General features: G+C 45.9%; 1 long non-coding RNA gene across 2 annotated transcripts; it reads right to left on the reverse strand.

Moving 5' to 3' along the window:
* Positions 1-39,559: 39,559 nt before the first annotated feature.
* LOC144141753 (uncharacterized) lies at positions 39,560-110,863 on the reverse strand. Of its 2 annotated transcripts, XR_013316691.1 has the most exons (5): positions 110,718-110,863; positions 84,090-84,238; positions 83,933-84,006; positions 56,341-56,418; positions 39,560-39,890 (listed from the first exon to the last, which is right to left on the reverse strand). It is a non-coding gene; the product is annotated as an uncharacterized LOC144141753 (long non-coding RNA). The 2 variants fall into 2 exon arrangements; XR_013316692.1 differs by lacking the exons at positions 83,933-84,006; positions 84,090-84,238; positions 110,718-110,863 and adding an exon at positions 68,092-68,197.
* Positions 110,864-121,896: the final 11,033 nt, after the last annotated feature.

The following is a 121,896-nucleotide window of genomic DNA, read 5'->3' on the forward strand; positions in this document are numbered from 1 at the left end:
TATCTTGGGTACTCAACCAGGCACCAACGAAACAAGCAATCTCTTGTTTGCTTTGCCATGAATTACAATTATTTTTGAATTGGCCAATTGCACAAGGTCACGCATTACTTTATATAATAGTTTAAGAAAATTTCTAGCTTGTTATGGGGTCATGTAAAAATATTATACAAGCTCTGTTTTAATTCAAATAGTCACCACCGAAACACACTGTCGTATTTTTGGCATAGAATTGGCGGAATTACCTATATCGGCAAAATTTTGTATTGCAAAGTGTTTTCCTTGTTGCGACTTATAAAGGCTTTGCAAAGCCTTTTGTAAGTCAATGCCTGTGATGTTCTGACAAATACTGCAGGCGGCAAACAGACGGAAACATCATTAGTTCAGTAGCAAACAGTCCTGGTAACCCAATTGTTGCAACTGAAAAATGTCACCCTTCTTGACATACCTAAGAGTTCTCTGAAATATCCCTAAAAGCACGTTGTTCAGGTAAAACCAAGGGAGAATATCCTCGGTAGAAAGGTATGTTGCAGCCTGAAATAGTACTCAAACCTGGCAATCATTGTATGCCTTTATACGTTGCTTCCTCTGTGTACACGAAGCGACTGCAGTGAATGTACGATAAATTTTGAAACTAGCAGATCTGGGTGTTAATGAAGCGGACCCTCTGCCCTATTTTCAAATACATTGTATTTTGCACGGGTTGTTTTCACAAAAATACACGCTTGCAGAAGAGCAGTTGCGCATGATCGACATGTCATTTTTTGTTAATTATAAAAAGGGGCTGTGTTCACATCACACGGGACTGCATATTTCCACCCAAGTCAATACCTTCCCGCTACCCACTTGTTACTCTCAAACATGGGATAAATGTAGCAGAATAACCTAGAATAGTATTTATTCATATTTCATGCATTGGTCTAGTGCGGGAGGGAACTTTCAGGTTGCATTAACCACTAGGGTAGCCAAATTTGCTAGTAGCACAAGCCTAGAGGTGGACAAAATAACCTGCCAGCCAAAGCGCTTTTTCTGGGGCAATACATGTTTCACTCTAACTATTCTCCTACCGAACGTTCTCACACGCAGTTTGCCCTCTCTCTGCCCAAGTTTTTCGCGCTGTTTCCTAAGGTGTCACGTGTACCCAGCTAGCCCAAGCTCAAGCTTTAGAGGAGAGCCTCTTACTTTATTCAAAAGCCCACTGTGACATTCCTGAATGAATAATGACTATGCGCTGCCATGTAAAATGAGTTGTGAGTTTAATTCATTTTCAAGAGCTCAGGAAGCAGACTTTTATCACCGACGGTACTCGCCTTCCTCTTGTGAGTAGTGTGCATCTGAACGACATGATGAATAAAGTATCACGCTGTAATAATTTCGTCATAATAAATTCCCTTTAACAACACCTGCAAAAGGAGTATATGTTGTACTTTCTTGCTTTTGTAGTGTGAAACAAGCCTTCGAAAGAAAGACGCAGCGATAAGTACACAAACATTTCGGGTAATTCCTTTACTTTCCACCCCGTCCCGTCCGCTCGCCGCCGCCTTCTCTCAAAGTTATGAACCAACCAGACCAAGTTTAAACTCTTGGGACCCTTGCCTGAACAAATACGGTTGATATCCGCACGATCTTGAATTGAAGAACGTCGACGAGTACAGAACCCCAATAGAAGACAGGACAAAGTACCGAAAAACAACTGCGTTTTATTTAAACAATAAGACATATAAACCCAGCTACACCCCTTGCTATTCGCCGTGGTGGCTGAGCGGCTAAGGCGCTGCGCTGCTGAGCACGAGGTCGCGAGTTAGACTCCCGGCCACGGCGGCCGCTTTCTTTGATGGAGACGAAAAGCAAAAACCCTTTGTGTTGGAGATTTCGGCGCACGTTAAAGATACCCTGGTGGTCAAAATTAATCCGGAGACTTCCACTACGGCGCATCTGATCGCTTGCGCTGCGTCGGGTAAAAAAACACTACAATCAATCAATCAACACCCCTTGCTCGTACTGGCGACTCGATGCTACTTTGTCCTAGTTGTCTAGCTCTGTGGGCATTTTTTTCATATTCTTTAGCACAGGCTCGTTTCCTACTCGTGCGTCAAGGCACTACACATTGCAAACTTCTTACGTGTTATAGTGTTAGCAGCATAGAAGCCGCCTTTTGTACAGTCAGGCAAGAGAAGCATTTGTACGAGAGAATTTTCAACAGAGTGGCAAACCCTGATGCACGGCACGGATGTGGTGAATATTCTTACAGCCAGTATGGTTGGATCACGGTTTTAAGACTTTGTTATTTCATGCACTACCTGCATATCGAGAAACAAAGCGCCCCGCACGATGAACCATGTGTATTCGAGGTGACGGTATTGGCAACACCATGGTGTCCGATCCATCAAAAAAAGGCTGTGAGCAACCATGGCGGAGTGTTTATACTGAAGGTTAAGAAACCACGAATAGGGCCGTCGAAGCCCTAGTGGAGTTTTGATCAATGGAATGCCTGTTTGCATAGATACTCTGGGACCTCTCTAGTTATTAAGGTAAGGCTAAAGAACAAAAAACCCTGGTTCCCCCTTTTAGATGAGAAGAATCTCGTGGCCGGGGCTATGTCTCTCCCTGGTCGTTGTCGTTGTTGTTGCGCCATCCACACCCTCAATGCGCATGCTCGGCTTGCTGAACGCCCGGTTATTTCTATGGCTCCTGGAGCGATAGTGTTGCCGGTGTATTCCTGGGCAGGCACGAGACGAGCACGCTTCCACTTTAAGGGCTCCTGGAGCGACAGTGTTGCCGGTCCGTTTCTGGGCCGGCTCGAGTCAAGCACGCTTCACGCGCCTTCGACATTTCATGGTCGTCGGCAGCGGTGTGTTTCGGCGAGTCTCAACGCGCCGTGATTACAAGAAGCCCACAACCATCCGGGGAACGTGCATTGACCTCATCTTCAGCAACTTCAGGGTTCATCCGCTACAACAGCCCTTGACTACATTTCACAGAACATAAATTGGTCATAATCAAAGCGGAACGCCAACCACAGCTCGACCTCACCTACGTTGAACATCATGATGATAATGCCTTAATAAAGACAAACTCATACCACGTACAACGTCTCTCTCTCTCTCTTTATGAATCTCCACTCTAACCCCCCAATAAAATTACACCATCTTCCCGTAGGGGAACTCTGACTAAAATGCGAAACAGCCATGGGGTCAACGCAATTTCCCATTTCGTAGTTCCGGTAAGTGAAAAGGGGGGTAATTATCATAGAAACCAAAGGGTAAATATAACGGCAGCTACGTACCTCAACCGCACGGAAACGACGAACTGAAAACTAATGGGGAGTTGAATCGACCCCATGCCTGTTTCGCATACTATGCGGGGTTCCCCTATGGGAAGATGGTGTAAATGTTTTGTATGTGCCTCTTGCTTCACCTTATACCCCCCAAGAAATCAGATGGGTCCTAAAAAAGACCTGATGGAAGAGACCTTTCTGCTCTTTCTACATACATCTTAACCAAGCCTGAAACTACTCACGGTTTCTTGAGGTCTAGTCTGCTGATTCCGCAGGCGTCTTGCTTCTCAGTATGTATTCCATCTTAACGTTTCTTGAAACAATCAAAGTGACTCATGTAAAGCTGAAAAGCTGAGTACAGGACAAGTCCTTGTCGAAGTGAACAGCAATGAGCAAGTCAGTAACCCCCGGAATCCAACCTGCTTGTTCAGACTGGATATAAAGGGCACACCTCACGAGAGCCTGAAAAGGTCCCAAAGTTTATCCAGTAATGCGGATCTGATGATCACAACAGACGCCGACCTGCTTGACCGGCCCTGGTTCCTCATCACGTACCCCAAGCACACCTGAGGGCATGGATAAGATAGACTTGGGGGAGCCTGCGGTGGCTCCCACCTCCGATGCATCGCCTTTTCCACCCGTTGTGCTCTCGAAGCCCTCGCCTGCGGCAGCGGCAGCTAATACACGCGGAATTGTGCTATCCAGGGCGACCAGCCTGCCGGGCACACCCAGAACATCTGACCATGAGATGGATATCGGACAGTACCTGCTGCACTGCAGCGCAAGAAACGGGCAGCATTGTTCAAACCAACAGAAAGATCTAAAAGCCCTCTCCTGGAATAGAACCCCCCAAGGACCCCACGTGAAAATACACGCGCAGAAACACTCCTGTGTTTATTAACCGTAAATAATGAGAGGAGATCGTAACATTCAGTGCAATTGTGTAGTTGTGCCTAAAAATATAGATGATTAGTATGAGACACTGCATGCTAATCAGCCAATTGTCATGACTGTCGAAGAAACACACCTGAATTTAAAAACAAATTTCCTAAATAGGTACATAGTATTAAGAACGGATAGGGATGGCCATGCCCGGCCTGATGGTAAGGGTGGTCATTGTCCTCCGGAATAACTTAGCCTGTCATACCATCAATATGAACACTGTCCTTGAGGCTTTCTCTATACGCACAATGATATTCAACGGGTTAATAACGGTGTGCGTCCTCGGCACTGCTAATTATGGCCTATCAAGTACAGGTTTTCAGGCTCTGATAGGCCAGTTAGAAGAGGCAATTTTTTTATATAACACTTCAATTCTCATAACTTACTCTGGGGCTCTTCGCACATGCACGCGCAATGTCGCGCCATTTGAAAGTTTAGCTTTTTATCGATGTCCTATTGACTATGCATGTCTTGTTGATAATCGTGAAGTAGACAGTTGTGTTTTGTTAGAGCGTTTGTGACATTAACTAGATATATCTGTTTAATACCAAACGTTTTGCGCAATGTAACCTATTATGAATCCACTACTTTTTGTTTGTGTAGACATTTGTACTTTTGTTGACCAAAGAAATAACGCAATTTTTTCACCTGTGTGGTTCTACGCAGCGTCCTCCTGTCTATTCTTTTAACTATTCAGACATCGTTGAACATTGTACGTAAATTGCAAAAAAAGGAAGAAAAACGCACTTCTATGTATTTATGTAATTGATGGTGATGGTGGGATTTTTCTGGTGCAACGTCAGGTGGGGCAGAGTGCAAAGCAAAAGCAGATAACATAAAATGGTACCAAAACGTCTAAGCCAGAATAACAGTAAATTCAATAAAGGCAATGGTGATGGCTGGTGTGTAGGGTCACTTTTAATTACGCATGGTAGGAAATGAGGTTTAGCAAGTTAACATCAGGCAAATACATAAAACAAGCTTCACAGAAACCATCGCATTGTCCCCCGAAAACAAGGATACGTGTAGCGGAATGTGTTGTCTGTATAGATCTCTGAAGTGTCTGTGCCTTGTTAAATCGAGTGCCTCGCATGTGATAAGAATGGGGACAGTAGCTACGCCCTCCCCACATATGCTACACACGGTCTTTGGAACCCAGAGCAGCTGTGAGTGTGCTGCATACGTCTGTCCTATCGGTAACCTTGCAAGGGCGACTTCTGTGTGTTTGTTGCGTGTATCCGTAATGCATGGTCTAAAGTGTAGTTTCATTAGGTGTAGCTTGTTGTCTGTCTCGGTATTCCAGTCTGCTTGTCATGTATTGTGAAGGTGCTTTCTGGTGTGTGGCTTCAGGTCAGTGTAGAGTACTGTTGGTATGTGGTGTGTTTGTAAGTACAGCAGCAGCGGCCATCGGATCTGCGATCTTGTTACCGGCTATCCCAGAATGGGCAAAGACCCAACACAAATTCAGTTCAAGATTTGTGGCATATGCAGAGATAATGGCCTGTGGGACGAGAATGATAACGTAGTTTTTGGATTTGTGGATGGCAATGCTTGCACTACACTCAACGAGTCGGTAAAAATTAAAGACTTAGGGGCATTACGTTCAATGATATCTATGTCGATGTGAATATATGACGATTAACTAATGCTTCTCTCATTAAGGTCACATCAAATATGGTGTACACCAGGGCAGTGTACTTGGGCATTTATTGTTCAATGTCATTTTAATAAGGTATGTAGAGTACAAATCTAGCAATACACGTTATTTACGTGGACGATGCCAGCCAATTCTTCTCCTTGAATGATATCAAATATATTAACTAGCACAGCAAACAAAGTCTTAGACCTAATAAATCAGTGGTGGCGCGGTAGTTCATAGAGTATGAAGAAAGAGAAAACTAAGCGTATGATCTTTGATGGGAAAGGCACGCCAATACAAAGTCTGGACGCACTCATATTATCCAGCACAGTTATTCAGTTTGTAGAGTCATTTACCCAATAGGTATAGTCTTCATGCCAACACTGTCTTGGGACACCCGCATTAGCTAAACATTTATCACGCTTTCTACATTTGTCGCTACTTCCTGCCATAAAGGCACATTCAAGTTAAAACTAAACTCCCCCTACTATGCATTCCTTTATTCCTGTCTAAGCAACTGATTTTTTGTTTGGGGAAAAAGCACTGCAACAAATATTCAAAAACCTCGGATTTTGAAGAACAATACTCTCTGCGCTATTTTCAACGTTAAATACGATGCTCTGACTGCTCTTTGATGCACACAGCATAAAACTGCACCTTTACACAAAATGTTTGACTACAACTTTGCAAATTGTTGAAGAAAACAATGCAAAGAAATGATTAACTTCTTCGTGAAATCACTGTGCTTGTCGCCTACAAAACACCAAATCCGACGAGAACAACCACTTCTTTTAGACTTCCGCAACGTGGAACGAACTACGGTTTTGCTAAGTAGAAATACATTTTGCCGAAACTATTTCATAGTTCGTTATACGAGAAACTTCATGCCATGTCTCTTGCTGCGCTCCTAAAATAATTTTTATTTTTAATTTATGCTCATGTGTGAATATACTCTTGTGTACGTTTTGTAGATGTGTTCTATACATGAACTTTTGTACAAGAACTCCTGTATATGAAATGTCTATTGAGGAACATCATTTTTAACTGTATATAGAACTGTAATTTTTTGTTTACGTCCATCAATTGCCGTGATTAGTTTCGGTTTCTGCTTGTTGTTCAGGGCCACTGACTTGTGATTTCTAGGGGGGGGGGGGGGCGATGCTCGTCAAGCAGTAGTTTGAGCAGCTTTTTTCTTGCAGCCCTCAGTTTTTTCTTAACCCTGTACAAAAACACTCCAATAAAGTATGATTGATTGATTGATTGATAGTACACGCACAATGCTCCAGGAATCGTGGAAAACAAGACTGAAGAGTTTTATGATGAACTATGGGATTTAATCCAACAAAATTATGGACTATGTGAATCAAAACAACAAAAATGCCGCAGGCGTCGGCCCTAAAAATTCTGCCATTTGAGGTTAGCGTTTCCGATACCCTAAACTCAGGTCAGTGCGCAGCACAATAAATGCAGCACACGACACAGCGCAAAGCTGCAATGGTGGTAAAAGATCCGGAAGACATCATATGAGGTGTCTGAAAAGGTGACGACTAGTTTAGGTGCGTCATGTCTAGGTCCGGGTGAGGATGTAGCAGGAATAGCTGGCCGGTTTGAGAGAAGTGTGTAGGCAGTTCTATCACAGATGACAGGTTTGAAAGGTTGGTTGGCCAACGATGAAACCTGGTATAAAAGATACATGCATGCTCGCTGGCAATCTAATGACCCTTTGTCAAATTCGTCATACAGGCTCTGTACAGGACTAGTGCGAATGCGCCCGATGAAACGGGAAGCTTTAAGTGCAGCACTGGGTCTAGCATATTCAGTGCTGTTTCTGTCACAGACTCGTAAAACATACTCGAATTTTCCAAGTGAAACCCCATCAAGCTGGCGAAATCCTTCAAGAGGAGGTGCTTGTGTGAACCATACGAGTGGTGCGAGAGGATTTTCAGGATTTTTAATGTTTATGTTTAGGTTGCCTAATGTGAAGAATGAATGTGTGTCTTTCGTCTAGTACTATGCCTAAGATGGTTTGTTCTTTCTTTAAAAGAATTCAGTCACTATTAGGGTATATCAGGGTCCAGTTAGATACCATGCCCTTTGAAAATATTGTGCAAGTACTGTTAGTGGGTATAAGTTGACGCCATTTTGATCTGCCCAGCGAGCAAGCTTATTAAGGCCAAGCTACGCTTGGCGTTCACAGATGGACAGATGAGAATATTTGAAATATATTTACGCATCGTCGGCATACATAAAATAGCAGATCATTGGTGGCAGTGCTTTTCTCATTCAGTTCATATCTACTGTAAACAATGTGCTGGTTAAAACTCCCCCTGAGCTACCCCATTTTTTGTTCCGGACCCGAAGAATGCATAGGCTACTCTCACACGACATGTCGGTCAGACGTGTAGCTTTCAAGAGTGTTAAACACATTATCCGATATTTCGAAAGGTTTACATTTTTTGAGAATGCCATAGTGACATGCATTATGATATGCTTTTTTGATATCAGAACATATGTTCTTGCAATATTGCCGATGTAGAAACACATCTTTTATGTATGATTCTAAGCTCAGAAGTTGATCGTTGGTTGATCACCTCACTCTGTAGCCTGCCTGGCGGCGGTCGAGGAGATGATAGTATTCCAAAAAGTACACCATTCCTTTGTGAGTCATGTTCTCTTGCAGCTTACACAGACAGCTTGCCAGGGCGACTTGACGATAAATTACGTGAGAGAAAGGATCCTTCTTCTCCTTCAGAAAAACCACTACTATGGGCTCCCTCAACACAACCTGCAGAGTATGAATATATCTCTGTCCTTTATAAATGCCTAGTAATTATTGAGGAAGTTTGCCTGTTTCCTATTAAGATGCGTTTCTTGAATACACATGAGGCTTAGCTGATTAGATTGCAGTATCTAGTACACGTCGTCAAGATTTTTAAGAGCGGCTTTTCAGTTTGACTTGACTATGATTTCCCGTCCCATTACTTAGAGTAAGAGCTACTAGAGTGTGAATGGTTACGTGTTGTATTTGCGAACCCTGATTCTATGCTTTAAGTGCTTTTTTATGCTATGGCATTGCGACAGGTTCGTTGCGTGGTTCCGTAGGTTAAAACGGTCCGACACCCATTTCCTGGTGAGAAGCCTTCAGACCACCCGACATATCGGGATTCTTCGACTGGTCATCCGTCTGGGCGCTCTTTGATGCAGCCACCACCGAAACGTGTGTTGGGGCAGCCACAATTGGCACGGACGCTGCAACGGAGTTGGGAGCCGCCGCGGCTGCTTCGTCTCCAACTCCTCCGTGCCCTAGTGTCTGCTTTGGGCCGAGGGGGTTAACGGTGGATGTGGCTTCACGCCCGACGGGAACAGTTGCCACCACGACTGCTGGTATCTCGAGAAGCGGTGTGGTGATGGGTTGGGTTCCGGAGACAACAGAGCGGGAGTAGGGGTGGGATCACATCACACTCACTGAACTAGGACGCTACCTAAAGCAGACGCTGCTCCGTTCTCCTACGATCTGCGTCAGCATAACTTGGAGAAGGGAAGCAGGCGAACCTTTCCCGTGCTTCTGGGTACGACGCGTTTTCTATTACCTTCAAAGTGAGTATGTGTTTCTCGAGATTGAACCTACCATGGGTACGCGAGTACGTGGCTTGGGAACCTTTACAATTTGGGAATTTCAGGCTGCCGGCTTGGCAATTCTCTGAGGGGTGGTCACGATGAGAACACTTGGCACACGTCAGTATCCACCGACACTGCAATGTGCCGTGCCCATGCCGCTGGGACTAGCACCGCTGGGACTAGCACCAATGAAGCCTACACTTATGCATTTAAGGTGGTTGCAACGGCCGAAAGTGAGGACATGTGTTGCTTTTATTTCATGAGTGTCTCTACGGATAGTGATTTGTCTGGCTTTTGTAAAGACGTGCCCACTCTGGCTCTCCAGCAAATGATAATTTTTCTTCTTTAAGATGAAACTCCAAGATAACACATTGGCATGTGGTTATACTGCCGTGAGATGTTATCGTACCTTTCAAGTCGCCGATCATGTTCTGTTGTACAAGGATTTCGACTGCTGTTGATTATGTATTTCCACCAGAATTTCACCAGTGGCTAGCTTCGTTGTTTTGTAGTTCTTCCCTTAAATGATTTCAAAAAACTTAGCGATAAACTGGACTGACTTAAAATCAAGTGTTTCAGACTTTTCCGCAGATCCGATGTTCAAAAAAGGCGATAGTTGTCGGGGTTAGAGATTTCTATGAAACCTAACGGTGAAAAATTCACTTCGGTGCGACCCCGTTTAGGGGGCGATTGTTTAGTTTCGAAAATTCGAAAAATACATATCGCATGTAACACAAGTATGCTCTTGCGGTGGTTTGGAAGCAAAAACAACTCCCCATGTGACGACACTTGACTTCCCACACGTGGCTCCAGAGTGAAACGAGAGATTCTGCAAGCCGTTCACTGGAATTCGGGGGGATTCCTTCCCGGCCGTGCGTCAGCCGAAGCAAATAGGAGAACATCTTTCGAGGTTTGAGAAGGAGGGCGGCACGCGCGGAGACTGCTTCATCTCTTCAACTGTCCCCCGCCTCCCTCTTATTTCATGTGCCGTCTCCAAATAGCGTCCTCCTCGTCCGCAGCGCTCAATCAAATCCAGCGTCTGTCTCCCCGTCTCCAGGTGAGGGCGTAGCTTCGTCGCTAAAACGACGCGCTCTCGCTCCGCATCTTTCCAGGGTAAGGTTTCATACCTGGCGGTAAAAGTATATTTAATTTAGCTTGGTTGGGAGTCTCCTCCACCGCGACACGTCGCTACCGTTGACTGATAGAGCTACAAAGTTTTGCTTTAAAAGGCAGGGAACGGTAGTACGTCCTTCGCTCGCTTTACCCTGATGCCGAGAGGTCCGCCACAGCTTGACCATGGTTCCGATGGCTACCGTTTGTGGTGTCTACCCTTCACCTTAAAACTACTAGCCCTTTTTGGCAACAGCGTGTGTATGGGAGATCGCGTTCCGCGTTTCGCCAATAAAATCACCAAGTTAGTGAAGGTGATCCGTGCGGAGTTTTTTGCAAAATTACATCCAGGTGTTTGTACCGCTTGTATTGGATATCTTGCATCGTCTTTGCTTTGTAATTGATCTTTTCCAATCGTCAGCGTTTACGAACACGCCCAACTGGAAGTTCTTTACACGTATCAGGACCTGATTCTACTGTAGCATATTAGGACATTTAGTGTTAATGTCGACAGCTTTTGATAAGTACGGAAATTCACGCTGCATTATTCAGCTACTAGGAATTGCTTCGGTTACAAGATATCAAGCCATATCATTGGGTTTGCCAAAGTAAGTACTGAACTCTGTTTTAGTGAAAACACGGTACCAAGACGCACCTCTTCTTACAGATCTGCCCAGCGTTACAAATGAGGACTTCAACTTACTATCATATGAAAAGGTAATTTGTTGGCACATTACCAGATGTGTCCACCGATAAAGCCGTAAAATTTTCTTCACAAGATTGCACACGAGTTCGACACTACCGTAACGTTTGTGTACCAGAACGGCTGGCGTGCCAAAAAAAACGGATCGCCTCCAACAAAACAGCAATCGTTTAAAAATGACGAAGAATACAAAATAAATAAGTGCATCCCACTTGCTGTTTTTGAGTCGGAGTTTTCAATGGCTCCAACAGCATCAGCTTTGTTTACTCCATAAAATATATCAGATCTGGAGGTCGGATTTTGTTGGGTCTTCTATGATTGTACTGTTTGTTAAATTAGCATAAACACCTGCTAACCGACGTACTTGACGACCGCGAAGAATCCACCTCGACGCGACATATGTCCTAAACGTGTTGTTGATGCCTGAGTAATAAAGACATCGCACAGCTATAAAAAAATGAACGATGTGTTTCTATAACGCCGCCTTCCAACAGAAGTGGAAGTAAGTAAGAAAGGAGAACATACATCAGAAACAACTACCTAGTATGTGAAAAGATCATGCACTAGCTCATTTCGTACTAATCACTCGTGTTGGCCAGTTGCCTAAGGTCAGGCATTTTTCTTTCTACGACTTTACAGGGAATTCTCTGCTTTTTTGCGTTCATGTACAATAACATAAAGTTTTTGTTTTGAAACAAATTTTTATCACTGAGACAAACTGCCGTATTTCTAAGAAATCATTTGTGATATTGCGTCTTGGACCAACCGTTTGCATTACTAAACTGTTACCACTGTCAACTCGTTAAGGCTGTTGTATCGCTTTTTCAGATGAGTGTAATTAGTATGTTGTGAAATACTGCAGGCTCGAAACAGTGGGAACGATCCAACCAGTAAACACCACTCTGGGTCACCAAATGGGTGTAATCGCACAATGTCACGCCCTTAAACATAACCAAGTATTCGCGAAAAATGCCAGAAATCAAAGTGCTTACGTAAAAGAAAGCGAAAATGTTCACGAAGCAATATATTCTGTATCCTTAAATATTACAAAAATTGTGGTTGATCCCTCTGTCATAGAAATTGTACACAAACGAAATTTCAATTCAGCCTACACGGGAGCAGTTGCATGCTTTTTATGCATCGATATTAACTTGCACATCGCTATTTATATTTCGTCAGTATGGCACCGTTAAACACATGAACGTTAGACACTAGTTTGCACAAACCGGAGCATTGCATAAATGCGACTGAAGCCAACGGCGCTTGCAAACCCCGCGCGCGAAGGAAGCCAAACGGGTTGTCAGTGAATCATTGGTGAGTACACGTTCACTACAGCGACGAGCGCGAGATTTGCAAGTCGGCGTCGATCTTACTGCGTGGTCGTTGCTTTACAGGCTTCTCCGCAGGTTATGCTGTGCATCCCCCACGCACGTAGGCGCTGGCATTGAGGCGCCAATTCTCGGCTTTTGTACTGTGATGATGGACTACTTCGCTTCGCCTCTCCTAAACGGCAGAAGTATCGGAATGAAAGGATATAAGGCGCGTTTGTCGTCCTTTTTATGCGTCTGTTCATAGCACATTCGGGGTGCGCGTTTCGCAACTCCCGTTGCAGCGAAAGGTTTTGTGGTTAAAACCCAGCGCAGCCGCATCGTTATACGTTTTTCTGGCGATGTCATTTTTGTGATGGATATGACGTCAGTTGTATCTTGGGAGACCCCGGCAAAAAACACGGTCATGTATAAAAACCCTGACCAACAATGCACGTCCTTACATGTTGTTTGCTTATGATACCGAGTCTTCGCAGGGAACGCCGGAGAAATTTTGCACCTCAAAAATTTTGGTGTTAGCCGAAACAATTCCACATCCCTCTTTTAATATTACTGGTTTCAATCCCTGTGTCACAAAGATGCAGAGGCAAGAACTCCAGAAAGCTCTCGATAAACACTACGCTTTTGTTACGAAACCCACCTTCGTCATTATCCTCTGTGAAGAACTCTTTTACACTTTCATGGAAAGCAGCGTGGGGGATTGAGTAATACGTTAGCAACGTCAATACTTTAAGAATCACATGCACCTTCATCACAAGCCCTAAACTAACACACGACTTCCCTACAAATGGGGAATAGTTTCGAATGCGTTACAATAGGGAAGGCGTCTTCCCATGATGACCCAAAATAGGTTGGCAAATATTGCGCAGTAGTGTCAAGGACGATAGCTAACAAAAGCGCAAACAACGAGTTCTGTTGTATTACAAATGGCATTTAGTTTGTATACTGCTGAAATAGTTTATCAATATCGTTCCACTCATATGGTGCGACAAGTACACTAGCCTGATAGGTTGATGCCGAACGTTCGCTTTCGCGAACATAATCGTTTTTTTACAAAGGCGCACCGTATTTTGCATTTCCAAACGTACTTCAGAACGTGGGCGTACTCGTCTGCGTATCAACTAAACGACACAGGAATCATTTATAAGTATGAATAACCGTCGTAAGCAGGGATCATTAGAGCATTTAGCATTTAGACTGGAGAACTGGGTGTCCCATCCAGTTATCGGTACAGTTATCAGATATAGTTTGCGTTTTTGGAAGGCGTTAGAGTGTGTTTATCTTTGTTTCCCTTGGTTTTCACCACGCAAGCCGTGTGATTACTTGTGACTATCTGCTATGGATGTTTCCTTCATTCTAATGTAGCAAGGTTTCTACTGTATCGAGGCTATTCATATTTTCGCTTAAGACGCAGCCTTGCTACTTTTATGTGTCTGTTCATTTAAAAAAAAAGCAGTGGTTACTAACGCTTGTCTTGGCTGTCTTGGTTCATCTTCGTTTTGGAATGGCGCTTTTCTAATCATGACAGTAGACCAAGACCCCCAATTGGAAGTTCCTGAGCAAGTAGAAGGACTTTATCCAACTGTAGCATATTGCAGCGTAAGGTGACAACGTGAACAATTTTTGATAAGTGTGTTTATGACGTGGCACCAGTGAGTTATTAGGAATTCATTTTATTCAAAAACATAAAACCGTTTTGTTGGGTTCGTGAATTGAAGTATTCGACGCAGTTTTAGTAACATAATGCTAGCAGTATTCACCGCTTCTTAAGAGATCTTACAAGCGTTCAAAAGGAAGCATTCAGATGGCTAGCATTTAAGAGCATATTGTGTTCACACAATGTCAATTGTGTGCCCTGAACAATCGGTAAAATTACACTTTAAATGGTGTACCAAGTGCTGAAATGCCATAACGTTTCTGTAGCGGAACGGCTGACCTGCGTAAAAAACGAGCTGAGAAAACAAAATACATCTGTGCATTCGCATTTTCTGTGTTTGAGTCGTAGCTTTCAACGGCGTCTGCAGAATGCGCGTTTGTTTAGTAATTATGGGTAATTGTACCTGGAATTCGAGTTTTTATTTTGTCCTTGCAAGGTGGTATTGTTTTCAAAATCAGCGCAGTTTAATGTCGTAGCTGACCTGCTGGTAGCTTCTATCAATTCGTGAAATTTGTGTTGTACATGTTGTTGACACCAGACAAATAAAAGCATATAGTAGAATTTTTTTTTTGAAAAAGGGGCCCTACAACAGAAGTTGAACAGCGTAGAGAACTAAAAAAAGGGCAACGTGGCCACTTAGAGTGAAAAGAACAACCTATTATTTTCAAAGAATCTTGCCCTAGCTCATTACGAGCATTTCTTCGTATTCGCCGTTTCACAGTCCTGCATTGTTATTTGTAAGAGTTTCAGGAAACTCTGCTAAGTCCGGGGTCATGTGGAATTAATTTTAAAGTTTTGTTTTATTTCATATAGGTGCCACTAAGACACAAGTGAGTATTTCTAACCATAGGTCGGCGTACTCACTCGTGAGTACACTCATTTGTACTCACCCACGAGTGAGCACGATGATTAGTATACACCCAGAAAAAATAAGTGAGTACGATGACGAGTGAGTACAGGGGTAAGTCCACCACTTGTGAGTACAGTACTCATGAGTACACTACTCATGAGTACAGTATTCATGAGTATGAGTAGTCATGAGTTTGAGTACTAATGAGTGTGAGTACTTGTGAGTACACAGTACTCGTGAGTACACAGTACTCATGAGTACACAGTACTCATGAGTACAATACTCATGAATACTGGTTTTGCGAGTGCCTGCACTCTTCAGTATATGCACTCGTGAGTACAGTAGTGCAAACAAGTTTTATCAGGAGCTCCAGTCCGGACGCACCTGTACGAGTCGCAAACAGTTAGCTGTGCCGCAGTGCAGCTTAATAGTCAAGGATGGTAAAATTGGACAACGAAAACTGTACCTCCCTCCTTTCCCTGTTTCTGGCGCTGTAAGCATTTCTCGGCGGTCGCTCGCAAAGGGGTTATGGTGAAGGGTTAAAAAGGAGAGATTGCGGGCCCCGCGGGAAATGCCGCCGCAGTTGCTCTGCTCCTATGGCACTTGTTGACTGCCGCAGTTATAAGTGCGAATGCACTTTATAAGCGACCCCAAACCATCCACCGCCGCCGGCGGCGGCGGCGGCGGCGTCCGCAGTGCTCCTCTATATTTAAAAAAGAAACAGCCTCCGGGGCCAGGTTTCGATCCGAGGACTTTGCGGCCGCAGCGCGACGCTCTACCGACCAAGCCACGGACGCGACGGTGATATCAGTGTTAGTGACGCGGCTTATATCTTTAACGCATTCAAACTACGTCGTCAGCGGCGTGCGTTGGCGACTTAGCGGCGTTATAGCGGCTTGATAACTGCGTGGTGTACACGTGATACTACAAACCCGATGGAAGAGATGGAAGAGAAGGCGGCGAGGCGGTGGGCTGCGGGGGCCGAGCGCAAGCGCCGCAAGCGGGCCGACAACCGTGCATTCGCACTTTCACATTCTCCCCCTCGGGGAAATGCGGGGGAATTTTTTGTTCGCGCGGCTTGTGAACGCGTGGCGGCTTCATTGCGCTTGCTCCCTTCAGGTTGTTTTAGGGGAGAGGCCGTGGAGGCTGCTAACAATGCTATCTAGGCGTACTGAAGTCCTTGATTTTCGGCCTTCAGAAGTTTCCGTAGACGCATGTCACGCTGTGTAGTCGTTTCGTGAGCCGAACCACTCATTTCAACAATCGCAGTCAATTTATGTAACTCGCGTCAAACAGATTGTCCGCACCATTCCGCTGTGCGTATTCAAGCGACAATTTGGCCGATGTACGTGCGCCCATGTGGTTTTTATTAGGTTCCCGTTTTGAAGCATTTTTTTCAGGTTAGCTAGAAATATGGTCTCGTGTAGTGCCATTTTCAAGAGCGTTACATGGCTCACACAAAGGCGATAGCACTTCTCAACTCAGTGCCTCAGATGAAATGCCGCCGCACAGCCGCTGCTTCAGGGCTGGTGTTATTCCCCCGGGTTTCCGCCGCCGCCACATGCAGTTCGAATCTTTCCAATCAGGACTATCACTGGCCGCAGTTTGAAGGCGAAGTGATTGTGTCAACCGAGCCACGACAGGAAAGGGAAGGTGACTCAGCGGCGCAGTCTCCAGTATCTACTCTCTGCGTGTCTTTTTTGGGCCGGTCGTCCCAGGCATGATTTGGTGCGGCCGTCTCGATGGGAAAAAGAAAGTAGACTCGGGGCTGTTTGACGGAGGCGCGAATCGGGCCCACCGTCCACGCGACGCCAGGTGCAGCATATTTGTGTCGGGCGCTCTGCGTAACCGCACACGCACGCATACAAAAATTAGTGATTAAGGTCAGACCCATGTGGGTTTTGACCTTGCTGTTAACGCTAATAGACACAACGAAGCGTAGCGCCCCTGTCCTGTCCGTTTCTCGCGGCGGGACCTCCCTCTTTGGCATTTCGCGCTGTAACTGGTTTTCGTCTTTCTGTTTATCTCTTACTTTGCGGGATGGCGGCGGTTGCGAGGGGTACGGCTGCGCAATGCGGCAGCGTCTCTTTCCAGCTCATTTTAAAAACGATAGCCTTTCTTTCGCCACTTTAGCGCGATAATGTTGGCATGTCAGTCGGTCTGTCTGTGTCCGTCATAAAGATAATTTATTATTGCAACTTAATATCCCGCCCCACTATATACATGGGAGCTACTGGGGTCACCGTTAAGTCGCTTTATGTACATAACTTGCCCTCTCTACAACTTGCCAACTGCCCTGCGATTCAGCCACTCGGCCAAAAGTTAAAATAATCCTTGATCGAGAGCTTCATATTGGCAAAATATTCCCTCGCTACTAAAGCTGGTACCATGTTTCCTATTCATGAGCGTTGTTCAACAAAAAAAAAACACTAGGGATATTTAAACCCAAACGTAAATACGAAAGTGATATGAAAGTAAAAGTGAAAGTCTGAGGCTACAGCACCCCGCGCGCTTCGAAAACACATGGAGTCTCGGGAGTAATTATTTACATACATGAATTACACACGGAACCGTAGCCATACAAGCTTGGCTAACAGCCTTGAGCTTTTTGACGCTACCGGCGTCGACAGTGCATTATTTATATGTACAGTCAGCGCACAACGATTAAAACGTTGCCGCACTTTCCAGCTATTACGGAAACCATACCTCATTAAAGTAAGAATAAAAAAAACACCAGATCGCGGCGTCATAAATGCATCAGAAGGGCGATTTTTTTCCCATTTCGAACCGCTTCACTGGTGGGCCGGCACCTGGAGCGCGCGCGTGAAAGCAAAAGGAAAGGGTGTGCAACTGACGGCACAAGGCAGCGAAAAATCCGCATTTTTGTTTGTTTCTTTTGCTGACCTCGGTTAACCTACGCCATCGACCAATGAGAGGCGTCCCATTGCTATTGCCCTCAGCTTCTTTCCTAGCGCCATGATAGCATCCCTGGAGAGAAAGAAAGAAGCGGCGCGCCACCCTGACGCCTTTCCCTGCGCCCCGTTAGGAACACGCAAGCCTTAGCCAAGAGGTAAACACATCAGGGAGGGAGAACTTGTGGCGGCTGCGCCGTGAAACTTGAAACTTCGCGCTGCATAGCGCGAGGTATTGCAGTCACCCGTTCCTCTTTCGGAATAACCCAAAGCCTGAAAGCAACCCCGACCAGTTAATAAAGCCAATCAAGTAATGAACGTAAAACCATGGAGCTGATACACACATTGCATTTCAACACCTAGCAATCCGCGCGTGACGGGTTGCAAGCTTAGTTGTACTGATAATAAAATGCGGAGTAACATATCATTAAATAATTGGGTGTTACACCTATGGGGTGGCGTTGAAAGACGACTTGGAAACACCAGCGGCCGCAGCTGGCATTCTGCTGGAACCACATCTTCCGACGCAGCAGAATGGACGAGCGAAATAGGGGTAACGTCAACGTGATCTGTTGTCTTTGTGAAGATAGATACTGCCGCCCTTTGTCGACCCATTTCGCAATACCTCTATCTTGCTTCGTTGGGCCTCAAGTTGTGCGTTTATGATAAAGGAAGAGAAGCTGTCTCTCGATTCAACAAACTGGAAGACGCTAATTATTTCTCAGTTTGCGATTTCTGTGCCGTCGCCCTGCCCGGACGCTGTGCTGGAGGTCAACATCCTGGGCTTGCAGTTGCGCGGATACCTCAAATAATGCTTGCAAGAGGTTGTTGGGCTGCTGTTGTATTTTCTTACAGAAGATATGTTTTTTGCGGTAATAGTTGCTGATGTGTGTGTGATGCTTGTGGCGGGCTGTTGTAGCATTCGACTGCAAATAAGTGATACAAGTGCTACCTTAATGGGGCACTGACACAAAAATTTTGCATCTCGGTTTTTTTCTTGCGATGAGCAGCTATATAATGACCTATTTATCACGTTTGGAAACGTAATTTGTTCACAGCGTGCGGCGGTTGTTCATTAGAGGCGTTTTCAATACGACCAGTCGCAGTTTCGGGTTCAGCGACCACCGCGAAAGGCGTGATTTTGTGTGAAAAAAGCTGACCAAGTTACGGTTGGACACATATCACAGAGCAGAGCTGCCGTAGCACTGTCGAATCCGCGTCCCCGGCAGTTTCTGCAAATGCCCCCACGCACTGACCCCGCGACACCCTTACTTAAAAACCGACCGTGGACATGACGCAGGCGCTGCGAGTGCAAACTGCTGCCGCGGCTAGGAACCACGCGCGACGCTGGAGACAGTGGATGGGAAGATTGCGCTGGGAGTAGCCGGCCGGTCAGCCTACAGGTCCGCCTACAGATGTGTTCGGCTTAGCACTGCGGTGGATATTCGATTGCTGCTCTCGTAGGCGACGCAGACGACCTTTGTTAATGCAACCTGCCATCGAATCAATAACTCCTTTCTCATATGTGCTGCCATGTTTTGGATTTAGGTACCATTTAGTGCAGCAGTAACAAGCTATCGCTAACAGTAACAAGTCGTGGCCGCCGCCTCCAAGCTACCTCTTTATAATATATAAGATAATAAATGTTCACATTAATTCATCCACCCGCGCAGTGACAGTGCGGCTCACTCAGTGCGCTTTAGGTGTCCCCGGCGTGTTTTCGCGTCCAGTTTAATAAAAAGCAATCTGTAGAAGTTAGATCGCTGCCAGCTAGCTGCCTGATGAGCCGACGAAATCACCGAGCCTCTGCCGCCAACGATTGGGTAATTTGTTGCTCGAGAGCAGAAGCTCCGACCTCCGATTGGAGCGACGAGCCGGCGAGAAACGCCGGCAGGGCGCAAGCGGCCAATACAAACTCGTGACGTGTATTGATGTTTATTTACAAAATATTGAGGGAATGTCGATTGCGGGAGGTCCTCCGCTGGCTGCTCGGTTGCGTTTCGCACACTTTAAAATTGCTTTCAAATTTGTTCTAGGCTGTATTTGCCGGTGATATTTTGCAGATGATGCAAGTGTGTTTACACCAATCTCCATGTCAGCGGTGTTCGACACACTGCTGACATCCACACACTGCTGACTTCATATGCTCTGCGAAGAAACAGCAGTTGGTGAGCGCACTACGATTACGAGGGCTACCCTGCTCTGGCCTTAAGAACGACGTCGTCTTGCGTCTTCTAGAGGAAAACGAAGAACGTCGCCATCTCTCCAAACAAACAAATGTGCCAACGCTACTTCAGTCTGCCTCCGACAACAAACGGCAGAGGACCCTGCAAGCGGCGCTATTTGAGAGCAGGAGGCTGCGTGATGAGCGCGAAAGTTTTCAGAGACAACTGGTGAGAGTCTGCGGCACGTTTCCAGCGGTGCATGTTCGGCACAAGATCCGGACACAGGCAGAATGTACGACGGCAAGCACACGAACGAACGACGCATGAAAATTGTGATTGCGTGCTCACCGGACCTCTCCCAGGTAATCACCACGATTACGGAAACGCATCGAAGGTCAGTGCATTTTTAACAAGATCACGAACACACGTTGCTCTGGTACATCGCCCACGCGCAGGTCATTCCAGCAAAAAGCAACGAGACGCGCAACGTACGCAGCGTGCACAAGCCAGAAGGCACCACATTCCTGGCACCCGCTCTCCCGGTACAGACGTACACAAACGGAACGCTGAGAGCAGGGAACGCAACGGAGCCAGTACGTACATTCTTCGCACGTCCTGAACCGGCGCCGGTCCACGCAACCAATGACATCACATATGGATTGGTGGATATGGCCATGACAAGCAAGCAAGACACACGGCGGCCGAAATGCTCCATACGTGGCGAACGACCGCTTACCAATTATACGGGAGTTTCCAAGATAAAACTAGACCCACAACGCACGAAACACACCAAAGGCGACGAACGACATCCAACTTGAACCAGTGGAGCTGACCACGGCGAACGAAATTCACAGCGCACGGAACGCCACCGAGCCAGCACACACGGAGGAAACTGCTATTCGCGACATCCTCCGCTCCCACTGCTGCTATCCGGGCTTGGCCAGCGAATGCTACAACCGCAGAAATCACCTGGCCACAAGCAACAAAAGACCCACCACACGCGGTTCAACCCTACCGGAACGTACGAGCTATCTGACACCCGCTGCTCCAGCTTGATGTCCTGCAGACGAACGACATAACACTCGTGGAGGTAGGTCCTTCAACGAGCAACGACACGGCCAGCGCATGCGGCATGTCCGAGCAAGAACAAACAAGATCCCCGGCACCGCACCCGCGCTCCGACCGAGACTCACACGACAAACACCATATCGTGCAAGAGGACGCAACCGCAAGCAAGCGGACTCAGCATGAACGGAGCCTGCTTGTATTGGAGTGATAGCGATTGTAGCATTTTCGAAACAACAGGCAAAAGACGAGGGCTTGAGCGACACCACGGACGCGGCAAGAACGGTAGCGAATGAACCCGACCCAGACGAAGGTATCGAATGCCCTAATAATGAAATCACGCTTGCGACGCCACGGAATGTGGGACCGAACGGACGGCACGAACTACGCCCGCTTCCCCACCACAACGATTTCACTTCCGAAACAACCACGGAGACGCCGAGCACGGAGCCGCAACGACTTTGACCGATCAGCCATGCCACCCTACGAAAACGGCACGCTACCGCACACTAAACGAAAAGCCAAACGGCTCCCGCACCATACGCAACGCACACGTCAATTCAAGCAACATCCTCAGCGCGCCGAACTATGCCCTCCCTACACAGCGCAGCTCGTCACCGGACAAACCGACGTCTACGCCCCCATATGCATCAAGCACGCGACGAGCTACACGAAAACAATCGCCGACTGAAGCGGCGTGGCTAAAGCAACGCCGTAAACACTGTCAGGTTCAGGTCTGACGAAGTGAATTCCACGGCACACACACAATAAAATCAAACAGATTTGAAATTCGCTGAAACTCAACCAGACGAACACCCTCTTAAGAAAGTTTCTAGTATCCGGAAGAACAAAAAACAAACGCCAGCATCGAGCATCTGTGAATAAGCGGACAATGATCTTGATACGAACGGACGTCAATCTACGCGAACGCTTCATTGTGCCTGGGGGCAGGCACAATTCGGATTAGGAGCATGATTACGAGAGTATCAGAGCCCCCGCAAACGAAAACGGATGACAAAAGCTGCCACCCCAAGACACGTAGAAAACCGAAGTTTACGGCCATGGCAGCACCGACAAGCCCCAAGCTCCCCTGAGCCCGACCCGGGCGAGGCTTTGTTCTTTTAATCCTGAGAACAAGAGGAGACGCCAGACGCAACGCGAGTGTTTACGTTCCGTTTCGCTCTCTCACATGCACGTGCCTTCGCTTAGTAAGTCGCACTACGACAGTGCACAGCGTCAGACGTTTTCTTCCTCTTTCCTGATATATATGTAACCTGTGTTTTTCTAATCAATTAAACATTTTATTTTTCCTATTTATTGTTCCATTCGAGGTACGACCTAGCTAACAGTGCAGATAAGTTGATTATTCGTGAGTAATACAAATTGAGAACTCATGAGTACAGATTGAGTACTCATGAGTACAGAATGAGTACTCAGGATACAGTACTCATGAGTACAGATTGAGTACGAATATTCGTGAGGACAAATGAGTTTCAGTACAAGTGAGTATGATTACAAATGAGTATTTGACATGTGAGTACGAGTGATTTTGTGAAAAGGTGAGCTTTTAGAGTCTGAGTTTGATCGAGTACAGTGTGAATGATAAAAATTCCCCCGAACCTCACCGAGGGGGATTGTGAGGATGCAGAAATGCGAACGTCGAGCGCAACGTCCTCTGGTACCATGCGAGGAAGGCACCGCACAACCTTCGATACGTCGATGGGCACGTTCACCGCCTGTCCCTTGATTCCAAACTGCCCGTTGCCTCGAGTCAGCCGCCTGATGCTCATGAAGGGGAGTCGAGGCGCGATGAGCCGCTCTTCGACCGGATTCAGATCGGGAAGATGCGCCGGCCGAGGAGGATAACGGTAGCCAAAACTCACGCAGCCCTCCTCTTCGAAGCTTTGGCTTCTTCTCCTTCTTCTTCTTCAGCGGTTCCCCTACGAGAAGATGACGATGGTGGTTGAACGCGAAGCTATCTCGTGATGGATCGTTTGGTTGGCCAGTCCCTAGGGGCATCATGCCACGATCATCATCAGACGCGCTGCGGACGCCGGCCAAGGGACGCACGACAACCCCCGACTATGATGCCTTTCTGCATAAAAAATTGTGATTGAGTTTGAGTGAGTTCTTTCTGTTTTGCCGACCTATGTTTCTAACAAAGTATAATCGATCTTATCTGTAAAGAAAGAGATTTGCATTGCGAAGTGTTATCCTGATTGAAACTTATTAAGGCTCTTGTAAGGCTTTTTGGAGATGAATACACTTGTGGCTTTAACACATACTGTAAAGAGTAAATAGTCGGAAAGATCCTGAGTTCAATGAGCACACCTCATGGTCACCAAACGGCGCAACCGCAACATATATTCCTCTTAATGTACCTAAATCCTATCTGAAAAATTGCAGAAAGAGCTGTGCGCAGGTGACACCAAAAGAAAATGCCCTTGGTAGCATCCTATAGTGTTGCCCAAATTAGGATAAAAACAGCTGGCCATCATTTACGTCCGTAAACATTGCTTACTCTGCGGACACGCTGCAGCGGCAGCAAGCACAAGATAATGTTTTACCTAGCAGATTTGGTTGTTGATTGAGCGGCCCCATTGTCCCTTTTTTCATCTACTTTTTAAGCTCCACAACTTGTTCTGACATGAATACACGCGTTGAGAAGACCGTTTGTAGCAAAATCTAGGGGTAGTTTTTGTTAACTACAAACGGGGATGTTGTCACTCCCTGCACAACTGCGCATCGCCACCGAAGTCAACACTACCTGCACTGCCATCACGTTACTCTTGAAAGTATACTCAATGTAGCAGAATTGCCGAGACTTGGCTTTATTCACATGCCCTAAGTTTGTGCCGCGCGGGAGTAAACTTTCCGGTTGTGATATTCTACTGAAGTGGTGAAAGTAGCCAGCAAAACAAAGAGAGAACTGGACGGATGAACCCGTAAGCTAAAGTCTAACAGTTAAGGCTGAAAGTTACGCTAGTTGGTGTTGACTTGGAACCAATTTAGCAGCGAAAAACGGAGAGGGACCTAAAAAGGAGTAGACGGGACACTAGCTAGTGTCCGGTCTACTTCTTTCTAGGACCCTGTCCGTTTTAGATGCGAAGCATCTCATGGTCGGGGCTATGTCCCACGTGCGCCGTCCGCATGCCACTGGGCATGCGTGTCTCTCCTCCGTTCTCCTCTTCTGCAGCTGTATAACACTGCGCATGCGCGCATCTCCTTCATTCTCCTCTCCCCAGCTGTATAAAAGCAGGTGCACGCGCTGCGCGGCGTTCAGTTTCTCCGAGGCACCGCATGCGCCGGTTCTGCTTCGTTGCTGTAGGATGAGTTCGGATGAAACCAACAGCCGCGAACCAACGCCACCCACCCATCTCTCCTCTATTCTCCTCTACTCCAGCTGCATAACACTGCGCATGTGTGCCTCTCCTTCATTCTCCTCTCCACAGCTGTATAAAAGCGGGTGCACGCGCTTCGCGGCGTTAAGTCTGCTCCGAGGCTCCGCCTGCGCTGGTTCTGCTCCGGTGCTGTAGGATGAGTCCGGATGGAACCAACAGACCCGAACCAACGGCACCCACAAATAGGAAATTGAGTAAACCCCTATGCTCATTCGCATCCTACTCATGGTTTCCCTGTGGGAATATGGTGTATTTTCTTCGCTGGTTATAGGGTTCCAAGCTAAAGTGCATTTTTTCTGCTGCAATACAGGTTTCACTCGAAGTGCTCCTCCCACCAAAGATTTTCTTACATTTTCTGTGGTCACAGCAAGTGGTTTTTTTTCTCCATGTAGTTATATATATTAAAAGCCATTTACACGCCGATAGAAGTTTTTGTTGCAGAGCTCGTGGGTGTAAATACAACTTCCCATAAAGCGTAATTGCCAAGCCCATTATAACACTGCGCTTTAAGAATAGTTAACCTTAGAATACTCTGCATCGATGTTTCTCCTATGCTTCTACACGTAGCGTCTCTTGACGTTCAGTGCTTCTGAATCTGATACTTAACGTCGGTACGAATTGTAGTGGCTTCCGCACCGTAAGGATTCTTCACTTTGGGAACATGCTACTAGAAGCTTACCGGCGACCCTCACGCATGAATGTAACACCACGTATAACAATCCTATGCGTAATATCCACATATTTTAGGACAATTCAGTTTACCGTTGCCAAAGACAACTAGGGTTCCCAAAAAAGAGGAAGTGTATTTACACGAACTTCTCTAGCAATACACGTAATGAATCTAGAATTCCTGCATCAATAGTTGACTGACAGCAGTATAAAGTCTTGACGCGTAGCACAACTAGCCACATTTGTTAAGAGAAAATTGATAAACATAAAACCTTGCATATCAGCGGTCTGTGTCTGGATGTGCTTCGCTGCAGCATACATCCTAACACTATATTTTCTGCAACCTTGCCTACGTAACGTCAAGGAAGGATTAGACTCTGGCTCCAGATGGCGTGCTACAAGTACGCCCACACTATCGCCTCAACCTGCTCGCCATTAACACTCGCAACGTTGATGCCAGCGAGCGTCTCCTGAAAATATCTCCATTGCTGGCGTGGAAGTCCAGGCCTATGAACCATGACCGAGCAATTGCGGAGTGGGCGTGATCAGGGGAGTAGCTAAGGAGCTCTCCGACCCTGAAATCCTTACTGCGTTACGTGCCAGAGCACCTGTCGAATCGGCCCGGAGACTGGGAAAATCATCAGAGAGCGTGCAGATTGTGTTCGCCACAGAAACTGTACCAGAGCATGTACTCATCGGTTACAACCGGTATCGCGTGTATGATTACATAGAGACACCGATACAATGCAAAATCTGCCAGCGATTCGGGCACGTGGCGAACATGTGCAAACTCCCACTCTGGTGTTCACGGTGCGGTGACACTCATGACCGAGGATCCTGCTTAGTTGAAATTCCTAAATGCCCAAACTTCAGCAAAAAGCATGAGTCGGCGTTTGTTCATTGTTCTGTCCGCCAGGATGAGAAGGCTATTTTCAAAATCAAGGCTAGAAATAGCACTGACTACAAGTCACTGAAATACGCTCTACTGGAACGCCGTTACGCTGGGCATAAAGAACACGGGACTAAGCAAGAGAACACATCTGCGGTTCTCGGGTTCATCTACAATGAGGAGGAATTCCCAGCTCTGCCAGTCTTCCATCGTGAATCGCAGCAAAAGCATCCCCCTACTGCAGCTCTGCCAGTACGAGCTACCGCAGCAATGGTTGACTCCCCCTCAAGAGATGCCGCCATGCCTGCATCGACAGCCGCGCCTGCTCGGCCATCAGACGAGACTCCAACTCCAGCTGTACGAACTTCGAAGCCTGCTCGTCGAACATCTCTGAGAGAGCAGCGTGAGCCAAAGGATCACCAGAGCTCCGGGTGCTTGCGTTCTGTGATATCAGCTATAGTAGAGGCGGTAGAGTTGTAGTAGAGCTGTAGTTGATCCGTGGCTATCTTGACATTCCTGGACTATGTTTCACCTCTCCTTATGCAATGGCGTTAGCTGCAACCGCTGGTGCAATCACAGTTTTCAGAGTACAAGAAATTCGGGATAAAGCTACAATTTTATAGTGGAGCCCATGCGGACTCAAGCAGCGCCTTTCGGACCTACGCCAATTCAGACAAAAACACCATTTTCACGTGGTCGCTATTTCTGAATCACGGTTAATGGAAGATGTACGCCTTTCGGGATACACAGTTCTGCCGTCGCTGACTGGCGTACAAATGTCAAGAGTTTTAATGGCCGTGAGAAATGACCTCACCCTAATAGAGCGTGGCATATCACGGGATGCACGGAATAAATACGTGGCAGCCACATTTCGCGGCGCTGGGTTCCCCTTCACCATAATCGCCACCTATATTCCACCTTGTGTAGCACTGGACATAAATCGCTTAGAACGCATCATCAATACTACACCAGCCCCGCACATCTTGACTGGTGACTTCAATGCCCATCATCCCATCTGGGGAAGCAGGAAAACGACGGCTAAAGGGAGGCACCTTCTGGACATTGCCCAACGGCAGCGTATGTGAATTGTCAATTCTGGAGGGCCCACTTTCTACCGGGGAAAGATGGCCAGCGCCCTCGACATCACGTTTGTTTCGTCACAACTCCTCGCTAGGACGAGCTGGGCAGTGGACATTGAACTGCACGGCAGCGATCATGCGCCGACTTATATTGCAGTAGATGGTCTCTCGGGCTCTCGTTCACCGCGTGCGATTCGCTCTTCTGACTGGGAGGCATTTAGAACTGCGGTGGAGGAAGCCGTGGAGTCGGTGAGCTCATATGAAGCCTTCGTGGACACAATGTCAAGAGCTCGAAAGTCAAGCAGCAAAGAACTGCGGCATCCGCATATATACACCTCCGCCGACCCGGAGTATCAGAAGCTTTGTGCAGTGCGTCGAAGAGCAGAAAGACGAGCGCGCTGGACACAAGCGCCTGAGGATATCCGTGCGTCAAGATGAGCCCAGAATCCGATTCAGAGGCATATGAATAAGCTCGCCAAGCGTGAGTGGGAATCCTTCTGCTCCAAGCTGGCCCGCGGAAGATGATCTCCAGAATATGGTTCTTGCTCCGAAGTTTTCGGACCCCGCCTATTCAACTGCACTCGTTCAAATCCCTCTCACTGAGCACGAACACCAGTGACCTCCAAGTCCCTGACGTCTTCTGCAGGAGAATTACTGCGGTGCAAGCAGCTCTTCTTCCGCCACACTCTCCCGCAACGAGGAATGCTCAGCCCGGTGTCCCCAATGGAGAAGCTATTCTCCATTGCAGAGCTGCTCGCTGCACTGGCTTTGTCAAGACATCCAGCTGCCCAGGCCCGGATGACATCACCTACACAACCCTCTCGCACCTAGGTGAAAGGGAAGAAGTTGCCTCCGGCATGCCTTCAATCTTTCATGGGAAACTAGTCGTCTAGAGCCAAGGTGGAAACACACTCGCCTTGTCCAAGTCCTAAAGCAAGGTAAAGTTCCCACCGCCATCGAGTCTCACCGCCCCATAGCGCTCCTGAGTTGTGTTGGGAAACTGATGGAAAATATGGTGCTGCTCCGCTTGGACTGGGATTTGACCATCCGAAACATATACCCGGCACAGATGTATGGTTTCCGCAAGGGTCGTAGCAGCCTCGACAAGGTCATCGCCCTTAGAAATAGCATAAAAGAAGCAAAGTGTCGGCGGAACATTGCTGTTGCTGTGTTCCTCGACATCAACTCAGCGTATGAATGCATCCAGCATGAAGCCATCGACTCGGCGCTGAAGTCTTTAGGCATCAGGGGCCGCATGTACGCATGGCTATCGGACTACCTCCCCGATTGTATGTGTACATGTCTACCGACATGGGCGACTCATCGCTACATCAGGTGACCCGAGGTGTTCCCCAGGGTGAGGTGCTGAGCCCTACACTCAGCACCCCATTGCCATTGTTGGCCTGGAGAAATGCGTGCCAAAGTCGGTAGAAATCTCTCTGTACGCCGACGACATCTGCATATGGAGTTCTGGCTGCAATAGACGAGTGTTACGGTCAAGACTGCAGGGAGCAATTGTCTCTATTGCGGTATTTCTGGCCACTAGAGGATTAGTGATTTCAGGAAATAAGTGTGCTGCGATAGCCTTCACAAAAGGGACCTTACGCACTGCGGCCTCACTGTTGGAGGGACCGCAATTTGATTTGTCCCGACCCATAGGTTCTTGGGAGAGACATTTGATGGTAATCTCACCTGGTCGCCACATTTTCGCCATCTCAAAGACAAGATTACTTCATTCGCCCGCATATTCCGCATGCTCTCCACCAACGCTGGTGTTTCAGTCAATTCTCTTCTACGGCTATACAACGCGCTTTGCATTGACCTGATAAGTTACAGAATCCCTGCTTTGGTCCCTCTATCAAAAGCAACATCAACGCGCTAGAGAGCATGCAAGCGCAAGTCCATCGGGTCTGCATTGGCGTTCCAAAGACAACCTCTACCAACAGAACCCTGAAAGAATGCAGGCAGCTCTTACCACTCGCTCTAAGCACGCAGGAGTTGCTTCGTGCGCGTCTGCGGAATGTGGCAAGACAGCGGCGCCATCCTCTAGCGAGAAGCTTGGCGAAAGAAGCGCGTGAATGTCTGCGGAAGGTGTATCAAGAGCCTTCTCCTCCTGAGCACCCGCACTGGATGTTCCTGCCCATACCAGTCACGACTACTGTGCCAGGTATCACGAGGAAGGAGTATATTCCGGCTGCCGCACTAAAGTTCCTCGCTCTGGACTACATGTCGCGGATATACAGAGACCACACTCATGTGTAGACTGATGCGTTGGAGTCATCAACATCACCCACTATCGGGGTGTGGATACCATCATTCTGTACTACCATCAGTGCCATGCTCAGTCACAGAACGTCAACTACGGCTACTCAACTTGCAGCTCTGAGGGTGGCTTTCGCTCATATCGTCAAGCAACCCGCTCGAGAGTGGGCCACCTTCACATACTCAGGGGCTACCCTTCATTGTGTAGCACCTTTTCCAAAAGACCAGCTTGTGTGTGACATACACGCTTCACATCTCCAAGCTCTACAAGCGCACTATCACATTGCACTTCACTGGATTCAAACCAATTGAGGGATAACTGGCAATGTGAAGGCGGGCATTGCTGCATCCGTTGCGTATAAGCATCGCGCATCGGCAATAGCTATACCATTCTCCAGGCAAGATGCATCCATACTTGCATCCAGCGTGGCAGAGAACATGCAGCGTGCAGCCTGGGATGACATATCACGTCATTACGCGCCGTTATCTTTCATCGATCCCAACTGCAATATTAAAATGCCACCAGGGCTATCCAAGCGGGTCGAAGCAATTCTACATCGTATGCGGTTGAATGTCGCATACACGCGCAACTTCCTCTTGAAGGTAAAACAGGCTACGTCGCCACTATGCCCACACTGTGATGTGCCAGAAACCAAGCATTTGCTCTGTGAATGTGGTCGATTCAGTGCTCAAAGAGTGTCTCTCGCAGTCACCTTTGGGCTGCCGCTTTCCGTGGACATGCAGCTAAAAGACGTTTTAAGGCCATGGGTTTGTCCCAAACGCGCTTTACGGGCTACCAAAGCTCTGATAGAGTAACTGCAACAAACAGGTCTAGACCAGTCTCTGTGAATAACTCGCCGTATCTGTACGCATCAACTTGTGGAACATCATTGCCATCATCTTCATCACGTCATCAACTGGCGTAGCAATTTAGGCATTTTAGCCCAGCTAACATCGCCAGACTTCATTAAAGATCGCTGTCTCTCTCATTTTCCACCCTTCTCTTCACCTCCGTCTCATGTGAACAAAGCAAGGCTCATGTGCATTCTTGTAGTGGTTTAGCATGCGGTCTTAGCTCCAGATGAGTCAGGTTTACATGACGTTTCAGTCATGTGAGTTACGTTACCGTATTTGGCACAGGTTCGTGCGTGCTTTTGTGAGGATAACACAAGCAACATTTGTTTTGCGTGCTATTAAATGAATACATGCGAGTACTGTGAGAATAGGAGTCGTGAAAGTTTCTACAACTAAATTTGGGACAAAATGTTTAAATGTTGAACTTGGCGCTGCAGGTATTGTACTGCTATGATACGTACACGTGTCTTGAGCAGACGGCAGCGGCGTTGCTTTCGGCGCACCATCGACCATCGACCGCCGCTAGGGTCGTCGGTGCAGAATCTTGCAGCCGATCATGCGCTGCCGCCAACCGATGGAAACGCGGAGGGTGATGTGCACGTGCGTCCCGTGACGTCTGCGCGTTAGTTTTTTTATGTGCACTTTAAAGCATTGAGGCAGTGTTCCTTCAAAGGCCAGCAGCTGATAAAGATGACTAAGAAGAACGGACTTCCCCTTCATTGGCACAGGCTCTCACAGCGGCTACCCATGTTTTCAATGGTCAGTTTGTGCTGCACAAAGCTGCAAGAAAATAAAAGAACTGGACAAAAGGTTGGAAACCTCAGAAGTAAGCTGCGCCAATACATTGAACTGTAATCTGTTCGTCTCATTCACTGTATTGTCACAAAGTAAAAGACGACGTGTTGTCTTCAAGGAAAACACGTTTATTGGAGCAAAACTTGTGCTCCCCTAACAACTCAAAGAATACACAGGAGGCGAAGCAGCAGTCAACAAAGTTACGTGTGCAGGCGAGCTCGGGCGATTCGAATGCCACGGCGTCGGCTCCGCAAGAATTAATCTTTGAGCACGAGTGTTTCTGGAACCGTTGAATTACACCTAGAACAAAGAAGATTATTCTAGGTTGTTCACGTTAGTAAGGACCGCTCTGCCCATCAGAAGGGATAACACATACGGCATAGAAAGAAAGAGTGGAACACGCGCTTTCCTTGGCACACAGATAACACCGACCGGCGCAGCTGGGTGGTGAAAGCAAATCACAAATAAACAAACCCATTGCATGGTTCGCGGCATTACCCCTCCTCTAAGAGTGCATCGACACGATGCTAACTAATATAGGCGTCAGTCCAAATAAATGAAAAATAAAAGTCCGCCATCGTGCGTAGGAAGGTTTTAAGCGAACCACCTGGACGACTTCGGGCCGCGTGCGCCTTCCTCATATTACAGAATCACCATCGGGGATGACCTCATAGGTACGTTGGCCAACCCGTCCTAGAATCTGGCAGGGTCCGAAATACCGTCGTAGAAGCTTCTCACTCAGACCGCGTCGTGAGATGGGAGTCCAAACCCACACACGATCCCCTTTGTGGTACTCGGCGTCTCGGCGTCGAAGAATATAGCGTCCGGCATCCACCAGCTGCTTGTGCGTTGACTTGGGATTCGAAGGCTTGGGACCTAGATAAAATGGGCAATAGTTTTTTCAGCCGCTCTGTAATTTATTTTTATAGAAATGGTAGGGTATTGTGTGGTGATAGTTGGCCTTGCTCAGGCGGAATATGCCCTGCATGAGCTGGAATGTGAACGCGGAGCCGCAATCTTTGATGAGCTCTCTGGGAGCACCATTCCGCAAAATACACGATTTGATAAAAAAAACTCCACTATTTCAGCCCTTGTTCCGAATGAAAGAGCATTAAATTCTGCGTGTCAAGTAAAATATACCGTGGTTATTACGATACATTGCCTTTGTGTTAGAAAGAAAGAATTGGGCAAAAAAGCTAATTCTTACTTGTTAAAAAAAGTGTTGTTGGTGGTTTTATAGGTTGAAATAATGCCGCCGGCAGCGTTTGTCATTTTTGTCGCCTCTGGCATTCCCGACTTAATTTCGTGCAATAGCAGACTGACGGTACAAGAAGACGGGGTAATTGTTTTCTCTTATCTGCACTAATGTGAGGCTGTGTCCGAGATATTCAGTGGTGCGGTGGTCTTGACCAGCTTCCATGCTTTCTTCGCGAGGGCTGTACTCACGGCGAGGAGCTCCCAACTGTCATTGGCTTTAACATTTTGGTAGAGCTGAGACCTGCCGGAAGCATTCGGCGGTCGTGCTTGCCTGTACTGCTATCTAAGCAGCCTGCAGCATATAGATCGTCATGTAGTACCTTAATCACAGCTGGGGTCAAAACTGGAGCGCGTGTCATTCCGTGCGCGGGAGCCGGCTTTCGGCGTTCCGGGTAACTTCGCACGCGCATCACATAGCCTCGTTTCAAAGGAACTGCGCATGCGTGCGAAGTTACCCGCGACGCCGACAGGCGGCTCCAGCGCACGGAATGACACGTGCTCCCGTGTGCACCCTAACTGTGATCAAGATAATACAGCCCGAACGCAGTCTCGTGCTCTTTACTCATATTCAGCAGAATGCGGTCTATCACCATCTATCCCAACCAAAAGCTTATGATAACTCCTTTGACAAGAGGTTCCACAGCCACGGTTCAATTTAGCGGGAAAAAACTGCTCGCTGTTGTTCAGCTCAACGGTAGTGTGGTGTTTCGCGCAGTTTTCCAGAACATGGAAGATCTTCCTGTTCTGCATGCCCAGTCCCTCGTCACCACCCGCAGACATTTCGCTAAAATTTGTCTTGTCATCCAGGTCTTGCGATTGGACACATAACTGAGTTGGAGTTCGCGCTAGCCTTTAAAATATCGCAACGGCGTACTTTTGCAAACCACAAGGCGGGTACCTTGCTGTATAAGACAGACTATCACGCTATAAGACAAAATGGTCCAAAAATTCACGTTGTGGAAAAAAGTTCGTTTAGGCATTGCAAAAAAATTTCAACTTCTTCAAATCGAAGTCTTAAATTCATGGGCGTCTATATTATTTACATGTAGTATTGTAATGACTTCGCTATATGCTATAATTTTATATATCTCATTTCGTTATAAGTAGGTGTTAGTGTACTGCTTTATGCGCTCCAGAAAGGATGATATCCATCCAGGTTTTGGTCAGCCCACTCCTGTGGTGAACAAATGTGGGTCAGTCGATCGTGGCTGCAACGCTCGTTCCTCAGCGCCGACATGGTTCCAACTATTCCCGCCTTGCTTCAGCAAAAGTATTCCTCTGCCGATGCCTTATCTCCTGTATTCGCCGCCTTCCCGCGGCGGCACGTCAGAAATTGGCTTTTGCGCCTTTTGTTAGCAAGTGGAATTTCTGATTGTAGAAAGAATTCAAGACGCCGGTAATTCGTTCTGGTATTCGCCCCCTCCGTAGCCTCACCAGTCTGGGGCAGGAACAATGGTAATGTAGAGCACAAACAGCCACCTAGGCAAAACTAAAATCTCCACGCCAAATAAACATAGAGCAGCCAAAGTTTGCTATTGTTATGCCGAACTGGTAACCATGCTCACAGCATGGCAGATACCAACCAGGTATAATCAGATAAGCACTAGGTGCTACACTAAACAGATCTGTTCGATTGGACCTTCGGAAAAAGATAAACAAATACACTTTCGGCATGCCGCGCCTGCATTGTCATTGTCAATCAGCTACACATTTTCGGGGAACACCCACTTTTCACACAAATGTGACCCCAGTACGCTGTATCATGACAGGGAACACAGATAAAAGGGGTAAGAACAGCGTGTCCTTGTGAAAGTTACCAAGAAGGCCATCACTAGGATACTGGACACAGGGGCCCACAGTGTATGAAACTCTCAGCAACGGCTTCCTTTTTATTCTACGCAAAATGAAATTTATTATCCCTTTCCTTCCGAATCAGTCGTTCTTATATTACTCTAAGCCAAAAGCAAATGTTTTCTCTTGTAATTCTGTGCGGATCCGTACACTGGCTTTCTCGCATAAAGGTCGATTAATGCTTTTGCTTTAGAAGCAAGAGTTGAGCTCTGCGTAGGACGAGGAATTAGCGAGAATGAAATAGATGTATAACACTATTTCGAATTATTCAAGGGAGGGAAGGAGCTGATTGTTATTCCTATATGCGCCTTTAATCTTGGGCTATCGCTCACGTGACTCGTTTCCTGAAGCCTTGACAATAGCTAGTATTACAGTGCCCAGTACCGAGAGCGGCGACGAGGGTATAGGCGTTGTGACCCTCTAGAATGTCGGAGGCCCGACGCACTTCGAAGGAATTGTGGGGGTTACCTAGACGCCAAGAAGGCGAAGTAGCGGTCACAGGGGCTGGATAAAAATTGGTTCGGTAATTCATCATCATCATCATCATCATCATCTCTCACGGTACCTCTAGGGCAAATGAGTGTCCCATTAATCACCACTTATCCTGATAATTGAAGATCAATGGGAGAGAATAATGGTTCAGTAATTATGTCATTTCAGAATCAGTGAGTAGAGGGACCGTTTCGTTATAATCGTAGATGACGTCGATTTCTCGTTGATTTCAAGCCATGGCGTAAATAGACTGTTATAGATTGTATTCGTTACTGTTGCACGCATGCAAGCTACCATATGTGTTCCCCGACAAATTCCTGTGTTGCTAACGTGATGCCGTCGAATTAGGTGTCAATTGTTTTTTTTTTTTTTTTTTTTTTTTATTGAGAGTACCCTTAAAGGCCCCGACAGGGGTATTACATAAGGGGGGGGGAATACAGATCACGAGAAATGAAGCGAACATGGGGAATATTTAGTGCAAAATGGTATGAATATTTACACATAGGTGAAGTTCACAAAGTGAAAAGTATACAGATATCCAGACAGCATAAACAAACAGTACTACTGATATACTGACTGCATTGAAAGAAAGTGTGTTTACAGCTGTGATAAGGCATTGCAAAACGCGTCGTAGTCACTTATTACAGCAGTGTTACAAGGCAGGTTATTCCACAGTTTTATTGCCAGTACAAGTGGTGAATATTTATACATGTTGGTACGTGCAAACGGTAGAAATACTTTCAAGGGGTGATCGGTACGGGGGGAGATGTGGTTTGCCGGTTTGATATGCAAATAACGAAAGGTTGATGCGCCATGGTATAACTTGAAAAAATGCTGCAACATTTGACCGGATCCATGAGATGGCTATACTTGTCAGTTCTAGTACCCGATAAAGCACATCACTCGACAACACAGAACAGCTGCTTGGTTTTCCAAACTGTGTCCCACCGAACGAAAACTACTTTGTCGACACCAAGTACTGGTCTATGCAGCACCCTACGATCTACTTATCCCTTCACACGGTTGTATTCGCCGCATGACTACGTAGTACGGTAAGAACTTCAGAGCCCCTGTACGCGGGCAACTGCGTCGGGATGTGGCTGATCGCCCACATATGCGAGTGATAGCCCATCGACCTTTAAACGTTTATGACCTTTCAAAGGACAACAGAAATATTGCTGCCGAAAACATTGCCGTGTGGAAGCCAAACTCAAGGATTTGCTGAAGAAGGCTTGCCACTCCTTGTGCAGATTGATGAGTACAAGCACGACTCGGAGGGCGCCTTGCTCGTAGCAGCTTTACTGATACAATCGTATTGTAGTGGCACATCATCATGTTCTTGCGGTGCCACTGTCCTCATCATGAACGGATTCGTACCATTGTAATTAGCGCTGTTTCTCCTGCACCATCATCAGTGCCACGCACCACATCAGTTATCTATGTAACATGACCGCGGAAGTCGGTCTTAGGCGATCCAAGTTCTGTTCCGGGCTACGCTTCAAAAATGTAGTCAGAAACGTCGGCTCCAGCAAGCCCACGTCTCCTTTCTAAATTATTTCAATCGGCGCGCACGCGTGAAGCAATTCCTTTAATATACCACTTAATTTTGTGTACTCATCCACGCATTAGAGGCCACTTGTGCCAAAATCAGTGGCCGCGGGTGACTGCAGCGTTGGCCTCATGCGTGCTGTGTCGCTTTCGTTTTTATCTGTAGTTTCATTCTCCGACGATGCTAAGTTTTCTAGGGCAAGTTGAACTCCACACCACATTAAATCAGTGCGATTAATGATATATTTGTTCGCGTGATGGCCGAGAATCTCGCTGAAACGGGGCCGAAAACGCATGCCCGTTCTTTTTTTCTGCGAAAAGCGGGCGCGATACGCAAGCGGGGGCACAGCGGGCACAGGCGGGTGTTTTCAGTGTTGCCAAGCGAAGAAATCGCCCGCTAAATGTTTTATTGACTATTATCATTACCGTAGGCACGAACCTATCTGCTAAATAATTCAAGATTCGCATCAGGAATACGTTTAGTCGTTTGCATTGTCTTTCAGCGAAGTGGTTGCTGATTATTCTGAGTACGTTGGCTAAGGTTCTGGAGTGATATAATAAATTTTATTCGCCATTATTATGTTGCACAGATCAATGTGGCATAATCAAATTGGTGAACATTTTCTTAACTGTGGTATTGCTTCTCGACTGTAGCCGTGTGATAAGGGAGGTGTGTAGTAAGATAAAATCCGTAGATGATCGCGGGTGGATAGGTGAGTAACTTAAAAGATATTAGCAGCAATAAATGTTTAAAACTTATTTAGCATAGCGCCAATAATTTACAGCTATCCTGCATGAAGCTTTATTTGGCACCATCAGAAAACGCCGCTCCGAAGAGCTTACATTGCGTATCACCCACTACCAGTATGGTCTTCGACCGTATAACTTCTGGACGACACGATGACAGAATGTACTTTTAGCTACTAGCCAAGAAACGGCTGCGCAAATCTTGAATGCTCAATACTAAACTATTTGGAAATACTCATAACCTTTACCCCCGCTAGGCTAAGGACCGGTGCAAAGATTTCACCTTCGCCAAACGCTCAACATCTATACTTCCAGCCCCAGGGACAAGAAGGATTTGCCCCTGTACCTTCCCACTGCAAGAAATATAATCGCATGTAGTGACTGGTTGAAACGGGAAAGAGGCCGAAATGAAAGCGGGAATGTTTGGACATGTCTTCGTTTTAGAGAATAGTTGCCGCAAACTGAATATGTTGTGTGCTTGTTTCGGTATTTCTTCGAAATATTTGTGCCTTCGTGCCGTCATGGTTGTGTTTAGCCGCGTGTTTCTATCACCGCATGTGAGTGGCCCTGTGTCACTGCCACGTAAGCATCGCCATGATTAGTCAATTACTTCACCCCGTGTGTGCTGGGCAGAGTTATCTGACAATTTAATTCTGTGACACATCGGGAGCGCACCCCACGGAGTATAAGAATTGATTGACTGAAGGGTTTAACGCGCCGACGCAACGCAGGTGATGAGGCGCGCCGTAGTGCAGGGCTCCGGATTACTTTTAAATGCAGAGCACTTCTTGAAGTCACGATCTCACCCGGCGTTGTGGGCGTTGGCGCCCTCTCCCCCACTCCTCCTTTCCCGCATCATGCTACCCTCCTCGCTCTCAACAACAGGTCCGCACCCGTCCCCCTACAATATATAAACAAATAATACTTACCGGCGCCTGGTTTTGATCCCACGACCCTGCGGGCGGAACGCAAGGTACATGGTACTCTACCCACTGCGCCACAAAGCCGACACAGAATGGAAGGCTACGAACGCGCCTTATATCCTTGACTCATTCAAACTACGTGAAGAAGCTGCTGATACAACGCATTCACTACGTGTGGGCGGAACGCGAAGTACATGGTGCTCTTCCCACTGCGCCACAAAACCGACACAGAATGAAAGGCTACGAACGCGCCTGATATCCTTGACTCATTCAAACTACGCCAAGAAGCTGCTGATACAACGCATTCACCACCACCAACTCCCCAAACACTAAACGTTAACGCAATACACCCACCCCTTATGCGACGCATTTACTCGAGTCCCCCTCACGGGGAGATGCCCCTTGACCAACTGGGGATCTATAACGTGCACCGAAATCTCTTATACACAGGCGCTTTTACTGTTCGACTTCACCAGAAAAGCGGCAGCCGCGGCTGGTGTAGTATAAGAATTACTATTTTTAAGGTTAATTACACAAAAGATCTATGTGGTTATTCCAAATCAGAAACGCCTAGGGCAATGGGTGAATTACAACAGAAGGCAGGGCTGGAATTGAATTTTGTGCTGGGTTGTCGCTATCCCTACGCGCTACGTAATATAAACCATGCCGATCGGCCGCAACACGAGTTCTCTTCGTAGACAATGTAAATATAGGACTACACCTCGGCTGGAGCAGATTACTAAGGCGCTGAAAACACTGTGTTTAATTACGGTTTTAAAGCTAAAACTGCACATCTTGGCGTACATTACTACATTCGAAGGAGCATTGTCATCGTGCGTACCGTGTTTTGAGCTGCCGTTGTAGGTTTTATTGGTTGATGATTTTGAGAGTATCTTGTAGGTGTGTCTAAGAGACGGTTCAAGATCCTGTAGGCGAAAAAGCTCGGGGCTAAATTTTGAAGTCGTACTACCGATTCAGCTATTTTACTCGTAAAGTATGTTGACGTATTATCCCCAGTAATGGCAACGCTTCACCACCCGTATGACAACGCTCCAGTTCGGCACTACCGATTCAGCTATTTTACTCGTAAAGTATGTTGACATATAAGTATTATCCCCAGTAATAGCAACGCTTCACCACCCGTATGACAACGCTCCAGTTTGAACTTAGCCGCGGGTGTGAATGGCACCATCAAAACTAAGTGATTACTCCTGCAAACCAGCAATGGCATCAGCCTCACTTTACGGTGTGCTAGTCGCTCCTTGCTGCCCAATATCGCAGAGCAATTCCAAATAATTTGTTGGGTGATTTCAACACATTTTTTTTCTACCTTGACGTTCTGACTTTCTGAGGTGATGGCTCATCTTGTCTTTACTACGTATCCTTTATTATGTGAACATTTGACCTGTGCCTCTGAGGTTTCCATCTTTTATCTATCGTGTGTTTCTGTACCGCATATTCCCTTCGGTGCGTGAACTCTCAATGAAATCGGGTCCTTTTAAAAAAAAGGACGCTAATGTCCCCCGCAATCATCTTTATTGTATTTAAAAGCCACAGGTTCACAAAAGACGATGTTGCCGCATTGTTGCTTTGTACACATATGGAATAAAATGGTTCAAAAATAACATCGGGAAGCCAGCTGGAGAAAACTACAAGTTTTGCTGCTAAACTCTTTGTGACAAACGGAGATTATGGAAGGTATGTCAATTTTTTTCACAGGGTGGTGCAATTTGTATTATTTACATGCCGAATGGTGAAACCGCCGCAAATTTTTTGAAATTGTAGGATGCAATCATTCGTGTTATTCGGATGAGTTCCGTTGCCTCGTACCCTTTCTTGGCACTGAATATCTTGTATTCCTGCAAGGAAAAGACGAATTTGCAGAATGGGTGAGAAAATAGACTGAAAAAAAGAACAAAAACTGAAAAAAATGTGTTTTTTGGGGTGCTGCATAGTGCATTACATTTTTAAGGGTAAAAACGTCCAACATGTTTAATGTCGGCAGTAGACAGAAATCACTTTGCAATGGTACCCAACTTTTCTCAATGCGAGGATACGAAAAAATATCTAAGAGGCACGGCTTTCAATGGGTATTGATATACAAAATTGGTTCACACGTTGATTGTGCAAAAAAACCGGAAAATAAAATAGAGATTTTATAGAGGACGCCACCATTTGATTCGCGGGGTAAAAACTGGTGAAGGTTGTGGTTCCATATTTCTTGGTATGAAAAGTTGAAGCTTTAGGCCTATTTTATAATGTTTATTTACTGAAGGCTCTTTAAGCTCGTGATTTAAAGCCGTTGAGCTCACTATATGTCTACCAGACACAGGGCCTCATCGACCGTCCGGGAAAAGTCAGAGAAGAAAGTGCCCTGTACGCTCATTTATTTCATGGCGCATGGTAACACCTTAGCGCATTCTTTCGAGTTACAGGGCGCCGAAAAGAGCCTGAAAAGAAGCAATTTTCAAACCCTACCAAAACGTATCTCCACAAATAAATACAAATTTTCTCGTTCACCAGTCATGCAAGCCGTAGAAAGATCAACCCCTCTAAAATGGAAATCTGTTGCTCTAAGCGCCAAGTTATTGGAAGGTGTGGCCGAAAAAATTATGCCGCAAAAAAACTTGCGTCGGTTTACATGCTTATTGCGAATATAACTAACGAACTGCCGGCTATTCTTCCTAAATCGCTTATTTGAAAAGGGTAGGGATATATGAATATAAGTGACCTACAAATCACTCGGGCAGATGTTCTTCAGACGTATGTTAGAAAGGAGTGACGGTCATTAGACGCAATACAATTAGGCACAATGAAGATGAAATCAAAACCAAACATGTAACCATGACGTTTGATCGTGGTACACTCCAAGAATCAGTTAAAGCAGGATTTCTTTATTGTCAAATAAGGAACTACATCCAAAACCCGGGATGTTGCTTCAAATATCAAAGCGACGGGTACAGTAGCAACAAGAATCGAGGGCAACAGACATGGGAAAAATGCTCAAAGCCCAACCGCCGGATATACGAGGGCGACACCACACAATTTCAGTGTTGCAACTGTGACGGATCCCACCCTGCTTATTCCCGCTCTTGTAAAATATTTAAAAATGAGGCAAAAATTATCACTCTGAAAGTTGCCCAAAACCTGTATTACCTAGAAGCATGGAAAAGACACATAGTGCTTCTCTAAGGATGCTAGGCTGAAGCTGGTTATCGAGGGTGGACGGCGTCATGTTTTCGCTGCGGCTCAGTGCACCGACGCTGACCTGGCCCCCCCTCGCCCCCGGTGGGCGTTCTTCAGCGGCCCAGAACGTTGTTCCAAAGCCTCCGGATTCCACTAAGGTTGAATTCCCTGTCGTGGCATTAAACAGCCACGTAGGAGATTGCTGGCATTTCGCTCCTGCTGCGATGTCAGGTGCGGGCACAGTAAGGAGCAAAGTGGGGCGCACTGCAGCCTCATGCACCCGCATAGCACTGGTACAGTACCAACTGGCACCCGCGGCAAGCACCATAGGCATCGTCAGAAGAATCTAATTGAGGGCGGAGGATGTAGGATGCTACTGTTTGGGGAATTGGGTGCTAGATCTATTCCGTTGACCTGGATAAAAATACTGAGAGTCACGCCCACGCCAGATCGGTCAGCTCTTCAGCTAAACAAGCAGTGCGCCAACCGCGCCAGCGGGACAAATAGAGCTACTCGTATAATTTGCGATCAGGCAGTCTTAGTAGCATAGGTGGAACCACGCACCTGAGATGCACACAAGATTCATCCTGTCTAAACGCTTTTGATAATACAAGGAATCCCACAATACAACTGGAGCGGCTCAATGAAAAGCCTAAAAAAACAAATAGTGCCCTTTCACTCTGCGAAGAAGGATGACATGCGAAGCTGGACGCTGTCCACCGAATGCATAAAATGAAACAGAAAATGTAATTTTCTATTGAGAATACTTCAAGAATAGGGAATAGAATGAGAATAAAATAGAATAAAATGAGAATAGAAAAGGTAATTTTCTATTGAGAAAACTTCAAGCCAATTAGCTGAATGTAACTTCAGAGGACCAGGTTTATTTTACAGACTAACAGGGAGCTGTCTACCTCCGTCCTGCGTCTTAGGCATCTTATAGCTGTGTAACACACCAACCCAATCCGCTAGACCACTGAGGAAATAGTACAGGTGACTTTGTGCTGTTTGACATCCTCGTTTAAACCTACCGCGAGCACGACGGATTTGTCAACCAGTAGCGCGCCCCGCTGCCTCCTCTTTCTACTCTCAACCCATGCATTCCGGACTTGACTATCCCGGAATCGTAAGTCTGCTTGCTGTGGCGACGGAGACACTGCAGCGTCCTTGCACATCGATTGGAACATTGACTCTCTGGCCTCGGATGATGTGCTGACCGTGGCTGTGATAGAGACGCCTGATGCACGTAACAGACACACGGCGTGTAATCAGGCGCTCATCTACCGCTTTCATTCGATGGAGATGGGAGGGATGCTGCAGGTATACGTAGCCAAAGGTGGTGGAGTACTTATGCATGACACTCTTTAGTACGGATTCCTTGCACGTTCCACACACCATGAACTTCTTAACATTGAAAGCCCCCCTGCTGGACGTTTGCGGCCAGTACCCGAAGTGTGGCCTCCTTTGCATGCGAATATTTAACGTTTCGGATTATGCGGACGTTGTTTCGAAGGAGCGCCTATCCCACACACTCAAAAATGAAAGAAAAACTGCGCCAGGATGGTGGAAATACTGGTAGTCTTGACCCACTATTGATGTGGAGCAAGAAAACGTGCCTTCTGGGTCTTTGCATCAGCCTTTTGGGGTCGCGGCAGCTCTATGTTAGTGTCGGGTATAGATCCGCCACGTGCACAGGAGAGTGACGGCGAATAGGATGCCGCGGCGTCTGCTCTGCGGGCATTTATCTTTCGGGGCGCGTGTTTCTGGAACCGTCGAATTACATCGAGAGCACTGTAGATAACAGAAGGATATTCTAGGCTAGCTGCGTTCGGGCGAAACATTCTCCCGATCAAGTGAGAAAATCAGGGCGGATGAAGAAAGAAAGCATGGAACGTGCTCTTTACTTGGGACACAGATAGCACAGCCTTGCGCTGCCGGGCGGTAAAAGAAAAAATTTAAACAAAACCAATGCATGGTTCAAGGCAATATGTTGAGTGTCACCAATGACGCTTAGGGCACAAGCGCTAATATACAGCAAAATTGTATGCTCTCAAAATGGTGCCATCAACTAATCATCCATAAAATGTGGGTATCACGTACCCGTCGCCCTGGAATTTCGTTTTTAACACCCATTGAACACCATGGAACACCCCTTGCGAATGAGTGCACAGTCACACGAACTCGGGGTCTCACTGAGAGCTTTACAGGATGGAAAGTTTGCGACTTTGTGTTGATTCATCTTGAAAACTGGCGCTGAAAAGCGTCTGCCTTACGAAAAGACGTACAAATCTGGCCTCACAAACCTCGTTTCTGATTGGGAGATTTGTCCACTTTTTGTGATGTGTCTTTGAGGCTAATCGACAACATAAGCTCACCTACAAACGTATTTTACACAGCTGTATCACAGCCATGTCAGTCGTCAGGCAAAAAAAGGCTATCATATCTGTGTATGCATCAAACCTTCAGATAACTTTCTGTTGGGTTCCAGGCCACCCTGAAATTGCCGGGAACCAAACCATAGATCGAATGGCCACTTCTATTACACTCTTGAATACAGTGCACATAGCAACAGTACCGTACACAGATATGAAGCCGCCGATCAGACACCAACTTCGCAACAGATGCAAACACTTGGAGTGAACAGACCGATAAGAAGTTACACGTTAAAAAACACTCTTTGAACCATACAGAACTGACACATGCAACAGATACACAGATGTTGCCCTTGCAAGGTTAGGCATAGGGCTCACACAAGTCACCCTCGTATCTGCTCACAGGGTCTTCAAGACCTTTGTGTAGCTAGTGCGGATAGGACCTATCTGTATTTCACATACTCATTCATTGCAAAGCACTTCACACAACACGACGCAAACACTTTCCACAGCAATAAAAGCTACACGTCCCACTACACCCAACGTCTTACCTGTCTGGCAATCCCATGTTTTCTATCAACGGCGTTTTTAAATATATAGAAGTTAACTTTGAGACCTAATTTCATACCACGCATAATAACTCCCTGGCCATCTGCACCAGCCATGCTCATTGTCATGTTCTGATTTTTTTTTTGTTTTTGGTTACCGATACCAGTGTTTACGGTTACACCTCTCATATATACCAATTGTTTTGGCGCTCTGTGCCCCAGTTGGCCTTGCCCCATTAACACCTATTATCACCATCATCAGTCGTGTAGCCACGTACACCACGTACTGCGACGAGTACGACCAGCCTGTAAGTCATGAATCCCCCACCGCCGACTGACAGTTCTGCCGGCACTCCAACAATTTCGACGCCTCGCACAGCTGTTTCCTTTTATACAGCCTTGTTTGTGGGAAAAGTTCAGCATTTCGACAAGTCCACCACCGACAGGCTTTCGTGCGAACACCGCTTATTTGCTTACGTTAGTGTGAACACTGTGTCTCAACATTTGCGAGATTCCGCTCTTCTAAGGTTTACCGCTCTTAAGACATACGCTTTTACGAAATCTTTTACCGCCCGACATCAGCCGTCACCAAAAATTTTCGAGGCTCTTCTCGCTACTGGGTACCAACCTTTTCCCAAGTCGCCTGTGATAGACGAAGGAAAATATGTTACAGAAGAAAGTTGAAGCTGTATCCATTTGTCTGGCTAATTTAAGACGACTATAACTAACGTGAGAGTTCTGAAGCTTGGCGAAGTCCTGCGGAACCGCTTGGTATGCGACATTCAAGGCGCTGATGTTCGGATGCATCATTTCAAGAAGATAGTATCTGAGATACATGAAAGCCGTCAAACGCAATTTTTACCCGTAGGAGGCATTGAAGAATGCTCCGAAAATACATGCACAGTCTAAAAAACGGATCTGCACACGGTGCATAGCTTGCGGCCAAAATTTAGGTCAACCGCAGGAAACTGTTTTTGTGTGGGTCAGCTAAATGCGGAGAACCGTTGCGTCCGCAGGTTAGAACCTCATGCTTTAAGTTCCGACGTAAAGGTTATATTCTACGAGTCTGCAAGGTAAAGCTCGTAAAAGCTAGGGAATGTTTCCAGGTTAATGCAATAAAGCCGAAAACGACCAGCCCGTAAACAATGTCACAGCCTCTGCACCGGTAACAAAGATATTACAACACTGAAAGTTCAAGGTGTTCCTTTGCAGATGGAACTGTACACATGTGCTGCCGTGAGAATTATTTCAGGAAACTTTATAATGCAATTTTCCCCGGCGAGCGCACGGCCTACACTATCCTTCAGCTAGGCAAAGAAAACAGAAAGGTGATTCCGCAGACCACTGCCTAAACTTTGCCGTAAAGTGCAAGCACAAGAGACATGATCTTCTGCTCTACTGTTCTTGGAGAAAAAAGCGCTCGTTTTTACACGGGTGTGCAAATTGCTTTTTCAACTCGATGACGGCGTTAAGAGAACGTCACAAGCTTCGGAGAAGCCTGCCGTTAAGCTCGAATCACTTACCCAAAATTACAGTGGGAAGTTCATAAACAAATCGGCAAGAATTTAAGGTGCGAAGGCGCAGCTTTATTTGAAGGACGATTAGATGCCTAAATGTAGGAAATCAAGAATATGAACTTGCGTGCTCCAACCATACAGTCAAGCAAAAATTAGGAATCTGATATGAATGGGTATACTTTCGCCTGTCACCAGTACCACGAACGTGACGCCTGCTGTCTCTCTTATAGAGGAGATGGTTCTGTTATACTATGCGTTATAAACGCTCATAAAGGACACACTTGGGGATTTGCAATTCTGCAGGGGCGCTTATTTCTTCGTTATTAGGGCAACGAAAGCAAACACGTTCGTTTTTATTCTCATCGCCATGGCATTGTACATGAGGTATCTTAGCGGTCGGGGCTTCAAATATTGACACTGTGGACAACATAAGGATATTGGGAGGTATTTTGAGTAAATATATGACTTGGCACACCCATGTTGAATCATTTACTACATCATAGACGAAATGTGTAATAATACTAGAATAACATTTGTTTTTTTTTACGAATACATACCATACGTTTTTTTATATTACCCTTATCTATGCACGCGTAATTAATGCTTCTTAGTGTGGAAAATTTCGACGCGAAGAAATATTCGAAACATGTTCGCGTTGCAAAAGATGGCCATTCGCCTTCTAGCAATTGGTGATTGCGTCGCACAAACGTACCCTTAGTATACACGTTTTAACATTATCCCGGTTCTAATCTGTATGGGTGTCATGTAGCAATCCGACACCTTAAGTGTATTAAATACAGGATTCATAGCTCTGTGCCAATTCCACTGTGCCTCATAGCTCTGTGCCAATTCCACTCTGTAGCACCAGGGAGCAATAGCTTTGACAGTCTTTTCTGCCATCGTCAAATGTTACAGCTTACAGAGGCGAATCTCTACAGTGTGTTGAGGTCGGAAAACTATACATCCAGAGACCCGTAATTTTCGTTTTATCAGGCACTCACTCTGATTTAAAACAATGTTCTCGCCGGTCTATTTTTCTGCTTTTCAAGTACACGATTTTGTATTCTACGGTATCATGATATATACAATCTGCGAACTGACGTTTAATGTTGTGTAGCGTAACCTAATGATGTATAAAGGCCTTACACGAAGCTACAGTAACCTCCAATATATTTGCCTGTATGGTTCTGAACTAAATATATATTTTCGCTTTTGTATTCATTGGTGTTATTTTGTTTCTTGTATTATTGTTTTTCCTGTCGCTTAGTTCTAGTGACTACTGTGATTTAACAGATTTATTTACAATGATTTCTTGTTTTATCAGAAACCAAATCCAAGTGACAGCAGATGTATCTGCTTGTACACTACGAATGTATGAAGGGATGTCCATTTTGGTGATTGTATATTTTACTGCTTTGTACTCAAGAAGTAGTTGGCCGACACTGTATGCCTTGTACCAATTAAAGTAGTTCTCTTTTTTTGGCCTCACCTACCACATCCTGGAATTCAAACACATAAATAAACTGAAATGAATAAAGATAACCGGAAATGCAATATTAGACACGGAGCACTATCCTATGACAAGGGCCGACGCGGTATTTCACAGTCCTTACAAAACGGAAGAAGTTTTCGATGTTCGCCTGAACCAAGCATACCAAAAGTGGGGTCGGATAGTACTCGGAAAAATTATCCCTTGATCAATAAACATCGGGAATTCTATGACGTAAATCGTCTACCTTTCTGTATTGCGTCGGCACTGGCAATCTTCTAAAAAAATATGGATAATATCCTGAATGTACTGAAAAAGGTAGCTTGGTGCATTGACTTCGTGAACATAACATAAAACAACGGACGAAGGCCACATTTTATGGTCAGAATGCGTGTTGCAGCGCATATCTGAAAAAGGGGTGAATGGGAATCAGTAAAGTGCAAATTCTTCAAATATAAGCTGCAGTATTTGATCGGCATCTTAAGCAAGAAGTGAGGGCTACCAAACTGGCAGCTCACAAAATTCCGTCTGTGTGAGCACATCAGTGAAGGTCAATTGCACAACTATGTGAGCACATCAGTGAAGGTCAATTGGGAGCTTTTGAATTATTATGTAAAGTGTGTTCCCCATATATCCAGAGTTCTCTCGCCCCTGAGCTGGGTTTTGCAAAATGACGTTCTCTTAGTATGGAGCCACATGTGGGAATCTACCCGTGAGCACGTCAAAAGCCATAGTCTGCGACTGCAGTTCCGACCAACCACGATCCTACCGCTATGGTGCCACTATCGTGCGAAGCCTTAGCTTTTGTGATCGGTGCTGGGCTCTTCTATTGTGATTCTAAACATCAGTGTCACCCTCTTGCGTACGTGGGGGGTACATTCTGAAAAGGAGAAACTGCCTACAGCCAGGTAGAGAAAGAACAGCGTGACGTAGAACTTGGAGTCAAGGAATGTTACCATTTCCAGTGTGGAGTCAATTTCGTCTATCGAAGTGACCACAATCCTCTGCACACAACCGTGGGGCCTAAAGCATGCATTAGAACCATCGCCGTAGCGAGGCTGCAATGCTGGCCCATCCTGCGTGTGCTTTGGTTACATATCAAGAGAACGGGGTACTTTAAGTACCAAAGAATGATCTATCCCCCTGCTCATGAGTCCCTAACCAACGGGCAGGAGCACTACCTGCGGCTCATCTAAAGAAATGCGTTTCCTCATCCGGCACAACTTCACTTGCTCCATACTACGCAGTACTTCCCGCTGTGCAAATTTTGCGCTGTCCCGGGCCCCCTGTACCATATGGTGTGGTAGTGTTCCGCAAACCCCAAAATTCAATCAATAGCGCACCCTTCCCGTGAGCAGTAAGACAAGGAGCTGTCGAGCTACGGTCTCGGTTCCCAGCTTAGGCTGGTGCAAAGGGCAGTGGCGGCATGGATCTCCAATGAAGTCATGGACTGAGGGCCCCACACCACATTATGATGCTGTCAATAAAGTTTATCCTCCTTCTCCTCTGTCTGCTTATACGTACAAGAACACAGAAGTCATCAGAATCCGTCCATTTATAAATTCAAGTTAACAGCTACGAGCGCAGATCCCCGAGTTTTCTCACCCCCCCCCCCGCGTCCTGGTTACAGCGATAAGCCTTCGGAAAATAAATTTTATGTCCTACATTTTAGTAAAGAGCGTGTGAACTGTCGAAACGTGGCATTTGAGACTGGCCGCGACTCTGTGTTAAAGAATATGTTGCATTACGTGAATAGTGGTTGGCAGGGTCGTGCTTCAGTTGACGAACTGAGTACATTTTTCAACGGGCGATGCGAGTTGTCTTTACAGCAGGGATTCCTGGTTCTCGGTGCCCGTGTGGTCATTCCGAAACGCTAAGAGTCCTTCTTGCTCGAAGAACTTTGATAAAGACACCCTGGCATTGTAAGGGCCACAGAGGTAGCGAGATGTTATGTTTCGTGGCAAGCAATGACCGGGACATCAAACGGCAAGTCAGCGCATGTCAGTCATGTCAGTCGCAACGTCAGTTGCCCAGCCCTTCCCATCTACATCAATGTGCCTCGCTTAGTCTACCTTAGGAGTGTGTCGACGGATATTTTGTAGGACCTTTTGAAGGTACTATCATACTGCTCACGATTGACGCGCTCTGAACGTACGAGAACGGTTTCAGATGAAACAAACGTCAGCTGAAAAGGCGATAAGCTACTTGCACTGTTTCTTTTCCTGTTTCGAGTTTTCTAGGACGATCGTCTCTGATAACGGGAAACAATTTACAACCACAGAATATGTGGAGTACACGCGCATCATAAGTACTCGTCCTGTTCGAACAGTGCCCTATCATTTAAGTCGCAACGGCAACCCAGAGCGTTTCCATCATTCACTGAAAGCACCGCAACAAAACAACAAAAAGGTGCTGGACTACCAATTAACTATGCTTTGGGAGATCTCCTTTTGGACTACCATAACACCCCACACTTCCACAAGTGAAGCTCTAATAACCGTGTTGCTTCTTGGAAGCTTCTTGATCGCGCGTACCAGGTTCGTCCCGATCAAGCAGTAGAATAGTGCAAAGGTGTCTGCGAAACAGGTCACTCAAATTCTACGCAGAGGCTCATCTAAGGAACAAGAGAGCCGTTTTACCCTGGGTGATAGTGTCAAAGCAGAAATTTTCCGGCGTGAACAAAACAGCAGGGAATAATTTAGTGTCATGACTCCCCTTAGAGTATTTGAGTGAGCTCGTTAGAGGTACAACCTCATTTGTGTTCGGTATTTGGAAGACACGTCCACTTCATTGGAGCCAACTAAAATCAGCCGTGCCCCATTTCCGCCCGCACATGGTCAGGACCTTCAACCGGTATTCGTCTACCGCCAGCGTCAGCGTAGGTGCCTACTTCGACAGAGGCAGCCACTGGAGCTGTAGCTGCTGTACCCATATTGCACTGCGAAAAAAAATTAAGTCAGTAAGGATGTCCGGACGTGCCGTGCCCCTCCTCCGAATCTCTCTCGGTGGTTATAACTGAAGGTCGGCCAGCCATCCAAGAGTTTATAACCTTGGGAGCGGTCAAATAAAGTCACTTCTGTTTTTGAACGAGATATGTTGACGCGTTTTGCGTATTCTGTCCACGAACACAGCAACGTACTCCTTTCAGCCATATTTTCAATCAAATTTCCTGCACCTACTTTGAGACTTACTTTAAACATAGTTTTAACTCACCTCACGGGTGGACAGATTACAAGTTTTGAAACTTTGTTGACATTATCTGCAAAAACGGTGTACCAAGTTTTGAATTTTCGTTGGGTTTTCAATTGTGCTCATCTGAATTCTATATCTCAAGATCTGCCTCAAAATGTTCCGTCCTGATGAGCAGCATTAAGGGATATTTAGCATGCTTCCGGACACATCGTAAGATTTCAGGTGGCAGAATGTATCCTGTCGCTTGGCTACGACATAGGCTTTTACGAAGATTACAAAATTGGTGCACAGGTGTGATAATATATGAAATCGCGTTTCACATCAGATGCTAGGTCTACGAACTGGTCAATTGTAAATCAACTTAGTGGTGCCCAGAATGCAGCCTTTCAGAAGGCGAGTTATACGAAGTGTGCAGGGAATCTATTTATCTCGCTTTAGAGCGGCCTTGTTCACGTATCTATTGCGGACAAAAGGAAGATGTCTTGATGGTAAGGATTGATTTTTTATTCTTTGACAATAAACACAATGATGGCAGTTCTGAAGCTTTCAGAAAGCGTTCGGAATAGCGTAATAATAAATAGGGAAATAACTGTTTTCATGCACGTGTGCGTGTGGGTAGATAATTTGGGAATTATACTTTGCAACAAAGCTTGTGAGATCGTGGTTCTAAATGTTTCAAGCAGCTTACCGCTAACATTTTTTGAGCAGAGAAATACTGCTTTAGAAGTGCGGTGACTTGCGATCATGAGGTGCATTTCCCGAGACTGACGTTACTACACCGAGGTATGTTTCTCTAATGCCCAAAGCTAGATATATGTGCGTGCTGCGTGCGGAATGCGTTGCGTTAAGGGTATTTCGTTGCTCCGGGTTGTTGAGTACAAAGGCTTTCCAAGACATAGGGTACTTTTCGGTTGAACGGGTGTACAACTCAATGTGTTTAGAAGCACAGAATTTTTTATGTTTGTCAGACTCAACAGTAGAAATAAACGCTTGTACACACCCGTTCATGAAATATTCAAACTCCAAACTCCGACAACGCTGGATTGGTTTTGATGTGGGATTTCATATATATGGTTGTCTTTAGACGGGAAGGCAGTTTGCGGCCAGGCTCTCAGGCTACTTCGAATATCGGGTTGAGATGAACAACATTTTTAAAATGTATATTTATCTCACCTTGGGAAGCTTACAACTGACGCAGTGGACGATCCCGTGGTGGAGCCGACTGACCAAAAAGGGGCATGCTATAGTGCTTCTTATATGATCGTCCTACTTACCATGCCCATGACTGTCATAATAGGCTATGGCTTGGGCCTTGGGCATGCAGTATACAGGGTTTCCCAGCTATTATGCACAGATTTTAAAAAAAGAGCAATGGCGTTACTCGAAGAAAACCTAGCGCCTATGTTTAGAGTACTGTGCAGAAGCGGATAGAAGTTTTTTGTTAATAGTACCTAATTAATCAATTGTAATTAATTATGTAACTCGACAAGTAGTCTCCCAACCACTAACGTGTCAATGAGGCACTTGTAGGTACCCACTAGGACATTTAACTGCGGTATTTTCATTGACGAACTAATTGCGTGCTCATTTATTCTTGCTGATAAAGTAAGACCGCGAAATATGTGAAATACCACTTTGCGGCCCTGCCGCACGCATTGTAAAGCAATGCCCTCAAACAGTCTGCCTCTTACTTAATTACAATAAAAAAACTCAAAGAAAAGACAGACGAAATCGCGACCGACTATGTGCCTTATCTGCCACACCCGCACCGCACAACTTGCTGTTGCTGCAACTTCCATGCATGCCTTCATCAAGGTGATGTGCGGTCTCTTCGGGCGGCTGACAAGCAAAGCAGTTGCTTTCAATCAACATATTTGGGGGCGCGGGTTTACGGTACTCGCGGGAGCGTCAGCCCATGGTATTTTAGATGCGAGTGCATCTCATTCAGTCGTCTTGTCCCTCCATACGGCGTTGTTGTTGTCCGTCCACACCCCTCCCCCATTCTCCTCGCCACGCGAGCTGCGCTCTCCGCCGCTCACCCCCTCTCCTCTCTGATAGCGAACACTCTCTCGCGAGGGGCATTGGATGGGATTCGATTCGGTTGGCTTGGCTTGCCTTCGCTTGGATTGGATTGGATTTGGATTGAATTTGATTAAAGTAGATTGTGTTGGATTGTGTTGCGTCATATCCGCGCCACGTTGCGTCATAGCCGCGCCACCTTGCGTCATAGCCGGGGTCGTTCCAGCACCAGCGTTTCGATTTCCATCGATGCGTTGATTGAGCCTAACAATTCTGCGATCACCCGCGCAACCGTAACAAGCCCGATTACTCTGATAACCGGAATGCTAACACCACTGAAGACAAGACTTCGAAGCGGCGTGAACGTGATGCTGAACGCAAACTATTGAAGCCAGCAGCCGATTCCGAACTTCGTAAACGTGATACCCAACGCAAACGGTTGAAGCGAGCAGCTGATGCTGAACTTCGTAACTTCGTCAACGTTACGCCGCGTGTTAAATAAAAATACATCATAGGCGTTCCTCACAAGTTTCACGCAATCAGAGAATCAACCCCACGGAAACACCAAGTGAACCCCCAAGATGCGTCGCATCTCCACAGGGTTCCCCTCGCAGGGAAGTGGGGTAATTTTTTTTATAATTCGCGGGTTCTCTTCATCAGTCACAATAAATGCGTACGCAATTAGTTCCTGGCTGAAAATACTACAGCTTGATGCCCCTCGTGGGTACCTACTAGTGCATCATTGATACTTTAGTGACTAGGACAGTACTTCCCGGGTTAGATAATAATTATAAACAATTCGTTAGTTTCATTAGCGAAAAAAATACTGACCAGTTCTACACAGTCCAGCAAACACTATGATGTCAGTTGTCTTCGAGTAACGCCAGTGCGCATTTTTTTCAATCTTGTTACATGATAGCTGGGACACCCGTATTGTAATAAATATAAAAAAACAACCTCTGCTTAAAGTATGGTAGTCCAGGTCACTAAGCCGATAACTACGAAAATGGATTAAGAAGCAAAGATAAAAATAAGTACTTCTCCCATCAACGCGTGGACATGGAGAGCTGCGGAAGTAAAATCCCACAGCTCCCCTCGTCTAACAGAACTCGACCTAACTGTGAAGATAGGAGCGCTAAACCTCTCCACTACGTTGCGAAGGTAACTCCAGTTGTTACAGGACCAGTGTTTGGGAAAGTTGGGAGGGTTTTAGAGAAACTTACAGCCACACTGCCATCGACTGCCATTCATTGGTCAACGGCCATTGTTGGAAAAGAACGGCATGCCATGTTGGCTATTTTGACGATTTCATTGAGGAAGTACCAGAGGGAGAAATGTAAGTGCACACACACTATATTGAAAGAAAAATCATTGCTACCTGAATGAGCCATGTTTTTTGCCCTTCTCGGCACCATTCCAGGTGTCAGGGAAACTCACCAAAGGTATCTTGAATGCCTGCATGACGGCTTCGGCGCCAGTAAAACAGGAGGGACCAGCATGGGACAGCTGCGGCCTTCACAACATTGCTACCTAATTTCCGCCACCGTAACATTTTAAGCATTGCAGATCACATGTATTACCGTGTGAAAACCTCATCCAGGTAAGACATTCCCATCCCGTCTTGAGGTACTGTTAGAGAAACGTTGAAAAGGAGTGTCGCGGCAGAGGAGGTGAATAATACAATTTCCTCGATAGTGAGGGTACCTTTAGGAATGAAATAGTTTTTCAAGGAGTTAGAGAAACTGTTAGAGAAACGTTTAAAAGGAGTGTCGCGGCGGAGGAGGTGAATAATACAATTTCCTCGATAGTGAGGGTAGCTTTAGGAATGAAATAGATTTTCAAGGAGTTAGTACGGCGGAATACGCTTGTTAGAGCAATCCTCGGAGCCACACATGTATAATAAATGAAATTCCGCATTCTGAAAGACAGCACATAGAATTCTAGAGATATTTCATTGTCCTAATTTACATAAAGACCGTGCGGTGTTGTTACAACTGCCACTGAAAACTTCTCAAGCCAAAATTTGGGCAGTATGCCCGCTCAACACGTCATACATCGGGGCAATTTGCAGCTCATTTCAATCGTGCAGAAATGTCTTTCGGCATTGCACGGGAAACAAATGATGCATGGGAGTACCATGCATGACGCAGCGTTCGAACCTTTGATACTCGATCTCGCCTGGGGTGACATGCAATGCACCTAGCCGCATCAAGCCCTCCCATCTCAGTTTCATGCGTCGAACGCAAGTCTCAGTTGAGCCGTACTTTTGATATGTTCTGATTGCAACGAAGCGCATCTAGTTGATTATGTCAGAAGCACCAGGCTGCTGGCTCGACACTTCCCGACACTTGGCAAGTGAATATACTTCAGCAGTGTGGTGTTATTACTGGCGCAACTCAAAGGCAACAAGACACCGTTCTGAAGTTTTTATAACGGACTGCATTCGCCGCTTTCAACTTTGACCAACTAGGTTTTCAAGACCGCCGCTTGGTATAAAAGTTCTTCCGGTAACAACTTTGATAGGGTGGTGCGATGTGATGAAAGGCGAAGCAAAGGAATGGCATCGCAAGTGTGCCAGCAGGACAAGGAACAAGTTAAGTGCGTGGAGCGATCGCGAAAGCGCGAGCGAGGACGTGCAAAGGCAAGATGGTCGAAATATGTCACGGTGTTGTGGCGACCTCCAAGGTGGAAGCCTTGTCCACCGCCCGCGTTTCGGTAAGATTATCGCTACGTCCCGCCAAACTCCGAAGCGCTGTACGGTTGTTTTTTCGCGCTAGCGCTCCAAATCTCACTTTCTTCAGAGCCGCTGCTTCTGTTACGGGTGCTTGCGTTCCTGGCATCTTGTGAGCGGACTGGAAATGTACCAGAATCTTAGGTTTTACCAATGCTTTTGTACTGGTCCGAGCGACTTTCCTTGGTGTACAATTCTTTGACGGCGTCGCGTACAAGCAGCTCTTCACCAACGAAACATACGATGTTGCTCTTATTTGCCCGTTTTGGCATTTAACGACGGAACCTTCCACGGAAGTCACTGCTTTGAAGTTTCCTTTTCGCGTTGGCCAGTCCACTAAGATCCATAGCGTCTCGCCCTTGAATCTCCTGTCGGGTTGCACGTGACATCTACCCACCCGTCAAATAAATTCTGTACGTGCGTACATGCAGCAGTTCTTTGCCTTTCGGCTGATACTGGAACCATTCATCACATTTCCGAGGACCACCTGTTTCTGTTTTAAACATTCAACTCGAAAAGCTGTCGCGAGGAGTGGTCTCATTTATGTTCGGATCTCGCAGTGCCCCGTGCCGCAACTTACTGTCACCATCACTACAGAAGGTGCTCTCTTGAAAGGTTAACTGGACGGCATGGTGGGCTACGCTACAGTGTGTAGGTGCGTTTGTCAACGCAATATTTTTGGCTTAGGGTTACCGCCTGAATACTGAGGTTTATTTATCTTTGGAGTTTTGTCAAAATCCTCTGATTTGAAAAATGGCCTAGAGCCTCTGCCAATTAGACACGTTCTAGGCACCGAATGTATAGTTTCTTTTGTTTTAAAAGTTGAGGCGTTGTCAAGCCTGGTGGCCAAACGCAGTAGTTGTGAAGTTGCTTTCTTGTGAACATTACTTCATTAAAAATTGCTTTTTAAGATTTGTTTAAAGTGGTAGGAATATGCAAGTAGAAATTCTCTGGAAAAAGAAGACGAAAGTGACGAAAAGTGAAAAGATGACTTAGAAAGACGTTTTCGCAAGAGAGACACGCAAATAAAACTAGCTAGGTTAGTCACTAAACGCATGATCAAGGAGTGGTATTATTGGTAATGCATATTTACTGTTATTTAAATCACAGATACATAATGTGAGATATAGGCAGAACCTACATGGTTTAATTACATACCATTGCCAAACGACTAAACCAAAATGCCCCGAAGAAACCAAACAGCGCTTAAGTCCTCTAGTTATGATTGTACTGAATGACTTGATTAAAATCTTACCGTCGTAAAGGTACGTAGTATCATTCCCTATATTATCCACAGTAGGAAATGTGGAATCTGTACCAATTTTTGGGTTCACTGCAACAGAAAAATAAACTTGTAAAATTCCTCGAAAAAATTAAGCCAATCACAGAGCAAAAGTACAAATAAATTTCACCTGCCTACACATAATGGCGATGCAAATATTTTAATCTCCCATATTGACCACTGTGATAAATAATTGTTTTGGGCCGACTGTGGGGTATAAAAAAACTAGATTTTTGGCATTTGCCAACCAGACATCACTTATACCACATAGTGGAGATTTGATAACGGACCTTCGTCACGCTGGCCGGCATGTATGGTGTACAGAAATGGACAAGACTTGTTGTGCGAGATGTGCTCGGGATGAAGAAGCAAAAGAAGGCAATCTAGCGCTATAAACCAAAAACAGTCTCGAGAAGGTCCCCATACAAAGATCATCCTAGCGACCAACACAGCAAAAGAGGAAAAAGTGTTCGCGGGTTCACACATTCAACTGGGCGATATCAACGTTATGGGGCCTGTTAAGCGGGCGGGCGTACGTCCACTACACCAGGGCCTCCTCGTGTTGATCTAGCAGGCTCGAGGAGGTCTGGCGTCTTCCGCCGCTGTTCCGCAAGGGTCAATGTAGACCTCCTGTTTTGTGTTTCCCCAGCCGGTTGCATCTGCTGCCCCACTGGTGGAGCGCGATCCTCTCGCACTCATTTCGCCTCTTCCTGCGCTTTGCGAGACCAAAAACGCTGGGCTTTCCAACAGTGCGCCATTATTCATCAAAGGCTAGAAATAATTTATATATCCAACAAAAGTGAGTGCAGCTCTTGCATGCTCAATAAATATGAGACCACCTTCAGCTAATATGGTGGAAGGATTGAGGTGTAAAACAGTTCTCCTATTTTAGTTAATAAAAGTGTGAGAATAGATATTGTATTTTCCCTTTATGTGCTTGCCAGAAAATGGCTCTATTTTTGCTCTTCAATAGTTTTTGGTGCTCTACCACGCTTCTGAGGAAACTCCTTGAGAATTATGTGTTTACACCTAAATGCTGTATGTGGCCATACATTGGGGAGAGAGAGGCCACATGTCTATTCGTGGCAAAGGGGATAGTTGTCGGTAGGAAACAGCAAGGAGGAGGAGTAAACGACTCCGCACAGTACGAAAAATACTAATACACACGTTGAGACAGTCGTCCACAGGCTCGCAGACGTAGATGACGTCGAGCATACAATATACGCCGGCGTTATAACCTTGTAGATCAAGAGAGTTAGCGATCCTTAATTTGAATAGGTCTTGCAGGAAGTAGTGAGGATGGCCGAGGAGAGCCTCCAGGGCACTGGCCTGAGAAGCTCACGAAGTAAGTCTGAGGTGCTACTGTACATGACCGAGGACAGTCAGCGTGGACAAGAAAGCAGACAATGAGACGGAAATATGATCTACACCTATAATGGGTAGGCGATACCCTGGGTATCCGACATCTGCGTATTGGGCATACTTCTCAACCAGATGGGCAACAATCGGGCCATAATGGAGAAGATTGTCGGCAAGGCTGCCAGCGCCATTCGACTCATGAAACGGGTATTAAATAAAAAGAGGGGGCTCCACGCGGACATCACACGACTAGTGCAGTCACTCGTTATGAGCCACATAACATAAGTGGCAGCAGTTCACAAGTAGAAGACCAATGAGAAAAAAAATTGTAATCAATCATCCGAATGCCATATAAGACGGTCGTCGGACTACCCGAGTCTACGAGTACCGAGCGACTGGTAAGCGTAAGAATAGGCAGTACCTTGAACAAAGTCATTGAGGCCCAACGGGTGTCGCAGTAGAGATGCCGACAATAACCAAAGCAGGCAGAACAATCCTCGAGCACCTGGTGTACAACTACAATGAACAGCAGGGCACCAAGACGCAGCTACGTCACGATGCGAGAGACGAAATCCTGGTTGATGCAGTCCCGCGCAACACGCAATCTTTGTACAAAAAGGCAGGTGGTGAACACCGGCCAAGGCTCTGGCGGAGCTTTACACCGGGGTCGCTGGAGCCCATTATGTGGATGCAGGAGAATAATACAACGTATGGGACTTCATGGTGACGGGGGTCGGCGCCGAGGGCATTCTCCGAGCAGCGGCCAGCGCTGCGATTGGCCAACCCGCGGAAGTATAGGAGGTGGCGATCACGCTGCCCATCCAAGGTCCTGGCTGCACAATGGTCCTGAGTGATTCCATGCAAGCCGTCGACAACTTTTTCAGAGGCAGGGTTTCCCCCGTAATGAAGACCCTACGGCGAAGACAACCAAGCCTCATCAGGAAGACAAGACTCAAGTGGTTTCCAAAACAGGCAGGGACAGTGTAGGCACGTGCTGAGAACCACAATAAAAGTTTGCACGCTCGTGCACACAAACACTAACCACGCCGAGAAAAGTGTCTGAGAGCATATGTCGTACACCGCACGAGATGCAATAACTACCTACAAATAAATTACTCAAGTCTATCTGCTGTCGAGACGCACGCTTCCGCCGCCCTGAAAAGGATTCAGGAGGGAGCAAGCGGTCATATATAGGAAACTCCAAACAAAGCCGGTCCCGAGCCCCTGTCTTGAGCACAAGATGTACCCGGGGACATACTTTGATGCCACCTGTCGGGTGGGTCGCAAAGCCCAACAAGACTCGAGCACATCGCCTGGGCTGGCCTTGCATACCCGGACTAATCAAACATAAGAAGGATGCCGCCTGCCTTCATGGAGGTGGTGCATACTGAAAATCAATCTTCATCTCCAGGCTGTCCAGCAAGTCATTCCAGCGCTGGCCAGGCAGGGTGACCCAGGCGACCCGGTGACGGGGAGCGGAGGGCCCTTAGCCGCGTTGGCTACATTTGCGGTGACGACTGCAGCCAAGTCATGAAGACCTAGCAAAAGAACTTTACACGAAGGCCGCAACAAAGTTTTGCCAATCCAATCGAAACCTTCGCAGTGGTCCCCACCCCAAGTGGTGGTACCTGCAGTCATCACGCGCCCTCTTTTTCTCCGCTTAACAACTGCCCCATGTCGTCCTGCTGAGCGGTCATGTTGTACAACAGCTCTTTGTTGTTCTTTCATTTCGCTTCGCCTGACGGGAACAGGTTTTCAATGGTTCATTGGCGTTCGACAAGTGGAGAGTCGAGAAAATGACGAAGACACCTTACTAATTATCCTAATGTAGTAATGGCAAAAATGTGTTTGCCATTGCTTCTCTCTTGTATGCATTGTTTTATATATCGTTCATATTTCAGTCCTCCCTTCCTTTGGCTACTTTGACGAAGCGGAAACCAGCATTCGCAACACCCGGCACACTTCACATATAAAGCGGGTGTATTTTGTGCCATGGCCATATCCAATTGGTTAGTCAGCATGATGGTGTGATGCCAGGCCAAGATTCAGGCCGCACCATGTGCGTTCCGTATAGAAGCTGTGCCCACACATTCCCTGTTACTGAGTACTCAAATTAAGGATGCCACATGCACGGCTCACCAACAGTGAATACATACAGGGGTAACAGACGATTACGCCATCGGCTAAAACACTGTTCAATGAGCATTTCGAGAAGCCATCGATGAACCTTTCACCTATGAAAACAACAGGATTGAATGTCGATGCAGGAGTCTTCTAAGGAGAAGGAACCAGTGAGTCGTTAGCTAGTCGGCCATCGTTTGTGTATTTGCGGTCAGTAAGAGTTGGTCGAGTTCTGTCTCAGTAAGAACTATCAGAGGTATTTTGTTTATGAACTGCTGCAAGTGAGTGCAGATATGACTAAGTAAAAAACATCCGCGCCTTTGCAGAATACACAATAGGCTTTTACATACACAACCAAATAAAAGCCATAACCCGGCGCACCTAGTGCGAAAAAGTAGATGAAACTCTAAGCACAACAATGCTTTATACATCCAAAGCCACCTACTCCTTAACTCTGTAACAAAAATGTCCCTGAGAAAAATACCGCCCGTATTATCCGCATCACTTTCATCCGCCTATCACATACTCTCGGAAAGTCGTTGGAAGTTATTCGGACTCTCACCAACTAGGACATCCGCCTTCTACCCGCAACCTTATTGCTCAGCTAGATGGTCGTTTCAACAAGAGGAAACCTACGCAAGGACCGTCAGCGTAACGCCCAAAGCAGCACCCAGCCGCTCTTTATATCATTTTAAGTACTTCGCAACCTCAGTGAAGGCTACCTCAGATCTCACCTCGACTGTTACAACCACTACTGGTGCAATGACACACTACCGCCCCAGTGGCACTACACCGATATCACCGAATTCCAAATCCCCAAAAAAGCATCACTTCTGGCAACTTACGACCGATCTCCCTCACATCTTTTGTAGGAAAACCTTTGGACTAAGTGATCACTCGCCCTCTCATGGACTTCATTGAACAAATGGGCCGATTACCTTCAACTAGGTTCTGGGTTCGTACCCACCTCTTGGCGCAGGAAATTCACCTCCAAATAAAGAACTCGTTCTCGAATACCTCAGCAAAACACAACCCATCTGCATCCTTGCACCCGACATTTAAGGCGCCTGTGGTAGCTTTACTCACGCAGACACTTTCCACCACCCTCCAACCCCAGGCTGCGGAGGAACTAAATACGATTATTCCAGGGCTTTTTGACAAACACAGCTTCAACTCTACCAATTGGCCGCAAACAGACAGGCAATTCTTAACCCGGCAAAGGGTGCTAGTAGTTCTCGGTTGCCTCCCTTGCTTTTCAATGTAGTCTTTATGGGCCTCATAACGCTAATTGACGAATCCTTCATATTTTGCGCGAATTTTCGCAGACAATCTAACCATATGGTGGAAGCCCTGCCCGATGGAGAAATACCAAGACAGTATTCAACATTCAGTCTTTACAACGCTCCAATTTCTCCGATCTTGTGGTCTCTCTTGGGACTCATCAAAACGCGCCTTACTCGTCCTCCGAGCACAAACCCGGGGCCACCTGTATTAAACAACTCTCGAACCCTCAGTCACTCCCAATGGCTATCCGCACCGTACAAATTCATCGCATCTTGGCAGTCCGCTACCGCAACGATAGCCCGGCGGCAAAATTGATCCCCAACCGTCAGCAGACGGTCTCCCAACTCACCCAACATATTCAAGAAATATGCTCTCGCTAACACTGACTCAACAGAGCAGACAACTGCCGTATCGTAGAAACAGTGCTCCTCGCCGTGTCACATGCGGGGCGCTGTACATTACCCTAAAGTTACAAGCACCTGTCATTATTGAAGTCATAACACAAAAATCTTAAAAGACGGCCCTTGGCCTGGTGATCTTCCCGTCTATCGACCACTTACTGAAACTGGGTCTACACGCCCCACTCTCGGAGCTTATCGATGCCCATCCTCACAAAAAGCGACAACTTCTTAGCCACACCCCCGCCTGTCGTCATCTGCTCAAAACGCTAGGACGGCAGGTGGTGCAAACTACGGTAGAGCCACAACGTATACTCTCAATATGCGACTCAACCTCCGCGTACGCCTTATTTCGCGTTATATGCACCCTACATACAAACCCGGTGGTCGTCAACACGGTAAACACCTTCTCACGAGAAAATATGATAACTACACGACTACAATGTACACAGTCGCCTCATCGTGCTTTGATGATCCGCTGACGTCGCTACCGCAGACCGCTTCAACAATGCCTTTCTCACCTGGGCAACTGCCAGCAGACTCTACGACCACATCTGAAGCAACAGCCCTTGTCTTCGTTATAACCCTAGCCACAAGACCGAATATAACAATTATTTGTGACTCTCAAGCGGCCTACGGGTATTTTGCCCTCGAACGAGTCTCGGCTCTTATCCTGGCCGTCTTTCTCTCAAAGGCCAACGTTTCTTATTAAGCATTGTTTGGACACTCACCCACACCTCCCTCCACAAGACCGCGTTGCACTCGCCAGCGCCTGAGTTCTCCATTACGGGGCATTTCTATACCAGGCAAACAACTCCACTTTTCGGGCTTCGCTACGCTCTTTCCCTAGGCATACAGTAACATCATTGGGAAATACCCTGCTCTTTCTACCGATGACAGCCGCATTTTGCTCCAATTTTCTACTAACACATGTTACAATCCCCTCAAACTCTACAATTCTTCTCCCACTTCCTTCCCACCGAACTGCCACCGGCGTGATGAGCGTAAGCCAATTGCCCATCTCGTTTAGAAGTGCCCCGCCAACCTACCGCCACCTAAATCCGCCGGCCTAAAACAGTGGGAGTGCGCGTTGGGGAGCTGCAAGCTGGAATACCAGGAGGCTCTGATTACTTATGCTGCGAAGTTTTTTCACGACTATCTCACTCATTTTTCGATGTCAACTTTTTCAGTATGTGGATGGTGCACTTGTTCGCAACGAAGTTTCTATTGCTTGATGTGAACTGGAGTTTCTTCTATCTTTGTGTGTACAGTATTCCACGCTAGAGGTACGTTACCTCCTGACCGGACCATGACGGCACAGACGTCAGTGAGACATAGGAACATGTAGGCTGTGCAGGAAAGAGGAAAGTGAAAGTCCAAACAAAGGAACCCTGAATAGGTTGTGTAGAAGTGCTCCATACTGCGTTCAAGGTAGAGCGAATTTTAATGAGAATGAAAGATATGTTAAGTGAAAGAGAAGTATTACAAAGTCATACATGCCCAGGGAAGTGGAGAGGAGTACGGATATTGCAAGAACAGTGGAAGCAGAGAAAGGAGAATAATAAAGTGTAGGAAATTTTAAGCGATATAAATGAAGATAAATTTGCCATGTGTGGGAAAGGAGGCTGGAATTATGAGATATATATAGGAAGCAGAGGAAAAAGTAACACTTGCTTGTGCTGCTTAGGTTTAATGACGTGCCGTATATTGTGAAAGCCTAATGGCAATCGATAAAGGTAAATTTGTAGTGAGCTTCGTTTAAGAGCTCTCGTTTTGACTGCCTCATACCCTCACAGGGAATTTTTGAATTGGTCGTGGTTACGCTGCCATCAATGCGAAAGAAAAATGGTCGATCAGGCAGTCAGCTTTTGGCGGTATCTGATCCTGTGATTGCCAAAATACTTCTTAGTCCGTAAGAAATATTTTGCGATGGCTGTTCTCGACTGACACCTGACCACTCAGAGTTGTGTCAGCTACAGGAATCAGCATGGCACACGTGCGATGTACAAAGAAAGACACCAACACGGAAAGCCATAAAGCTTTTGCTTTCAAAGCAAAATATAAAGTGTACGTTCCCGTTTAGCCATTTTCAAGCACACCAGAATTTTACCTTCCGCAGCCCGGACATAGGTCAGTCAAAGAAAAGTTGTATCACTTTTGCTATGTCTCTCTTTAAAGCCTCTCTGTTGGCATTGTAGGAGTGTAGTTGTGGTTATACACTTTCCCGTCACTGCATGTTTTTAGATTCAATACAAGTATCTGACACTGTTCTTAATTTTTGTTTCGTTGAAGGCCTTTTTGAATTTTTGTACCAGCCTCTGAACTCAACGCTAGGTTTTATGCCATCGTAGACCGCCTACACCCTCGAATTATTGAAGTGTCAAGGAATACGCAGCCGAAGGAAGCAGTTTGAGAGTGGTAATGATGATGATGAATACACTTTATTGGAGACCAGGTGCTGATGTTAGGGCACCCGCCCGGTGGCAGGCTTCCTTAGTCCGGGATGTCTTGGGCTATGCTGGCCATCCATGCCCTCTCCACCAATTGTCGCTGGTGTGGAAGGTCGGAGCTGGTCAGCAGCTCCACCTACTGCTCATAGGTAGGGTTGGGGTTAGGGGTGAGGGAAGGGGATTGCTGGCACTCCCATACAATGTGGTACAGGGTGCCTGGGTGGGGGCAGGATTTGCTTGTGGCAGGGTATTGGGTGGGATACATGGCATGTAGCAGGGTGTTATGTGGGTAGGAGTTTGTCTGTAGGCGCCGGAAGGTAGTAGCTTCATCGCGAGAGAGGTTCGGGTGGGGGATTGGGTATTTGAGACGCTCGTTCCTATAATGGGCGAGTATTTCGGCGTATGTTTGCAGCGGGGTGGGCTTAACTGTTGCTTCCGATGGGGGTTCGTGGCCCTCGTGGGAAACAGCCCGGTGTGAGTCAGCGCGGGCAGCGGCGTGTGCCGCTTCGTTACCCCGGAGGGATTCGTGACCTGGAGTTCAAATTATTTGCAGTTCTGGGAGTAGTTTCGCTTGTTGCAGAATTTTCAAGGCGGGTAGTGATATGCGTCTTTTTAGCTAGTTCCTGCAAGCGGCTTGGCAGTCAGTAACAATGGTTAAAAAGTCTTGGCGTGTTGTGGCGGCAAGGGCAATGGCAACCTCTTCAGCTCTTTCGGTGGAGTTGGTGAAGACAGACACTGCAGCGAGCTCAGTTCCTCTGGCATTAACCACGCTGGCGGCTTGTGCAGATTTGTGGGGGTATGGCAATGCATCCGTATATCGGGTGCAGGGGAGGTGGTGGTACTGATTATAAATAGTGCGGGATCTTGCTGCTCGGCGTGCTTCGTAAATGGTAAAAATTGGTCAAAATTAAATTTGGTAAAAATTAGATAATGGTAAAAATTGAATTTCAAAGGTGTTCAAAGCACAAAATACAAAAAAGTGAGTAATGCAGAGGAGCGAGGTGATTCAAAATATGTGGTGGTTTGTGGAATGGAAGACGATAGAAGAAACAGAATGGGCAAAGTGGGAATAATCGGACAGCGCATATGAGAAAAGAGGAAGGAGAAGAAAAATGGAGGATTCGAGGGTGGTTGATATGCAAAGGGTAAGGGAAGTACAGCACGCAGATAAAAGGGGGGATAAGTTTCATCCAAAGTAGAGAAGAAGCATGCCAGGATACCGTCACATAGACGAAGGTACAAAGAATCGATAAGTGTAAGAATATAGTGTTAGGTAACAGAGAGGAGAGAATCGGATACCAATGCGGACGTAGAACTAAACCAGAGATTGCAAGAATATGTGCCTTCAAAGAGGAGGCGGGGTTTGCGAAACAACGCAGAAAATTAAACAATAAAAACACCCCGTAGTATTGAGTCCTAGGGTAAAAACGAAGATATTTGGGACAAGGAAATCATAAGTGAAAATGGCCGCAGGAGACCATTCGGAGTTGGTATGACGGAAAATAGGGGTCATAGATTCTTGGCGGGCAGATTTAATTTCATTTATTTCCACCTTAAGGGCCGTGAGGGCATTACATAAGGGGTGGGGAAGATGCTTGGCTTTGCGCACTTGTGAATGTCCGAGGTATATATGAGATAATCTCGCTGCCGAAACGCATTTGGCAGTGAACATGTGATCAGGTCCAGAAGGGCTATTCCGGGTTAGGTTTGGGAATAAAATAAGAGGCATTCGTCACTGGCGAAGGGATGCCTACCGAGCACTTGCATTTTATAGTAAACTCTTCAAAGGCTTCGCTGCCAAAATAAACCAATCTACCGATGCCAAATAAGATATATTTTTTTCAGGCATCCATGTTCTCTTGGAACGATACCCAAGCAGGTTGGCGAGGTGTATTTTGCACAACGCATCAAGAAGCTTCTATAACTACTGTTACGCCAGGAGGAGACAAACAGAAGGGTTCGTGGTTATGGCTTAATCGTGTGGGGAGGATATCTTTATTGACAGGGGTATTTTCACGATGATGATTGTGATGATGCATGCCCCAGAAAGGTATTCAACATCATACCGCCATCACATTTTAAGTCTGCCGTTAGCAAGTACTCGAAACAACTGCACATTCCCACTGATGTGGCTGGCTGTGGGACACATTTCTCTACTGCGTCGCGTTTCCATCGAACGCTCGCCTTGCAGGGTCTCTTATCTGTAATTTTTAATGTGGACTATGTATAATGTTTTTGCACAAAGTACTGCCGCTTGCCTAAACGCCTTTCAGAAGCAGGACTACTTGTATGGGTACGCAGTGATGTACCCCTCTTGACGTTGCTCGGGCATGTTAACGCTGCGTCGCGGCTCCACCTAGAACATGCTTTTTGTGTACTTGTCGAAGAGCGAATTTTGGCTCTCGAGTAATGCAAACATGCGCTCCAGTCTTCTCTTCTTGTCATGTTCTGTTTTCTACCGACAGCGCAAAAAGAAAAATGACCTGAAGGTTCAAAAATAGTAGGATGTTTGCTAGTGTGGTTCATCAGTAACTGGAAACAACAAATTCTTCTTTTACCAGTGCTCCGGCTGGCGTGACTCCAATGTAGACACGATCGAGTGTCCTAACTTCACTACATCTGGTCTGGTCCAAATTGTTTCTCTCCTCTGTTCCTCCCACCAGCGAGAAAATCGTGGAAGAGATGAACAATTATTTGAAGATCCTAACGTTGTGTTGTATGTGTTTGTCGAAAAGTGGGTCATAACGTTCGGAGGATTCTCGGTGTGTTTTTGCTTCCACCGGTGCCACAACCTTCGCAACAGCTTGACAAATGCTGAGCCTCATAATGAAAGGCACGAAGAACCAAGGACATGTACTGGTATCCGGATAGCTAATATGCTGTCTTTCGTTTGTTGGGCGTCTTCAGTGCACCTCTCTACGAGCTGAACGTGCTGCTTTACGAGCATTTTAGTGAGTCGTGAACCTTATTTCATGGTTGCTTGTGTGCACCGTTAAAAATCGCCTGTATTGGCGATGGACCGTTTTTCTTGACTGCGTTTTCGTCCTGTAGTGTTTTTTTCCTACGTAAATGGGTTGGCAAATTTTGATAGAACGGAGGGTCCAGGTGGACGAAGATTCTTCCGAGATGCGCCTGCTGTAAAGTAACAGTCTTCATAAGCAGACTTCATGCATGCTACACACTCTTCGGCACTACATTAGATCGCGCTACGTTTGAATGACAGGGCTGTTTGCTTTTCCCCAAGCTCCATGGTGAATAGTAAATTCTCGTCGCCCCCTTTACAAGACTGGGCACGCTTTCAGTGAACGAGTGCAAATACTTTCTTGGGTTTCAAGAAACGCGACCACGTCGGAAAAGATTGTAGATTTTTATAAGGTTGCAGGTTCCTGATGACCTGTATCCAATGGCTGAGGTAAGCGTTGGGTAGGTAAAATCAGAGCTTGTAGTTATCAGCCTTCTCAGCCTCTTGCTCAAACTCTTCTTTCATCAAGCCGGTAATATCACAATCCAATTCCATAACGGCGTTCCTGATTTTATGCAGAACCTTTCAGTTACGGTACGTGTCGAGATGCTGAAATAAACAGCACTTCGCTACTGACGAAAATTCTCCTCAAATCGGTACCGATATGGTTACGCAACAAACGAAGCGCGTTCGGCTCTCCCGCTGGCTGTTTGTTAATGGTAGCATTCTTTACAAGCATGGTGGAGTAGAATGAACAGGACGTGTTGTGTCGGCATCGGTTTGCGAGTTCTGTTCTTCAGTGTTCGCTATCGGTGCGGCGGGAGCGGCTACGAGCGGTGTCACCGGATTGTAGGTGGTCAGTTTAGCGATCCTCGAAGACGATGGTAGGGACGCCAGTATTGGCGTCTGCGCCTTCGAGAGCGTCTGCGCCGAAAACAACTATTTCTACTATTTCAAAATTCATATAACCATATTTCTCAACAGCAAAACTGAACAATGTTACTTCACTCTAAAGGACGATTATGTCAATACCTTTCAAACATGCAGTGTTTCTGTTGAGGAAACCATAAAGAGGCAGTATCTCAAACTTTCCAGCACAATAAAAGATGAAGCGAACGACGATATTTAACATTGTAGTGATATTACTTACACAAAGTGGAGTTGATCTGCATAACGTAAAATACACCACACGAGAAGGTGGGAGAGTTATAACCGAGTATTTCCAAGGTAAATAGATTTGTGTCTCCTGCAGGCAGGTAAAAGGTAAATGTTAATAGCCTTCAGGTAAAAATCAAATTAAAATATGTGGGCAGAATATATTGAATTTTTGTTCAATCAAAAACAATATTTTACTCAATGAAGCAGTGCACTATTGTTGCTATATTTCTTCACCTTGAGAACAGAACCGCTCTAAAAAACCCAATCAAATTTCAAAAAAAAGAAATTTTTATGAACGCCTGAATAAAATTACACAACGTTTTGAAAAAACATCTTTTTTTAAAAGTCCTTCGGAGCAGAATACTTGAGTAGAAAGCAGTTTTTAATTTCTTTTTAAATTCAACTAGTTTGTTATCGTGATGATGATGTTTGGATTTTTATGGCGCAAGGCCGACTGAGGGCAAAGAGCGCCAAAGGCTGGTTAGTTCATTTGAGTGACATGAAAATGAAACTGAAGCATTTCACTAAAATAAACAAAGTAAAAAACAAGCTAATGAAGATGACTGGTGGAAAGGGGGGTACGGTTGTCATGATGCATGATAAGAGATGAGATGTAAAAACTTGACAACAGTGAGAAACCTAAAAACACACTTGATGAAAAACATGGGCTCCTATGCTAAAAGTATAATGGGTGAAACGGGATGTGTTGTGGGTATAGTTGTTGGAAGTGTTTTTGTCGCGTTGTGTCAAGTGCCTTGCATTGAATGAATATGGGGATTACGGAGGATCCTCTCCACACCCGCTGCACACGGATCTTGGCGATCCAGTGAGCACGTGGGAGTGTGTTACATGTGTTGTGTGGCCTATGCGTAACCTTGCTAAGGTAACTTCGGTGTGTCTGTTGTGTGCGTCAGTTGTGTATCGTCCCAAGTGTGGCTTTATTACATGTAGTTTGCTTTGTCTTTTCACTTCGGTGTGTTTGCCATGTTTTACGCAGGTATTGTCTGATGAGTGGCTTGAGGACATTGTAGGGTACTGTTGCAATGTTTAGAGTGTTTCTGAGTGCAGCAGCGCCGGCCCTTTCATCAGCCAGCTCGTTGCCAGCCATCCCAGCGTGGCCTGGAACCGAGCAGGCGGTAACATTCAGGTTTGAGGCATATGCTGACATCAAAGATTTAAAACCAAGATTGAGACATTTATTTTTCAAAGACCTTTGGTATGATAATGTGCGCACGATGCTAAGTGAATCAGTGAAAATTATAGACTTAGCAATACTATCTTCGATTATGTGATTTAAAACAAGATAGATGCCATATGCTTTTGCCGTAAAAATGCTGGAATTCCAATGACTGGTTTTGCAAGCATATAAGTTGGGTTCGAGTATGTGATCCTCGGTACTTTTAAATTCACGGGGGGGGGACCCAAAAAAATTGTTCTTGTGTTTAGGGTTTTCAGAGGCAGAAAGTAAACGTGTAGCATTCTATATAAATAGGGCAAAATACCAGTGTGTCGTGCCTTAACTGCCAAATGAAAAAACCTAGGATGTTCCCCAATCTACTGTTTCAGTTGTAAAATGGCTCCGTGATTAGAACTCAATAGATAAACATTGCCTTCTTAATTTGGGCAGTTCTTCCTTCATTTAGGAAAAAGGCGAAATTGCTTCTACAAAATGCAAAAATACAGTCCCTACTTAAGGTTGGCAAAACATGCACATAGGCGGCACTATGAAACACGCCACACTGAAAGTGTTGCGAATCCTGTAGCAGTGGACGGAGACCGTTTTATCACTGAGAATATGGTGCTGTTCCTATTGATTCGTCAAAATGGGGCTACCAGCGTTTTTGCCTTCTCCCAGACCTCTCCTTCGGCGCAATATTGCGTTTTCATGGCGGAAAGAAAACCTTAGGAGAGGTCGGTGCTTACCACTACTGGAGCGGGAAAGGCTATTTTAGGTGGCCTTTTTATTGCTTGTATTTGGTGAACACGCTCCACCTCATCTGAATTCATGCCGCACTGGCGTCTGCTGCGTCTCCGCCTGCGGAGCACTGGTTGGCGGCTAGGACACGCAGTGATAAATAGCCTCTGTGGGCCAGAATTTGTAGCGGGGTCTATGGCGCAGTTGGTGAGTAACCTCCTGAGAGCGTGAGCGAACCGCTTGAATTTCTCCACACTCCTTCCAATGCACTTTGACGTAATTGGTACATGTAGTTCCCCCCTGGGCTCTTAGAGTTTTAGCCATTTTCTGTACCAAATACAACTATGCCTTTCTCCAGCTAGTGCACTGCTTGGCTCGAAACCACGTGATCGGAACTAACGCGAAAGCTCGGGTCTATCCAGAAGCGTTTTTGGCGGGCCCGGCCCGGGCTCTGGATGGAAGCCGTGGAGCTGGGGCAAATTCAGGATCACTGATTAAAGTACCAAATGCAGGCCTTTTAACACACGCGAACCTGATGGATTGCATGAAACGAGGTTTCTTGTGCCAAGCTCAAGTGACACGTTCAAATGCAAGAGCGTGCAACGCAGTGTTTTTAAAATTTTGTTTTCGTAGCTCTTGTATTTACTGTACTCTTAATTTACTGTGGTTTTACGTTCAGCATTGAGATTATGCATTTTGGTGCACAACATACCGAACACAAGATTAGAGGAAACGCAGTAGCTGGGAACATATTGATTCAGACTACCTTGAACTCTCCACCTATGCCTATTTTCACGCTTGTTTTAGATGTCGCAAGAAGCGAAATGCGGTTACTGAGGACAGGAATTTACCTCACGTGCTAGAGAAATCACCACTGAGAAGCCGCTGCAAGTAAAACAATTAGATGTTCGTACACTACTCGTGGTTTCACCGCGGCGTCGTTAGGAATTTCAGCATACCAAGTGTAGCCAGGGGCAAAAAGCCGATGTCGCCATGAATGTGGTCGAGAGAGATGATTGTGGATCTGGTGCAGAAATACACAGTATTATTACGCCGCTGTGATGTGAACCCAAGACCGTGTAAGCCAACGAATGTGCATTAACAAACGCTCAGTTTTCGCGTTTCTATTTATGCAGTCCTCACCACATGCTTCGTCTGACTGCCTCCTACGAGTGACTCGCACCTAAGTATCAAATACATTTACTTCAGCGCCTCATTCCGGGCATGGTAACTCAAACTCGGGGCTTCCCAAGGCTTTCAAATAAATGAATGGACCCGTCCCGTTCCTTGGCTGGAGACGAAGGGCCTGGGCCGGGCTAGGGCTGGGCTCACTAATAGACACACGTTCCCGGGTCAGGCTAGGACTTCACAAAGCGGGCTCGGCGCGGGTTCAGGGCCTAATAACCAGACTCGTGCAGTGCTGTATTCGTTGCGAACATGAATGTTTGTAAGGGTGAGGGCGATGCTGGCAGCGAATGCATAAGGGACGGTGTTACACAGTTCACCTGTATGGTTTTAAGAAAGATGACGTTCCCTTGTTAAAAAGTTGGTTCTTGGCAATATTTAATTACAAATTTATAGCGATTTTTTACGCATGGCCCATGTGCATTACTATGCCAGATGTAGGGTTCGTTTGTGTGAAGTTTAAAGTTATTTCTTTGTGATGCAGCATTTTATTTATGAATTCTAGCTACGCATCGATAAACATCTGCATTTTATGTCTGTCCCCGAACTGTCTGTGGTTCCATTTACTATATAAAACATTTGGTTGAGCCTGAATATTTTCCGTTTTTAATGTAAGAACCAAATAACAAATATGAAACCTAAATTTAAGCTATTGTTCAACCGCATTAACGTAGTCGTAAAGCTTTAAAGCTTTAGTTTTTAAGCTCCAGTATTTGTAGCTTTAGGTAATGACTTTTCGCGATCAAACTTCACTGTTTCGTAAAGCTAATCAGCAATAATCATTAGCGGTTGTTCAGTTTTTCACAACTGGGATGATGGGCACCACCTCTCCTGGCGCACGGGTGCAACCTGACACATTTCGATTATTGAAGCTAGCGGGTTTCATAAAGTTACAGGGAAGATTCCTCCTTCATGAAGTCTAGGACAAAGATGTACTTGAATTACCATGATGGCAACCCAACGCGCAGCTTCTTCAGGAGCCTGCGCTACATTCAGTTTGACAGGGGCACTTCGCGTTTCCCCAAGATCTATTATCAAGGAAAAGGTCTCCCCTTGCATGTGACACCGATTTGGCGACCGAGTACCAGAACTCCTTGGGGTTTTTGAGAAAGGCGACCATGCCTGAGAAGAATGGGGCGTTTAATCTGAAACGTTGTTTGTTTTCGAAGCAGTGTTTCCAGTTGTTAGGGTACTTGTTGGATTTAAAAAGAAAATAACCGCCTTCTCAATCTTCTGTTCAGTGTAGGCTTCTATCAAAAAAAATATCAGAATCCAGTTTATCAAGATCTTGGGGTGCCCCTTCGGGCTGCTCTGAGCGGGAATCTAGGTGCTGGCTACAAAAAACGTAACAAATAACAGAAGTTGTACAGGACTCGCGATACTCTATACCTCACTGCTCTGAGGTTCTCTCTCCACATAGTGAACTTCTGAGCGATACAAAAAGCTCCCCATACACAATTTTCTCGTTTGTCGAATCTCAAACGGATTTACACGCTGCTGAACAACCCTTAGCTGATCCGGTGCTTCTTATTCACACGGGAACCGAGATGCCCACTCGCATCTTGCTGGGTGTCTGCGTCGTTGGAATCGAAGCAGTTGTGTAGCAGAAACTTGAATCCGGGGTTTACCTGCTGGGTTTCTTTACTCAGCACTTTAAACCTGCCCAGACTGGCTACAGTGGTCTGGGCCCGGCGCTGCTCGTCATTTACTCCAAGATTCAGTTCCCAAACTTTTCGGAAGGCCAGTCGTTTCACGTTCTGACAGACCACAAGCACGTTTACACCTTGCTTACGATGACCTTCAAGTACGTCGTACGTGAACTTAGTCATCCCGCCTATAAATCGCAATTACCAACTAATATCTGACACGTTAAAGGCACCTGCAACGAGAAAGGTGATGCGGTCTGGCGAATTACCTCCGTTGGCACTTCCGTATCTGCCGTAGAATGGAAACGTATAGACCAGGGGCAGATAAAATACCTGGAGCTGCAAGCACTCCTCGACCAGCGGTATCCCCTCCGTTTCCAACTAGTGCCTCATCCACTTGTGCCTCGCTGACTGTGGTGCGACATATCAGCGGCCGCAGCTCGCCACTTTGTACCGGCGGCCTTTTGTCGTGCTGCTTTTCAATCGTTTCACCATCTGCCACCCCAGCATCTGATTGCCGCCACTGATGCCCGTCACCGATGTACGCCAGTGGTGCCGTTCTTGCATCACTTGTCAGACCGCCAATATGGCCCGCCACACAAAGACTCCCACACAGCATTTCTTGCAACCAAGCTGTCGCGTCTACCCGGTACAGCTTAATTTGGTTAGACTACTTCCCCCAGTCATGACTGCCTCTACATTCGGCCAATGTCTGAAGGCTTCATTCATTGGCTAAAAGCCGTGCCCATTCCGGATATCGGTTTAGGAACAGTCGCCAAAGCCTTCCTTTGAACGTTGGTTTACCGCTTCGTCTGCCCCGCCATTGGTAGCACGGATCAAGGCCGGCATATTGAATGCACTCTCTTCCCTGCTGGGGAAGGAGAACTGCCGCACCTCGGCATACCCTCCCTGTGTCAAATGCGTCGCTGAACAGCTCCGTCGCCCGATTAAGAGCGCCATCACGGCACGTTGAGGTCGAGGAAACTGGGTTGATCTTATTTCTACAGTACGTCTTGATTTACGTGACGTTCTCAATCGTGATATCGGCTGTTCAGCTGCCGAACTTGTCTACGGCGTACCCGTGCGGTATACTGGTCATTGTTTTATCCCTTCGTCGTCCGCGCCCCAGCCGTTGAACTACCTCCAATGCCTGCATTACCCCATATAAAACATGCGCCCAGTCCTGTCTTGATAGTCTGACCTGACCGCATCATCTTTGTGCATACCGACCATGCTTCTACGACCCACGCTATCTTCAGGCGAGACGATGTAAAGATGCCTATTATACGACTCGCCTGTAATGGGCACTACAGTGCACTAACAATACACCCAAGTCAGCCACAATCCTATTGGAGCCCCCCACTACAGCGCGCTTCATCACCTGCGTTGCGTCGGCGTAATAAACCCAACAAGGAAAATTCTGTTGAATGACAGAGAATTCCTTTCTTTTGACCCCCTCTGAGCAGCCGACCTTGAGACGCCGCCCGACAATGTTCAGAAGTCGAAGGCCTAACCTCTCATTTGTGTACACCCCAAACCGACACCCCTTCCTCGCCATCGTTTGCAATTTCATCTCTCATCTAGATGGGGGCCCTGTAGCACCCCTTTTTCTGCGCCCCCAACGTGCGCCTTGGCGCTGGCTACAACGCACGAGCGAAATACAGAAACGAGCTGGCGTGGTTGGTGCAGCAGCACAGCACGAGCAGTTCGCCACTAAAAGGTCGCCACGCTGGTATTCTGTCTGTGGTGCTGTGCTTCGACTCCGTGATTTCCAACACTGTTTTCTGATTCCATGCAGGTTCTCCAAGTTAGCCTTCTGCTTTGGTATTAATCGATATGCTGAAATTCACAGTCGGTCCAAACTGATCAAAATTCTATTGACATCGTTACAGACGTAGCTCCGAAACGAACGCAGATATTCCAGCTCACCACATTTGGATTCGGTAGCGGTATGCATCATCTCAAACGCGGTAAACTGGACGGCACGGTGCATGTCTACGTCCTTGTATTGGTAGGGGTCGGTTCTCGTTGTGGGCGGACAGAGGGCTGGTGATCCGGGGATTTACATTACTGGTGCCGATACAGTGTTATCGATTTTGCCACTCTCGAGGCCGATTGTACTTACAGATGAGTCGGTGGCCAAAGATTCTGGGGCTCACTTGCCCGCAGCCACTTGTATCCCTGCTTCTCTCCCGTCGGTCGCCGTTCCCTTTTCAAGGTTTGTTAGCACCAAATGTTAGGGCAAGAGAAGACAGGCAGCAAGTATCAGGGTCATGGCTGACTGGTTCGGGTGTGACAAAGTTTATTGCCCAGGTATTTACACTATTAGAATAATGATGGCCAAATCAATAACGGGATTATAACAGAAGCCATCTTATACCCCTTTCACACGGCAGATCTAATGACTTTAGAGCAAATGTCATTCGCTGTAAATGTCATTGATTCGGCGCTACACGAGAATGCCGAATGACATTTCATGCGAATGACATTTCGCGGCTAACTGAGGCGCCGGACCTCAGTTAATGGCGAAAAGAGTAGCCTCGACAGTTGCGGCGCGCCATGAGACCGGAAAATTCAGTAATAAACCAAACAATGCTCTTTCTAAAAACTGTCAGTCAACTTATATATTCTTCTGTCTGTTGTTGTTCAAATGAAAAAGGACAAACAAGTACTAACTAAAAGAGAATCTCGTCCCCAGTGCGCGCCCTACCCTAAAACAGATTTTTGCGGACTTGCCTCAGCTTGTGATGTCTACTGATGTCACCTAACCCGGTGGTTTTCTTATTTTTATTTTTAAAAAAGTAATCCTTCGTTACGTCTTTTAAAAAGTATTATGCGCGAAAACAGTCTAGATGCGCTTGAAATATAATTTCGCACTTTTCCAAGCTCGCTAATTGTTACCGCTATCACAATCAAATGACATTTGTTTCGCCGTGTAGACCCGCACGGCCGACCCGAATGTCATTAACAGCTAATGTCATTCAGTTTGAATGACATTAAATTTGCCGTGTGACTGGGGTATTAAAGGTTTGCCAGGCTCGCCTCAGGCTACTATAATACAGTAGTTTCGTCTGGTCTAATGTCGCTGGCGTATACCCTGCTGTAGAGTGTTGTGATATTTTTATTAACTTGTCGTTGTTGTGTGTTATGTTGCCCTACTGGCCTGCTAGTGCTTGCATTCTTTCTTTTCGGATAGTGTCCCCTTATTTCTTTTAAGTTTCCTCCCATTTCCAGTATTTTTCTTAACACTGCCATGATGCATGCACAAATATCATTAATTTTATTCGGTTCATAAATTTTGACAGTTCTGTTTATTGTATTTGATCTGCTTTACACCACACTTTCGTTTTCTTACGTTTCGCAATTACTTTCCTTGTTTTCGGAGTATGTTATCTAGTTTGTTTTTATATACTGCTTCTCGAACAGCTACTGCTGATTTTGTGATTTTCTTTATTAGGTTGTTGTTCTGCCCGTTTAAAAGACCTAATTTGTTTTGAGGAGTTATGACCAATTTCTGCATCCTGGCTCATACTGATTCTATGCTCGGTGTGTTACATTTCAGCAGCTTCCTTCTGTCTTGTTTGAGCTACAGCCTTACGTTTCACTTGAACATCCTACGATCACTGCTCTAAATTTTTCTTACAAACTGTATGTCCGTGCATTACTTGGGTTGTAATTTAATTAAGTCTTTTTCATTTTTGATATACCGTTGGGTATTTACTATGTGTATTTTCTAATCTTTAGTTAGTGTAAAGACGTGATCATTAACTACAGCTAATTAACCTCAATAAATCACACAGGTTTATCTTCTCGAATGTGGCGAATGGGTATTACGATGTTTCCCACTGGCCTTTCCTCTATCTGCTCCTGACCTATTTTTGTTTAGCTCCCTCATCACAATCTTGTACTGCGTTGTTGCCTTCTTCATTGCGTGTTTATCTTCATAGCAAGCCTTCACTTATAGACTTGTGCTATATTACTTTATCGCCTGTCCAGCTTGATTGCAACCACTGTAACTATTCGTTTATTACTGAAGAATTAGTGCACTTCACCGCTATTTCTCTGGGTGTTAAGAACCCAACCTTGTTGCCTTTCTTTTCTTCATGTCCTTGGTAGCGTAGAAAACACGGCTACACGCTACACGGCTCCATAAAACCTTCCCTGCTTTTATCTTATGTTTTCCTTTAACCTATATTATCTCACCTAACGTCCGAGAGCTTGTCTACTGGCACATCTAAGCCTTTTTCGCTAGATGGGGTTCACGCGTTGAACGATGCCGGGCTCAATATCCAAAGGTGGTTGTCCATACCCAGATATTCTTAGCACCTCCTCCTTCATCGCTGACGTGACCACCGCTAGTTTCCGGTGTTCTGTAGCTGCTGGGAACAGAGGGACGTGACTCCCATTGGTCGGCCGTGGGAGGTTCAGGCCTTCTACTGCACCAGGGTGGCGAGGTTATTGTTTTGGCAGGGAGCGTTTGCCTATTAAAGAGACTTCCTGGTGTGATTGGACCTATCTTTTTAGCCTTTTAGGCATGCGTGATGATGATTAGGCATTTTGTGCAGTTACGCAACAGCGCTCTTACCCGTGCTTACAGCCGAACAAGAAGTGCGGCTCTTGATGTGTACTTCTGTGTGCTGTGTGAGTGGTTCGCGCAGTTTACTCGTATTCTTAGCATGCACCAACTCGCCAAGCACCAATTCCTAAGCTTACAGCTACCGTCACGGCTTTAAATATCATTGAAAATTCTTATGCACGTTGCACTCATAACCGTACGGACAGTCTTTCACGAAACAACCTGCTTTCACGACAAATTCGGTGTCAAAGCTCAGGAGGTTATGAAAATGACACTATCAATGCATGACACAAAAGTTTTTTAACCACACAGCTGTTTAACCTTTTCGTTCTGACGTGTAAGCGATACCAGAAAAAAATACCTAAAAGAAAGACCGGGCGCACGTGAGAGTACGCATCGCGAGAACTCCTAGGCGTCGGCCTGGCTTTCGCACAGGGTTGCACATCATGCGGATTTAAATAAAATTCCAAACGAAAATACCGAGTTCTGGTGAGCGTGCACCTCGGGAGGTGCGCCTGGCGTCCTCGAGCTCGACCTTCGAGAACAGTATGCCCTGCGTTCGCTACGTGATCTGTGGCGTGCTCTCTAGCTCCCGAGTTTTTGCGGCCGAATTAGGGAGCACACAGGCCGAGTTCGTGGTACGGACGCCGACTTGTCGAAGCTGGTTGCGGCGGGGTTTAGCGCCTGCTAACGCGGTTCTCGTTGGCACAGATGTAAAAGGCTCCAGACGAACCGATCGGGACGGGCCAGACATAGAGAACGTTAGGCGGCCAGTTCGGAAATTCATGTGAGGTGCCACAGCCATGCCTCTGAAGAAGGCAAACGTACCGCCAGCTCGTCTGTTTCTTGAGCTTTTCACCCCTAGTTCAAGCTGCGCCAAAGTTTTTGTAAGCCTTGTTCAATTTCGGCTGCCATTAAACTGCGCCGCCGTTATACCGGCACAACCTGATAACTTCTGTAGGGAAGAAAAAGCGTAATGCATTGTTCGCTGCATTAATACCTGATTGTCTAACACTTGGTTCAAGGGTGCATTTGAAAACGTTAACTCGGTCTGTGTATGCATTTAGGGCTAAAACAGCGGTTTGGGTTATCTGACTTCGCAAAAGTTGTTCTATTGTTTGTGCAAGCCAAGAGCGCGCGCAGCGACTTCGAGCAGCCAAATTTATTTAGGAACGTGAACTCCGTTAGCATTTTGAGCCTGCTAACAAAATAAGTCGCCATTTGTGTAGTAGCTAATCACGTCCACTCGCAAGGTTCAGTCGGCTTGGCATTAGTATCGCAGATATGTGTCGAGTAATGGAAACCGGGAGAAAAAGAAGTGAGCGCAAAGAGATATTGTAATGGGGTATTTATACAGTGTGCTTTCGATGCTGCAACTTGTATTTTACTTCAGTGCTCTCTTGAAGTCTGCGTGAGTAGTTCGAGCAATTCATCAAGAGATGTATTGATTAGAAAAGTATCAGAATACGTCCTCACTAACATATATTTTTTATGTCATTTCAATGGGGGAATGTTGCCTGTAATCGTATCCGTGGGAAGATAATAACGTCAACCTAATATTGGTGGTATTAATATTCGATAACACTTTGAAACCGGAGTAAACACCTTTCGTAAGCACTGAATCAGAGGGCATTCGTAGCTATGCCCTATAATTTGCTGGCAGAAGGTCGGAATAATCACCCGAGTTTCATGAAGAGTTCAACTGATCCTCAGTGTTCACCAGTAAGACAACGCTGAGGCAGAATCTCCAACTTTCGCCTTCTTGTTTCGCGAAGATCACGACCCCGGTAAAGTTCTTTTTTCATTTCTTAAGACACAAGCATTTTGGTGAAAAAATTATTAAAGGTATATAGTTAGTATTATGTTCTACGTCAGCTGATGTTTTTTTCTTTAGAATGAAAGCCCTTGGACGATCCGCATATTACATGGAATTGTCGATGTTTTCTGGTTAATAATACGGCCACCGGTGCAAAGAGTAAATAAATAAATCCAGAACCCGTCCGCCTAACAAAGACGAAGATTGAATGTGTAGCTTTCGCCTGAAGAATTTCTTGGGTGCTGTCTGAGTTTGGACTTTGAGTCGCCGAACGTTTGGTCTATGACTATAGTGCCGTTTTTACTTTGGCTTACACACAGTTTGGACTTGTGATAAAAGGAAATTTCACATTGCCTATTCTCCATTTCATTTTGCGCAAATATTGCTTCGTATTCAACCATTGATCTTGTTAGACGGAGGGGTGCATGATTGTTTTCTATGTTGCGCGTTTATGCACCTGTTATATTCCGAACTACTTCAAACGTGGGGCAGTAGCTCAATCCGAAAGACGTTGGCTTCATAACGCGAGGAACTCTAATTCGAATCCTTCCGCGGAAAGCACTTCTCTTTCACGTCATTCTGGATTATCATCGTCGTCAAAGAAAATAGGCTGTCCGGCAGACCCTTTCTGACGCGACATACGCCATCGGTAAATCATAGATAGCTTCGCTTTAAGATTTCTCGGAGCACTTAGGTTGGCATACGGGCTTTGAAGGCGAGGCGTGCGATTACTTGTTTGCAACTTCTTTGTGGCTCCTTCTAGAGTTTCGCTTCTGGGTCGTTGGCACAAAAAATTCTTAGACAGACTGTTTGTGTTACGTCCTGTTTGAATATTTTTCTTCGCTGAAAGTTGTGCGCCCTACATCGTGAGTTTATGCAGCAAGTAGACTGCTGTACGCTACAAAATCCCCAATACCAGGCCTATGCACTGCTGGTGTGCACCTGTTCAGCTCACGGGCCATATTTATCCAGCGCGACGTACTACCCCGCAAATTTTGGCGCTTCAGTTTATTGTTTTGTAATGTTGTGAAGCGCCGACATCACCCGCTGAAAGTTGTGATTCGTGGCTACTCACCAACTTCGTATTTCCTAGGAATGAGGAACTTTTCGGGAATAATGTAGCTGCTTGAAAGGATTCAAGCAAATATAAATTGCAAAAATACTGTTGTAGAACAGTGTGTGCCACATAGCACCTAACGGTTATGAGATTGAATACAAAAAAACACGGCTGAAGTACAATCGACAATAACACAAAAAGTAAGGGTCCAACCAACGAGCCAATCAACCAACCAACAAAACAATAAAAGAAGAGATAATACCGCAATTATGATGTAACAGTTAAAATGTTCTAAGTACACTCATGCTTTAGCCTTTAACGCGCGTTATCCGACCTTTGTGCCCTCAGGACGTATCGTTAAATAAGTATAAGCAATGTGGAAAGTTTACACAAGTCAAGGGCTCTTTCCATTTAAAACAGCAGCAAAACACTGCCTCAAATGGATGTAATCGGAATGGCTATCTTGGTTTGGCTGTATTACAAATGATTGCCTAAAGAGGTATGGAAGGTTTGTATACCAATCTGGAGAAGCGTAGCAAAATGTGCACTCACCGATATGTATGTGTGTAGAAAATTAATTTGTGCTTCCGTGTGCGAAAAATTATTATTCAGACCGCTGATAAAAACAAGAGATAATTACTGCAGTAATTTTAGTCAGCACATTTATAGTCTTCAGCGAATCAAGAGTCAAAGATATGACAGCATGTCCGAAACGCCGGTGTCGAATCGATTGTCCCGCTCATAAGTGCTGCCGTGCGCCTTCTTGCGTGGCATGAATTCCAACCAATGGCAAAAAACAGTGGCATTGGTAGGAACTATGCAATGTAGCCACGCAGGTTGCATGCGCGCAGACGCAGACAATAGCGTCGTAATATTACCTTTATTGCATCACTAGTCTTATTGTCAGCTATTTAGAGGGCAATTGGAGTCTTTATTGATCGTCTTGATATCAGCCTTGCTATGGGACGGGGTTATAATGCCGCTGTATAGGCATCGCGAATACCACCTCCATGAAATCAAGAAGGCAGCAGCATGCAGCGAGCATAACAAGCCGCTGTATTCAAGTGTAGCAACAACGGGAGTCCTAAAATGAGGACGCGTGCCAGTAGCACGCGCACAACGTCGTAGCATCAGTTGAGGGTTACTATGCCCACTGAATGCTTTTGAGTTGGCACTCGCATCAGAAGCTGCAGTTCTCCTGATCCATGCTATTAGCCGGGTTTATATGACGTCCCCAGAATGGACGCCTTCATCGCCTACCGGAAATGAGGAAGCTGGTGAAACGCCGTGGGTCCCAACGTAGAGCAGGGATTAAGTGCGGTGATAATGGTAGTGTTTAAACGACGTGGCGGGCCAATATCCCGACAACAACGTCGTAATGTAGGTGGACCCTTCATCATACGAACATGCAATGCTTTTGTGTGGGTACTGGGCTTCCGTAGCTACGTTCTCCTCGCAGGGCTCTCCACCCTGGGTAGAAGGCTTCCCCAAAAGATATATCAACAGCACCTACCAAGAATGAAGAAGCCGGCAGAAGAAGCGCGTGCCATCATGCAGCTGGCATTAGGAGCAGCGATAACGTCCGTATTAAAATCAAAATGCTGGCCACTGGGCTCGCAACAACGCCGTCTTTTGTTAGAATGGCAGGTTTGGGGGCTCAGTATATTAAAAACAAATAAACCGCCCCAAAGCAACGAAACGCAAAAAAGAGTGCAATAAAAACAGCGCTGTGCCTGTTCTTTGTTTTTTTTCTTTCATGTGGTGCGTATTGTTTGATACGTTCTATATTCCTACTAGCGTAATCAACTTTCGAAAAATCTTTGCTTACGCTACTAGGCTTGCGCACTTTTGTCAGCGTGACCAGCTGGCACGCGGTCTCAGCCGTACTCTGAGCTACTCTTAACTTGTCACCAGAAATAAAGTAAGCACGCCTACCAAAAATGACCCGCCACAAGTGAGCGGCGAACGCGAGCAATGGGCTAGAATCGGCCGGACTTAAAAATTCAGGAATTAAATGCAAACGCGTGTCGATTGGCTCAATAACTTTAAGAGCACGTCTGGAAAGAGAGAAGTCATTTCTATCAGCGCCGCGCTATGTTGTCGGGGTTCCTTTCAGCAGGCCACGCTTTCGAGGCGACGAGTCACTGGTCCGCAACAGCGTTTATATATGTTTCTTGGACAGCGCAAGTGGTACATCAATTACATTCGTTAAAAAAGCGCCTTCGCCACCACGAGTAACACTATAGCGCCTCCAATGTCACGTTTTGAAATTAGATGTTTTCCACAACATTTTTTCTCCTTTTTAACAACTTCCCTCCACAAAATAATTAAGCAACGGAGCACTCCTTACCTTAGAACCTTGCACTAGAGCTAAGAAATGTATATGAAAAAAAAAACGCCACAAATGCAATGATGTGCGAACGTTTTAATGACATTGGCATGACGCTTTGGACCAATTTCTGCCGTCGTACCGCTTTTCCAGCTGCGCTTTTTTGAGATCGTTCTTCACCGTTTTCCTAAATAATCCCATCAATAACAAAAAAATGTTTCCAAACATTTTTCAATGTGCCCTGGGTAAAAAATCACTCTGGCCTAACTCAGTTATGCCTGGGTGTGAATAGCTAGAGGTACGGGTAATGATATTGTTTAGCTTGATTCTCTAGGCGTGCGCCACGTTTTTCCTCCGTCTGCCCCTTTCGGACGAGGGCGCCTGGCTTCTTTCACTCCTCTCTCCGACTCACTTCTATATCTGACGACGAATCCCACCGAGCCACGCCCTCTATATACACAATGCAACACCGGCTCCTCCTCTGAAGTCATGCCAGATGGCGCGGAGAGCTGCGCTGGCAGTTATGGCCACCTGCCACAGCGATACGGCGAAAAAAAGGCCATTGCAGCTCCAGCTTTAAATCCAAACGCTAAACGAAACAACCAGATAAGTAGTTATAAAAAGCACGAATGACTCATTTAAGATGAGTTGACGAATAATGCGGCAGCGTGGGGATGTGGAGGGGAAGAAATAAATATTCTGGAAGTCGAAATAAATAAACTGAAGTGCTCAGTGTGTTTTTTTTAACATAAAAAGTTTCAAAGTTCTGTTTGTTGTTCTAGCGGTGGACCAAAAATATTTTCAGGCCTGAGCCCTAGGATAAGTCCTACCTAGGTTTTCCGAAGGAACATTCTTTGATTGTTTAAATGAACTGGAATAGGCAACGTTACTGCATTAGAATTTAGTACGCGTAAACAATATATTTTTTACTATCCTTGATTTAGTTATCCTTGATTTAAAAGGAACAACTGGTGGGCATTTTGGATACGTCTGTAGCGACCCGGGGTAGTGAGCCTCGATGTACATCTTTCTGTTATTTTCCTAAAAACCCAGAATAGCGAACTGTACGATTCAGCTAGGCAATGAGTCACAGAAGTGGGTGTGTCATGAATACGAGAACTGTTCATGCGAGTCCTTCATGCAATGGGTACATGTTGATAAAGAAATTCTTACGCGAAGAGCTCAAAAGGTTGCACCTACAGATTAGAGGTTTTGTCGTTCGTGGCTGCTGCTGGTATGGTTGCACCATTCCAAACTGACAAAACCCAGTGGGGCAATTAGTGGGTGAAATGTAAACCGGTTACAATACCTTGACTCATTAAAAGCACTGAAGTAGGTCCTTTGTTTGGGTCAAGAAAAACTCCAGAAAAGTTACTTGAAAACCTAAAAAAATCATTAAAAAAATCGTATACTTATTCTTCCAGAAAGCAGCCATTCAGAAAGCAAACATTTTTAATTGAGCTTACCTAGTCCTATTGTAGGTGTAGCTTCTCTCTAAAATAACATTCTGGAGACTGACACATAATATTTTGTCAATTTGGCAACTAGCTGGAGGTTCTCCATGCGCATGTGTTTTACCAAGTACAGTAGTCCAAATGTATGATGTATCCAAAAACTAAAAGAGGTAGGACAAAAAAGGGGTTACGAAAGTACCTTTATGATTTTAAAAGAATGGCAGCCTTCCCCCACTAACAGTGATTTGGTGACAACAAAAACTGTTCATAACACCTTAACTAGCATCTTAGGTACCGGGATACCTCATTCAATGGTAAGTCGTAGGCCACAACAAATTTTATTTTCGCTGGAATAGGGTACGCGTGAATTTTAGTTGTGTTGTATGGTGCACACAGTTATAGGTCATTGCTTAGGCACAAAAATTGGTGTCCTTCTTCTGAGTCAACAAATGTATACCTTTATCAATGCCTGCCAAAGTGTCGCTGATTTTTTAGATTTCGCGAACGGTATTTAGCTTATATACTAGAATTGTTTTGCATGCCTTTTCTAGAAATTGAACATTTGCGTTCAAAAAGGGAGTAAGACAGCCCGACGGTTCGTTGGTCGAACCACGATGATATTTTTGCATCGTCGATCTCATATGAAAGATTTATCCTCTGGTGTCCTCAGTGTGTATTTTTCGCCGTCATTATTTATTGTAGGAACCAATTGCGCTTAACTGGGCTCACAATTCCTAACTTACCTTGTGTATCGCCTCTTCCATGTTGCCCCTTTGCATCTGCATATTTGCCTCGTCCTAATTGTAATCAAAACAACCTTGAAACAATTTTAATGGCAAATAAAATAAATTGGCCTGTACAAATATTTTGGAAACATTGTGTAATGGCTGGTAAAATGTAATATAAATTGTCAAAAATTAGGGGTGCAGCATTTAAACTTTGCGACATTGTGAAGGCAAAGTTCTGGATTGACCATGAGTTGTCCTGTTGTTCAACGTTCTCTTGAACTTTGCGGGCCCGCCCATCCCCCTTTCTCCAGCCCCGTCCGTAAAGGCGTTTCGTTACCTTGCCATCGCTGTGTCCTGGCGCCAGCTGCATCGCAATTTTGGGGCCCTTTTGCGACGCCCCTCGGGTGGCTGTTTTTGTGATAACAAAGTGACGATAATGATTATGGTGATCATTATGTGATACTGCCAGTAGTGGGTGTGCTCCTGCTGGTGTTGATAATGGAGTTGAACGATGGAGCGATGGAGTTGAACAATGTTGAACGATGGAGCGGAGCGGCTGCGCTGCTCCACTCCATCGTTTTAGCGCCGTTCCTCCGCTGTCCAACGCTGCAACGTGAACCCCCCATGCGTCGCATCTACACAAGGGTTCTCCCGAGGGGAGGTGGGAGTTTTTTTTAAATACGTATGACATATAAAGCGAGACAATTATCGCAAAGGGACTGTAATACTGCGCGGATATGCGCGCCCTTGTGGTAATAAAAACTAAAAACAGGCGTCTGATTGCTCGCGGATTGTATCACGCAATCTAAATGTTCAGCAGCCTGCATGGAGTATACCTAGGAGTGTGGCCCAATGCATGGCTCACGGCTGCCTTGCGCATAGAGTCAAGGTAAGCTGGTGAATGCTGGGCTGGTATGCGGCTACCTGCATCATCTTTAACTCGCTGTGCAACTGCCTCGCACGCAAGAGAGAGCTGCGTCCCCGCTATGTCTCTCTCTTACCGGCCATCTCCTCGTCGAGTGTGGTGTATGTACTCCTGTGGACGCTCGTCCGTTAATTACGCTGCTTGTCGACGTCTCAAGCAGCTGCACAAACACCAAGCAGTAGCGCCGCTAGCAAGAAAAAAAGCGGTGTCCCAACGGTCCTTGTGTCACAAGATCGCGTCTGTGCTGGCTCTTGCAATGACCTGCGGGCGACCACCAGTGAACGCACGCCCAGAACTATGAGCGACCCTACACTCTTGTAACGCTCCAGGCTGCGTGCCGCGAATAAGCTCTCTGAATGTGAATGCCTCCTGTTTTGTTGTGTACCTCTATATCGCCGAGACAAAACGTTAACGTGCGGTTTTTGAAGAACACGATGGCAGTACTAATACCTTCCCTAATTTAAAAGGTTCATCTGGGGAAACCGTTTTTTGTGGCGTACTTTTAGAAGTGTGGGTGGCTACAAACTTTGATGAGGACTGGCCGCAGTGGGGCCTTGATTTTGTAAGTGACACATATATGAATGCTCTCCCATATTTCTCCCGGATATTACACAAGAAATACGAATACTTTTAGTGTCCACCTCAGATATGCAGAAAACCCTCAAAGGCAGTCCATACATGAAAGCGAACTGTTTAGGCTCCACATCTGTCACTAGACTAACAATGAACGCCGCGTTATTATATGTCTCAAAGTATTTCCTCTGATTTTTGTTAAGTGGTTATTTTCGTACCGGGACATCTGTAACAATAGTTTTTTTTTTAATTTTTATATTTGCCCTTTGATCTTTATCTAACAGATTTTTATGCTGAATAATTTATTTTTATGAATACGGTTATCCCTCGGAGTTACTTTATCACATGGGTACAAAATGAATGGTAAGCGTGTAACTCTGTGGCAACGGATGAAACAATCATTCGCATTATCCAAAACCCAAGAAGGATACAAACCAAGACAAACATATTATCATCACTCATTTTCAACAAAGTTAGCATACATAACATTTTCGAACACATTAAACTTCATACGCGTGAATGATTTCTCTTAATCTAGGCCAGCGGAGAAGGGTACTTGACGTGGTTTAGTGGTTTCATAGTTGTTGGTACTACTCCAATCGTGCACAGTTATAGGAAAATATTATTCTAAACAATTTTTCAGTTCATCTGGAGATAAAAGAGACACTGGAAGGGGTGCTAACGAGCGCCTGCGCGAAAGACTGGCTCAGTGGCAGATGAGCAGGTCAGCCTCAGTGACGATGCGATGGACTTTGCAGTCCTCGTTCATTCATGCCAAGATGTGATAGTTGTCCGTCCAAAGGAACTGCCATTTTTTTTCATTTTTCAGAACCAGTGCTTTCGCAAAAAAAAACGCTTGTTCTCAATTGTGAGGTGGTCGTTCACAAAAACGGGTTGGCCGTTTTCTGCGGCAAAACCAACCTTGCTAGCACGAAGCCGAGCCTGTGGGGCCTTGCGAACGAACTCATTTTTTTTCTCCCGAAACAAAAACGTGCGATCAGGTTTTTTTCTTTGGCCTCGGTGGACACACGGTGGACAGTATCAATGTCAGCGGGTGAGATAGGGCATTCGATTACATTAGCGACACACTGGAGTGTCGATGTGCAGTCTTCGCCTGTTGTTGTAGAAGTGCTATAACTCTCGATGTTATTCAATCTTGAATACTGTTCCATTACAGTCACTTTCTTTTCATGGACTGCGTTGCGCTCCAACAGTTCGCGACAAGTTCAGCATTGGCCGCGACAAATTGGCCGCGACAAGTTCAGCATTTCGCGCTAACACGGAGTCATAATTATCGCTCACAAATACCACTGTCTCCGCCAATTTTACGAGCTCACCAACACCCTGCTCCTCAAACTTCTGAAGCATTTTCGCGGCAAGGTCTTGTGTGATTATGTGGTGTGTGTGATCATGTGTGACCTTGTCTTGTGTTTAAAGATGGTCTTAAGTGTGAACATGTGTGATTTAAAAAAAATTTTTCTTGTGCCCCTAAAGCAGCCCTATGCACTCCCGCTGTGGTATAGCTGCAGGTTCCCAGCGGTAGGAAAAATTTGCCCGTTTCTTCGTTGCAACTGCACCTTGGTGAATTTGCATGATTCTAGAGGTTCAAGGGTTAATGTGGCCATTCCACAAAATTCTCACACTACGGATGACGAACGAAATAATTGCCAAAAGTGGCTTGCCCGCATGACACCCCAACGTCACCTCGGATGCGTAGAACCATAGAACCTGGCCAGGCAAAACGACGCCAAAATAGGAAACACACAAAAGCCAAGAAACCAGAAGATTTTCGATGTAGCCATCAATGCGTTTTTTCTATATGTATAGCCAGACATTCACTTTTAAAGCACACAATATTGACCTCAGTGTTTATGAATATATATAAGCTATATCAGCTCCAGCATAGAGGCCAGATGAAAGCGTTCACTCTATTCCGCCTTTCGAAAAGCTTTCGGCTAAGCTCTAAATCTCGCACGTTGAGGTATATGCAGGTCTTGTCTAGCTCCTTAGGCCGCGGTCACTCTGCAGCACAGGGTCTCTGTCGTCAGAGCAATTATTTTCTGCCCATTCTTGAAGAGCATTTCCCGACTCCAATCTCGTGGTGCAGAGTAAAAAAATCTCGTTTTGATACTGAACTGTAGAAGAAATCTAAAAGGAGTGCATTGAGATCGTTGTTGCATGTTTTGTATTGTCGCAGATGCCAATAAGAATGTAACGATAATTGTACTAAATGTGGCTCGTCAAACTTGTTTACAGCATATTGCTGGAAAAAACGCGTGCGTTTTTTGGAGATTAATTGGCATGACAATGTGAAAACACTTTTGAATTTTGAAAATGTACACGTACAATACACGCAAGCAGATGTTCCAGGGACCACTAGAAATATATTAACGAACCATCCCTCCCCCCCTCCGGAAGCAAGGTGGAAACAGTAAAAAGAAGACTGATGAAAACCGGAACTCAATGACCGCGAAACAAAATAAAGATGACGAATGAAATCAAATCGATAAGACTAATTTCAGACGAATTCCTCAGACAAACAAATTCCTATGTTCTGGCTGATGTTCAATAAATTTTGCTGAGAAGGAACACTCTGCCATGTAAACAGCGTGTGCACGTTAACCCCGAGCACCCTCCTCTCTTTTTGTCAACTACACAACAAGAGCAATGGCAGATGTTGCTGTACAGCCCTTCTCTGCCTACCCAGCTGCAGCTGGGAGACAGAACACTGGCGGCGCAGACTGAATAAGGGCTGAAGTGATGAACAAACCACTCCCCGTTGCCGCCATCAACGCCGTTCAGAAATCTGAATAAAAGTATTCCCTCCGCTTCCTTCTTCTGCCGCAAACTTTGGGAACTGTTTATATATGCTGTATAAATATGCTTCTTCAATTATTTGTAACATTTGCGTTATTCAATCACTGTCCCTTCTTCCGCATGACGAAGCATCTGTGGCCTACCCACGCGGCGCTAGAACACGAACTGTCCGATGATATCGAGCGTTTCCGCCTGTCATGTCGCGTGGTGCGACTGATGACTATGACAATGAGGAACACATGGTCCGCGTGCAAAGTCGCCTGCTTCCAATGGCGCGGGAGAGCTCCGCTCGTAGATCTCGCGGGTAGCATTCGTTTTGATGTAAAACGGTTCGGCGTATGCCACTACTGCCTGCGGAAGTCTGCCAATACAAGCTTCGCATGAAAATCAATCCGATCACTCTCAGGTTTGTTTATTGAGATACCCTAAAGGCCAAGAAGGCATTACATAGAGGGGATTACACATCAAACAAAAAATCGCGCACAAGGTGCATGTGTGAAACGATTGGAGGGTGAAAACCCAGTAGATACATCAAGGGTGTAAAAAATGCACAAAAGAATATGTGTACGGAACTAGAACGGATGTTCATTTTCTAAACACGCGAACAGTGCATTCTGGAACGAGGACAGCTCGGTTGGTTTGCCACACTGGCAGGCAACATATTTCAATCGGAGATAGTAAGTGGTAATGGTGACTTTTGGTATTTGGGCCCGACTTTATGCGCATGATTGATACGTGCTGGTGGAATGAAATAATGACCATATATTGAGTGTATTGATGACCCTGAATCATGGCAAAGCAAGAGCTACGCAACAAGGGCTCCCCTAAACTGGGCGCCGACTGAGGCGGCCCAATGAGTCGGGGCCTGCAGCACTTCCACGAACACCGTGCACCCTACCCTCTGGCAGCCGCCGCACCCTGGTCCTGGTGTCTTCACTGTCGCCCTAAGCCTCGCCAAGAAAAACATTGGTTTTTTTCCCAGCACACCTCGCTCTTTTCATTCCTTTAGATATCTTTAGGTCGGCGTGGAACAACGAAACATCCTTTTCGTTAACATCGGCTTGGAAAGTTAGGAGGGATTGTCAAACAATTTTATTGTAAACAGAGGTCTAGGTAAAGAGTTAAGATACCCAGAAGGTGAAAACGTTGGAGACCTCCATGGGACCTTCTTGAAAAGTAGATACATGAGATTTCACAACGTGCAGAAAACAGTTGATTTAAGTAAAAGGGTGTTTTAGAATAAATATTCAGACAATTTCACTTTAATAAAAAGATTTCATGTGCTGTCTTTGACAAAAGGCAAGGAAACCCCAACATAACTATTATGAAAACGACAAACTTCTACAAAAATTAACAACAAAACAATGAGCCTAACTTTTAACTTATTGTAAAAAAAGTACCAACACAATATTTTGAAGTGAAGCAGAGCAGAAAGCGGAGTGTATAATTTGAATACCTGTTTTACTCTAAATGCTGCACGTTCGGTAAAACAATACATTTTACCAAAAGCTTTGCATTCGAATTAGGAGATGGTATTTCAAAGTAATGTTAAAAATGCAGTGCTTCCCTTCCGCATTTTCTTTGGAAGTGCATTCCGGCGGGTATATCTAGTAAAATTGGCCGTTTGCTTACCGTAATTAGTTCGAAAGTTAGGCTGGATTACATTACCATTTACAGAAAATTTATGAAGGTTGTGGTTGTTAAGTGATGAGGCAGAAAAAATTACAGGTTAAGTAGGTTAATAATACCTCGATAGATGTGTATACACAGACTATGCCTGCGGGGATTCGCAACTGCCAAAACTTTGTGATTTTCTAGAAGAAGCTTGCCTTGAGCAATGTACGGACTCCAGGTGATTTTTCTAAGCGCTTGATTCTGGATTTGAACTGAAGTGAGAGGACCCTTTTTGTGTTGCCCGAAGAACTGATGCAATAAGGTATATGAGAGTGACCAAATGAATATTAAAGCTCCGTGACTTGTGGCGAGAGAAGCGTCGTGCGGCTCTTATGTCTTTGCGTATATTATATGCCATTTTATTTTCAATGTAGGCAGCATGAATATCGTAGTTCAAGGCAGAGTGAAACTGAAACCAATAAATAATGAGCTGTTTGTTGCAGCTACAGGGGGTTGTGCAATATAAACTTTAGGAAGTAAAGTTGTGCTTAGTTTATTTGAGTAAATACAAAAAATGTAGTTTTGTTAGATTAGATTGTAGTATCTTCTGTTGAGACGAAATAATTACCTTATTTAGCTCAATGTGTTTTTTGTCACTTAATTCATCATAATTTTATGCGAAGTGAAAATCGTGTTGTCTTCAGCGTTTTTGTACAAAATGCATTTTTAAGAAGCCAAGTTGTTAGGTAAACCATTGCTGCTAATTATAAATAATAGCGGTGTTGGTATAGAGGCTTGAGGCACATCTCTGTTTATAGTAGCGGGATTAGAGTAAATCCCGAAACTGTAAGTGACCTGTGTCCTTTAACACGAGGACCTTTGTGGTAACAGTGGAACAAGCTGACAAGTTTCTTTACAGTTATATTACTTCGACTGTCTTTGACGAAATTTCAAGTGGCTGTTTTTGAACCTTGCCGTAGACGACTTGCAGTAAAAGAATGGACGCACTATATGCAAAAGTCTTCAATTTCTTTTCTATCATACCGAAGGTTCCTTTTTCTTTAATAAGCAGGGAATGTGGAAGACGTGGCAGTAGTTGTATTTCTTGTAACAAGGAGACGAGTCGTCGTGTTTCGGCAAGGTGGCAAGTAGTTTACTCATGTGACAGACAGACAGACACACATACAGACAGACCGATAGGCAGACAGAAAGACAGAAAGACAAATACATAGGGGGACAGACAGACAGACCTCAGGACAGGTGCTGGAGGTCTGGGTTGCCGCTCAGAATAAACACGCTGTTTGGATTGCCTCTGCAACGTCTCTTCTTGGTGACGGCTGCCCTTGACGTCAACCTCTAGTTCTATATGTGCACTTCGGTCCCGTCTTCTGTCCCTCCTAGTCGCACACCTGGAGCTGCGTTCCTGTAGGCGCTTGTCTCTGAGGATGTGTAACGAGTGCGGGAACAATGCCACCCCCCCCCTAGTGAACGCTGCCGTGCCCGCTGCGTTTACAATCCCCAGCCAGGTTTTTCCAGCCAAGCGATCCGCCAGGTAAAGGTTTTTCTGACCTTTATGGTTAGGATGTGGACGACTGGCCCGGGTCAGCAGCTTTAAAAGTGTGGACGACACATGAAAGCTCCGAAACATCTCCTTCACCCTGCACGAGATAGCCAAGTCAAGGTTTCGTAAGAACAAACACACTATCACAGTCTCAACCCCCTAACTCAGGAGCTACAAAAACTTTTCAGCACGCCGTCAATTCGCGCCGACGTAGCCAACCAAAAGCTTGCCTCTCGCATTCCGCGCCCTGATGAGACATTCGCCTCATACATTGTGGACGTCGTCCCTCTTTGTCAACGTGCGGGTGAAACCATTCGATCGTCTGACAAGAGGCGTCATATATTGAAAGACATTGCTCCGTTTGCATTTAATGCTGCGGCAATCGAAAATAGTACAAGCGTTAGCGACGTCCTCAAGAGTTCAAATGCTGGACCAAATACAGTCTATTTGCCTTCGCCAGGAGGCTTGGGCCACTCATCAATTTGGGGACTCGGACATGCGCTGTTTCATTCGCGCGATCATTCGCGAAGGCTGCAGCAACATTACTCGCCTTGCTCTTCGTGTAACTACTGTCACACTAACGCGCCGGAGCTTCGAGATGTCAGAGAAGAGTTAACATCCAAGACGGGATATTCACCCGAACTTCCACCTCTTAGCACCGTCTGCACGCAGTCCTACTCGCCCACGACCCCTCCTCTGGCCACCGTCTAGCGACCGTCTTGTCTGGGAGTGCCGCCAGGCCACCCTTGCAGGCTGAGCCACAGTTGCCACAGGCCCATATGACAGTGATTCGCGCCGCACCTGCTTCTCCCCATTAGTACTCCTCCATGCGACCGGGCCGTCAACGGTTTCTTCAACGGAAACTGCTCTAGCGGAAAAATCGACAACTCCTCTATACACACCCTCGAACAGTGTAAGATCCGATGAACGGTGTTATTGTTGATACGTTGGTAGGCACAGGAGCCAGTATTCAGTGGTTGATTTAAGCTATGTTTGGAACCACGCAAAGTGAAAACCCATATACTGGCCCCTCTTTATGTAATGCTAACCGAGCCGCCATCGAACCTACCGGATATTGTACAGTCCGTATTTCATCGATGGAATTCAGCACCACATACAGTGTTCGGTACTGCCGCATAGCACTCATCAGCCCATGTTAGTGTTGGATTTACTCTCGTCGGCATCCGGTATAATATCCTGTCACCGGCCAGACATGGAACTGACGGAAACGAATGACTTAAGTTTTGATGACGCTTTGTAACAGCGCTTAGTAGCTAGCGCGGATTACGTCCTTAATCTTGGCTCTGAGGAAGTGAGCATCAATCCGTACGATGCGCTGGGACCCACTTTGAGGGGACATGGACAAGTGCCCTTGTACTACTGTGGCCAATTCATCGTGTACTCCGTCGGTTTCTCACGACAATTTTCATCATCACGCCGTACCTTATCTCTTCCTCATACCCATCGTCATCAGGATTGACGGGGCTGGAGTTCTGGGTTTTTTTAGTTCCCACTCATAATAAACGCGCTGTTTCGACTGCCGCTGCGACGTTCCTTCTGGGTGACAGCTGCCCTTGGCGTCTGCTCGATACACACACACACACACACACACACACACACACACATATATATATATAAATATATGTGTGTGTATATAAATTTATACATATATATATATATATATATATATATATATATATATATATATATATATATATATATATATATATATATATATATATATATATATATATATATATTTATATATATATATATATATATATATATATATATATATATATATATATATATATATATATATATATATATATATATACACACAAAGTAGAAGTACGCTAGTCTCCGAAGAGCGCACTTCTACTTTGTGCGTATTCCTGCAGCAACTAAGGACTCCACTTCACGACTATATATATATATAAATATAAATCTAGAGAAAGATAAACTCACAAAGCGCGCAGAAATAGTATAAGTAAAGAGTCGGATACACAGCAAGAACAATAACAAACAATGTTTACTTACGTAGCGGCAACGGGACTTGCCTTCATCAGAGTAAAGTTACATGATTTTACTGTCGCAAACATTTTGAACACATTTCTTATAGAGGTTTGCATAAAACTGTGAGAAAGAGCGGAAAATGTTTCGGAAATGGGGAGTGTGCATACAGTCAGGCTACGGCTATGTTACAACATCAACAAACAAACAAGAAAAATAAAAAGAGGGGGGGGGGGGGGCTATGTTACAACATCAACAAACAACCAAGAAAAATAAAAAGAGGGGTGGGGAAGCGAGAGAGAGAAAAAGGGGTCGTGTTAACAATGCAGCGTTCAAGGTTGCACCATGACGGGTCAACGTATGCCGCGCGGGCTGCAAGTTCAGACAATGGGGGAAACTGAACAACCGCGGTTTGAAAAGAAAGGGAAGAGTATACAGGAAGGTATTCAGTGACTGCGGAGACTGGTTCGGAGAAAGCGAAGACGGGTGTGCACACCGCGGGTCAAGAGAATATATAGGGGGCACAAAAGAGCATTTCACAGAAGCTAGCAATTGAACAGGAAATAGGTAGGGTCACAAAAGGTTAAACATGAATAGTTCACAAAGAGTTAAACATTCTTAAGTGGTGGTGGGAACGAGGCCTCCCTCCCCAGGACAAATGGCATTGTTGAGCCGCATTAGGCTAATAAAGCTGCGGTATTAGGAGAGTTTCTGTGAATTCTGATGGCAAACTCGAGGGTAGGAATAATGAACATAGTTATAAAAATTATGAAGCCGCTAATTTTAATCGAGGGATAAGCACGTTAGTTTTCCGTAAATTTTATTAATTCCAGGCGTGGCTGACCCAAACTTATAAATGAGATAAGATTCCCGAACCTCGCGGTCGTGGTGTGTTTTGAAGGCGGATTCTAAAATCGTTGCTTTAAGATGTTCAAATGCATGCCCGGGACTGTTCACATGTCTTGACAGGGGCAAATAAGGGCAGCTTTTTGCATGAGAGCGGTGATTATTGAACCGTATTCGGAAGGGCGTTTCAGTTTGGCCGATATATTGTTGCCTACAAACAGTGCACTCTAGAAGATATACGACATTAGCGGAGTCACAGTTAAAGTTACCTTTTATATTTACGTAGTAGTCTGAAGCCGTGCTGGTGGCGCGCTGTGTAGTGGTCATGTGTGGGCATACTTTACATCGGGGTTTATTGCAGGGCATGCAGCCAGTAGTTGCCGGTCGGTTGATACGAGAGTTAGTAAGAAAGTCACCTAAATTCTTATTACGCCGGTAGACAACGCGTGGTGGTTCGGGGGATATGCTTTTTAAGCGGTCACTTTGCATTAGGATATTGTGATGTTTTTTTAGCACGGTTGACACTCTTGGAGCGGAGGATGAGTGGGTTAAAACTAAGTTAGTTTGCGGGTTCCCGTTCGGGGCTTTTTTCTTACAGATTTCGTTACGGTCTAATTTGTTGGCTCGCACAATAGCGTCGTCGATAACTTTTTCCGGGTATTTTTTATTCAGGAGGGCGGTCTTGAGTTCTCGACAGTTTGAGTCAAAGTCGGCTTGGTTTGAGCAAATTCTCCTAAATCGGTGGGCTTGGCTGTAAGGTATTGCTGTCTTGCAGTGTCTGACATGGCTGCTTCGGAAGTGCAAATACTGCCGCGTGTCTGTCGGTTTTCTATACAGTTTAGTTTGAAGCCGACCTTGGAAGGTAGTAACGGTGACGTCCAGAAAGTTTACAGTGTGTTCCGAATAGGAATGAGCAAGGGAAATACTAGGATGGGCTAGGTTAAACGCCTCAATGAAGGTGAGGAGCTCCGCCTCACCGTGTTGCCAGATCATGAATATGTCATCAATATACCTTTTATAGTACATTGGCTTTAAATTTTGGGTGTCAAGAAAGTTTGATTCGAGGTGAGCCATAAAGATATTAGCGTAGTTAGGTCCGATTCGAGTTCCCATTGACGTTCCGCTGACTTGCATGTAATGAACTCCGTCGAACTCAAAATTGTTAAGTTCAAGAATAAGCCTAAGGAATGTTTGGAGAGCAGAAGAATCGATAGGTTTGTCGCACGATGACTGCTCATACGCAAGGGATACAGCGGCGATGCCATCTTCATGGGGGATGTTAGTATACAGTGACGCAACATCAAGGGTGACTAGAAGGCAGTTATCAGGAATTTCAATTTTTGAGATGTCTCTCAGACATCTCTCAGACATTCTCTCAGACTTTCTCTCAGACATCTCAAAAATTGAAATTCCTGGGTGCCTCTCAACTACGTCCGTTTTTCCGCGGATCAGACGTCAGGGGCGATGTTTTGGAAATGCCCGGGTGTCTCACTGAAGAGGCGATCGTTGCGCGGATGCGTTCTGCGGACAGCGGAGGCAGTGACATCTCTGACAACGCAGTTGCACAGCCTATTCGGGAAGCACCTTCGAAGGAGGCCCAACGCATGATAGTCTCTCAGGGACTTCGTTTCCACCAAGGACCCTTCGCTCAGCTAGGTGAAGCACCTATAGATGCCATTGAGAAAGATTTTGGCCAGCTTCGTGTGCTGTAAACAAAGATGAACGAGTATGGCTTCTTTTCCACAAATAGGTTTGCAGTGCAACTTTGCTTGCCTCCAAAGAAAATGTTTCGAGCTCGGCTCCGCCTTTTTATTTAGCAACTCGTATATAACAATGATTGGTTATAACGATGATATTTCATTGGTACTTGGATATTGTTATAAGTGGACCTGACTCCATAGTTAAGTAAAACCATGAAACATTCGCTGGCACATCCTATAAAGACTCGACACGTCAAGCTTACCACTGCAGCTTTGACAAGCCCGTCGACGACATCGATGTATGTGGTGATTATGTAAGGCTTGTTTGGGACGATGAAAATCTCCATGGGTAAGTTGGCGAATTCGGTGTGTGACATTTTAACCACCTTTGCCGTCGCCTTCTGCAGAGCATCTCGTGTCGCGTACCCCCGGCACGTGTCTTCAGCTCGCTGGCGACGAACGACAACCTCTTCTTCTTCCTCTCCTCCTTGTTTGGTAGCAACGAACGAGTTGAACGTTTTTACCTCTTCGGCTAATCTTTGGTTGGCCAATCCCTAGGGGGATTCTGCCACAATCATCATTATTGTGCCGTATACAGCAGCAACGAGGGATGGGACATGACCCTAGCAAGATGAGCTTTGCCCCTAAAACGTAGTCGTGGATCTCAGGTGTGATTTCAATCAATCAAGCAATCTGGACACACGTGAAAAATCACGGTTCGGTCACCCTGGTGAAATATAAATAACTCTTGTCTCGCGCCCTTCTTCATTGGTTTGTGCTGGCGGACATAATTTTTGAGGCCAGGGGTCTGTGACATTAGGTGGCCTCCACGGCCGGACCAGTCGGCCACGTGTTGAGGGTGCTGGAGTCTGAGAGGCTCCTTTGGAGCAGAGCTAACTGGTGCGTCGCGCGTTTTTTTAATTGAATTGTGCCCTGCATCGCTCGTGCTCGACATGGCGGAGGAGATGGCCAGGTGCATTGAACAGGGAAGAGCTTTGGGACTGGAAGGAAATAGGTTAATGGAAATGGTACGGCAGGGGACGGCACGGTGTAGAGAAGAGCGTAATGAAGAACTGCACAGAAAGAAGGAGGCGACGGAAGCCGAGTGGTAAAGAAGGGTGAAGTCAGCGGAAGCTGAATGCGAAAAATAAGGTTCCGGCGGAAGCCGAAAGGCAAAGAGAGAGGGTAAGGTTTGGACGAGAAATAAAGAACCATATGGTGGAGATATACCTAGTTGGCCAGTGCAGTAATTTGCAAGAGCTGGAACGAAACAGATACGGGAGGAAGGGAGAGAGGAACAGGATTGAGGTGCAGTTAACGAGCCGTGGAAAGTGTGAGCCAGAGGGCCAGAGAAACATGACTCAGGTGCAGTATATTCCGTGGAAAGTCTGAGCCAGGGAGCGAGGGAAACAAGACAGAGGAGCCGGTAACGAGCCGAGAAAATTCTGAGCCAGAGGGCGAGAGGAACAAGACTGAGGCGCAGTTGACGAGCCACGGAAAGTCTGAGCCAGAAGGCAAGGAAAACAAGACTGAGGCGCAGTTAAAGAGCTGTGGAAAGTATGAGCCAGAGGGTGAGAAAAACAAGACTACGCGCAGTTAACGAGCCCTGGAAATTCTGAGCCAGGGGGCGACAGATACAAGACCGGGGCGCAGTTAACGAACCGTGGAAAGTCTGAGCCAGAGGACAAAATAGATGACTGTAAGGGTCAGAAACGTCATCGAGGAGAGTGGGCTGAGGCCCCTAGTTTTCGTCAGAGTGGCGAGCTGCTATTATGTTCAGCTGTGTTCCGGCATCCGTAGGGCGTGACTAGCAGTTAGTACATGCGCGTGAGATAGCGATGCTCGCAAGGCGTGAAGGACGTGGAGGCTAGCGCTCGCGGAGCTCTAGACTCCCGCGAGACAGAGAGACAGAGGAGCCGGTGGCCGTGTGGCATGCTGCCCACTCCGTCGAACGTGGGGTTCAGGAGTCATCTGGGCGATTGTCATTTTGTATATCTCTCGGGGATCTTGTCACGCGAACCGTTTGCCGAGACGTGCACTATCACCGAGCAGGCTGAGACAGCTTGCTGTAGCTTCAGTGTTTGGATAGTAGACCATAGCAGATAGTAGACCAGTAGCATGGTTGGGTATGCTGTAGTCTTTTCCTTGTCACCGTAATGCCACTTGTGTCCTCGAAGCACCCAAATAAATTTTCGGCGTAGGGTGAAATATTTTTTTTGTGTGTGTACAGGGATGACTTTTTGGGTGTGGTGCGCATTCATTGTTTCGTAAGTAGTATAGCGCACGTGTGTTTTCTAAGCACGTAAAATGTGCTTTAGTGGAGGGTGCGTTTGTTTTTTGCATAATCCCGAGGACGAAGTGTGCGATGTTTCTAGGTTTGTGTGTTTTTGCGTAAATGTACCTAGAGTGCGTCAGGGGTGAGCGTCCACGGTACCGGAAAAACTCAAACAGTTGTGTGCGCGATGTGGGGGCATGTGAACGTGCGCAGTGCGTTCGACCGTAGGCGCTCTGCAGGTGCGAGGGTGATCAGGTTCGTGAGTGTTTGTCTCAACAATTCATCGGACCTGTGCTACCAAAAGAGAGACTTACTGGTCACGAACTTTTTTGTTGCTTTTCCTTATTCCCTGTCTAGAGCAGCGTGTATATGTGGTGGCCTATTGCTGGTGTAGGTTAGAATACTCTTCAACAGTATTCTTTTGGAGGGAGCAAGTGTCACAAACTGCAGGCCAGGCCCTCCCTTTTTTGCATTCTGGCGGCCGAACTGCCGGCACCCCCCCACGAGGATCAGCCATTTTTTGTCCCGCTCGGGGTACGGGCACCCCATTCGGTTTATTGCTCGCTTCCTTTCTTTCGCCGTACCGGCTACGAGGACAAAGCGGACTGCGACTTTGCAGCGCTCGTGCAGGTGCGAAGGGTTGACGTCACGATCGCGCGAGCGGACGCGCACGTGCGATGGTGGCCAGTGGTTGGGCACCCCAGGAGGGAGGAAAAGAGGAACAATGGCGACGACGACAGAGCAGGTTTGCGGGTTAGACCGGCGGCCGGCGGAAGTTTATTTAAGCGCGACCAAGCGGTCGGGGGGGAGTGGGCTGGAGATTTTCGAACGTGAAATACGCTGGGAAGGGTCCGGGCGTGAGGCGGCCTTAGCGGACGTCCGTCGGTAAGCCCACGGCGGAACTACGAGCGCCTCATCTACGATATCCAGTTCGCGTCGTCATCGCAGGTCTCAAGGCCGACGTTACTCCGCACCCGGATCCCCCTAAAACGGGAGAGTCTGCCCGGCGAAGCCGACTCGACTTCGCCATGACTTTCCGTCCGCCGTGACTTTCCGCTCGCGGTTACACGTTGCCACGCCGGTTGGCTAAGACGTTTGCCTCACAGGCCATTGCTTGTGCCGCGCCCCACCTTCGCAATTTGTTTGTTGCCTCGTGTTAAGATATCTGCCTCATCCTGGTTTTTCTTTCGTCATTTGTAGTTAACGTGTTGAGAGTTTTTTTCTTATTTTGTTTGTAGCTGTTTCTGTCGAGGGTAAGGATGTTTGAGGGCATTTCGCGTGTGGTGTACAGATTGCAGACTGGTATATTTTTATAGAGGTTGCTGTGGTCGGGGGTGACGATGTTTGTCCCCTAGCGTGTTTTGCGTGTTGCGCACTTATTATTTTTTAGGAGTTGCGTTGTCGAGGTGTAAGAAAATGTTTGCCTTCTATAGTGCTTCGCGTGTAGCGTCCAGCTTTCGTCGTTGCTATGTTTTTGTGGTCCAAGGTTAAGGCATAGGCAACGGCGGATAGAGTGTCTCCTTCTTGGCCACATTGTGTATTTGGATTTTTTGTCGTCGTTATTTAGTTAGCGCAGTGCGTTAGCTGCCCAGCGCGTGCGTGTGCCTATTGTAAGGCAGAGTAGTGCCTGCGCGCACAAGACAGGTGTCAATTTGAAGGTTTCTTCTTCTTTTTCTTGTGTAGGGCGTTGCCTTGTAATCTCTTGGTCCTGAAGTAAACATACATAGTTAAAAACATAGTCATGCATCTTCTCTGTGATTTCAGTCACTCCAGCAATCTCGGCACACGTGAAAACTCACGGGCCGGCCACCCTGCTAAATTATAAATAACTGTTGCCTCGCCACCTTCATCTTTGGTTTGTGCTAGCGGACATAATCATCGAGGGAAGGGGTTTGTGACACTCTTTAATATCCCTGACGACGCAATAGAGAGAGCCCGACGCACTGATTGCGGTGCAGCTCTATGGGGCTTGGCCAACGACGGACTCACGGCGCATCGGAGACCAACCTTGTGCTGATGTACCCAGCCCTGGCTCCGAGAGAAATCGAGGAAGGAAGCGGAGATTGCAAGTACCTTAAAAAGCACAAGACATTGGTCCCTGCGGCGACCTGATACAAAAATGGCCCAGTATATCCCGCATATTCGTGCGATCAGTGATGCAGCGATCACTTCGTGAGATGCACCGGGGATGCACAGTCGTCTAGAAGACTGGACTTCCACTGCGCACAAATTTCGGATTAGGGAGTATCGTAAGTGTCAGCCAAGTTTTGTCAAAGCTTTGGGTAAAATTGTATATAAAGTATAGATGGGGTAACATTGGGTGTTGTTGAATATGCGATCAAATTGCTCGACATCTGCTCCCCGCACGGGGCACCTTGAGCAATCTTGGTGACGGTGTTGGCGACACCGCGGACCCCGAGCCCCCAAACAAAAGCTGGATCCAACCGTGGCGATGTGTTTATAGGTGGAGGGTTAGAAACCACGAACGGTGGCCGTCGGAGCCCAGGTCAAGCTCCGGCGGATGGGCTCCCTGTTTGTTCACCAGGCAGGGAGCTCCGGGACCTCTTTGACTACCAGGGTAAGGTCAAAGAAAAAAGTACCCCCGTCTCCTTGCTTTCCAATGTATCATGTGGCATTTTCCAACCCCCCCCCCCAAACGTGATCGGCCCCCGAAAAGGGGCCGCACTGAAGCTTCATTCCCACCCTTGCCAACAATTGCATCCCAAAAGCCAGATAACTATCCGCGCTTCTTGATTGTTGAATCTCTTGACAAGTCAAATCCCATCTCCTCCCAGTCAGTGTTCCTTATCACCAAATTCCTTGAAGGCATCCTTGGCAAGTCTTTCCAAGCCAAGAAACTGAGAACCGGCGAAGTTCTGGTCGAGGTGAACACTCACCAGCAAGCCACAAGCCTCCTTACCCAAAATCGCATGGACGATCTGGACATCAGAGTCACACCCCACCGTAGCCTCAATAGCTCTCAGGGTGTGATTTCTGAGCCAGATCTGATAAATGAGACGGAAGCCGATCTGCTCGAAGGTCTGAAAGGCGAGGGCGTGACGGCAGTGAGGCGCATCACCATGCGGCGAGATGATAAGCAAATCATGACAAAGCGTATAATCTTGACATTTGACCATTCCACACTCCCCGAATCCATCAAAGCAGGTTTCATTCATTGCTCTGTCCGGCCTTACATCCCGAACCCGCGGTGCTGTTTTAAGTGCCAACGGTTCGGGCATGGCAACACCTCCTGTCGCGGCAAAACAACGTGTGCAAAATGTTCATCCCAAGATCATGATACAGATAACTGCCAGGCTCAACAATTATTGTGCAGCAATTGTCATGGACCTCATGCTGCGTACTCCCGCACGTGTGAAAGGTTCCAGATGGAAACGAAAATAATAAATCTCAAAATCACTGAAAACATCACCTTCCAAGAGGCGCGGAAGAGGTTCGCCTCTTTTCCCCTGGGGAGGTAGGCCGACGCAGCTCGCCGGAGAGCGGAGCGGCGTCTTGTTTCGGCGGGGACCCAGTACCGAGAGTCGGACTTGGTCCCGCACCCGCCCCCCCCCCCTGGGTTGCCTCTTGCAGCCCAACCCGCCTCGGCACCGCTCGCTGAGCCAGCAGCGGCTGTGGTGGGATCCACGTCCGGTGGGGATGCTGCTGCACCCAGCGTTTTCTCCTCTCCACCGGCCCGAAGCACACGCAAGGGCCCGGACGAGATGGAGACGGAGGCAGTCGCAGCGACCCCCTCCCCTGCGTCACTGCCTGTGCCATCTGTCGTGCTCCCCACGCCTTCGGCACTGGCAGCGCAGGCAAAGAACGCCCGAAAGGGTACCACGTCAAGGGGGCCCAGTCCGCTGGGCACCCCCTTGCCATCAGATGACGACATGGACGTCGAGCCCTTCCGGCTTTCATCGCAGCGGAAGGAACGGGCTGCGACTTCCAGGTCAGTAGAGAAGGCCAGAAAGCCCCTCCCAAGAGTGCAAGCCCCGAAAGACCCTACATAAACAGTCACACTCCAGTAGCTCTAACACATCATAATGGGAAGAGAAAACATAGTTCAATGGAACTGCAGAGGCCTTTTGAATAATCTTGATGACGTGCATGAGATTCTGCATGCCAACCAGCCAAGTTTAATGTGCGTCCAGGAAACACATCTGAATTCCAAACACACAAATTTCTTGAATAGTTACCTGGTATACAGGAAAGACAGGGATGGCTGCACACACTCTTCTGGCGGTGTGGCCATAATCTCCCACAAATCCTTAGCATGCCACCCTGTCACCTTGAACACCGTCCTTGAGGCTGTAGCCGTCCGCACAATAATTTTTAATAGGTTGATAACGGTATGCTCCATTTACATTCCTCCTGATTATGCACTTCCGAGCTCTGTCTTCGAGGCGCTGGTCGACCAGCTGCCCGAACCGTACATTCTAACAGGCGACCTTAATGCACACAATCCTCTTTGGGGCTCCTCCAGAACGGATGCCAGAGGTCGCCTAATAGAGAAATTCCTTACATCTTCAGGAGCATGCCCTTTCAACAAAAAACAGCCTACATACCGTAACTTAGGACACAATACATACTCGCATCTTGACTTGGCTATTGGATCCGCAGTTCTCTTTCCATGTCTTGAGTGGGGTGTGGGCACGGGCCCATATGGTAGTGACCATTTTCCCACTTTATTAACGTATATAGGTACAGGCCCGAGCAGTCCATCTTCCCATAAAAGGTTTAATGAAGCAAGAGCTAACAGGAATACATTTACAGAGACATCCCAACTACACCACACATCCATAGGACACCTACACGTTGAAGAAGCTACCCAACTGCTCACGGCGCACATCCTCGACGCCGCCGAAAAGTCCATTCCCCACGCCTCTGGTGCCCCGCGCAACCAAGCGGAGGCCGTGGTGGAATGAGGACTGTAGGCGAGCGCGAGAGGCCCAGAACAAGGCGTGGGGTGTCCTTCGTCGGTACCCCACGTCGGGTAACCTCATTTTGTTCAAACGGGCCAAGGCGTTAGGAAAACGTGTGCGCCGTGAGTCAAAACGAGAGAGTTGGCGTTCCTTCATAACATCCATAAACTCCTACACAGACACACGGAAAGTATGGACGAGAATACGCAAACTCAAAGGACAACAAACTCACAGCCTGCCTCTGGTCAGCACTACAGGAGACACACTCGAAGACCAGGCTGACACACTCGCACAACACTTCCAACACGTGTCCAGTTCAGCACACTACACGAACACTATCCTGAGGTATAAAGACTCTAGTGAAAAGAAGTCACTACACGACAACAACAAATCACAGACTTCTTACAACTCCCTGTTTTCACTACATGAGCTGAGGGCTGCCCTGACCACGTGTAAACCCTCAGCTCCAGGCCCAGACAACATTACATATACCATAATACAACACGTACACGCAGACACTCTTCTAACACTCGTACACCTATATAACAAGATATGGCTTTCGGGGCACATTCCAAACTCTTGGAAGGAGGCTGTAGTTGTAGCTTTCCTGAAGGAGGGAAAGGACCCGTCATCCCCCTCAAGTTACCGTCCTATTGCCCTGACGAGCTGCCTGTGCAAGCTCTTCGAGAAGATGATAAATCGCAGGCTCGTGTACTTCCTTGAGTACAACGGTCTTCTCGAGAGCTGCCAGGCAGGCTTCAGGGTGGGGCGATCGACGAACGATCAACTGTTAGCTCTTGACTCGTACATCAAGGATGCCTTCGCGCACAAGCAGTATTGTTTAACTGTGTTTTTCGACCTTGAGAAGGCATACGACACCGCTTGGCGTTGTGGGATCCTTAGCGACCTCAAGTCATTCGGTGTTTCGGGTAACATGTTGAACGCTCTTGTCAGTTACTTGTCAGACAGGACGTTCCGAGTAAGAGTCGGTGGTGCACTCTCAAAGGTTCACGTGCAAGAAAATGGCGTGCCACAGGGTGGCGTGTTGAGATGCACTCTCTTCATAGTAAAAATGAACTCTCTTGGTAAGGCACTGCCACGTACAATCTCTTATTCCATGTATGTAGATGACGTCCAGATATCCTATAAATCATGCAATATGTCAATCTGCGAACGTCAAGTCCAGCTTGGTGTAAAGAAACTTACTGGCTCGGCAGACAAGAATGGTTTTAAATTGAATCCTGTAAAAAGCTCCTGCGTTGTGTTCTCCAGGAAGCGCGGTGTCCATCCGGACCCAGACATTCATCTTAATGGCGTGTCGCTTCCTGTGAACAAGGAGCACAAGTTCTTATGTGTTGTGTTTGATCACAAACTTACATTCATTCCCCACATCAAGAAACTTAAAAATAAATGTCTCAAAACAATGAATATACTTAAGGTTCTCTCCCACCAATCCTACGGTTCCGACAAAGAACTCCTGCTTCGCTTGTATACTACATTGGTTGGGTCTCGTTTAGACTATGGCAGTGTGGTGTATGGGTCGGCGACTAAGACAGCCTTGCGAATTCTGGACCCAGTGCTACACTTGGGCCTTCGTCTTGCTTCGGGTGCTTTTCGCACTAGCCCTGCTGAGAGTCTTTATGTCGAGTGTGATAAGTGGAGCCTTGAGAACCAACGAACGTATATGGACTTGCTTTACGCTTTTAAAATTTCGTCGCTGAATAATCATCCTTTTTATCCTGTCTTTAACGATACATCAACATCTGTGCTCTTTGTAAATCGCCCATCCATTCCTCTGCCCTTTTCACTTAGAGTGAGACAGCAAGCCTCGGATCTCAGTGCTTTGTTTTTAGATGTGTACAGGACATTCTTTTCTAACAGTTTACCGCCTTGGCAAGTTCGCCCTGTGTCGTGCGACCTTTCTTTTATGAGACTTGACAAAAATCGTGTACCACGAGCTGCAATACTGCAGCACTTTCTGTCTTTGCAGTTTAAATACACATGTGCAGAATTTTATAGTGACGCTTCTAAAACCTCCACTATGGTGTCGTGTGCTGCTCATGGTCCAAACTTCAATGCAGCCAGAACCATGAGCGTGCACACAACAATTTTTTCAGTAGAAGCGTATGGAATTTTACTGATTGTATGACACATTCTTGAAAATCAAATTCCCAATTCCATCATCTATACAGATTCTTTGAGTGTTGTCCGCGCACTGTCATCGCACAAGCCCCCCAAAAACCACATAGTTAATCTTGTGTTCAACACTATCATGTCCGTGTATGTACAAAAGCACGAGCTGGTCCTCTGCTGGGTCCCAGGACACGCAGGGGTCGCTGGGAATGAGTTGGCAGACGAGAGGGCCGCTGCAGCTGCACTCAGGAACACTGTAGACATTACAACGATACCCTACACAGACCTCAAGCCTCACATAAGACAACACCTGCGCAGAACATGGCAAACACACTGGGACGAACAGACAGACAACAAACTACATGTAATAAAGCCACACTTGGGACGGTACACATCTGACTCACATAACAGACACATGGAAGTCGCCTTGGGTAGGCTGCGGATAGGGCACACCCATGCGACGCACTCGTATCTGCTGACGGGATCTTCTAGACCCCAGTGCAGCAGGTGCGGGGAGGCCCTATCCGTAGTCCACATACTAATCACATGCAAGGCACTTCACACAACACGACACAAACACTTCAGAGAACTCTACAGACAACATATTCCCATACATCCATTGTTTTTCCTAGGTGACGAAGCCATTGTTTCCGTGAAACGTGTGTTTGAGTATTTGTCGGACGTCAAGTTTTTAAACCTCATTTCCTATCACGCATCATGAAATCTGGCCCTATACACCAGCCATGCTCATTGTCGTTTTGTAATTTTACTTTTGTTTTTGCTGATTTTACTCAGTGTTTAAGGTATCACCTCTCATATACGACTATTGTTTTGGCGCTCTTTGCCCCAGTTGGCCTTGCGCCATAAACATCAAACCATCATCATCATCATCATGCTCGACATCTGCTATTGGCTCCTATGAATTCACGTATGCAGCCAAAATTGTCGAAATCGGCCGACATTTTATCCCAGGCTTGTCGCATGACCGCGCAACCGTGTGTCATTATAACATATGTGCCAAATTGATGCCTTTCCTAACGGCTTGACGAGCCGTCAGGCCGCCCTCCACATAACTTTGAAAGGCAGCACTGAAACGACACCACTAGTGACACAGCCGCGTTGAGCCTCTGCACCTGTACTGCCATTTAGACACAGAATTTGCGTGATACTGTTCAAAATTGTCGCCTGTCTCTGGTGCATTGGATGGTGGAGGCCACGGACAATATCTTCTGCAGTATTAATTTTTTCACCGGAGCTTATAGGTGTCGCTAAAAGTTCTCTAGCTAAATGTGCGCACTTTTCTTATTTTGGATACTACTAATTGCCTTTGAATGTAATCGTCTAATTAGTGAACCCATAACTTTGGTATTTACATTTTTTCCGTATCTGCTTAAAATCAATAAATTACATGCTAGCAAATACTGACGCTACCTCCATGAGTGTGACAGGAAACTGACACACTAGTCATGGGGGAACAATCCCAGACTCGTAGGTGTCAATGCGATGTGTAGGATTAGTGGTGTGGGGAAGAAGGGTTGACCAGGAGTCGGACAATGCATGCGCCTTCTTTTATACTTCCTGGACTGATTATTTCTGCGAAGGTGTAAGGTCAGGGCTGTAGGTGACTGGAAGGGAAGACCTCGGGAAAGTAGTCACATGAAGCTGGCTATAAGAGAAGAACAAACTTCACTGAGCGCTGTAGTGCTGTTTTGGCGGTGTGTGGATTGGTGTCCTGTTCTCGCTACACAAGTTTCCGGGTACGCGTGTCTCCTGGGATGCAGTGCAAGCTCTCCTTCCAGCGCGGGGTTGGATAAGGTCTCCCATCGCTCAGGGCTGATTTGAAAGGAGGGGGAGAAGAGGTGAGGAAAGTTGGAAAAATTACACCTCCCTATTATGTGTTACAGTGTGCCCGGTTTCCTGCCGTTGGGACTTGCTTTTTCGTAACTATCCGGTCTGATCTTGTTGAAGAGATATGGGCAGAGAAAGGTCCCTGCTTGGAATTGTGTCCATATGACTTCTGGGGCTCTGATTAGAGAATGGTCTGGTTTGGGATATCTCTTCCTAAGTTCTTTATAGTGACGATCTATGTATTTGTACATCGTTATGGGCGTCTATTCTCGCCTCCTGAACCGCTGATTAGTCCTGCTGGGCCAGTTCATTGACCTGCACCTCGTAGTAGGGTGGGACCCAGATTACCCTTTTTTGTGTATTGGTGACACTTTCTTTGGCATAGAGCACTCGAGAACTGCACCCATAGAACTCGCGGGACAGCGTTGGATTTGATGTGAAATAGTTCAGGGGATGCATTACTGCCTGCAGAAGTCGGCCAATTCAAGCTTCGTATGAAAATAAGTTCGATCACACGTATTTTTGCTGGAATAATGACCGCGATTCGCAATGTACTAATGACCGAGAACCATCACTAGGCAAGAGCAACACAACCAGGGCCATCCTGAACTGGGCGGCCGGCTAGGGCTGCCTGATGAATCATTGCCTGCAGCACTGTGAGAAACCCCATGCAACCGGCCCTCTGGTTGCCGGCAACAGCCTCTTGTCTTCATCGCCGTCCTCAGCCTCGAAAGGCAAAGAGACGTGGCATTTGGTCGGTGTGCCGCCAGCGTTTACATTCCTTTCAATGTCTTCGGATCGGCTTGAAACAGCGCAATTTCTTTTCTGCCAACATCGGCTTGGAAAGTTAAGAAAAATTTTCATCCAATTTTATTGGAAACAGAAGGCTGGGTACATTATCAGGACACCCAGAAGGAGGTCCAGATATTAAAAACCTCAACGGTACATCCTAGAAATGTAGATATAAGGGATTTCGCAAAGTGGAGAAAACGGTTGATTCAAATAAAAGGATGTTTTAAGAATACATATCCAGATAATTTTAATTCTATTACATGGTGTTAGATGTTGTGTTCGCCTAGACGCAAGTTAACCCTTATATAAATATAAAACAAGCATCTACATAAATGAACAAAAAACAATTACAATGAGTTTCTACTAATTGGAAAATGAACAAGAAGTGCAAACACCATATTTTGAACCGAAACTAACCAGAATGCGGAATGTAAAATTTGAATAAAAGTTTACTATAAATTTTGTTCGCATCCCTGTTAAAACATTACATGTTACCAAGATTTGTTAACGTTGTTTGTTGATATTGGATTTCGAAGTATTTTGAACTAATGAAGTGCTTTGAGGTCCTTAGGTATCTCCGGAAATGCATTGCGAATGCTCAATTTATTAAAATGGGCTGTTTGTTTACCGTAGTTCGAAACTACGCTCGATTATATTACCGTTGGTCGAAGATATCGTGACGATGGGTTTTGAAAGCGATGAGGCAGAGAAAATGAGAGGTTAAGTAGGTTATTCGTATGTCGAGAGAGGCATATACACAGACTATGCCTAAAGAGTTTCACAACTGCGAAAATGTTGGATATTTCTAGAAGAGCATTCGTGTGAGCAATGTACGGGCTGCATGTGATGATCCTAAGCGCTTGACTCTGAATTTGGACAGACGTGAGATGACTTTTGTATGCATTGCCCGAAGAGCTGATGCAATAAGGTATATGCAAGTGAACAAATTAAAAACAAGCGCAGGAATGCCTGGCTACTGAAATACAGTCTGGGTGTGATGAGTACGCGCATGGGATATGCGATTTTCTTTTTAATTTAGGTAGCATCAAGATCTTACTTCATGTTGAAGTCCAACTGAAAAACTGGAAATATTAAGCTGTTGGTTGCTGCTACAGTGCAATGTAAATTGAAGGAAATAAAGTTGTGCTTCGTTCGTTAGAGCTAAACACAGCAAGTGTAGTTTTCGTTCTATTAGTTTGTAGCATCTTATTATGACACATATAATTTTCTTATTCAAGTCAGTGTTTAATTTTGTCACTTAACTCATCATAGTTTTATCCGAAGTGCAAATGGTCGTCTCTTGAGCGTTTTTGTACAAAAAGCATTTTTAATAAGAAAGGCAATTACGAAACTCATTGCTGTAAATTATAAATAACAGTGATTCTAGTATAAAGCCTTCATGCAAACCGCTGTTTGTAGAAGGGGTAATAGAGAAATCCAAAAAATGAAAGTGACATGTGTCCTATCACACAAGTATTTTTTCAGTATCAGCGCAACACGCCGAAAACGTTTTTACAATTTAAGTTTACCTCTATTCTCTTTGACGATGTTTCTACATGCTGTTTTTAACTCCTATCGTAGACTTCATCTAACCTGAATTTTACTGAAAAACGCGGGGAGTATTGGCGAATGCTTGAATTTCCTCTCCATCCTGTGGAAGGGTTCCTTTACTTTTAGTAAGCAGGAAATGTAGAAGACATGGCAAAAGCTGTATTTCTGAAAACAATGAGACACGCCGTCATTTTCGGCCATGTGGAAATTTTACTGAAGGGACTAACAGACAGACAGACAGACAGTCTGGTCAAACCGCTTCAGTTTCTCAACCCTAGAAAAACTTTTAAAATGCTCCCGTGCAATAAGGTCGGACAATAATAGAGGTGAAGTATTATATACTTGCGTAAGGTTAACCGTGTTGTTTAACCGTTTTAACCGGGAGAATAAGTCCATAGTTATGATATCTCCGAATTTATAATTACGGCGAAGCGTCGCACCCGCTGATGTATAGCACTGGCATAGTGCGAGTAACACGGCAATCCACATCACGGCTATTTGAACGTCTGCTGCACGAAAGCAAATCGATATATGTTTATACGTAGCGATATAGGTATGTATGTGTTTAATTTAAATATATATATATATATATATATATATATATATATATATATATATATATTTATACACATGCCTGCAAACACAGTCCTTTGGCTTTCTAAAGTCAACAAAGCAGCAACCACGTTTGACGGGTAATTTAGGAAAGATGGATTTGCCAACTGCTGCGTTCAAGCTCTGTCGAGTAGAAAACATCTAAACTTGACATTTTGTCATCAAGCAAAATGTCAAGTTCGTGTTTCCGCAACATTCAACATTCGTGTTCCAGCGTAATATTCGAAATAGAATTATTGGGGGAAGCTGCGCTAGTGCCCATAGAAACAACAGAAGCAACGGCCGGAAAATGGAGTGTAAGCATAACGTCTGCTTACAATACATCGACTTGTACAAAAATTTAGGAGATCGTACTAGGTGTAACATATGGTACTGCCTTCACGTGGAATACATTCCTAATAACACTGACTCAACGCTTGGTGTGCAAAGTCAAAACTTCCACAACGCTATATTTTTGTAAAAAGCACTGTGGTATAAAACCGTATTTCGCTGTGAACAAAAATATGACTCATCAATAGAGCCCGTATTTTAGCCCAATAGAAAGCGCGTTTCAGTTCCCAAAAATAGGGAGACAACCAAGTTGTAATTTAAACATAGACACGATATTATTTACATAAATTCAAATAAACTGAAACGAATTCGTCAGCGACCTGTGTCTGCGGCAGCGAAGCCAAAAATGTTTTTTTATGATGACACAAGGGCGTCTACAGTTGACAAAGTCATTTGTGGCCCATTAAAATACAGGACTAATGGCAATGATTCATGTAAAATGGCAATTGTCAGCTGCTTGAGCGTCGCATTTAGTGAAACCGGCTTGAAGAAGAATGCTTGAGAACTTGGAATACTGATTAAAAGAGCGCTAGCTTATGTCTTCATTACAGAATTTAATTAGGACACATCCCAAAGAGACATTCAGAACAAACGCAACACAGAAGGAGATTTATAAGATATTGACTTAATCTTTCACTTAAGGAATGGACTTACTAGAGGATTGTAGCGTAACCCTTAAGAAAATTTTTTAAACCAAGGATATTGTACGAATTGTTCAAGCAAGATGTTTCTTTAAGGCGAAGAACCCGACACAGTAACAGAGAAGCACTTCACCCAACTCTATAGACCACACATCCTACCATACCCAGCGTTTTTCTCCTGACGATTCCAAGTTTCCGGTAGAGCGCGTTTTAAAATATTTAGCGGAAGTAAAAATTTCAGACTAATTTCATACCGCGCACAATGAGAAACTGGCCTGTACACCAGCCATCCTCATTGTCTTTCACTGATTTTTCTTTTGTTCTTTTAACTGATTTCCGTGTTTCCTATTCATCCCTAACATAAAAGCATATTTTGGCTCTGTTTGCCTAAGTCGGCCTTGCGCCATTAACGCCCGACCATCATCATAAAGCAAGACATCCCATAACGGCCCAATGCATTTCCACACATTCCAGGAGACTTTTAACAAAAGTGTAAAACAGCGAAACGGATTTTTGGTGGCAAGGCATATTTTACAACGTCGGCAGAGTGAATTCTAAGGGGTACTGAAATCCGTCTGAGCAGTTATGACTCGCCCTTGAGGCTTCAATGTAAGAATGATTCCAAACGAAGGCGTGTTGCACGCTGAGTCGTTGTGTAAAAACGGAATTTGATTTGACGATGCTTTTCAAAAATAGAATCCCACTGCACAAGTTTCAAGAAATTTGTTTGAAGATCACGCTGGAAATATTACACTGTAAAAAATTCTGGAAACAGCAAAAAAGTAGCACCATCGCCACATTACTGCATTGAAAAGTGTGTGTATTGTCTCTCGGAATGAGCGTCCCGTTCTACCGCTGACAGCGGTTGTTTTCTCGAAGTTGGTCGAACCAGAAGAGAAGCTTGAACCCAATGAAATACCGAACAGTCAATACTGCCCGGTAACATGCTAACTGATCTCAAACTGCACTGAAAAGCAAAACTTGAGGCTAAATGCTGTTCATAGAGGTACCGGTTTTGATAAGTCGCATTTTATCAGTAGTATTGACATTGATACAAAGAAGCCCGAATTAGGCCTTCGCAAATCATAAATTTCTGATTGTTTTGATCACTCTCAATCATACGTATTCATACATCGAACACGTTTACTTGAAATTGCCAAGGTGGGGTAAGTTTCTGCGAAGAAAAATTTCACATATACCTCAATGCAGCTATACGGCTACAAAAGAAACTTCACAGGTCCTCAGATACTTCACAGTTAAAAAAATCGTGGAGCAGGACAAGCTATTTTTGAACTGCGAAGTTTCTGAGGAATCTGTACGGCTTTCGTTTGTGCCTGTATTACGGTAGATATGTGAATGTCAAATTCTGATTCGTAGGTATTCGTGCTTGTTCTACTAAAAATCTAATACGCTCGCTCAATCGTTTACACCCCGTTATACTGGATGCGTGAATCCGCAGAACTTGTATCTATTACAAATAACCATCCTTTATTGAGAACCACCTAGGCGTACGCTCCTCTGGCTGTGCGGATCTGTCATCCCTCGTTATACCCGGGCGAATGACGGAGCAACAAAAGACAGAAAATATTTAGAACGAACAGGAAAGCAGTCGATGAAAGAATGGCAAAAGTGTGAGGTGGAGGGTGGTGTGCAAAGACGGTGCCAGGCATTCTGCGAAGCGTTGACGCGCAACGACGTTACCGAGACAACAACGAGGCAACCGAAGAGAAAGTGAGCATGAAAGCGGAGCATGGAAGTACCGTAAAAGGCGGAAGACAGAGATCGCCGTGTCGACGTGCTACAACAAAGTGCCGCAGTATAACACGCACCTTTGTGTGATCAATGATGCGGCGATCAGTTCGTGACACGTAGCGGGTATGCTCAGTCATCCTGATGACTGCCCTTCAATTGCGCACAAATTTCGGATTTGGGAGTATCGTAACCATCAGCCAAATTTTTTCACGACGCCTTAGGTAAAATTGTATATTCCTATTTGGCGAATATTCTCTGTTATGGACTATTCGATTTCAGTGCTCTCTATTCGCTATTCGCTTCATTCTGAAATCAGGTATTCAAATTTTCGAAGTATTCGACGCTCTCGAATGGGCAGCCAAAAGCGAACCTTTTCGATGTGTTCCTAGATGTCATCTTCGGCTTGTCGGAAGAAATCCCATCCCGAACAATTCAGTCAGTGCCAAGTTGCTGCATTACCTAGAGGTTCTTGAAGCTCTCGGCCGCCCTCAGACTTACCCTTCTAAGACGGCACTTAAACGACACCGCTTCTGAGTCTCCGAAACCTTGCCTTTCCACTTGTATTGCCGTTTCAACACAGAATTTTCAGAAAACTTTGCAAAACGTCCGCCTGTTGCTTAAGCATCGCTTGTCTGTGGCTGGTTACGCTAACGGCTACAATACTGCTTTTTTATGGGGGCCTATAGGTGGCGCTAAAAGCTCTCAAGCCAGCTGTGCGTGGTTTTTCTATTTTGACGACTACTATTTGCGTGTGATTATACATTATCTAATCTAAATCGAGTTATTGCTTTGGTGTTTGCATTCCTTCCGTATCTGCTTGGAATATATATTAGATTAGTAACCAGTACAGCTGCCTCCGTGAACTACGATAGACAATTGACACACTACTCATGGCCGCCCCTGCGTTGCCACGGTATCGATAGCCTCCTGAGTGGCAGCAGAATCATGACATCCGGCTTTACTTTAACCCTGGTCAAGGAGGCACAAAAGTACCTTTAAATTCATGCCACTCACGAAAGATGTAAGAGGCGTTCTCTACAGCGGAAAATTTTGTTTAAAGGCGGGAACTGCTTTTCCCGGAGAGAGTTGTACAACAGGTATTTCTTTAAGAAAACTTGGGAATACGGTAGGGAAAACTGTGCATGTAATTTTAAAATATGGAAGTGGCAGTATTTCCACAAAAATGCTGTGCTTACGTGAGTTCTATTTCTTAGTTGCGTCATGCAGTACCTATCTTTGTAATTTGTGATATTCAATATTTCAACTATTTGATGCGAAATTATTTGATTAAATCGCCATTAACTTCGAATTCGCTTCGCACCTCACACTCACTATTCGCCCATACCTAATATTAAGGTAAATATACCTTCGTATAACACACTCGCAGTGCGTTTGTGTTCGTATTATACATATTCTAACCGCTCCCGCCTGCGATGTCTTCTGTTCCTGATGGTAAAAAGCAACTAGATAAATAAAATAGCATAAAATACGTATACCCTTAACGGCATAAAAAAACGTATTTGTGAAGATAAACCACAAATTTTGACTACCAATATGCTCACCAAAACAGTGAAACTGGAAGTAAGAGCTTTACTTGCGCTGCGAATATTACGCATGCACGTTAGAGATAAACCATGAAAGGAGAGTTGCGGGATTGCTTTGAGGGGAATATTTGTCTTACCCACCGTCATCCCTTTCTGCTTGTCTGCCACGAAATACTAATTTTCCTGCATTCCTAATTTTTGCGTACTCGTTCACGTCGACGTTTTCTCCGTTTTGCCATTTCCACAATCATTTTAGCGCATCTTTTTACATGTATAAAAAGTACACAAGTGGAACTGCATTATTTGGTAGAACTCTCTTGGGGGCGTTTCTGCCCAAGGACTGTTCCTGTTTTCTTGTAATGAATGCCGTCGTTTAAGCTTGTTTGTCCGCGGTAATTTGTCCCGTTTAGCACATTACACTCGGAAGTATCAAACGTGCCCATCTCAGAATTTTTTGTTCGAGAAATGTTCTGATCGCATACAGACATATATTTGCTCAGGACAAATGATCACTTTTCTGTGCCTATACTGACCAATTGTAGGTCATATATTGCGTTCGATATCAAAATATGTCACACTAATTGCAAAGAACCCCAAGGGGAGTTTAATTCTTATTTAAATAGGAAGGAATTCTTTGCACGGAAGGGATTACGTTTGCTCCTCCAAAGGTATTCAGTGGGACCCTCCAGAGAAACCCTTCCTCGAAGTCCCCTTCTGTTTACTTATTTAGCTGTTTAATTAGCGCAGAGGGATGCCCTGAACGAGCGTACATTTTTTTAACAGCGGTGTAGTTAGGCCTGCGAATCTTTCACAGAAAAGTATCATTATCGTCGAAGTAGAGAGAGACAACATGGTAAGCCAATAAGAGTGATAGAAAGTGGTGATGTGGGAAGGAACCAATGAGCAGGCTCGGGGAGTGCGCTCTATAGGAAAAAAATGCTGCTAGGGAGATACTAGGAATGGAACTAGATACCTTCACACCAGCAAAACGGCTACTTAGCCACTGGGCCAGGCAAAAGAACCGAGGGGTGTGGGGTTGCAGCGCCCCGCACGGGGCACCTTGAGTAATATTGGTGACGGTATTGGCGACACCGCGCACCCCGAGCCACCATACATAGGTTGCGATCAACCGTGCCAATGTGTTTTAAGGTGAAGGGTAGAAACTTCAAACGGTGGCCGTCGGAGCCCAGGTCAAGCTCCGGCGGAAGGGCTGGCTGTCTGTTTACCAGGCAGGGAGATCCGGGAACTCTCTAGCTAACAGGATAAGGCTCGAGAAGAAAGTACCCCCATTCCCTGCTGTATACCTTAGCGTATGGTATAATCCCCCCAACCATACGATCGAGGCATGAAGAGGCTCGCACCCCGCACCGAAGTAATTGCTTTCCCACCGCTTTCTACTCAACTGTTTACAAGCCGTTACACTTCCCTCGTTTTCTGGTAATACAGTCCGTAGATAAAGATTCACCAATCGCCAATAAATCAGTGTTTTTTTGTGGCTGAGTTCATAGAGAGTGTAGTTGGCGCAAACTGTAAGGCGAAAAAGATAACATCAGGCGACATTCTCGTTGAAGTGCAAACCAAAGAACAATCCCATAAACTCCTGAGTCAGACTGAGATGCGTGATATCAAACTATCCGGCACTCCACACCGAAGCCTAAAGAGCTCGCAAAGTTTAATCTCTGTACCTGACCTCTTGAAAGATACCAATTCTGACATCCTAGATGCAATGCGTGACCAAGGGGTTACTGCAGTCAGGACAATAATGATAATGCGTGATGGAAATGAAATACTCACGAAGCATGTGATTCTAACTTTTGATCGCAGCCTCTTCCCCAGTCAGTCGCTGCAGGATTCTTGCGTTGCGAAGTTCGACCATACATTCCCAACCCACGTCGATTTTTACAAGTGCTAATTGTATGGGCACAGTACAACCTCCTGCCGCGGACGTCTAACGTGCCCCAAGTGTGTAGCGCACGATCACCCATCCGAAAACTGTACATCTGATGAGCTGAAATGTCGCAACTCTGAACAACCACATGTAGCCTATTCCCGAAAATGTGAAAAGTTCAAAGAAGAAAAACAAATAATCAATCTCAAAGTAACACAAAACATCTCCTACCAGGAAGCGCGGAGAAAACATGTCATGTTTTCTAACAGGTATGCCTACGCGGCTCGCCGGGGGTGGAGCCGCATCTGGTGTCGGTGGCGACCCACTACATCCGTGCTGAGTTGGTCCCATCCTCGCTCCCCGCTGTGCTTCCCTCAGCAGCCCAAAACGTCGTCCGCTGCCTGTGACTGCACCAGCAGTGGCTACAAAGACCCCTGGAGATGGTGCGGCCACTGCGGTGTTTGATGCAGCCACCGTCAGTGTTTTTGAGAGGTTGCGGGACATGGACTTGGGAGGACCGGCTCCAACCTCCACATTTTCTGTGCCTCCAGCGCACGCCGCCAACAAAGACGCCAACCCTCTCGGAGCACGCCCGAAAGAGCCTGACCCACTAGCTGTTCATGCGGCGCCCGTTGAGGGACTGGACGTAACGCCGTCCGCGCTGGCACCAGAGCTGTCGAAGCACCGGCACCCCTCAGTTGAGCATAGAAAACAAATAAAAAGAGTGACAGGCCCACCACGCAATAAATACCAAAACTGTCGTAAACAAACAGGCCAATCGTCCCAAAAACGATATATATGTTGCAAAATAATATACTGTGGAATTGTAGGGGCCCGTTGAAAAGCCTTGACGACATTTACGAAATATTTCCAGAACACAAGCCAGAGATAATTTGTCTCCAGGAGACACATCTGAACGCAAAACACAAACACTTCCTGACACAGTACACGGCTTACAAGAAGGATAGAGATGGCTGCACTCTGTCCTCCGGACGTGTTGCCTTAGTCGTTAAAAAGTCGATTGCTTGTTATCAAATAACCCTTCAAACTAACCTTGAAGCAGTTGCCATGAGGGCGATTATCTTTAGTGAGCTAATAACTGTTTGTTCTTTGTATATACTTCGAGATAACAATCTCCAAGGTAATGAATTTGAAACTTCAGTTGACCAACTCCCGCAGCCTTTTATACTGATGGGTGATTTTAATGCTCATCATCAATTGTGGGGCTCTGCACGTGCCGATACACAAGGAAGACTTATAAAAATGAAAAAGTATTGATCTTTTCAGGCCACTGCTTATTTAACAAAAAACAGCCGACATATTACAGAACAACCCACAACAATTACTCCGCGATCGATCTTTCAATCGGCTCTGCAACTCTCTGTCCATTAGTAGAGTGGAGTGTAACACCAAATCCTTAAGGTAGTGACCATTTCCCTGTTGCATTAACCGCAAAAGATAGCACTACCATTCCAACACACCGACAGCAATTTCGTGCAGAGAAAGCCGACTGGAAAAAATTCAGGGTGATGTCCCAACTGTCGTATGCCTCAATAGAAAAGTTAGATATTGATGAAGCCAGTGATATAATTACTGCACACATAATAGTGGCAGCATGTTCCTCAATTCCTCACACCTCTAGTAGAAACAACTACTAACGGACGCCTTGGTGCGACGAGACATGCAAAATAGCTCGCAAACAAGAAAATAAACCCTGCGCAGCCCTCAGAAGGTATCCAACTACTGTAAATCTTGTTGCCTTCAAACGCGCAAATGTAAAGGGCCGCCGAATTAGACGAGAGGCGAAAACTGACAGCTGGAAAACATTTTTTTCTTCCATCAACTCTTACACTGATACAACCACTGGTTTCGAAAAGAATTAGTGCACTACACGGAAGACACACCCTACCACTTGTTAGCACAGCTGGAGACACGCTTCAAGATCAAGCTAACGCTCTTAGGGAACACTTTGAGAGTGTATCCAGCTCTGATCACCCCACTGCAGAATTCTTGGAAAACAAAAAGTTAATAGAACAGCAGTGTCTGCGGAAAAAAAAAGACCGCATGGGCTACAACTGCCCGTTAAGCAAACACAAGTTTCCAGTTGCACTTTCCACCCACAGAAAAACTGCTCCAGGGGCTGACAAAATAACTTATGAAATGTTAAAACATATTCATCAAGATACTCAAGCAAAAATTCTTTTTCTATTCAATAAAATATGGCAAGCAGGACGCCTTCCCAAATCTTTGAAAGAATCCATTGTAGTTCTAATACTAAAAGAAGGGAAAAAGAACTGTTTACCTACCAACTACAGGACAATTGCATTAACAAGCTGTTCATGCAAGCATTTCAAGAAAATAATAAACAGACGCCTTTTTTACTTTTTCGAGCATAAGTGGATTTTAGACAAGTGTCAAGCGGGCTTTCGCTCGGCAAAGTGTACAACGAATGCCCTGTGTCATTTCAGGCATACGCGCGTGACCCCTTCGTGCATAAATAACATTGTATGTCTATATTCATTGACCTAAAAAGGCCTATGATACTACGTGGCGTTACGCCATTCTACTCGATCTTTGTTCATTCGGAATTTGTGGCAGTATGTTACATGTTATATAAGCCTATCTGACCCACAGGACATACGAGTGAGAATTGGCCGCGACTTATCACGCGCTTTCATCAATGAAAATGGTGTACCCCAGGAAGGTGTCTTGAGTTGTTCAGTTTTCATCGTTAAAATGAATTTTTTAAACAGTTTAGCCATCTTTCTCTTTTATTCTGTATATGTGGATAATGTCCAGATTAGTTTTAAATATTGCAATATGGGTATTTGTGAGAGACAACTCCAACTTGAAGTGAACAGCCTCTCAAGGTGGGCAAATGCGAACGGTTTAAATTTAACTGTGACAAATCAGCTGCCTGCTTTTTAGTAAGCTCCGGGGCATGCGGGCAGACCCTTGTGTGACTCTTGAAGGGAAGTCCATCCGCATAGCAAAAGAGCGCAAATTTTAGGGTCGAAGCTCCTCTTGCTCAGGCCCTCTCCCGTCCCTCGTTGCTTCTGTACATGGCACCACGATGATGATTGTGGCAGGATCACCCTAGGGATTGGATAGCAAAGATTGGCCGAATAGGTCAACACGCTCAACACGTTCGTTGCTACCCAACAAGGAGGAGAGAAAGAAGAAGAGGTGGTTGTTCATCGCCTGCGAGCTCAAGACACGTACCGGGGGTACGTGACACAAGACGCTCTGCAGAAGGCGACGGCCAAGGTGGCTAAAATGTCACACACCGAATTCACCAACTTACCCATGGAGATTTCCATCGTCCGAAACAACGCCTACATAATCACCACAAACATCGACGTTGTCGGCGGGCTTCTCAACGGACCGGTGGGAAGTCTCAAGCTTTGCGAGCGAGGAGTGGTGGTCTCTACGCGGCGGCGCCCGGTTTCGATCCCACGACTCTCTGGCCGCGACGGCAGGTACGTGGCGCCATTCCCATTGCGCTACAAACCGCGGCGCGAGCATGGCTACGAACGCGCTTTATGTCCTTCACTCATTCAGGTGGTGCGCGCTTTCAAGAAGAGCTATAATAATGTTTCACGGGTTCACCGATAAACATTTTAGCTTTGTCCCCTCTCATCCTGCTGGATGAATAATTATCCTTTATTCAACAATTACGAATAAAATGCAGGAACGCACTGAATATTAGAAAGATTCTGTCACGTCAGCAATATTTCATGAACAGAGCATGCTCATTGGAAATTTTCAACAGCCTCGTAAGATCGAGGCTTGATTATGGTAGCCTAGGGTATCAGTCAGCCCCAACAGCTGCTCTGAAACTACTGGGCCCTGTCTATCATTTAGGCCTGCAGTTGGCGACGGTTGCTTTTCGTACGAGCGCGTCAGAACGTTTGTATGTAGAACCTGACATTGGAAAAGCAGCGTGCTTACACCTGCTTGTTAAATGCTGTAAAAACAACATCAGTCTTAAAACTTCAATCGTACATCTTAATAATAACACATCCACTGTATCTTTGTTCGTTAAGCGGCCGTCACTTCCGCAGCCCTATGCAATAACCGTAAATACTGTAGCCTCCAACTCGGACATTTTTTTCAAAGGCGCGTACATAGCCTCTTAGCTGATGTGTTAGGCCCACGGAAGCTATCGCCTGTAGCATGCGACATGTCTTTTGCAAGTATAAACAAAAACAAAGCACCTAGTGCGTTAATTCAACAGCACTTTTTAAGTCTTCAGCATAAATATCAATCTGCAAAGTTCTATGCAGATGCGCCCAAAACAAATTCTGCATTGTCATATGCCGTACTTGGACCGAACCTCTGCGCTTCGAAAATCCTAAATGCTTCCAGTAGCATTTTCACAGGTGAAACCCAAGCCATTGCACTAGCTATAGATCACATAATACAGAACAAAATAGTTTGCTGGGTCATATACACTGATTCTCATAGTGTGGTGACATCCCTTTCCTTAGCGAAGCCGCATAAGAACTCAGTCTTCAATTCGCTCATAAACGCTATCGTGGCTGCATATACGATGGGCCTCCTAATCACTGCCTGCTGGGTTCCTGGTCATTGTAGAATTGCACAAAATGAAGCTGCTGATAGTGACGCAGCTGTTGCTGCTCTTCGTAGAACTGTGGACATAATGTCAGTGCCTTACCGTGAACTAAAATCACTCATTAAACTAAAACTCCCGGATTGCTAGCAGAAACATTGGCAAACGTAAACAGAAAACA

The sequence above is a fragment of the Haemaphysalis longicornis genome, unplaced genomic scaffold (assembly GCF_048455015.1).
Source record: "Haemaphysalis longicornis isolate Haplotype H1 unplaced genomic scaffold, Haemaphysalis longicornis Haplotype H1 scaffold_6, whole genome shotgun sequence".
Classification (NCBI taxonomy): Eukaryota; Metazoa; Arthropoda; class Arachnida; order Ixodida; family Ixodidae; genus Haemaphysalis; species Haemaphysalis longicornis.